Source organism: Carica papaya, chromosome 9 (assembly GCF_054855325.1).
Source record: "Carica papaya isolate Zhongbai chromosome 9, ASM5485532v1, whole genome shotgun sequence".
Classification (NCBI taxonomy): Eukaryota; Viridiplantae; Streptophyta; class Magnoliopsida; order Brassicales; family Caricaceae; genus Carica; species Carica papaya.
Genome location: NC_142317.1, coordinates 6241971 through 6381726, shown reverse-complemented (window position 1 = coordinate 6381726; position 139756 = coordinate 6241971). Strand labels below are relative to the sequence as shown.

The window sequence follows — 139756 nt, the reverse complement described above, 5'->3', positions numbered from 1 at the left end:
CTCTCATTATCAAGATCTCTATCTTGATGTAAAATTACAAATTCAATTAAGAATTTTATCACATAAATTAAACGATATGATAATAAAATATTATTGTCATATATTAAACTAAATTGTCAAATAATAATGTATTTAATACATTACACGAATAATTGAATCGTTGGTATAACACTTATATTCCTAACAAATATATGTTTTGTTATCAGTTTAACATCCTGATAGAGCAATTCACTGGATAAGTTCCTATAAAAGTGACTTCAGACTTAAAAGCAATCTTTTGCCTGTAATCGCTGAGATCCTTGGTAGTATTCAGAATTTATAGAGTGAAAAAAACATAGGGAATCCAATTCCCGACTCTACTTTCCCTCCGTCTGCAATTCCATGGGATCACTTTCCAAAACATATCAGTTACAACTTTTACCACTTCAGCAAGTTCCATGGTCAGTGCTTTAAGCCACTTGGTCAGAAGCGGTGTAATTGCTGAAAAGATAGAGGTGAATATAATGATGTAGAGCCTTACGCTTTCAGGCGCAATGACCGACACTGCCGTGTTGTATGTGAAAAACATAGCAACCATGCAGATTTGAAGCTCAAACTGCAAAGAGAAATCTCTGGTGAAGATTTGATCATGAAGAGAGATACCGAAAACCCAAATGAGTTGAAGAGAAGAAAGAGGATAAATGTAACTCCACTGGATGTGCCCATAATAGACCACCCTGCAAAGTGTTCTCTGTCAACGCTGGTGCTACTGTTTCTGCCAGGAAGATTGTGATCTTGCCAAACACCTCCTGGAGGACTGAGCCCTGCTTGGAAGGTTGCAGTTGCTACTAAAATGGCTATAACCAACAGTGTACTACGGGCTTCGCTTGGCGAGTCTCTGCCTTTTTTGAACTTGAAGTACTCAAGTGTATCCTTTAATCTGGATTGACTCCGCCGGGGTGCTGCAGGTGTTTTTGCAGCAGAATCGCTGGATTCGAAGGAAGGGTTGGCAGAGACAGCAATGTCTTTTGCTCTTAGAGCTCCAGCCCCCCTGAGGATCTCCTCAATTTCCCTGTCACCGGCTTCACTTGGGAAAATCATTAGTAAATCCAGGGCAGTGAGATGAGTCTTGTTAATGGCATTTACTTCCAAAACTTGAGAGTTAGTGGTTCCTTTTCCAATCAACAATTCTATTATCTGCAAGAATCAAAATTTCCCTTCAGCTTTTCTTTAACCACTTCAAAGAGAAAGATAACAGACCTCATCAAAATTTCATTTAAGGTCAAACCAGTCTCTGATGTCAATGGTTTTTCACAAGCACAGGCTCAGTCAACAATCAAAACAGACCCAGATTACGTAACAAAGCATGTAATAGTGTGAATTTGTAGAGGAACCAAACCTTCATTTATCACAGATAAACAAACATTACGTCAGGAAAAAGCTGCAAGTTAGTTTACTGGGAAAATAATTCTTACAGATCTCAAAAGTAAAATTTTCATCAACTTCTTGATTGAAATATGTATTCACAAATAAATTTCTTACAGTTTCCAATTTGTTTCAAACATGGCTTACTTTGGTTTATTGTTACCCTCAATTTATGTAGTTCTAGCATTGCCAGCATATTAAAATCTGCTGCTTATTATAAAATTCAATAAAAAAATTATACCTAGAACCCAAAAGGCCCCCCAAAAAATATGATTCTAGTCATAGATATTGCCTGGAGATTAAAAAAATGAAAACCAAAATGCTTTATTTGAAATCTTCCACTACCAGATACATATCTAAGAAAGCAAACCTGCAGACTAGCAGAGTTTATAACTTCACCTGGTGTTGTTTTTTCCAGGAAGCAAGGTGCAGAACTGTATTGCCCTATTCATCTCTCATGTTCAAGACATGTTCCTTCTTCAACTCCCTTGCCAAATCCACTAACACCCTTGTGGCTTGAAACTGGTTATTCATGACAGCAAGATGCAATGCATTCTCTCTTTGAACACCCAAATCTTCTAAACAATCAGCATCACAAAAAACAATTTCACTGATCACATCAACCTTTCCTTTAATAGCTGAGTAATGAAGAGGTGTTTTCTTTTCTCTGCCCTCCACCCGGTAAAGTTTCTTGTCAACTTTCATAAGCTCCTTTACAATCTCTACATGCCCATTTGCAGCAGCTATGTGCATGGGACTAAATCCACCTTGATTAAGTTCTTGGGAAAATTCAGGTTTTAACCTCAGAATCTCCTTAACAAAGTCAACGTGCTCGGTTGATGAAGTGATATGCAGTGGATTGTAAGTAGAGAATAGGGAAGTGTTATGGAGGATTAGAGGATTCTCTGCTAACAATTGGTGGAAGTAGCTGATGTTTCCAGTTTGAGCGGCCTCAAACAATCTTAGGTTCATGTTGTGCAATGCAAATCTGTCTTTCTGTTGAGACTTGTTTTGGATTGGTAGTAGATGGTGTGCACATAAACTGCAGTTTAACGTAATCAAGCAAGCTTAATCAAAAGAAATAAAAGGAGTAATCAGGCGAGAATGAATCATCTGGACTTAATCTATTTGGTTCTTAAAATTTTCAAAGAAATTATTTTACATAACTAGTATATGCTGATTTATTATCACATTTTTTTATTAATAATTTAATAAAAATCTCATCATATAAAATTGATTAGCTGAGTAATTCTTTTTTTTTTTTTGTTATTTTAGTGCGAACCCACTAATTAAAATAATTTTTCATTTCTGTGTTTGAACAGTATGCAAGGAACTTTTTTGTTTCACCGAGTACGTGTTAACAGTTTGATAAAAATTTTAACATATAATTTTGCTTGTTGATTTAGCTTTTTGTCAAACTATTAATAAAATATAATATGATACAAAGGTGTAATTATTACACAAGTTAATTTTTATAGTTTAGGTACGAACACTAAGCTTAAATAAACTTATCCCAATCCAAAGACTTGACTCTGCTGTTTCAAAGCTAATAATTTGAATTCAATACAGTTGATTGGCAGTCATGTATAGCTGAGAAGAATTTATTAACTAGTAAAGAGCTAACCAAGCATTTGCATAATTATTTCTGTTTGAAATTAGCCTAAAAGCTCAAGAAGAAAGTCAATTCAGATGTGCTCCAATTCTTCAAACTCTCAGAGTGAAATGCTTCCAGAGCGTCCGATAAAATTGTAAACCCTCTTGAAAATCTTGACCCACCAATCTGATACTATATGAATTTCAGGTTATATTGGGACAAATTCAGAAATGTTATCAAAATTACAAATTCACACTTAATTTCTCTATCAGAAAAAATCTGTTCTAATCAGATTATGTTGACTTGAGTACTAAATGCCCAGTTGGGCAATGATTTCAATTAAGCTCCCTTATCTTTCAAAAACTCAGAAGGAGCAACAGATATTACTGTAAACATTTAGCAGAATTCACCTGCCAGAAAATAAACATACACAAATCAATTTGGAAAGAATGATTGAGCAGTAATTCCGTGGCACCTTAATAAAAAGAGTGCTTAAAGCCCTGGTATTGATTCCAGGTTATATTTCTCAGAGGCTGAAGCTTCGGTCTCTTGGCTCTCCGGCAATTTCGGCTTCTTAATGGCATCAAGAGTTTGCAAATACGTGTATGAAGTACTCCGATTTGATGAAGGAGCTGGATTACTAATTCTACTGGCAAGGAATCGACGGATAAGACCCCTGAGGAATGGAGCCATTGTCTGGGGCTCATATTCTAGGTAGTACATAATTCCTCCCATGCATGCACAAAACAGAGCTACCTGCAAACATTTGGAAGCATGCAATCATGTGTTCAACAAAATTGACCAATTCAGCTAATTAGAAACATCTTGTAGCATCATGATTGAATAAACAAAACCATCATCTTATCTAAGGCAATTATATTTCCCACCTCCCAAGCCCAGAAGGAAAGTTCCCAAAAGATTACTCTTCTCTCTCTATCTCACACACAATAGACACCTAAATAACAATATATATTGTTGAAAGTTTAGCTAGAGAGTTTAATAAATGAGATGTATAACTACTTGATTTAAGCTTGACATACTTGTTCTTAAGTTTTAGAAGATATTAGTGAATTCCCAAGGAAAATAAGTAAAAATAACATCAGACAACAAAAAGACACAGTTTTAAGTAGTAGAACATAAATGTGGAAATGGTGATTCACTGTTACGAATATGTAATACCTCTGCATTCTTAATATTAGGTAGCAGATGGCGATTCACTAAAATGTACCATAATGAATCTCCTGCTCGTGGAAGAACATATAGAGCAAGCTCCGCACGCCTAGATTTCTTCTCCAATACCACGGAAAGAGCAGACAGTCCACCTGCAAACCAATACACCAGCTTGTGGTCCTTTGATGCAACTTTTCTGTGCATGCATATGACCCCCTTCATCACAAAAATAAAGTTAACAATATATTCATGCTAACTTTCTGACAAAAAGGACGTGAATAACAGATTAAGCAAACAGCTACCTGAAATATCCCAACAAATGCGGACAAAAAAGCCGTAGATCGAACTGCACCCTTAACAGCAAGCCAGGAGGTATGAATGGGGGACTCCATGAACTAACATGAAACATCATATTCCATGAACATAAATAAAACTTGTAGAAGGTCCATACTAGAATCAAACATAATTTTTTATCATAGCTAGCCAAGGCCAGAACAGAATCACTTGGTAAGACAAACATAAATAAAAGCCTTAACTGAAATTCTGCATAACAAAACCGAACTTTTCGGTGATTATTTGAAAAGTTTATAAGAAAAAATCATTTTTACCAGAATAAAGTTGAGATGATGAAATGGGCAAAAAAATATGGGAAAATAAAATGATGAGTCCTACCAATTGTAAAATAATATTTATCAAATGGATAACAAATTCAAACTAACACATTAACCATTTCGATCTGCATCATGTAAGAAAAAAGCAGGAGTAAATCTGCAGCAGTCTCATAAGGCTCCATTTAAATTATCAAAAGGATAAGCGGCTAAGGGTATCTAACTCTATTTATTGCTTCGGACTCAATTTGATAGGAAATAGTATTAGCCACTCACTAGAATAGTATAAAAATTCATCTAAATATCCTCTTTTCTCATGTATACTAACCATCACTCTTCCAGCAGCAGCCACTTAGCTGCTACCGACCACCATCAGCCACTGCTGACCACTATCAGCAGTTGATTTACATTGAAGACCACTGACCTTGTTGATCAACATGAACCACCTCCAGTTGCCATCAACTACTGCCAAATTCACCTATTAATCACAAGGACCACTATTGACAGCCAATGATCACCAGGGGCTGCAAACTGCAACAGACCACTGACAGCTGCCACTAGGCATGGTAGACACACATTGACAGTGGTAATCTCTGCCAGCCAGCATCAACCACAGCACTACGACAGGCATGAATCTTTTCATTTTTCTTTAATTTTTATTAAATTAATAATGTTAAACATCTTATATTACTTTTTATAATTATTAAAGTAAAAACATGCTTTTTAATTATTATATTAATACATCTTAAGACTATGATATCAAGTATATTAATGTTTTAATTATTTTAACCCAAGGGTATTATAGTAATTCTCTTAGATACGCACTATTAAATTCATCCACTTAGTCAACTACTTGAGACGATAAATTAAGTCCTTGACATACCATCAATATCCTCCTTTATCCTATCAACTCCCCTACTCAATCGACATCAAATTTTGTAACGCAGCCAAAAAGAGATTGTTAAGTGCGTGACTGTCATTATGACGTCACTGAAAAACAAAAAATTCCATATCTTGAGTTTAGACTATCCCTAAAATGCATAATATATTGTCTAGAGCATAATGCAAAGGCCTGAAGAAATTTCAACCATTATGTCAAAGCAACAAAAGAAATGATCTTAGGACAGAATCATAAAAAAGAAAGGATGTAACTCTAGCAAAATATGTACCTTCTGTAGGCGCAAAACAACGAATGGGACAAATGTTAACGAGAAATATAGTGGAAATGTTTTCCGGAATGTAGCTGATGCTGCATTTGCATTGTGAGCAAGACACGAATGTGTATCTGGATGAATAACAGAACATGGAACAATAGAGGGGAACTCTTCCAACTTCACGTTATTACAATTTCTACTTCTCAAATAAGCTGAAATAGATGCAACATCAATCGGGCCACGTCTGCAGCTATCCCTTACAGCCCTGTAGACAGGCTGCGCAACTGGGCCAGTCTTCTGAATAAAATCTTGATATGATTTTGGTAAACTCTCAGGGTGCATTATGAAGGCGTACATAACCTGAAATAAGTTCAATCCATAAAATAGAAAAAAAAGATGTAAATGATAAAGTTCTATTGTTTGGTAAGGTGCGGCAATATGGAAAAATACCAAAGTGAATAAAGAAACTTTGTTCTTAAATCTTTTAGGGTGTTTTGCATTTGTTTTGTCCAGGATCTGAACATTTAGATATTTTCCTTATAATTTTGATTTTTATTTATTTGAATGAGAAAGTATCTTTCTATCAAATCACGTAAGTGCGAAATATATGCATATTTCTCAATCACTACTCACTAACATAATCATATAGCACAGCTGATAAGTGGTACAACGTAGTTTTGTTTGAAAAGATCAAACGTAGAGTACTTAGATTACTCACAACAAAAGCTCTAAATAATATCGTTGAATTCTATTAAAACAAAAGATCAAACGTAGAGTACTTAGATTACTCACAACAAAAGCTCTAAATAATATCGTTGAATTCTATTAAATTATATCTAAAACTGTTATAAATGAGTCTTTTTATACTGTTTATAACAAGAACTTGACTAGAAATAAAAATCCTAAGAAACTAAGAATTTAAATAGAAAGAGAAAATCCTAAGAAAACTAGAAAACTAAAACAAATCTTAAACTTGAACTAGAAAGGACCAAAATAATAAAATAATAACACTTAGAATTGAATTAGGAATAACACTTTGAATCGAACTGCGAAAAAGTTAGCTGCATCAATCCCCTCCTTTTGAAGAAAACTCATTCCCGAGTTTTATGGTTTACAAACTCATCAGGAAAATAGCACTTAAAAATATCAGCAATATCGAAAGTATTGGAGATATTTATATAGGCAAGAAGATTGAAGAATCCAAAAGGGACGAATATTTTTGTCCTTCAGCTTATTGTAAGAACCTACTGGAAAATGATGTTTACAAAGATGAAGAATCACTAAATCACCTTCTTTGAATATCTTAAGATGTCTATGTCGATCGGCAGCTGTCTTATAATGTAAATTTGCATCTTCCAAATTCTGATTTCTTGGTGATCTGTTGTACACGCTCTGCTAGTTTCTCTACACTAGGAATGACATCAGTAGAGAGATGAAGATGACTCAAATCAACTGTATATTTTGGAGCATTGGTGTATGTAGACAACTTCAAAAGGAGTTCTCGGTATTACCCACTTCAATTTGTCCATCAGTCTACAGATGACTAGTACTACTATACTTCAAAGAAATGTTAAATAATCTCAACACAAAGTCCAACAAAAATGACTTAGAAATTTCGCATCTTGTTCAGAAGTAATGGAATGGGGAACACCAAGCAAACAAATAATTTTCCAGAAGAACAAGTCCACATAAGAAGCATCTGAAATTTTCTTACAAGTGAACTAGTTTTGAGAAACGATGAACTATGACAAATACTGAATCAACACCTCGTTGAGTCTGTAGCAAGTCAAGAACAAAATCTATAGTCAAATCTTGCCATATTCTCTTAGAAACAGGTAGAGGCATATAAAGACCAATATTTTGAGCTTGTCCTATGGCCTATTGATAGATAGGACAACATTAAACGTAATGCCCTACATCCCTTTTAAGTTGAGGCCACTAGAATCTTTCTTCTACCTAATTAATTGTTTCACCTGTGCACGCATCCCCTCCTAAGCCTCTGACATGCAATTCCTAAACTAAATGTTCACACAAAGAAAAGTGAGGAATACATAACAGCATAACTTTGAATAAAAATCCATCTTGAATCATGAAATCAACAACAAACTCTCCATTATTGCATCACGCCCAGATGTTATCAAAATCTTCAATATCCTTCAAATAATTGAAACCCACGATCTAAGTACTAACTGTAGCTAGTGAAGAAGGTCGTCGGCTTTATGCATCAGCTATTTTATTCTGTTGACCAGACTTATGCCTAATAACAGAAGTAAATTTCTGCAAGAAAGTAACCCAACCAGCATGCATCCTATTCACTGTTGTCTAAGATTTAATGAACTTTAAAACATAATGATCCATGAACAAAACAAACTCTCGTTGGATCAAATAGTGTTCCAAATGCTTTAGAGCTCGAACTATTGCATAAAACTCAAGTTCGTAGGTTGTCCACTTTTGACGGAATTCGCTAATCTTTTCACTGAAGTATTCCACTGGGTGGCCTTCTTGAGACAAAATAGCTCCAATTTCCAATTCTGATGCATCACAATCAACTTGAACAGCTATTTTATTCTGTTGACCAGACTTATGCCTAATAACAGAAGTAAATTTCTGCAAGAAAGTAACCCAACCAGCATGCATCCTATTCACTGTTGTCTAAGATTTAATGAACTTTAAAACATAATGATCCATGAACAAAACAAACTCTCGTTGGATCAAATAGTGTTCCAAATGCTTTAGAGCTCGAACTATTGCATAAAACTCAAGTTCGTAGGTTGTCCACTTTTGACGGAATTCGCTAATCTTTTCACTGAAGTATTCCACTGGGTGGCCTTCTTGAGACAAAATAGCTCCAATTTCCAATTCTGATGCATCACAATCAACTTGAAACACCTTCTCAAAACTTGAAAGTGCCAATACAGGTCCATTACACAACTTTGCTTGATCAAAGCAAATCGTCTTCTTGAGCCTTTACCTACTGAAACTGGCATTTTTCCAAACAATCGGTGATAGCTGTCATGGTAGTGCTAAAACCTATAATAAAAAGTCTATAAAAGGTAGCCAAGCCATGGAAACTTTGCACATCTCTCACTGTTTTAGGGGCTGGCTATTCTTGAATGGCCTTCACTTGCCCTCATCCACCTGAATACCATCTTTTCCCACAATAAATCCAAGCAACGAGAGATGATCAGTCATAAAGCTCTTCTTAAGATTCATATGCAATTTATTAGCCCGAAAGGCAGTAAGGACTTCCCTGATATGCTCCAAATGCTCATCCGCATCTTTATTATAAGTAAGGATATCATCGAAACAAACCATGACAATTTTGCTAATAAATGAGCAAAAAACCTTATTCATGAGCCACATAAATGTACTCAGCGAGTTAGATAACCCCAAACGACATTACTAGTCATTCATAGAGGCCATGTTTGCTCTTGAAATCCACGTTTTACTTATCGCTAGGATGAATACGGATCTAGTGATATTCACTTCTTAAATCAAGTTTAGTGAATACTAAAAACACTTTCTAACCTGTCAAATGTATCATTAAGGCATAGAATAGGGATGTGATACTTGATCTTTATTTTGTTGATGATACAATTGTCTACACACATTTGCTAAGTATCATCTTTCTTAGGAGTTAATAATATAGAAACAGCACAGGGATTCATACCTTCATGAAGTTATCTAGCAACTCACTGTCAGGTTATTAATGGTAAAAAAGAGAAATAACAAAAGAGAATGGTAAATTAATCTTTTATGTAACATTTAGGGTTAGGGGTAATTAACCCTAATCATCTCTTTTTTCGCAGCCACCATCTCATCCTGCGGCGGCTGCTGCGCGCTTAATGGTCGCTTGATTCCGGCCGCTGATATTGCTTACTTTATTGCTTTAAAGCCTATAAAGGGCTTGCTTTCATGGCTTGTAAGGAACAGAAAAAGTAATAAAATTAACTATCTATTTCTCTTCTGGACTTCGGTCTTCTCTTCTTCTTCTTCTCCTTTTCTTCTTCATCTTTTCTTCTTCATTTGCTTCAAATCAGACAACCATGTCAAAGACTTCTGACACTCATTTAATTATCTCTACAATTCTTCATGCTTAAAAGACAGAAGCCTTTCATTGATATTCTTTCTCTCTAAAATTTCTCTCTAACTTTCTGTTCGTCTCGTCCTACGGCCGACCAAACCAAAGGATTCCCAATGAAATCTTACGATCGAAGATTTATAGCCATTGAAAGCAAATCATTTGATTTGGTTTGTGAAGGAAGGAAAGTGGATTGTCTACAAATTAGCGAAAACGGACGAGGTTTCTATCGATCGATCTATCTAGACAAATATGAATACGCGTGGCTTCTTGACGCACTTGATGAGTTTTGGTGGAGAAGAAAGCCAGGAGTTTGGGCAAAGCATCTAGTGAAGAAAAACTACGAGCTGTGGTTTTCGTTTGAAAAGAATAGTCAGGGGGAGTATTTGGCTCTGACGGTACATTGAGACCGTTAGTTGAAGAGAATTTTCTTACCAAATGGAGCGGAGGGGAGAGGATGGCAGAAACTACTGGTTGCAGTGTTTGAGTTCACAGACAAACTGATCAGGAATCAGAAGAAAACTTCAATGAGCAACCAAACAAAGGAAGCTTGCTCCAGGTAACACATACATAGTGTGGTGAATGAGGTAAGCTTGCTCCAGGTATCTGGTAGGAGGCAATTCATTAGGTTAACTTGCTAGAAGATAAATCACCAAAATCAAAAATTAATTCCTAGACTCTGATTGGAATTTCTTCCATTGTGTCTGGTTGACTATTGAAAACTAATGCTACCACAAAATTTGGCTCCTTGACCTGCTCAAAGAACTCCAAACCTACAATAGTAGTGAAAAATGAGCTATCCTCTTTTGTGGCAGGATTACCATCCCTTGATGGAGATTGCAGTACTAAAATGATCTTACTATCATGCCACCAAATGATAAAAGTATTATCTCAGCCTTTATAGGTAACATCAAAAACATATTGTCATGGTCTTCTTAAGAGAATATGACAGGTGTCTGTATCTACCACGTAACAGCAATTTCATCCTTATAGTATTTCCCTATCGAAAAAAAAATACTTCGCAAATTTTACCATCCCTTGATGGAGATTGCAGTACTAAAATAATCTTACTATCATGCCACCAAATGATAAAAGTATTATCTCAGCCTTTATAGGTAACATCAAAAACATATTGTCATGGTCTTCTTAAGAGAATATGACAGGTGTCTGTATCCACCACGTAACAGCAATTTCATTCTTATAATATTTCCCTATCGACAAAAAAAAACTTCGCAAATTTTACCATCCCTTGATGGAGATTGCAGTACTAAAATGATCTTACTATCATGCTACCAAATGATAAAAGTATTATCTCAGCCTTTATAGGTAACATCAAAAACATATTGTCATGGTCTTCTTAAGAAAATATGACAGGTGTCTGTATCTACCACGTAACAGCAATTTTATCCTTATAGTATTTCCCTATCGACAAAAAAAAAACTTCGCAAATTTTACCATCCCTTGATGGAGATTGCAGTACTAAAATGATCTTACTACATGCCACCAAATGATAAAAGTATCATCTCAGCCTTTAAAGGTAACATCAAAAACATATTGTCATGGTCTTCTTAAGAGAATATGACAGGTGTCTGTATCTACCACGTAACAGCAATTTCATCCTTATAGTATTTCCCTATCGACAAAAAAAAATTTCGCAAATTTTACCATCCCTTGATGGAGATTGCAGTACTAAAATGATCTTACTACATGCCACCAAATGATAAAAGTATCATCTCAGCCTTTAAAGGTAACATCAAAAACATATTGTCATGGTCTTCTTAAGAGAATATGACAGGTGTCTCTATCTACCACGTAACAGCAATTTCATCCTTATAGTATTTCCCTATCGACAAAAAAAAACTTCGCAAATTTTACCATCCCTTGATGGAGATTGCAGTACTAAAATGATCTTACTATCATGCCACCAAATGATAAAAGTATTATCTCAGCCTTTATAGGTAACATCAAAAACATATTGTCATGGTCTTCTTAAGAGAATATGACAGGTGTCTCTATCTACCACGTAACAGCAATTTCATCCTTATAGTATTTCCCTATCGACAAAAAAAAACTTCGCAAATTTTACCATCTCTTGATGGAGATTGCAGTACTAAAATGATCTTACTACATGCCACCAAATGATAAAAGTATTATCTCAGCTTTTATAGGTAACATCAAAAACATATTGTCATGGTCTTCTTAAGAGAATATGACAGGTGTCTCTATCTACCACGTAACAGCAATTTCATCCTTATAGTATTTCCCTATCGACAAAAAAAAAACTTCGCAAATTTTACCATCCCTTGATGGAGATTGCAGTACTAAAATGATCTTACTATCATGCCACCAAATGATAAAAGTATTATCTCAGCCTTTATAGATAACATCAAAAACATATTGTCATGGTCTTCTTAAGAGAATATGACAGGTGTCTGTATCTACCACGTAACAGCAATTTCATCCTTATAGTATTTCCCTATCGACAAAAAAAAACTTCGCAAATTTTACCATCCCTTGATGGAGATTGTAGTACTAAAATGATCTTACTATCATGCCACCAAATGATAAAAGTATTATCTCAGCCTTTATAGGTAACATCAAAAACATATTGTCATGGTCTTCTTAAGAGAATATGACAGGTGTCTCTATCTACCACGTAACAGCAATTTCATCCTTATAGTATTTCCCTATCGACAAAAAAAAAACTTCGCAAATTTTACCATCCCTTGATGGAGATTGCAGTACTAAAATGATCTTACTATCATGCTACCAAATGATAAAAGTATTATCTCAGCCTTTATAGGTAACATCAAAAACATATTGTCATGGTCTTCTTAAGAGAATATGACAGGTGTCTGTATCTACCACGTAACAGCAATTTCATCCTTATAGTATTTCCCTATCGACAAAAAAAAACTTCGCAAATTTTACCATCCCTTGATGGAGATTGCAGTACTAAAATGATCTTACTATCATGCCACCAAATGATAAAAGTATTATCTCAGTCTTTATAGGTAACATCAAAAACATATTGTCATGGTCTTCTTAAGAGAATATGACAGGTGTCTGTATCTACCACGTAACAGCAATTTCATCTTTATAATATTTCCCTATCGACAAAAAAAAACTTCGCAAATTTTACCATCCCTTGATGGAGATTGCAGTACTAAAATGATCTTACTATCATGCCACCAAATGATAAAAGTATTATCTCAGCCTTTATAGGTAACATCAAAAACATATTGTCATGGTCTTCTTAAGAGAATATGACAGGTGTCTGTATTTATCACGTAACAGCAATTTCATCCTTATAGTATTTCCCTATCGACAAAAAAAAAACTTCGCAAATTTTACCATCCCTTGATGGAGATTGCAGTACTAAAATGATCTTACCATCATGCCACCAAATAATAAAAGTATTATCTCAGCCTTTATAGGTAACATCAAAAACATATTGTCATGGTCTTCTTAAGAGAATATGACAGGTGTCTGTATCTACCACGTAACAGCAATTTCATCCTTATAGTATTTCCCTATCGACAAAAAAAAACTTCGCAAATTTTACCATCCCTTGATGGAGATTGCAGTACTAAAATGATCTTACTATCATGCTACCAAATGATAAAAGTATTATCTCAGCCTTTATAGGTAACATCAAAAACATATTGTCATGGTCTTCTTAAGAGAATATGACAGGTGTCTGTAACTACCACATAACAATAATTTCATCCTTATAGTATTTCCCTATCGACAAAAAAAAAACTTCGCAAATTTTACCATCCCTTGATGGAGATTGCAGTACTAAAATGATCTTACTATCATGCCACCAAATGATAAAAGTATTATCTCAGCCTTTATAGGTAACATCAAAAACATATTGTCATGGTCTTCTTAAGAGAATATGACAGGTGTCTCTATCTACCACGTAACAGCAATTTCATCCTTATAGTATTTCCCTATCGACAAAAAAAAACTTCGCAAAATTTACCATCCCTTGATGGAGATTGCAGTACTAAAATGATCTTACTATCATGCCACCAAATGATAAAAGTATTATATTATCTCAGCCTTTATAGGTAACATTAAAAACATATTGTCATGGTCTTCTTAAGAGAATATGACAGGTGTCTGTATCTACCACGTAACAGCAATTTCTTCCTTATAGTATTTCCCTATCGAAAACAAAAAACTTCGCAAATTTTACCATCCCTTGATGGAGATTACAGTACTAAAATGATCTTACTATCATGCCACCAAATGATAAAAGTATTATCTCATCCTTTATAGGTAACATTAAAAAGATATTGTCATGGTCTTCTTAAGAGAATATGACAGGTGTCTGTATCTACCACGTAACAGCAATTTCATCCTTATAGTATTTCCCTATCGACAAAAAAAAACTTCGCAAATTTTCACCACTCGAACTTTTGGTCCTTTCTTAATCCACGCTATCTTGTACAGAGATGGATGTTTCTTGATTGCCAAGTTTAAAGCTTTCACCAAAAATTTAGAAAACACATTCTCACTACTCCCACTGTCAATAATCACATTACACACTTCATTCTGAATAGTATACGTGGTTCAGAATATTTTGTGTCATTGAGAATTATCTGCCTTTTTCGGAACAAGTAATATTTGTTGAATAATGCATGTCACTTCTTCCCCAACATTTCCCTCTTTATTTTCAGCACCCATTTTAAATACCTTCTTCGAACATTTGTTCTTCTGTACCACCGCCTTCTTCAGCAAAGTTAACAGCTCGCCTATTTGGGCAATTGTTCGAGAGATGACTTGGTTGGTTGTAACAGAAGGATTTCCCAAGATTAGGCCGTGCATTAGGATCATTATTGATTCGTTGTTGCTGTTGATTTCTACCTCGGCTAGTGGGACACATGGTGAAAGAAGTTTTGCCTCGAGTTTGTGTCGAACCCTGGTCTGAAAAGACATCTTTCATAGTGCAATAACTGCTGCCAGAAGCTACTGAACCCCTTGAGCCGGAAAATTTTTCTTGACTTGGTCGTCTAAACCTGTCATGAGGACACGCCAAACACTTATTAATCTAATTTTCCACCTTTGTTTTCAAATCAACTGCATTTGACATGGTCCAAACACCTTGAAGAGCAAAATGATCTTGAATCACAAGCTTTAAGCCTCCAATATAGCAAGCAATGAATTAATCCTGTCTCTTATAAATTAACACGAGCATTTAAACAATAAAAGTTCTTCGTGTATTCGTTCACAATACAAGTAGGTTGCCTACAACTTTGATATTGTTGGTATAAAAATTGCTCATAGTCTGGAGTTAAAAATTGCCTTTGAAATAACCATTTCATCTTGGGCAAGGTACGAACACATTGTTTTCTTTGGTGTTGACGATTAAATTGAAGTTGTTCCCACCAAGCAAAGGCATAACCTTTCAGTTTATATGCCACGAGCTTTTACTTGATTTTCCTCTGCAATATTCAAATAACCAAAGAAATTTTCAACCGTATGAATGCAATCGATAAAATCTTCAATATTTAACCATTCATTGAAGTTGGACAAAATCCATCTTCATCTTAAATTCATAGTTATTAGATGTTGTTCATTAGCTTGATACTTGAAACGAAAATCATCGTCTTCACCCAATGAGTAGTCCAAACCCCACGACTGTCTTTGACAGAGGTTTTGAGGTTGTTGATATCGTAGACTGTCTCTGTCACGTAAAGGTAGGAAATGCCCATATGGATTTTCAAAATTTCGGGCAAAATTCAAAAACCCGCTTCTGGAAAATCTTGTCTAGGTCTAGAAACACCGTTGCCAGCTGCTGAGGGGACTCACCGGTGACCATCCACCTCAAATTGCCCCTGTTTGCCCTGTTGTCATCACTAGTAACCCCGTAGAGGAGGTGGATCTCGCCAATCGCGGAAGACACAATTTGGTTCACGATTTCTGCAATGATGTTAGGTTGTGTCGGTTTCCAACTGATTTTGCGACCAGCAACAATCACGTCATTGTTGGAGGCTATCCATCAATCACTCCTAATTGGGTCAACGTACAATAGTGCCCCAGGAGGAAGATCCGCATGATCTGTTTTCCTAGGGTTTCACGAGAACCTGTTTGCGGCCATCTTCTGTCTCACTATTGTTGAAATCAAAGTCATTAGAGTTGTGTCATTCATCATAGCAGATATGGTCGTTGTTGTTCAAGTTTGCATCATCTATCTTGGGTAGACAACGCAACTAACATCTACGTTATATGCCAAAGAGTTTCATCAATTCCATTAAATCTCTACTCGATATTTTTGAACCTTTGTTCACTAGAACCATCCTTGGTCATCAGATTAAGGTGAAAATCCTTGCTCTAATACCTGCTCTAATACCAATTTTGTGCAGCGGATGGTTTGTTTGAAAAGATCAAAGGTAGAGTACTAAGATTAATCACATGATAGGCTAAAATTTTAAAGGAAAACGTTGAATTGTATCAAGTTATATCTAAAACTGTTACAAATAAGTCCTTTTATAAGGTTTGTAAGAAGAACCCAATCAAAAATAGGAAATTCTAAGAAACAAAGAATCTAATTAGAAATAGGAAATAGTAAGGAACTAGAAACTAAAATAAATTTCGGACTTGAACTAGAAAAAACCAAAAATAATAAAATAAAAACACTTAGAATTGAAGTAGGAATAACACTTAGAATCGAACAAGAAAAGTGTGCTGCATCAATAAGAACATTTGTTTATTGAGAGGAAAGGATATCCAGAAGCAAAAATCACATGCAAAATGGTAAAATAGCAATAAGCCAAGGGGGCGAAGAAAAATCATCCAAAGTTGCATTAGGACGACAATATAGCAGAACCAGGAGTTTAAAGTAAGGCAAAATGACTTTCCAAATCCTTTTACTACCATCTTAGTTCATATCTCCTTTGAAATTTCTACAGAAGCAAGAGCCCAAGAGTTTGCTTAAGCATAACATTTAACAACTCAGCTTGAGCTTTAAATTACCTGGGCGCATGCAAAAGCAAAGAGCAATGAATCCCCATGTCTCCAGTGGCTTCCCCAAAGGTGAAATTTGTTGTTATACTTTGCTGAATTATAAGCGCACTGGAAGTAGATTAAACATCGTGTCAGACAAAAACCCAAATATCTGGATGCCTATAGAAAAATAGCAGAGTATGAATGCATAAGATACCTGAGCTAACCTAGCTAAGAGGTATAGAGCAAGTGTGCGCCTCCTGTTGGAGTCATCTAAAGCCAAAACAGACAAGCCTGCAACTGAACCTGCTAAAATTCTGCTCCATCACCCCCTTAAACAGAGTCATAAATAACGAATAGGCTCTATCATGATCAAGAGCTTAAAAGCATTTCAAGCATTCTCTCAGATAAAACAGAAAAAGAGAAAGGGATGATAAATCAAAAATTAAATGCCACAGAACGACAGGTTTTTGCCTACAGTAGCAAACTTACGCATTCAGTGGTGTCTCTTTCTTTCTCCACTTCCTCAAAAAACATCTGAGAGCATGATAAGACCCAGTGAATCCACCAAAAAGCAAGCCAATACGGCATGCTTCTTCTCTCACTATCAAATCTTTCTCTGAAACAAGTTGCTGCAAACAATACACAGGTGTTTATAAAGCATGCATAGAGATAATCCTGCGTTTAAAAAGCTTCTGGGTACACATGCCAAACAGTTTCAGAGGGGAGTTGGAAAGGTATGCAAAATTCTTTGAAAATATTATCCAGGAATTGTTGGCCTATGGTAGGTTTTACGAGCATCAACTTATCAAACAGCCCAAATAATTCCATGACTATAAATCAGGGCAGCAGTTATAATCTCCAAATTCTAATTGGATCCAAATATCTTTCTAACCTATCGATATCAGTCCAATGAAGAAACAGAATAAAACAAAGAACCGTGATATACAGCCACAGAAATTATCATCAACTTATATCAACATACTATTTTCGCCGTCTAATCAAAAGACGCACTAATATATGTCATTTCATGTCAAAGTTGGCACTGACGAATTGCCTCCATTAAATAGCATCAATTTCCCTAACCCATACCAGTAACCACATCTCCAAAACTGCAACCAAACATCCTCCAAATAAAACAAAACAACCAGAATGAGCCTATCAATTTCGGAACTGCCAAATCTTCACCAATGAAGCTAGAGGAATGCAGGTCCTGTAGCAATCTACCTCACCCCTACTCCACCCAAAAGAAAGCACAACCACCATTTCTTTTCGAAATTCCCACCAAAACCTACCAGTTACTCACCTTGAGATCGAGGAGCGAAGAATAAGACTGTCCTCGGGCGAGCTTGAAAGCACGAAGAAGAATCCCAATTCCGACCCTGACACCGTAGGAAAGAAGGAAACTCTGACAGAGATTCCCGATGGCGTTTGCTACGCAAGAGACGTCAGGATGGTCACAGAGCTGCGAGTGAGGACCGCGCGCCGCCGTGCGTTGACGGCGCTGCAGCTCTTCTATGGCTTCACGAAGCCTCTCCTCAGCCTCCCGCAAACGGCGCTCCGCTTCAGAGCTATCCTGGGGATTCTGCTGGTGCGGCGGCGGCGGCGGCGAGGAGGCATCGTGGTGGCCCCTGGAGAGAGAGGATCGCATTTTGCTTCCGAGGTTAGCTTATGTTGGAGCAGTCATGAAGAGAAGAATACAAGGGGTCTAGCATCTGCGAGAGAGACGACGTGAAGAAGAAGGAAATGGGAAGAACGACGCAGAGAAAGGGAGGGAGAGAGAGAGGAGGAGGGAGGGATTTTTTTTCTTTATTTTTTTTTTTAAATTAAAGTTAAATAGTAAAAGTAATTATTACGTAATAAATAAAGTACAGTCCAAGTGGCAAGTAGTGATATTGTTTTTTAGCCTTTCAGATGAAGAAAGGATGATTGGATAGGTCGTCGGGACTGAGTTGGGCGGTGACGTAACGGCACAAAAACCATCCATTTGCTTATTTCGGCGCGCGTGAATACAACCGTTCCGTCTCGGTGAACCCGAGAAATATACATAAATAAATTTAGGACCCGAAACCCATATATATTTTTTTATTTTATTTTTTGAACTTGTTGAAAAATAATAATTTTATGCCATGATTCGCGCAATTATTTTTTAATCATATAAATCACTTTTCTTCTTTTGATAAATATTTTAATTACAAAAAAAAAAAGAAACCTAATTTGATATTGGCGAGTAATAGTGGGTTTTTAGAAATGTGTAATCAGCACTTAATAAATAAATAAAAATAAAAATCAATCAAAAATTGGGATTATGCTAAATGATATTGTTACTTAGTGTTTAAAACACTTAACAAATTAGGTTTTAGTTAAAGTTCTTTTCCTACAATTCCCCATATATTAAATACAAATATGTATTGGTTAAACCAAGAATTTTAGATATTCAATTTAAAAAATAAAAAAAAAAATAGCATCCAAAATTTAGCTCTTTTATGAAAGTAAAGGCAATTGGTTGAATTGGGTATAATTTCATATAGTTTATTTTTCTTGCACGTCAATTATTTAGTTAATCTATTTTTTTAAACGTATAGTAGCAATATCGTTAATTTGTAATAATTAATAAACTCATAAATATATTTTTTTAATTACTTCAAGTTCAATTTTTTATATAATTTAACATTGAAAAGATTTACAAAAAGAAATGCAAGGTGCGTGAATCAAATCTCCTTTGTATTAACCTTCTTAAGTTAGACAATCATTACCATAAAGCAATCAACCATATTGACACCATCTGATATGGTAAAAAAGCAAACTATTCCAGGAATCGGAGGATTTGTAAGTAAAACCTCATGGCCTAACTCTAAATTTATGCAAATCTCATGTATTCGCCCTCGATATGCCCCTGCAAATCCACGAGATTGGGGTTAGTGCATTGCCCCAAACTGATGAAAAACTCACATCGTATAGGCTGCCGAAGCAGATGGATGAATTTATCTCGGTATCGTGCTTGATGTGATTGGATTCACTGGTTCAAATTCAATCGGAGATACCAATTTGATATGCTTTGATTACCTTTCATCTATGCTTAAAGCAAACCAGAAATGGACCCAACAAGTTCTGGGTTTAATACCAGGTTCAGGCTTTTGCAGCTGTATCTACAACAATAATACAATCTCATATTGCCAAAAGTTACATTGGGTTCGTGAGAAACAGGAAAAATCACTACATTTTGTTTCCAGTTTCCTCAGAATCAGCGGTGCTTATTTCGTCTTGAGTCTGCCAGGAAGCTTGCCACTGCTTGTCATAATCAGTGGCCTCATCAGCAAGCTTTCTCAGGTTTTCAAAGTCTTCTCTCTGTCTGAAAAGTACTATGCAGATGACAGTCACAAATACACCTGCTTTGCATATGAAATTGCCAGTTTGGCCAACCACATCCAGCCTTGTCAATGCGTCCACAACATACGCCATGAAGAATCCCACCATTGCAGCTCGACCTGCAAAAAGTTCATGTCTTTTTAACACTTGAACGTGTTCAGAAGTAGGCTATAATATGAAGTTGTTGACTTGAGCAAAGAGAGGTTTTCTTTTTGAAGTTTTTTGTTTTAACCATTGAGCAGCTCAGCTTCCGGTAGATATGATCTGGTGAGCCATGCCCACCATGGTATGACAGAGCTCCTGAACAGCACTGGTTCTTGATTGGTAGCTGTTTCTGGGTACAGTTCAAGAAACTTCCTCCTCCTTGCTTCTACAAAACCAACATATACAAAATAAAAATTTATAAATAATTTTTTTTTTATTGAACTTTTATTTATAATATTTAAATTACAATATTTGAATATATATATATAAGAAAAAATTTTAATAGAAAACTAAATATAAATCAGTCATATAAAAAGAAAATATCTTTTAATCATAGAAGTCAGATTACAATTTGTATAGACATTGAATTTTTACAAGAAATCGAATTCCTACAAATACATATTTATATAGGAATTGAACTTTTATGATAAGTCAGATTTCTACACAAAACAAACCGGATGGTTATGAATTTTGTTTGGTGAAATTTTGGACTGTCTGCCCAAATCCCAATCCTATATTGCACAGATGTAGATCAAGAAAGTTCTCCATCGCTGAGATCTTAAGAGGTCACAGTTTTTTATTTATGATTATGAATGCCCTGAAATACGTAGCAAAAAGTTCAGGCCATGTTTAGTTGTAGAAAACTATTGAGTTTCAATCTTTGAATTCTTCTATGTTTTTCTTAGTTAATGAAGAAAAGGAAAATGAAAAAGCTTGATTTGGGAGTGAGAGATAAGATAGTATGATCTGAGAAACATGATTTTACTATTTTCAAACTCATTACTATATTTTGTGTGCTAGTATATAAGAATTTAGAAAGTGAAAATCAAAATAGTTATCCACAATTAAACAGGGCCTTAATTTCCAATTTCACAAGTAAAACTAAAGCATCACTAAAGTTAAATAATTCACGCTGACGAGGGATTATTAACCTGCAACAATCAATGAATTCCAATCCATCTTTCCATTCTTAACGAACATATTTAAATCCCATGTGCCTTTCTTCCAGCATTCATCGCTGAACTTTGGAGCAGGATATTCTGTTTCCAACCTCTGCTTCAAGACATTATCTCCATCATTCGAAGTATCAAACTGTAATGGAGACTTCAAGATGTCTTTTTGGCCTTCGACATTTGTGACCTGCTTTGTTGCCACAGAGCGGCTTAGTCTTCCTCTAGGCTGTTGTTTCTTGGTGTTAATATGATGTGAACTGCTGCAAGCTGTTTGCAGTGAGGCTGAAATGGAAATGGAAGCCATTGTTGCTCCTAGAGGCAGTCCTTTATGCTATTCATAGTTTTCCTGACTTAATTTTAAGGGATATGGAGCAAGATAAAACGCCCATACCTTACAAATAAGCAAAACTGTATTCTCACATGTTTTGTCAGTATGGTTATGGGCAACTTTTTTCTTCATCTTATCTGCTTGTTTTTTTTACAATCCCTTATTTTCTGAAATGTTTTAAACCATTATAAGTTTGTAGCGTTGTGGAAAAGGAATATCACCCATCTGTATCAGTTAAGCAATTACCGACATTTTCATAGATACGATCATCAAGTGAAACTGATAAAGATGATTCTATAAACTTAAAAATTTCCCTCATTAAAATACTACATAAAAATCAATATGACTGCAAAATCTAAAAGTAAAAGATCCTAGGATGTCTATTTAAAAAAAAAAAAAAGAAATATTCTAAGATGTCTCTTAAAACTGCTCCTACAAACCAGTCACTGATAAAGGGGAACACAATTGAAGAAAGCAGTTTATGCTTCCCACCCTCTTAAAACAGTAGCACGAGCAACTCGGTTTACTCCAAGAGTGAAGGCGCCCATCCGGAGATTGCATTGGTGTGATTGACACATGCTCTTGATGTTATGGAAAGCTTTAGTCATGTATATCTGAAGCTCTTTGTTGACCTTCTCCTCATCCCACATAAAACCTTGAATGTTCTGCAAAATTGATCAACAGGTAACTTGTTACAACAGTTGCATCCAATCAGCCTCATTTCAATTTGCCAGTTTTTATCTCAGCTTCCAGCAAAGTACGTGTATCTTTTCATAGACAAATCAATGTAAAATGGCCAAATACAGAACAGATACCGGTTTTTATGAAATTACAAGTTTACCATTAGAAATCTAATAATATTCAAACATTACAGAAAAAATTTTCCAACAGCTAATATTTTTGCATGCATCACTCTAGTTTTCTAGTGATTCCATTCTAACAATCTTATTTCATTAGTTCCATTACCTGAACCCACTCAAAATAGCTGACAGTCACTCCTCCCGCATTTGCATATATATCCGGAAGTATTACGACCCCTTTCTTTGACAGAATCTGCAATAGAGTAAACCTTGTGTTAAATTTGAAGTTGGTATATGTGGAATCCCAAAAACCTAAGTGTGTGATGTTACCTCATCTGCTTCTGGATCAGTAGGATGGTTCGCTGCCTCTATAATGAACTTGGCTTTCACATCTGCAGCGTTGTCCCTTCAAAGAGCAAATTGGAGATTTAATTGAATCAGAGAGGGAAGCACGAGAAACACGTGACTGATTTGAAATTAGGTTCAAGAGATCAATTTTCAACTAGGTAATGACACCGGTTCATCACATAAAAGCCAGCTTAAAAGTTGAATTACTTGACTAAGTTGGTTCGTTAAAATGTAAATCATTTTATGTTTGTCCATTCATCTTTATATGGAAAATAAATTGGTGTCTGCAGCAAAAAGCAATCATCGACAAATAGCTCACTTCTGTATGCTATTATAAAACAAAATTATGTTGTTAGACAATTCCATTTCTGCTTAAGGAGCAAGGAACTAGTTGACTGGAAAAAGAAAAGGCCAAACCTGTTAAGAACTCCACCTAAGGCACATGGGAAGAGAACATCACATTCATGTACAAGCAGCTCATTGGGATCCAATGCATCCCCACCAGCAAAATCTTTCAAACTATTGGTTGCTTCTTTATGCTGTATAAGTGCTGGTACATCAATTCCATTAGGGTTCTTAACTGCACCAGTGATGTCACTCACAGCAATAACCTTACCACCTCTCTCATTAATAAGTCTTGCTACCCAAGACCCCACATTCCCGAAACCCTGAAACGTTCATCAATGAGAGAATATCAATAAAATTATACATCCCAATAATAAAGTCATTAAAGTTTCTCATAATGACATAGAATCAATTTTTGGCATCTATCAACCTGAATAACGAACGTCAATCCCTTAATCGACTTCCCATGTTCAGCAAGAAGAGCTTCTGTTGCAAAAACCACGCCACGCCCAGTTGCAGCTTCCCTACCCAGTGAACCACCAAGATCCTAATGCCATAAATTTGAGAGACAGATGAAAAAAGTTAAACTCTAAACTTCTTAAACACTTATTTAATTTGATTGAAGATCGAGTCTTAATATTTACAATAGGCTTTCCGGTAACCACAGCAGGGGAATGGCCATGAAATTTGGAATATTCATCCAAAATCCATGCCATAGTTTGGGCATTAGTGCCCATATCTGGAGCAGGAACATCTGTGTGAATTCCTATCAGATCATGGATCTTCTGCGTAAAGACACGAGTGAGACGTTCCAATTCACTCGTACTCAATTCCCTTGGGGTGCATCCAATGCCGCCCTTTGCTCCACCATATGGAATGTCTGCTACAGCTGTCTTCCAGGTCATTAATTGGGCCAGGGCATTTACTTCATCTGGATCAACCTTTTAAAAAACATTACAGAACATATCAATATAAAACCCAGACCATGTAAAAGCTAGTTGTTTATCCACTGACAGAAATCTGACAGCAAATAGGAAATTATGAATGATAGGGGCAGGATTATGGTTCATCGAACAAAGAAGGATTTATGACGTGGATTTTCCATTTAATATTCAGAAAAATGAAAACAAGTTCATCTTCATTAATAATTACGGTAAAAAGGTAGGCTTTTCCTTAGTAAAAATGAATGTCGGTGTTGACTACAAACAAGATATCTCCGCAAGAAAATTTTAAAGTTCCCCAATTTGTAGTCCTTCGTCGATCTATATTCGTGAAAAGACAGAATTTGACTTCCATATGTGTATATATATATATATATATATATATATTTATTTACGGCTTATCTTGAGCAAGCACTACTTTGATCGTTGGAAAAGCTTAAAAAAGAATTTTTTTTATAAAAAAAAAAAAAAAAAAAAAAAACTAGCTAACCCATCAATCATCTAGCAAATCTGAAAGAATTTCACTGATTTTTGAACTCCAAGCTGTCCCTTCGAGCATAACGGTTCCAAATCCAAAAGCACTTAACAAATGAATTATGTGAATATAACAAACAAGAAAAGTACCAAAGATCTAAAAATTCAAATCCCAAAAAAACCAAATCAGAAACCACCGACAGAATCACAAACAGATGAAAAGGCATCACAGTGAAAAAAAAATGAAGCTGAAAAATCCGATCACCTCAGGATGATATCTAATTCCTCCCTTCATCGGTCCACGTGCATTGTCATGTTGGACTCTAAATCCAACATACGACACCAGACTTCCATCGTCCTTCGGGATCGTGCACTCCACCTGTTCATTTCACGGTCAATCAAACACTAGCATCAATATAATCGGACAAGATCGTATCATAACAGAGAACAAGAAACGAAAGCAGGAACAATCAATCAGCAATGAAATTGAAATTAAGCAGAGGAGTGAGGATTAAACATTCAAAACCTTGATCTCTCTAAAGGGGATCAAAAGACTCCGTTCTAGTTTGGAGTCCAAGCCGAGAATACGAGCTGCCTGGCGGAAATTGCGGTTAGTTGCGGCGAGAGCATTCATGGCTGACTACGAATCTTAACGCAGAAGATGAGTGAGTATGAAAAGGAGATGAGAGGGAGAAGATGGGGGAAGCTGTGTATATATAGTAGAGGGAAGAGCCGAAGGCCATGGCTTTGAAAAGGTGGGCGCTGACGTGGATAATATCGCTTTTTAACGCATGGGAGAAGACGATTATTTTATTTATTTATTTTAGAAAATTAAAAAGGAATATTTTAATATAAATATTTTAAAAACTTTTTTTAAGTAATTTCATTTAATGGGGGAGGAAAGAGAGCAGCCGAAGGGGAAGTCAACCGTATTAGTTGGTAAATGCAGAAAATTAGGAATGATCTTGACCGTTCATTACAACTAAGTTTTGAACAATTCATCCGAACCAAACAAGACCTTTACATACACGACACGGTTAAAGTAATTTATTATTATGAGATGCCACGTGGCAGAGAGCGTACACTTTCAAACATCTTTGGCGGGTGAACCTAAACTTGGCTGGCAGTGACGTGGTGCCTCGACAGCGCCTGTAGATGTTATCCGCGTCGCCGCGTCCACCTTGATATGACGTGGAGTTTCCTTAAGTGGAGGAGGAAGCAAGTTTTGGTTTATTTATTTTTGGGAAAAAAATCCACAAATTTTTATTATTTATTTTTTGGTAAGGCCAATTTTGTTTATTTATTTATGACGTAATCTCCTCTCGCAAGTTTGGATTTTATCGATTTTTCGCCACCTGTACAGCTTAACTTCTTTCCATCCACAAAAATATATTTATTAATTATTTATAAAAGTGTACAACTTGAATTTTTCAACTTTTGTCCAAAACGTTATATAACAGAAAAGCTAGATGTAATTACATACGTTGGATTTAGTTTAAATTTCGACTTAATAGAAATACAAATTTAATACACATAAATCAAAAGAGAAAATGAATTTCAAGTGAATTTCGTTTCAAATTCAAGTTAAATGTTGGTAGTTTTAGGGGCACAAACTGAACGAAATTTATGTGATTTATAAATTGATATAAGCTGTCAATTCATACAACTAACGTTAGTTTGTAGGTATTTTTCATATCATCTTTAAAGATGTACATTGACTTTATAGAAATGTGATGGGTGACGAATGAAGAATTCTAATAAGACATTAAAGCAAAATATTAGATTTACTAAAAACGATTCTTCCACTCCTTTAATTAAATAATTCTTATAATTACAACAAAGTCTTTTTTGGGGTGTCTTTTCAAATATCCCCCACGGCTAATGTTTATATCACCTGTAATTAACCATCTTTATTTAGGTAATCATATTTTTCCCTAAACCAAATAGCTCTAATCCCAATCCTATCGTGGCCTTAATGTTTTTCTCAATATATACAACATATATATATATATATATAGAGAGAGAGAGAGAGAGAGCATTAAACTAGGTATCTTCCTTTGAGTGCCAACGCATGAGTCAGAAGTAAAAAAAAAAAAAATTATTAATTTATTTAATAATCATGATACAAGATCATTTTCTAAGTTAGATCATAAAACATTCTCATAACCCCTTTTAAGATACATACAAGTGTTGCGTATTATAATTGGTAACTAATTTCTTGATAAGTTTTATTAGGAACGTGTATTAAAGGTGGTCTAAGTTGGAATTACTTTATTATAATATCGTTATTATTCATTTTGTAAAAGACGTATTGCAAAAACACACAATGTTTTTCACGTTTATAATTTGTGAGCTATAAATGTTATGTACATACATATATAATTTTGGTCACAGGGACAGAAGTTGCATATTTTCCTATTAATTACGGCAATAGTTTTATTTTTTTTTTATCCAAATAAGTACTTAATTAAAGATTGCAATTGTTAGTGTTATTCCATTATCAAATTACTAAAAAGTTACTAATCTAAACACTGTAAGAATTGAATACTCGTAATATTTAATTATTAGAAAATATCTAAATACCTGGTAATTAGAATACCAGAACTTCTGGTTTAACGTTTACATTTAGGCTTAATTTAGATCGACTAAAAGGTGGGTAAAGGAGCAAGAGAAAGAGCTGATCTTGCTGCTATCTCGGATCCAAAGAATCAGAACTCTTGTGCTGCAGAATCTGCATATATATTGTATATATTATATGAACCAGAACTACCAACCTTCTGGTTTTTATCATTTCTACGTTGTCTTCTTGTGCTAAGAGATTTTCCTCTCTACCTCACCGCATATAATCATCATCAAATATATAAAGATACTGGCGGAAAAATGAAAACATATTGATCACATTAAAAAGTGCCCATGTTTGACCGGAAAATAACATAACTAGTGCGCAACATCCATGTCAAAATGTAAACGACCAAGTAGTTGGTAGTGCAGAGCTCAGGGATATACCAATGAGGATTGCAAAAGCAACAAAATCAGAGCTGAACAAATGCCCAGTGATCCTGCAAAATTATATCTTTGTGAGAAATTATTTTACATTTCTATTACTTACTGAGCTGATCAATAAAATTTACATGGTGAACTTTTTATCAAAATATCAATAAAAATAAAAATCTCCACAGCACAAATATAATTTATCTACCTCTTTATACCTACACCTCGAGTATGCTGGTAAAACTAAGATATGTACTTTTGACTGGAAAAAAGAAAAGAAGCCAAAAAGGGTTATAGACAACTAGGAACCATTCAAAAACAGGGATCTGCTATGTAAGTATTCAAGGTATATTAAACACCAACTAACAACCCAATATTTTCATCGTACACATGCATTTGAATTGCCAAAAGGAACTAAACCATAAGCCTTTATCATCTTGACAGACCGTACTCCTGTACTTCATTCCTGAAGTTTCCAGGGGACTTTTTTCCCCTATTGTCGTATAATATCCACAGAGCTACATTTATAGATTGTTACTACAATGAAGTATTTTCTTTGAAACAAATTCTGTAAGGAAACATAAAGATGCCAATGGTGAAGGCATCCCAAAAGAAAGGGAAAAATCAAAACATTAACCTTCAACATATTTTCGCTTTAAATCCCACCGTCAAAACTCTGTAAGTCAGTTCTAAACAAGGAACCCAATTTTTTTACTTCATAAACAATGCTGGCAGACATAGATTACCTCAGCAGAAGTCTGTCCAATGTTGTTTCTATGGTAGAATATGAAGAATATCAACCTTCCTTCCTGTAACCAAACTACATATACATTAGAATCATTTCCTTCTTGTTTGCAAGCAACTGCCATTTATGTTTTATAACAAAAACAATTATTTTTCATGAAAATAACTGCCCAATTAATCAATATGTTGAAGAATTATATACTTTCTCTTTCTTCGATCAATTCCAGGTGGACCAGTATTTCTCATATCGTTCTTTGCAAGAGAAGATCCAGGAGGTATTGCATATTGCATTGGAGAAAGAGCTGGAGAAGAAGCAGTTGCCATAGCAATAGTTGCAGCTGGCACAGGTGGGATAGACGCTGCGGGTGGGGAAGGACCAGTAGGTTCAAGAAGAGGCCGCGGCAAAATGTGTTTCAGTCTGTTGTTTCTGTAGTTCTTCCAAAAGTAGAACTGCTGTCTGTGTGCCAATTCCTAAGAGATTACAAGTGACACCAATTTAGTTCAGAACACACATCAATGTTTCTTTTTCAGCAGAAGTAGAATATCATCTATGAGGAACCAAAGAGTCCCAGCAATGTACAAAACTATAAAACAGAAAGTTAGAGAGCAAGAGCCACCAATGTAAAACTACACAAAATAGAAAATTACAGTAGTGACTCGACCAAATATCAACGACCTCTTCCAAGTCTTCCACATCAAATACATTCTCTCTCAAAAAAAAAAAAATCTACCTCGCAGAGGATAGATTGATCTTCAAACAAAAAACTCCTAAAGATCTGGAACAGATGGTCTCTAATGCTAGCAAAATTAGACACAATGCTGGAATCTCCTATTTCCTTCCTTTCAAATAGTCCAAAAATGGCATGAGGAATAAGAGCTACAAACAGGAGATCCTCAGTTATTTTATCAAAACTAAGGGCAACAAGAACACTCACTTATTCCTCAATCTCTCTGTCTTGAGGTTTCTGCAAAGATCAATGTGCCATGATATTGAACAACACCGCCCCACCCCCAATCACCCAAAAAAAAATAACAATCTGTTTCTGCCGCTTCTTTCTTCAAGGTTAATTTGTGAATCATCAGAACATATTTCTCCTTGATAAAAATGAAATTTTCATCCCTTCAGGCCATCAAATGAAACAAGAAGTTTCATTTACATGTGAAAACATTACATAGATGCACACCCCATACACTTGCAAAGAAAAAATTGTTATGATGGTGCAATTACATGGGAATATTACATATAACACAGGCATACACGCCCTTCTATATGTGCTTCGGGCGCATTGAATTGTTCTATTTAGCATTTAAAAAGAAATTAACACAATAATTTGTATATATTATTATCATGAAAAAACTAAATAAATGAAAACACATCTAGACTGATTAATAAATAAAATAATTTTTATTTAATTAATTTTAACTATCAAGTAATATTGCTATCTAAATAGCTTGAACTAATGAAAAAATACCGCTTATCACCATCTTAAAACATCAAAAATCAATATTGTGGAATAAAGAAGTCTTTATATATATATATATAAAGAGTGAACCTGCGTACAAGGACTTTACAAAGCTACCTGCTAATAAAATTCCCAAGATCCTTCAAAGAATTGACAAGGTCCATTTCCCATCCACAAGAGGAAAATTAATGAGGTACAACCTATCAAAAATATTCCTAAATTCTTTGGTACAACAGTTTGAGAGGCCCTGAAGACCGTCCAAAACTGACAAGGGTGATGCAGAATGGGCTAGCACTAAATTTCCTAAATAATTGAAAATTATAATTATATTAAATGTAACAGATATACTATTTAGGAATCTATTATTATATTATTTAGGAGTACTATTATAATCTTAGTAATTTAGGACTTCATTCTTAGTAGTATTTTTCTATTTGTATTAGGATTAGTATTCATAATATTATTAGTTTAGTTTCTTATTCTCATTAGGATTAATATTCTTAATTCTACTAATTTATTATTTCTTAGTTTAATTTTATTTAGGAAAAATTACTTAGAAATCATTATAAATACCTTTCTAATTTCACTTATTAGAGCATTCAAGTATTCAATAATAATTTTCAGAATTTCTCATAATATATTGTATGACTCAATCAATTCTTAGGTCTGATGCCTAAGAACCCCTAGGTACGATATCTAGATTTTTTTTTTTTTTTCCAAATTCTTAGCAGACAAATTAACTCTAATTTGTCCTACAACACAAGGATCATGCTAAATCACCCTAAATGACCCAAGACAGATACCACAAGCTCAAAATCCTTTTACAAAAGCTGTCTCCCAAGACCTTCACCTCTCTTGTACAAACCACTAAAAATCCATGAGAGAGAGGAGTTCTTACACCTAATCCAAAAGATAAAGACACAGCCCCTTTCAGGCACTTAACTGTATCAAGATTATCAAAGTTTCACAAAATGAAAATACCAACTAAAGCACCCATACAATGAGATTAAACCAACTCACCTCCCTACTAGTCCACAAACTTCTTGACCAAATAATCCTCATCTTGTCCATCTTCGTCTCTTCAAAGTAGCCAACTCCCTTTTCCATTCCTTTGACAAATCTTTAGTTATAGCTCCCTCACTCTAGTTGTTGAAACCTCTCACTTTCAATGAAATAATTTGATCTCATCATTGAAAATAGTAAGTGCTGCAATTCTCTCATATCAACATTTTGGCCCTCCAGCCATAACTTAGAGAATACTCAAGTCTCTTAAATTCCCTTTTTTCTTAGAAGAAAATAAGTTTCATTAAAGAACACACAATCAAATTGATTCCAGCATGGTGACAAAATCTCTAACTTTTTTTGAGACTACAAGATGACAAAGAGGAAGGAAACAATTTCCCATCATCTTTTTCATTAAGGTCTATGCTCCCTGAAGACTTAGGACCAGAAGTAGCAGCTTAGATATAAGTCTTCCAATTTTAAGACCTCTTTGAGCCAGTAACTCCTTCACCTTGCTTGATAGAGGAAGTTTTCTACTCAGATTTAGATAGATTGGCTTGACAAGACCAAGATCTGGCCCAATAGCTAACAGGTCATAGACCAAACTTTAGAAACTTTCTCCAACCAAGATGGGCATGCTGTCATCTCTACCATCCCATATACTAAACTTAGGTCGTAGATTGAGCTAATTGCCAACAAGATCCTCCATTGGCCATTCATTTCAGTGCCTTCAGCGATCACTAGTCTTAGATAGCCCCCTCCATTCTTCTCCTTAAGCTGCAGGTGACTACCCAGTGAGACCTCTACTCTAGAATTTGTTGGACCTCATATCCAAAAGAATTCACAAAAAATTTGAAAAGCCATCTAATTTCCTGGTTGAAGAAATGAAAAGAAAAATTCAGCTTAACACCATTCTCAACGATCCTGAGAATGTCTTAAACTTCAACCTCTTGAAACTACACCAAGAGATTTCTTCTCCATCACCAAGAATTCCTTGGTGGGAGAAAAGGCATTGTAGTAGCTGAGAAACACTCAATCAAGCAATCATCCAGAAAATGAGATGGAGAGAATTTTCTGAACTTAGAAAGTGAGAGCATTCCTAGATCTCCTTTCAATTAAATGGAACTCGTCAAAACTACAATACTTCCTCATCAGTTGAAAAGAAGACCAAGGAAAGAAAAACAATTTGGAAGACATTAAATAAAAAAAAGTAGTTTGTTCCTATGCATCTCCAATTTCCCGTTTTAACAGGCATATTAAATAAAAAAGTTATTGAACGAGACTCCAAAGGCATTAGAATTGGACCTTGTTTCCAGGATGCGCCATGGCATTGCGGAAAGTAGGGTTCTGAAGAAGTTCAAGGAAAAAAAGGCAATGCGGATACCTGTAACCATCCTATAAGATAAGTACTTAGATAAAAGTAAAACAAACCAAAAAAATATTTGATTCACAAGGTAACAAGAAGATCAAATAAAAACACCTACTTAAGAGACAAAAAGTCAATGAATCCTACAAAGTTTTCTTGCTTTACAAGAAAATCTCTATTTGCCTAAAAGTTTGAAGTACTCACTAGACTATCTTCCAAACCCTCAATCCCTCAAAAGCTCTCTTATTACTGTCATTCCAAAAGAGCAAAGAAGTGGGCAAAGGAATGACAACTAACACACAGTTAAGCTCACTAAACCAAAACCAACTGGAACCAGCTAACCATTGACAAAACATTACACTTGCTACCAATTCCAAAGGCTTTTTAAGACTTAGCATCTAGCCCAAGAATATAAAAAATTTACATAATTAGTGGATGTGGTTAGAAATAGATGGCTTAACACTTTTAGTTCTTCAATTTTGGATCATGACACTTATAGATTGGAAGATTTTGGGAATGTCATTGATCTCTTAATTGATTTGTTAAGTTTTTTGTACATGGGTCCTACCCCCTGGTACTTATAATACTACACTTTTTATCTCAAAAAAAAATAATGGATGTGGCATCTTGTTTACAAAAATAACACTGGTTCACCAGAATTTTTACTTGTCCTCAAACTATCAATGGTTAAGATTCTCCCCAAATAACCTCCCCAAGTAAAAAGGGGAACTCTAGGAAACACCACTTTTTAAGACATAGTCAGAAGCTATGTCTCTCAATTGGTTAATTGATCACAACCATCTTACAAGAGATTTCCAAAATATTTCCCAGTTCACCCAAAACAGAAGATTTCTAAGTTCACCATCCTCCAATTTTGACATAATAAGAACATCCTAAAAGCGCCCAAAATATCAAGACTTTCCACCTCCTGTTCCTTGCACCCGACAATCTCCTTACTCCTTTCTACACTACCCCCATTCCAATAATTGGTTGCACACCAAGTCACCTTTTCCGTTCTCTAAGAAAATGATAGATAAATTTCTCAAGGTCATTCATCATGTCATATTCCAGCAATGGTGCCACAATCACCAAAACAAGACAAAAACTCCATGTAAGGTTGTCAATCGAACTCTTCAACTCCAAAGCAGCACTTGCTCAACAAGATAGGGCACTGGTAAGGTTAAATATGTTACTTTGACACTTGACGTGCATGCCAACATTTGTGATCCAAAGTTAGATGTTGTGCTCTATGATAATAAAAAGAAGATGACAAAAAATCTCAAGCTAGAAGTTAAAATAGGGCACTAAGATGGAACTACTTGCTCTTGAATGTCTCAATCTTGAATATTTTTACTAGTACTAATTAACCAATTATTATCTTTTTTAAAAATTAAAATATCAAGCTTCATTTACTATAAACCTGCCATGTCTTGTAGCAAAGGCTAATATTCGGTTATGCAAGACATTGTCATAACTTCCTCAAAGACTTACATTATAAATTTTATGTATTCTGGCCGTTGCCAGTATTGGAGGTATTTCAAGTAGCCAATGAAAGCTTCATCTTCGAAATAACGATTCTGAGCCAGATCTGCATTAAAAATTTAAGGGCCAAGATTCAAGAAATAATTTGTAATCAGAACACCACTAAATTGAACTTATCAGGAATATGGACGCGGTGAAAGAGAAGAAGACCAAAGAAGAGGAACACTGATTAAAAAAGCAGTTTACTGACTAAGAAATTTGCTCAAGTTACATACGTAGAGTCTGCATGTATACACACATAGAGATGTAAGCATAGAAGTATATATTGGTCATGTTAATTTGAGAAGCTGTCATAAAATCAAGCTAGGAATACATCAATTCTTCCTCATCGCCTAAAACTTCAACATGATCTTAGTGAATTAAGAGTTGGAAATGCCAAAGAAACACAGACTGTTTACTTATTTATTTTTGCAAAGGAACAAGAAAAAGTTGGGTTGTTTATCAATTAACACCCTCTATGTTCAATTGTGAATATATAAACCATAAGCTTTGGTATTTCACCATCTGTTCAATTTTGGTCAATTTTAACAGGACTAAAAAGGATATTGCCATATTATATAGTTTGTTTGATTGATTTATAAATTTTGTTACATGTAACCAAAACCAATCCTTCCGAAAATCACATTCTCCCTGCTTTTCAAACACCCGGCTCTCTCTCTCTATCTTTTCAAAAAAGAATTTCCGGTGTTTAGTTTTTTTTTTGTTTTACATAAAAATTTCCAGTGTTTAGTGATGCCAACATATGAAGAGAGTAAGTTATTGTTATAACAACCACACAACACACACATCAAAATAAAAGCAAAAGAGCAAGAAAGAATACAAATAATTTTTTCACAAGTCTGTGATATGCCTACTCCATGGAGCCAACTACAAAAACTTTTCGCTATTGAAGCAGCACTCTTACAACTACAGTTTCCTCTATATATAGCAAGTGGGAAATCCAATTTTTATAAGAATATGCCCCTTATAACAAAAAGCTGCCTAGGCCCAGAACAGCATACCAGAAATCTTCTGTAAGCCACAACTCAACAGAAGCATGATACAGATGGTACCTGAGAGGGTGGGAGGGGTGGGGGAGAGCAGTGAAGCCGCTGGTGGTTTTCCCCCTCTGTTTCATTTTTGTTTTTTATTAAAGAAAAAGATTTCCTTTTGATTTTTGTTTCTTTAGAAACACAGTGTGCTGGTATTTTCAGGCTTTTCGATTTCAATGCAATAGTTAGATTAGGTTCAGTTCAGATGCAACTTTTACACTTTGTTGAAATGGAAGTATCATTAGGTTAAGTGTAAATAAAATAACAAAATATAAGTTGACAACAGTATTATTTATAATTTGTTAAAACAACCATATTTTAACAAATGGTGTTATTTGATTATTTCTAAAAGTTTGAGGTCACAGTTGAAAATACAAGATGTTAATTGATTAACAATCCAAAATATTAGGTGCTGTCGGACGTTTCTTCTTATATTTACTGTTAATTGATTAGCAACCCAGAATATTGGGTGCTGTTTGACATTTCTTCATATATTTTTTGTCAAGGAAAGAATTTCTAACTTCAGTGTTGTTGTCTAAGACTCTGACAAATCCCAAGAATAAACACCAAATTCCTAAACACTTACAGGCCAAAGGATCTTGAAATCTCATTTTAAAATATCATTGCACTTTACTCTAAACCACAAGATTTAGATGAAATCCACAAGAACAACTCTTGAATCATTGAAAACAGTGACAAAAGTTAGAATTTAAACTAAAGCTCTTTCCATTCTTTAAATGAATAAATCATCAATAAGAGAACCACATTTCCCATAACTATCCTCAAATTCCTGAAGAAATAACAAGAAATGCAGAGCTCCCTAATCCCCAACCCTTTTTAATTGTTACTCAGATTCCAAGGTGAGAGCAAGGAATTAAGCATCAAAAGCTTCTAAAAGTTTTTTTTTTTTTTTTTTTTTTTGGAGAGGACTTGGGAACATATTTTTACCCATCTAATTTATGTTCCATGATGATGCAAAAATTTCTATCCCATACTGCAGTAAATGATCTAATGAGAAAAGTACTTCATGCAGAATCACAGCAAGTTTCTACTATAAACTTACAGTGGATGTAGGTAGGATTGCCGAGACACTGAACAAATTCCAACTCAAGTAAAAACCGCTGCCGCCCATCATCTGGATCCTTGTATATGTTCTTTGGTCTGAAAATCATCTCATAATTTCTTAATAAAATTAAAGCTAAACTGAATAAGATCATTATGAACTACAGAAAAATGGTGAGAAATAAACAAGTAATTTGCATATAAGAACTAAAAAACTCATAAAAGAACAAAAAGTTTCTCCATTCCAATTAAAAAATCTTTGTTCTCTTCTGTTTTATTCTCCAGCAACCAAATAGAGATAATCGAGATATATTGAGAGCATTAATTAAAAAAAAAAACTATAATGCAAAATTGTAAATTTAAAAAAAAAATCAAATGGAGAAAATAACAGGAGCTTACGAGGAAGTATTTGTAATCGCGTCATCACTTTCTTTACTGGATGCCATTAAATCCTTCAAGAAAAAAGGAATAATAAGAAAAAGAAATATAATCATGCATATAAGAGAGAGCTACTCTAGAGATGCAGTAAATTAAATACCAACAGTTTTCAAGCAGACATATAATACGTGTCGTTTTATATATACAGAAATTATAAACACTTAATTAAGTAACACTGCAAACATAGGCATAACTTTATTAAAGAAGAAAGTATAATCTGGATAAGTGATCAAGTGAAAAATTTGCTCTTATATACATGTACATACTTATATAATCCCCACACTAAAATGAGAGAGACTGTGGCAAGATAACATGTGCTTTCACAAATCCTGGTGTTGTAACACCCATAAAGATTAAAATAAAGGAATGCTGGGACTCGTCAATAATGGGTGGAAGAGGATGAATTGAAGAAGAGAAGGTTATAGTTGGTAGCTGGAGACGGTTTCAGAGACAGAATAAAGGAAGGAGAGTGAGACCCTTGCTGCAGTGCCACTTGCAGGGGGGAGCTGCTACTGAAAGAAGGAGGGTGTCACCAACAATGGGCAGAACGGCAGAAAAGGAAGAACTGAAAAAGAGATGGAGTTGGAGAGTAAAGTGGTGGAAAGTTTGAGAGAAGAGACATCGACAAAAGGGGAGAGAGACAGTGAGACTTGAGAGTTGAGATGGAGTGATGTGTTCAGGTTTTTATTTTCTTAGTTTTATATCTCCAATTGCATTTTTTAAAATATCTTTCATATATAATCAGGTCGAGTTCAAACGAATTTTTTATTTATAAAACTAGACTCAATCCAATCTTCTTCTTTCATCCAAGAAAACCAAAACTCAATCTGGCACACAAAGAAAATTAGCCTGATCCCATCCTGCCTGACTTGAGATTTTCTTCAAAAATCATTAAAAGAGTTGAAATGGATCCTTCCAGATCCAATGGCTCACTGTTTTTTCGTCATCTCAGAATTCGTACTTACTCTTTATCACCTCATGCAATAAAGAAAAATATTTTGAAGGAAAAAACTAGATTCACTTAACCAATAAAGGCAGGTTTTTTAGATGAGAAATTCGCAATGGCTAAACCACCATTTGCCTGGGAAGACAAAACATATCCCAGCATACTAAATTGTCTCTTGAAAAATTTCCCTCTCAGACCATAAGAAATTCCCTATTATCATCTCTACCTCAACAAGCACCCCCTTAGAAATGCTAAACAGCAAGAGATAAGGACTACAGTACCACTTGGAGAGATCACACCACCGTTCCAATACTAAAAACTCCTAGAGACCCAACTCGCCACTGGGTACCAAAAAAACTGAGTCCGAGAGTTACCACCAAGCAGAACGCCAATTGTAAAAGATCAACATAATCACATCATATCGATGAACCCCGCAAGCCTAGAACAAAAGTTCATCTTATAACTTCAGTGTTTTCATTAATAAAATTACCCTCCGTCTTTCTTGACTCCCAGCTCTCTAATTCGTATTAGAAGTCAGTCCTATATTTCTATCAGAAGCCCTACTAAAACCCGCTCCATAACCTTAATCGTTATTGATCGACTCATTCAATTACATTACAAGAAGTAGATAACGAAAGAACCATAACTAGAAGCAGCAAAGCAATTGAAGTATCAGGCATCAGGCATGTTCGAAACTCATTCAATGCTGTTCCCTACTCATGAAACTTGAGAACATATAATCACCAGGAAATCAATTACATTTTCTAAAATTCCAATTGTAATATTAACGCATAGATACCTGAAGGAACAGAACTAAAGCCTTGAAAGCAAATGGACACCGAGCCGTTCCCTTCACGAACACAGAAGTAATCCCTAGCAGAAACCTTTCTTACCTCTTCTGAACTTCGACCAATAAAACCTTTTAAAAGATTGCTCTATGCCCTAATTTCCCCTTCTGCATATTTCAGCAAAAAGCTCCACTACGCGCACACGCTCTCTCTCTCTATCTCGTTTTTTTTTTTTCTGTCGACTCTCAAAGGAAGAACATTCCCCTCAAATTCCTTCGGTCGGTTGTCATTTTTTCACTTCGCTGCGCAGATGCCTTCCTCTCTTTTTGCTGCTCTCGGTTTTCCTTTTCCCCGCGATAGCTTTCTCCTTTCAGATATCAGACTTCCTCTCTTCGTAGGCAAAACAGAACATCCTCGGGCCTCTCAACATCCTTCTCTTCGGAGGCTTCTCTCAGGCGCGTCGCTTGTTAAGTGTAAAGAAGAATCTTTTGAGCTCTCTGGCGTGATGTTTCTTTCAATTGCACGAACCTAATTCTAGACACAAATTGTTCGAAAATAAAATCAATACCTATTTTTTGGGTCTACTTATATAGTACGAGTGAAAATTGGAAACAAATCTAAGGTATTACGATACTAATATTATTTACGTTTTTTTTTTGGAGTGAAAATATTATTTAATATTTTATTTTGTGATTTATATGTACGTGAAAGCTTTCGTATCATAAAAAAGTGAAATTAATTTTATAAAAGCCAAGAACAAAACTCTGACCGAAAACACACCCCATCTATTCATACAAAATGCGTATTTTGTTTGAGAATTTCTTCATTAACACAGAGAATAATCGTCTCAGTTCTTGCCACAGGGGGATTTGAACTACTTTTTTTTGCTTGATAGTTTCATTGTTTTGATTATTTTATAGAATACACTTGAAACTTAATAACATTTCAAAATACCTAGCCCGTAATCAACACTAATTTAGTATGATCTGATTACGATAAGAATATTTGTTGAACACAAACATTAGGGCATTTGTTGAATTTGTTTTAGAAAATATGTATTCCCGTATATATACAAATTAATATATCAAAATATTTAGCTTACAATGAGTAATAATCTCATTATAATAATAAAAACATTTGTTCAACATTAAATTAGGGCATCTCGTTAACGGGGAAAAAGATATACTGTAAAAAGAACTCTTATCTAAATTCTATATCATAAAACATCCCTTAAATTAAAATTATCCAATACTTTTAAACCATGCAAAACCAAAAATATCAGACAAGAATCCATAACTATAAATCCTATCTGCTACAACATTTGCATAACTGCCTCGCCTCTGGGCGATCGAAAACGAACGCAACATCAATTATTTTAGCAGGCCTTTGGCATGCAAATACAATATGAGGTTTTCCCTCTCCCTACAGATTACAGAAGCAACAACTGCGGTCACACCATAAACCATCAAGAACCGGTGCCTTCTCACAATTGCAGCTGCTACTAATCAAGCTCCATTAGTATGGCCTGTATCGCATGGGACGCCTAAACCTGGGAACCCTCCTGCATGCCCACACTCACTAAGTTCAGTAACATGAATACCAAATAGTTTCTTCTTTATGCATGGATCAAGGAGGGCAAGGAAGCAATGACAAAGTTAAAACAACTAATGATATCATATTGATGGTGTTGACCGTGTTACCAATGTCAGCTGAAGAAAAATCACATGATGTTGCATCTTTTAATAAAGTTTAAACAAGATATTTACAAAACCAAGTTGGCAAAGACATTAAGTATCACGCAAACTAACAAAGCCGATGGTTTATTACGTGATGTATCATACAGCAGACAACAAAGCTGGTACATTGGTTATTATAAGAAATAATTATTTTCTGCTAACTTTCTATTACTTCTGATTTACTAAGCTTACATCATTATTGATGAAATGAAAAGCTAAAATGTTTTGGAAGAAAGAGACAATTGATGTTAGATTCCTTTTGTTATGCGGTAATAGACTGCTCTACTTACCCATAGCCATATGAAGGATAAAAAGGAGGAGACGGCATGAATGCCCTTGGGGTTCTAAAAAATGGATTGGGCCGTCTTCCTCGATATTGTTTCATCCCTGGAATGTTTGTTCGCTTTGCAGAGACCTGCAGATGACCCAAATAAACAAGCAAATATAATTTGCAACTATAAGTTACCCGCTAATTATCACAATACAATTAAAAAATCCACATACCTTCAACTGTCGACCATGCAATTCAGATTCATTCAATAACAGGGCATTCTGGACAGCATCAAGTTCAACAAACTCGACATAAGCAAATCCCTTTGGCTGGCCAAATTTATCAGTCAAAATTGTCACCCTGTTTACAGTTCCACAGGATTGGAAATGCTGCTGAACTTCCTCGGGAGTGCATGAATAGTCAACCTGAAGTAACAAAATATAAATAGGATAAGAACTCCATATTCTTTTGAAGTCTAAAACTGTTCAGAGACTCGCTACTAGTATACAAACAATAGACATAGTAAAATCTTTTTCAGCACCGCCATAAAAACTCCCACAAGCTATAAAATATCTTATTTAAATTATAACTACTGCCCAGAGGGCAAACCATATTGCAATAGCAGAAATTTCCCTTCCCCTTGGTAACTAGAAGCATGGACCAGTACCACATAATGGTTTGAACCTGTGACCTCCTAGTGGGCAAGAATGAGACTCTTTACACCTTGAGTTACACCTTGGGCTCAAAGCATATATAAATTACTCGTACACAAGGTTTAGCTTCCCCAATAGTAATTAAAAATATTAATAGTATGCCATTATAATTATTTCCCAGAAGGGGCCTGAGTATTCTGAGAGATGCATCCTAATTGACTGACGGAGAATGTGAAGATCCTATGGATATATTTCAAAACTAAGTAACATTTATATTATTAAAATGCTTACATATTATTTAAGCATTTACCTCATATAGGAACTAGTATATCTATGCTTACTAGTAGTACGAGTTTAAATTTCCTAACTTATTTAGTTATTCTCTTTTATAAGTTATTCAATTAATTAATTTTTCAAAAGGTAAGTTCAATATCTATCTTCTTTCTACTTCGACATTTCAAAATGTGGGATCAATTTTTCGTGAAATGTATAACAAGAAGATCCTAAAGTGAAGATATTTCATTACTACGAGATATTTATATAATTGTAATTATGTGTTATTAAGCTACTTAGTTTATTTTGGCACTGATACCTAAGGACTTATTAACGGTATCCTTTTATTATTTCTTATTTACTTAGGATCTTATTAGTGATTCTTTATAAATTATTCAATAAATTAGTTTGTTTTCCTCTCTAGCAGAATTTCCTAAGACAACAATTCCTATTTTCATTCTGTTATGATACATATCAATAGGGTATTCCACTATTTTTTTTATAAACCATTCCTATGATTATCATACAAATATTACCTTATTTATTTGATTATCAAAGGGATGAAATCAAACCAATCACAAAATTGTGCAAGAGTTTGTATAGACAGATTTAATGCTACGAAACAAATTACTATAAGAACCGCTAACCAACAAACTGAAACAGTGTAGGTCACACTCCACGACAGTTCCTAGGTTACGTTACTCATCAGACAGCTATGTCTCAAAGTGGAAATAAGAGCCATATAAATTATGAAAATCAAATCGATAATACGAGCGTTATGTTGTAAAAAGTAAAAAGCACCGGAAAAGATTGTAAAACCTCACATTACCAACATAAATGGATCGAGAATCCACTTCCTCTTTTTCTGCCATAGTTGCTGAACCACTGGAGGTATCTTCATATGCATTCAAGAAAAAGATGGAAAAAAAACACCAGTCAAATTAACTACACTAAGAACCATTCGTAGAGCTTGAAAACTTGCCGTGATATTTAAGATATGCAACAAAAAATATCATGCATAAAGCTTAAGACAACAACTACCTATATGTATCTAATGTCAATATCTACGTAGAGCACTACCAAGTTAGTTAAAAACCAAGCAACGCCTGCATTATGCAAGTAACCAGAAATTTTCTTTCCATCATCCAAAAAGGACGATAAGATAATTCACAGAAACAAAAAAAAGGAAAATCAAGTTTTACAATAAATTGATTGATACAACTCTGCCGCAATCAAAACACAAGAAAAACAACCCTAAATCTGATTTTTGTTATACAGCACCAACAGAAATAAATATTAAGGTCAGAAGAATTTCATTCCACTAAGAAATCACAAATAGGAAAAACAAAAGAAAAAAACCTTGAACAGCGCCCATCTCCTTCTCAACTTTGGCCTGCATCTCGCGGAGAGCACCAGCTTCCTCCTCGATCTGTTTGAGACGTTTCTTCATGTCCTCCAACTCCTGAGAAACAAAACAAAGAAAAAATAATAGGAAAATTAGATAAAACCCCAAACGGGAAAGAGAACATGGAGCTTAAAGAAAGGAGACCTTTGAGCTAGAGTTGGGATCATGTCCATGGTCGTGCTCGTGTTCATGGTCGTGTTCCTCGTAGTCTTCGGCCACAGCAGACATATCCAGATCAGCGTCCATCTCTCCTTCGTCCGGGATCTCGCCTCCGTACACTTCGTGCTCTTGCTCTTCGTGTTGGTCCATCTCTTCCTATCTTTACTTCTTCTTTCTCTATCTCGATCGATCCGCCTTTTCTACTTGTCTGGTCTGATTCAGATTTGGGGTTTTTGAAGCTCTGACGGTGCTCGAGTTGATGTTGAGGAGGTGCTGCGAAGGGCTAGGGATTGGCGATTGCGACTAAGGATTTTCCTCTTTGGCTGAAATTTATACGCACACTAGACTGACTAAAAGAAATTCACTAGAGGCACTTTTGGATTTTACCTTCTCCTTTAAAAAATAAAAAATAAATAATAGTTCTTTTACCCTTTAATAATATTTTTAGAGACCCATTAAACATAAATTTTTTATTTGAACTTTACGTAGTCAACAAATTAAATTTTTTTGGTCATAAAATAATTAAATTTGTAATTTCTTGTTATTAAAATAATTTAAAGTATTTTAATTTTCAATAAAATAAAACTTTAAAATAATTTTCTCTAATTAATTTTTTTTTTTAACAAGTAGTTTATAACTAAGCAAACCCTACTTGAAGTTCAGACTACTACTGAAGTTATGTCGAGTATCTATTGAATCAATCTCGCTTAAAAAAGAAATTCTACCTTTATACAAAATAAAGATAGCTAAATAACGACAATTACTTGTTCTATTTTAAAATATAATTTCAATAATCTTAACATATTTTTTTCTTCATAACTCTTTGTTAAGAATAGCAAAATTTAACAAAATTCATTTATTTGATATGTGAGTTTATATTTAATTTAATATATTTATATTATTTATAAGATAAATTTGTTTGTATTTATTAAAAAATATTTAAAAATACAGTAATAGTCAAATAATTTAATCTCAATTCATCTCTTTAACTTACTTATATATATATAATTTAAATCATATATAATATAAGATATAAATGTTAAGTGTGTTAGTAAGTCAATTCAAATTTTTTGATTGGTTAATTCATGTTTTATAATAAATAAATTCACTTATTTGCAAATATGTCATATATGATTTGAAAGACTTTACTAAAAAAATAATAATATACCAACCGGGAATGGTAACGTTTCATTCCATATATTAAATCAACATGTTAACATATGACTTTTCACATTTTACCTTTCTTACTCTTTCTTTTTTTTTCTATATATTATTTACTTCTGAAAATAGAAACCGAAGTTGTTATTAGTCTTTTACCAATATTAACATTCAAATATTGTCTTTTAAAATTTAATTTACTTTTTTTAATATATTTAATTATTTAATAATAAAATCTTATATTTATTTATTTTTTTATTAAACACATGTTTTAATTCAAATAATATTAATGTATCTTTTTTATTAATAAATACAGTTTTTATTATATATTGTGGATATAATTTATATGTTACGATTCTAGTTGTGAAAGCTTCAAATTAAAATACAGTAAAAAAATTATACATAAATCTATAATAGTTCATAATGATGATTAGTAATGATAAAATTATATTACATATTATAAAATTGTAATACCCGAAATTCATTTGTAAAATTTAAATTTTATGTATAAAATTTAATTTTTAATTTTATAAATTATTATTTAATTTAAAATTATGAAAAAAAATACGTGGATGATGAAATTGAAAATAATTTTAGGGAAAATTGGTGAAAATTAGGGTTTTAGAGGTATTTTTGAAAGAAAAATTGAAAACTATTAGTCAAAATATAATTTAAGAATAATATGCCACGTAGAACGCTTAGTCAGTAGTCCCGACGAACCGTAGCGCGCCACGTGGTAAGACACGCTGACATGGTACTAGGGGGGATGTCACGCTGGCGATCCGTATGCCTGCGATTGAACAGTCCACATTTGTTCCCACATGCGTGGACGGTTCGGATCCGTTCCCCCATTCAGACCCGATTAGACGGTCGCAATTAAACGCGATGAACGGTCCAAATTCACTCTGTAACAGCCCCGGAAAATATTAAAAAGAAATGAGTATTTAAATATATCGAATGCGGAAGCGAGATCAAAATTTCAGTTAACATCCCTTACACGAAAAACCAAAAACGTACTTAAAATATAAAAGGTTAAACTAACTAAGAAAGAAAACTCGAAAATAAACTATGCATATGACTACAGAGTCTCTAGGCATCCCCTTCGTCGTCCTCCTGCGGAACGGGCTCGGGAACCATGTCTTCCTGATCTGAAATGGTTAATTAATGAGTGAGCTACACTAGCCCAGTAAGAACATCACGATATCTCACCGTCACGGAGATAAAGGTGGGTAGAAAAACACAAAAAGACCAATGGAGCATAATTTACAACAAACTCGTTTATTTACATGAAAACCTTTACCATCCACTTACCTTGGTGGAATTTATGAAAACAATATGAGAAAAACAATAACATTATCATAATCATTGAATAATCTAAGCTGTAAAACATAACACTTATCACGCCTCTTGTAATTCAATCATTGTACAACATATCTTTTTTTTTTTTCATTTACCAGCCTACTAGTATCCGTGGGGGTCCATAGGGGCTCCGCTACCCGTTAACCTTTAACATTCATAATCAGTTTCCAGGGCCGTCCCCATACCCCGTCCGGTATGGGCGCCAAAACCATGAACCTCAATACCCCGTTCGGTATGAGGGTGAAACGGGCCGTCCCCATACCCCGTCCGGTATGGGCGCCAAAACCATAAACCTCAATACCCCGTCCGGTATGGGCGCCAAAACTATAAGATCTCCATACCCCGTCCGGCATGTGAGACCACAATCCCGGTAGGGTTCCCTACGGACCCGGTCCGTCCACCATCTCCCAGGATATCTAGTCAGGCTGACCCCCATAATACAATTATCAGTCTACACAATCTTTCATTTTCCTTTTCCTCAATCAGCATCATCAATTCACATTTAAACAAGCAAATCGTACTTCATACCAAACAGACAACATACAGTATCAGTTTTTCAGTCATTCAACCCATAATTAATAAAAACGTAGTACATGCACACAAATCTGTAAAATGAACACATCAAACCTCATTTTGCATTTAAAGCTGTAAACAGGCCAAATAACAGTAAATCACCAATCACACTAGACTCGGGCTCCATTAGCAACCTTAAGCAATTTCACACATGCGTTAATTCAAGAAATACCGTTTTATCATTTTGAACTTTAATACCGTGATAGGAAATAGGGTGAGGGGTCCTTACTTGTTTTCGAGATCCGAATACGATTCACAGTGCGCCTGCAGGCCGTCCCTAATTTTCCCTGAATTTTTCCCGGGGAACTGAAACACACTAACAGTACCTGCACGTGTTCCAAAAAAATCCAAATTAGGCCCAGGGCCCCTTTCGGACCAAATCGCAACTCCGGCACGGCGGCTCCGCCGTGCTCCGGCGACGGCGCCGCCGCTGGCGGCGGCGAATCGCCTCGGGTTGACTGTTTTCGGCCGTTTTCGGCCGAATTCGGCCACACTCGCATTGGTCCTTGTCAGAAAACAACCCTAGGGCCCTCGGGGGGCCAAAAAATCACGGAAAAACGGAGCTTACCGGCGGCGGCGCTCTCGGGTGCAGCGGCTCTCCGGCGAGGTTCGTGTTTTGGTGATTCGGCTCCAGTCAACCTGTAGAGAAAAGAATGGTGATCACGGTGATATAAAAATTGCATCGAACGGAGGCCGGGAAGGGCCTCGTCGGAGGCAAAAACCGAGAGGGGGCGCGGCGGCGCCGCTGGGCTTCGGCCGCGTATTCCGGCCGTTTGGCCGGGATTTCGGCCTCGATTTGGCCATAGGAGGAATCAGCGGGGAAAAACGAGTCGGGGGTATGAAATTTACCTCAATCGGCGGTCGGAAATTTCCCCGGTGCGGCGGCGAGTGGCGGCGGGTGGCGGCGGTCGGCCTCTGGTTCGTCTTCTCCGGCGAGCGGCTGGCGGCTAGGGTTTTTGGTCTGGTGTGGAGGTTCTATTTATAACCCCTTGCCTTTTGATCACAGCTGTTCATTTCGTTTTAATCTGGGCCGTCCGTGCGTTTGAATCTGGGCCGTCCGATCGCGTGATTGATCTGGGCCGTCGGATCGCACCCACGCGGATCGCCAACGTGGCTCCTTTCGGAGTGACGCGATCTTGCCACGTGGCAGGCCCTGGTTGGCCGGGACTGCTGACCGGGCCTGCTGACGTGGCTGCTGACGTGGCCCCCCCCTTTTTTTTTTTTTTTTTTTTTTTCCTCCTCCTTTCCGGGTGCTACAACTCTCCCCCCCATAAAGAAATTTGGTCCCCAAATTTGCCTCATTACTCTTGATCAAACAGATGAGGATATTGGGCCCTAAATTCTGATTCCAGCTCCCAAGTCGCCTCCCTAGGCGTGTGGTTCTGCCACAAGACTTTTACAAATGATATTTCCCGGTTACGGAGTATTCTGCTTTCTCGGTCCGTGATACTGACCGGTACTTCTTCATAAGACAAGTCCTCTCGGAGTGAAAGCGGTTCATGATCCACGACATGAGAAGGGTCCGGATTGTACTTGCGCAGCATAGATACATGAAACACATTGTGAACCCGGGAGAGCTCAGGGGGCAGTGCAAGTCTGTAGGCAGTGGTACCAATCTTGTCTAAGATTTCAAAGGGTCCAATGTATCTGGGGTTTAATTTTCCCCTTCTGCCGAACCTACTGATTCCCTTGAAGGGGGTGACTTTAAGAAACACACGGTCACCTTTCTCAAAGGCCAGGTCTCTCCTCCGGGTATCAGCATAGCTCTTTTGCCTACTCTGAGCTGTCTGGATGTTCTTCTTGATCTTAACTATCTTGGACGTGGTTTCTTCCACTAAATCCGGGCCAAACAATCTTCTATCGCCCACTTCCTCCCAACAAATCGGTGACCTGCACGGACGCCCGTATAGCGCCTCGTATGGGGCCATGCCGATGCTTGCTTGGTAACTGTTGTTGTAGGCAAACTCTATCAGGGGTAGATGGTCGTCCCAATGGCCTCCGGAGTCAAGGACACAAGCTCGGAGCATATCCTCCAGCGTACGGATTGTCCTCTCTGATTGTCCATCGGTTTGGGGGTGGAAGGCAGTACTGAGGGACAGCTTTGTTCCCATAGCTTGCTGGAAACTATTCCAAAACCGAGAAGTGAATCTGGGATCCCTGTCGGATACCACTGTTACTGGGACCCCATGCAGTCTGACTATTTCCCGGACATACATTCTTGCCAACTTGTCCAACGAATCAGTCATTCTGATGGCCAGGAAGTGGGAAGACTTAGTGAGTCGGTCAACAATTACCCATATGGCATCGTGTCCCGATCGTGCCTTGGGTAGTCCCGATACGAAGTCCATGGTGATGAGTTCCCACTTCCATTCTGGAATCGGTAAGGGCTGAAGCAACCCCCCTGGGCGTTGATGTTCTGCTTTGACCTGCTGACATACCAAGCACTTAGATACGAAGTCGGCTATATCTCTCTTCATCCCATTCCACCAGAATCGGGGTCGCATAGTTTGGTACATTTTTGTACTTCCTGGATGCATGGCGAATCTTGAACTATGGGACTCTGTCATGATGTCTCTTTTTAATTCATTGTCGTCTGGGACACACATTCTGTCCTTGAAACGAATCAATCCGTCGGCAGAAATCTGAAATTCTGAGTTCACTCCCTGTTCTGCATCCTTCTTGCGGTTTACTAGGGCGGGGTCGATTGACTGGGCTTCCTTTATTCTTTGGATTAACTCGGGTTGGACTGCTAGGTGGCTCAAACATGTGGCCCTCTTCAGATCTTGCAGTCGAACCTGCTGCGTAGCCCCAATGGACCTGCATTCCGAAACCATCAGATGGGCTAGGGTGCCTGCACTCTTCCTACTGAGGGCATCGGCTACTACGTTGCCCTTACCTGGATGGTATAGGATGTCACAATCATAGTCCTTGAGGAGTTCCATCCACCTTCTCTGACGCATGTTGAGATCCTTCTGAGTGAAGATGTGCTTCAAACTCTTATGATCGGTGTAGATCTGAAAGGTCTCTCCATACAAATAATGGCGCCAGATTTTCAAGGCGTGTATGATTGCGGCAAGCTCCAAGTCATGGGTAGGATAGTTCTTCTCATGATTCTTTAGCTGTCTAGACCCATATGCTATAACCTTTCCATGCTGCATCAGGACACAACCCAGGCCCAGATAGGAGGCATCACTATAAACCGTATACCCTCCTGATCCGCTCGGTAGAGCCAGCACGGGTGCAGTAGTCAGTCGCTTCTTCAATTCTGAAAAACTCCTTTCGCAGTTCTCATTCCAATCAAACTTTGCATTCTTCTTTGTGAGTCGAGTTAGAGGGGCCGCTAGACTGGAGAACCCTTCGACAAACCGGCGGTAATAACCCGCCATCCCTAGGAAACTGCGAATTTCCTTAACTGTTGTCAGCCTTTCCCAACCAAGTACCGCTTCAACCTTTTCGGGGTTCACCGACACCCCTTCCTTTGATATAACATGTCCTAGGAAGGCGGTTTGCTCGAGCCAAAATCCACACTTGCTCAACTTTGCATACAACTTCTTTTCCCTGAGTACCTGGAGGACTTGCGCAAGATGATGAGCATGTTCTTCTCTACTTTTTGAGTAGACTAAGATATCATCGATGAACACGATGACAAATTTATCCAAAAACTCTCTGAAGATTCTGTTCATTAGATCCATAAAGATGGCCGGGGCGTTGGTTAGCCCAAACGGCATAACCAGGAACTCATAGTGTCCGTACCTGGTTCGGAATGCCGTCTTGGGGATGTCTTCTGCTCTCACTTTTACCTGATGGTAACCTGATCGTAGATCTATTTTAGAAAAGACCTGTGCACCCTGCAACTGATCGAAAAGGTCATCAATCCGGGGGAGAGGGTACTTGTTTTTAATTGTTACCTTGTTTATCCTTCTATAATCAATACACAGCCTCAACGTTCCATCTCCTTTCCTTGCAAAAGTAACCCCGGCACCCCATGGGGAAATGCTGTGTCTAATGAAGCCACTGTTTTGTAGCTCAGTGATTTGTTTCCTTAGCTCTTCCATCTCGATGCGGCTCATTCGGTAAGGAGCTACCGAGATGGGTTGGGTTCCTGGCTGTAAGTCTATGGTGAACTCGACCTCTCTGTCCCCTGGTAGACCGGGCAGTTCATCCGGAAATACGTCTGGAAAGTCTCGGACTACTGGAATCTCTTGGATACAAACTTCCTTCTTGGGTTTACCATGTACCACGTCCGGGTCTGCATCGGCATCCTTCTGGGTAAGGTTGTAAACTCTGCCCTGGATTGGAGGCCTCCCTTGATTCTGGTTCCTAGGGCACTCCCTCGCATAGTGCTGGGCACTGCCGCATATGCGACAGGTGTTGTTGAGGCGGTAGCAGGGTCGGTCCCCATGATCCCTGCCGCAGTACTGGCAGATCTTCCCACGAGCTGCCCCCATAGCCTGAGGAGGGCCCTGAACGGCAGGCCTGGGTCTCTTACTGGGTTGGACAGGCATGGTAGGCGCTGGCCTGCGGAGCGGGGCTGAAGGTCGGGAACTTCCCGTTAGCTGAGGGCGGGTGTCGAAGCTCCTTTCTATGATCTGCGCCTTTGCCAGGACTGCCGAATATGTCTCGAGCTCCATCACCAACAAGTGCTGTCTGATCGCCGGGCGGAGACCCCACTGGAATTTCCTGGCCTTTCGGCCCTCATCCAACAATGTCTCCGGGGCATGTCGGCCCAGCTCCAGGAACTTGCGGGCATACTCCGACACTGTCATATTACCCTGGGCCAACTGAGCAAATTCCATTTCCTTTAAATGTTGGATGTGTTTAGGGAGATACTCCGCATGGAAAGCCGCTAGGAACTGCTCCCAAGTAACTGGTACAGGCAGGGTAGCCCGCTTGAGCTCCCACCAGCGTACTGCTTCCCCTACCAGCATGTAGGAGGCAATGGCAGCCCTCTACTCAGGAATTACTCCCAAGGTCTCGAAGGCTCTCTCAGTCTCCGCCAGCCAGTATTGGGCCTCTTCGAAAGAGGATCCCCCTGAAAAAGTAGAAGGGTTCAGTCTCCTGTACCTCTCTATGAAGCCGGGGTCGATCAAGGAGGGAGCGGGGTCCCGAGGTAAAGGGACTGGGGCCGGCTGAGGGTGAACTGGGGGACCCTGTGGTGGCGCCTGCTGATGGGGTGGGGGCACTGGAATATGCTGTGGCGGTACCTGTTGGTACTGTGGCTGTGGTACCGGGTCGTACCGCGGCTGTGGTGCCGGGTGGTACTGTGGAGGAACAGGCTCCTGCCGGGGTGGCTCGGGATCAGCCTGCTGTAACGGCGGCTCAACCTGCGCTAGCGGAGGAGGTCCGGGTAACTCCCTTCTCTCCTCTTGCCTTCGCTGGGCAGCTACGAGAGCTTCCACCATCTCATATAATCTGTCCAAATCCTCCCGAAGCGAATTATCTTGGGCCGCTCGGTTTAGTGGGGGCCTTCCTCTCCTCATTTCTGTGTACTTGTATTTACAAGGAATGGTTGAGTAACGACCAATCGGTGAGTATTTCTTTAAAGGACTATAGTGTAAGGGATGGGTCCGAGGAAATGCGGCTCTGATACCAACTGTAACAGCCCCGGAAAATATTAAAAAGAAATGAGTATTTAAATATATCGAATGCGGAAGCGAGATCAAAATTTCAGTTAACATCCCTTACACGAAAAACCAAAAACGTACTTAAAATATAAAAGGTTAAACTAACTAAGAAAGAAAACTCGAAAATAAACTATGCGTATGACTACAGAGTCTCTAGGCATCCCCTTCGTCGTCCTCCTGCGGAACGGGCTCGGGAACCATGTCTTCCTGATCTGAAATGGTTAATTAATGAGTGAGCTACACTAGCCCAGTAAGAACATCACGATATCTCACCGTCACGGAGATAAAGGTGGGTAGAAAAACACAAAAAGACCAATGGAGCATAATTTACAACAAACTCGTTTATTTACATGAAAACCTTTACCATCCACTTACCTTGGTGGAATTTATGAAAACAATATGAGAAAAACAATAACATTATCATAATCATTGAATAATCTAAGCTGTAAAACATAACACTTATCACGCCTCTTGTAATTCAATCATTGTACAACATATCTTTTTTTTTTTTCATTTACCAGCCTACTAGTATCCGTGGGGGTCCATAGGGGCTCCGCTACCCGTTAACCTTTAACATTCATAATCAGTTTCCAGGGCCGTCCCCATACCCCGTCCGGTATGGGCGCTAAAACCATGAACCTCAATACCCCGTCCGGTATGAGGGTGAAACGGGCCGTCCCCATACCCCGTCCGGTATGGGCGCCAAAACCATAAACCTCAATACCCCGTCCGGTATGAGGGTGAAACGGGCCGTCCCCATACCCCGTCCGGTATGGGCGCCAAAACCATAAGATCTCCATACCCCGTCCGGCATGTGAGACCACAATCCCGGTAGGGTTCCCTACGGACCCGGTCCGTCCACCATCTCCCAGGATATCTAGTCAGGCTGACCCCCATAATACAATTATCAGTCTACACAATCTTTCATTTTCCTTTTCCTCAATCAGCATCATCAATTCACATTTAAACAAGCAAATCGTACTTCATACCAAACAGACAACATACAGTATCAGTTTTTCAGTCATTCAACCCATAATTAATAAAAACGTAGTACATGCACACAAATCTGTAAAATGAACACATCAAACCTCATTTTGCATTTAAAGCTGTAAACAGGCCAAATAACAGTAAATCACCAATCACACTAGACTCGGGCTCCATTAGCAACCTTAAGCAATTTCACACATGCGTTAATTCAAGAAATACCGTTTTATCATTTTGAACTTTAATACCGTGATAGGAAATAGGGTGAGGGGTCCTTACTTGTTTTCGAGATCCGAATACGATTCACAGTGCGCCTGCAGGCCGTCCCTAATTTTCCCTGAATTTTTCCCGGGGAACTGAAACACACTAACAGTACCTGCACGTGTTCCAAAAAAATCCAAATTAGGCCCAGGGCCCCTTTCGGACCAAATCGCAACTCCGGCACGGCGGCTCCGCCGTGCTCCGGCGACGGCGCCGCCGCTGGCGGCGGCGAATCGCCTCGGGTTGACTGTTTTCGGCCGTTTTCGGCCGAATTCGGCCACACTCGCATTGGTCCTTGTCAGAAAACAACCCTAGGGCCCTCGGGGGGCCAAAAAATCACGGAAAAACGGAGCTTACCGGCGGCGGCGCTCTCGGGTGCAGCGGCTCTCCGGCGAGGTTCGTGTTTTGGTGATTCGGCTCCAGTCAACCTGTAGAGAAAAGAATGGTGATCACGGTGATATAAAAATTGCATCGAACGGAGGCCGGGAAGGGCCTCGTCGGAGGCAAAAACCGAGAGGGGGCGCGGCGGCGCCGCTGGGCTTCGGCCGCGTATTCCGGCCGTTTGGCCGGGATTTCGGCCTCGATTTGGCCATAGGAGGAATCAGCGGGGAAAAACGAGTCGGGGGTATGAAATTTACCTCAATCGGCGGTCGGAAATTTCCCCGGTGCGGCGGCGAGTGGCGGCGGGTGGCGGCGGTCGGCCTCTGGTTCGTCTTCTCCGGCGAGCGGCTGGCGGCTAGGGTTTTTGGTCTGGTGTGGAGGTTCTATTTATAACCCCTTGCCTTTTGATCACAGCTGTTCATTTCGTTTTAATCTGGGCCGTTCGTTTTTGATTGAATCTGGGCCGTCCGTGCGTTTGAATCTGGGCCGTCCGATCGCGTGATTGATCTGGGCCGTCGGATCGCACCCACGCGGATCGCCAACGTGGCTCCTTTCGGAGTGACGCGATCTTGCCACGTGGCAGGCCCTGGTTGGCCGGGACTGCTGACCGGGCCTGCTGACGTGGCTGCTGACGTGGCCCCCCCTTTTTTTTTTTTTTTTTTTTTTTTTTTCATCCTCCTTTCCGGGTGCTACACACTCCCTATCTAAACGCGATCAGACGGCCCAGTTCAAATCGCGATGAACGGTCTAGGTTTACTTCCTACTTAAATGCGATCGGACAGTTTAGATCAAACACGATGGACGATACAGATTAAAAAGATCTTTAATTGGTGTCTCATATTAATAATTAGTATATTTTCTTTAAGTAACTATGTATTTTAAAATGCACAAATTCCAATTTACCTCATATTACTTTTTTTACTTCTCAATTTTGATGAATTAGAATTTATTATTATTATTATTACTTTTCTCTCTAAAAATAAATATAAAAAATAAAGGAAAAACCCAAAAAAAACTCAATCTTTTTATCTTCCACTCCTTCCCAAGTCTCACTCATTTTTATTGTGGGATATTACATATTTTAAATGAAAAAAAATATATATGTATTTATATATTCTAAAATATATTTCAACCCATTTCAAATGAAATTAGGTCCAAGCTAAATTCTCATCGAGGGTACTTTAAAACCTTTTTTAAGCCCAAACTAAGAAACCAAACAGCACAGCCCAAACCCAAAAGCCCAATCGGCCCATTATCTCCGGCCCATTCATTTAATCCCTAAACGGCGTCGTTTCTCGAGGAGAGGGAAACGAAAAAGTGAGGAACAGGGGAAATTCAAGAGTGAAAATAGAGAAGCAAAGTTGCCTCGATATTGAATGGTATGAATGGACTACTTTATTTTATCCCTACTGAAATATTTTTTAAATATAAAAATTCAGTATCTTTTTACGAATCAATAAATTATATTCTACTCTACAAAATTAAAAAAAAATAGTGAATTAATCTGCATAAATTGGAGTTCTTCGTGAATGTAAAATAAAATACTTATCTTTTACACAGAAAAATGCAGGGTCATAAATTATTTGCATTAATTTTTTTTGTCCTATTAACATTTTTAACAATTATATCATATATTATCATAATTCTGAGTTTACAACAGTAACCATTATAGTACAACTATCGTCTATGAATAGTCGAATTGTGACTTTTAAAATTATTTCTGCTTACGTATGCATATTTAATAATTAAAAGATTAATATTTATAATTAATATTGTAACTTTGAACTTATTATAAAATTTGTAATTTTTTTTTTTAATTTAGTAGATATGAAAAGAAAAAGATGTTCAAAACTTTAGTTTCAGTGCTTTCTCATTTATTAATTTAAAGTGGTATTCTCTCTAAAATTTTTGTATTATCAACAACGCCTAATATTGATGACCCACATACGAGATTTTCACTAATCACCTCTTAATTTGTATGGTTTATATAATATTTAGATGCCAAAATTTTGTCTTATTTTTTTAGTGGGTCAAAATAAAATAAGTGATAATTATATATACCATGGTTCTTATATAAACATATTCTCTATTACCCTTTCTTTTTTTGATAATTTGTATTGGAGATTTTCACTATTTTTAATTAAAATAAATACAGTTTTATGAATAAATTTTTTAAATAATAGTTTGTTCCAATCATGGTCTTAATTAAACTGAGGAAATCAATAGATTAATATAGTGACGTTGTGTTTATATAGAGGAGTGAACATTGCCTGTTCAAATTTTATTAGTATTAGAACCAGGTGTTCATGATTCTACAATTAATATTATATATATATATATATATATATATATTCTCTCAAAAAATATATGTCATATGCGCGGAAGTAATCCCCTGCTGCTGGCTTTTGATATATTTACATACATATTATATACACCTATATATATATATATATGTAGGGCTAACTAACTACCCACCGCCCACTTAGTGGAATATAGAATGAATATGCCTTCTCGGCGGAATGGTATTCTTGGAAGTTAGCTTGATTTCATTAATGGAATATTAATGGAAGTAGCTAGAAGCATCTAACTCAGCTATATCGATTCCATACATATAGAAACCCAGAAAAACAGACAATAAACTTTTTTTAGCTTATATATAACATATATTAATCCTTTTGAGCATCCTTGCAGATCCAACGTCCTTTTCCCTCATACAGTTCTTGTACATATATGTATATATCAATTTACGGTCAAGATCAAGTTGTACGTACAATGGAAGTCGTTTCAGAGACAAGCAGCATTTGGGTAAGTTTGACAATCGTTTTGATAATTGCGTTTTGGAAATATTATCATAAGAAGGTGTCAGGTGGCGGCGGAAGAAGGTTAAAGCTTCCTCCAGGGAGCTTTGGGCTGCCATTGATTGGCGAGACGATGAGTTTTGTGAAAGCTCACAAGGAAAGTAAGATCGGAGAGTGGGTGGATGACCACGTGGCGAAACATGGGTCGTCGATTTTCAAGACTGTTCTGATGGGCAGCAAGACAGTCGTGATAACAGGCCAAGCTGGTAACAGATTTATTTTAAGTGGAAGTGATAATGGGATTGCGGCTAATCAGCCGGCTTCTGTGCGTTCGGTTCTTGGTAAACACAGCATCTTTGAGCTTGCAGGAGGAAGACACAAGCTTGTTAGAGGTGGAATGACGAGGTTTTTGGGGCCGGAAAGTATACAAAGATATGTTGGTCAAATGGATTCTCTGGTCAATCAGCAACTCTCTCAGGTATGATCCATTGATACCCTTTTTCATTTTCTAGGATAGATTGTGTTTTTCTGAGTTAGATTATGTTTATATGTATCTTCTTCTTTCAATAGGTATTTTCTATTATATTATAATTGATATTTATTGTACCATTTAATATTAATTAAAAAATATAATATATATATATATATATATAGATGATATTCATTGTTTATCAATTTTTTTAGATAATATATAATTGAATCTGACTAAAATTTTAATAAAAGAAAAGATAAATACTAAATGTATTTAACATTTTTTTTTCTCATTTTCTATAAGAGATCATGTATTGGAATCAGGTTATATTTATGTGTATATTATTTGAAAATTAATTTTTATAATTGATACTTATGTATTAGTTAATTAATAAACATATAAATTTTTGTTAAAAAAATATTTAATACTAATTAAAATCTGAACATATATATATATATATATATATTGGTTAATGAAAAAATATTTGAATTAATGGGTAATTAATCAATAGCTATAATATGATTGCAGGAACTAAATGGGAAAATTTCAGTAAAGATGGTTGAATTGATGAAGAAAATCACATTAAGAGTTACTTGCAGTTTGCTGTTTGGATTGGATGAAGACAAAGAGAAAGATGAACTATCCATGGATTTCACAACTCTCCTGCGAGGTGTGTGGTCTTTCCCTATAAATTTTCCAGGGACGACATGTTGGAAGTCAATGAAGGCTCGACGTAGGATCGTTAACAAGCTCTCGAAACTCGCTGCACGGAGAAGGATAGATTTGGAAGAAGGGAGGTTAAATTGCGAAGCAGATGTTATCAGTTGTTTGGTTTCCTTGAGAGATGAGAATGGACATCCATTGTTAGAAGAGGAAATTGTTGATAATCTACTTTCATTAATGAGTGCAAGTCATGATACAATTACTGTTCTTCTAAGCCTTTTTATCAGACATTTAGCAATAGATTCCACCACGTATAACAAAGTACTTAAAGGTAATAAATATTATATAATAATATATAATTGTTAATTAAAATTGATTAAGATTTGATTAGGGTAATAATTGATTGACGTTGTCTTTGAATTTGGGCAGAGCAAATGGAAGTTGCCCAAGCTGTAGAAGCTAATAATGGAGAGAAGCTTGGAATGAGGGAAATCCAAATGATGAAATACACATGGAGTGTAGCCCAAGAACTCATGAGACTTACCCCTCCTGTTTTCGGCGGCTTTAGAACTACTTGGAGAGACACCAGCTTTGGTGGCTATGACATCCCCAAGGGATGGAAGGTATTTATTTATTTATACATAACATCTAATTCAAATACATAAGCACACTCTTACAAAAATAAATGACCCGAGTTTGAAGATTAGAACTATTCGTTATTGATTGTAGGTGCTTTGGGTGGCTTCCGGAACCCATATGGATGAAAATTTGTTTCAAGATCCCAAAAAATTTGATTCATCACGATTTGAGGGTTCAGTAAAATCTGTACCTCCATACACTTATGTTGCATTTGGAGCGGGTATGAGATTTTGCCCTGGCGCAGATTTTGCTCGGATTGAAGTACTACTTGTAATTCATCATTTAATAAAAAATTACAAGTGGACTCAACTTATTCGAGACGAGCCGATAATTCAAGATCCATTGCCTTATCCCGCAATGGGTCTTCCAGTCAAGCTTTGTCCCATAAATACCTTATAGAGATATCCAAATCTTCGTCAAATAAAATGCTTTTAGCTGTTACTTTGAGTTTCATGTAATACATAATATATCTTTCTTTGATGATACTAGAGCATATGTAAGACATCTAACTCTATAATTTAACTTTGAAAAATAACATATTTTTGAACGTAATCTCGTACGATTTGAAATGGTAAACAAACATTGTCAGATGACTAAAGACATATCTCTACTTGAGTTATTGATGTCAAAATCTTGATTGTTAGAATTGCTTTCTACAATATTCTTTTTAGTAGTTTAGTTTTATGTCAAAAAAATATTTATTTTCCTTTGCTACTATTTTGATACTTTTGTTTGTGTTTTATTTAAATTTATCATATTCTCATTCTATTCCTAAATTTTAATTCTCATTCATATTATTTAGAATTGAAATTTAAACTAAATTAAAATTTATTTTCCCTAATATTCTACCTCAAATTTGCATAATCAATGTATCTAAATTAAAGTGAGTTAGTTGTAATACATATTATCATAAATGGTAACAAATAAGTTATTTTAATTCTCACTAAGGGCGATAAAAAAATATGGTATGCCAAAATCATATGTTCTGTAAGAGATTGTTGCAAGTTATAATTTAATCTAAATAGGATTGGAACAAATTATATAAGATTTTTTTAAAATTGATTAATCGAAATATGATAAATTTGGATTTAAGTACTAAAAATCAGTCTGAATCTAACTCAATACAATATAAATATATGCTATAAAATATTATAAATTTTTAGGTTTTTAAAAAATTAAATATGTATAAAGATTGACTAAAGAGGAAACCTGAAAGAACCTTAAAATTAAAAAAGCGCAAATGTTCTCCACAATAATCTCCTTTCTCCATCTTCATGCTCAGCTTCTTCAGTCACCTCCTCACTAGTCCAATGTGTGTGACTATTCAACAGTAAGCCAATAACACTGGGAATTTATGACAACTGAAATGTCACTCAACATCTTCAGATTTACAACTTTGCTCAAAGACATTTTCATCTTCTTGTTCTTTGGCTTCTTAGCTTTGCTAGGACAATGCAGAATAGGTAAAATCTGTTGCTCAACTTAATTTTTGCATGTATATACGAGCAAATTTACTATTTTTAATGAATTATGAACTATAGTCACATAGTATATTTTTATGTTGTGGATAGGTTGAAGCCAAATGAAATTTTCTTGTGAATCCAATTTACATAAAACTATATCCTTAATGCACATTGTCCGCTAGGGCTAGACAAGTTGCAATTCACCAAAAACCTTAAGGGTTCTAGAAAATGTGTTTTTTATTGATTCTGAGTTTGAGATGGTTTGAGGACAATTTGTTATGTAGTCGAGATAAGTTAAGCTTCAGTAAATCTTGCCCTGAATCTTGCTCCATTATCATCCCTAATTCCTACTAGATAATAGAAACAAATTATTTACTAATAAGATGGTTGGCACTTTCCCCACTTTCTTTGAAGATATGAATTCCAATCTTTTACTGTGTGCTTTTTATCATAGAGTAACAAGAGAAAGACAAAACCAATTAATTTACTTCAAATGGGTAACAAATATAGAAAATGATAAGATGAAATTAACATACAGTTTTAAAAACTATCTTTCATTATTATGTGTATATTTGGTTTATCTATATATAATAAGATCGATAATTAATTAATTCTAGTCACTTCTTTTTCCATGAATTGGCGCATGCCACATGCCTCGTCCCCCAATTTGTAAATGTGTGATTGGTAACATATGAGTTCTTGAACTTATTCCAATCATGAATAATAACCAATAGATCAGCCACCTTGGCACCGATGGTGCGACAACAATTAGCGTGAATGGTGGTGACAGCTTTGGCATCCTTGCTGTCCTGGCAAAACCCACTGAAGAAGAGTGTGTTGAGGAACCTAACCTTAAGCCCTAATCGTTTAAAGACACCTTCATGCATCATCACCTCCAACACATCTTGCTCTTTTAGATCCTTACTGTTGTTTCTTCTCTCGTACCAGGAATCAAATAATGAAATTGTCTTGTTATTAGATTTCACCATGTAAAATCCAGTGTTTATGGGGTTGGCTTCGGACCACTCATCACCATTGAATCTATCAACGCTGATATGAAGATCAGTGGCTTCATTCACGTTCAAACTTAGCTTTGGGAATGGATTCCTTAGCCATAATACATCAGTATCCTGTGTATTACAACATTTGAAAATTGTAAACTTTTTATTTATTTATTTGTAAACTGAAATTAGAATTAAATATTATAAAAATAAAAAAATTGTATAGAATGGTATCTAAATTTCAATTGTTGACAAATTGAAATGGTCAATGAAATTTGTGGGTAAATAGTGAATATATATAACAATTGTATACTGGAATATCAAGTAATCCAAAAAAAAAAGTATTAATTGTAAAATTAATGAATTTGCCACAACAGGAAATTCATATTTATTACATATTAATTAATATTTATTAATAATCAATTAAGTGAGCAGCTTGTAGAGTGGGGTTGTAAACCAGAACGAGACTAGTAGTATCCCCCCAACAAACAGGGAAACTCATATGCCTAACCAACCTAATTAATCAAATAACAACACAAAATTAACCAAACTCAGATGTCATAATCTCATCCTACCGTCTCTCCTCCTTTGTTTATATCATAATCTATTTTTGTTCATGTCGTGAACTTGAAAATATAAGGAAATGTATACGCAGTACGTTTGAAAAATTGTTTTATGCTGATGCAGTATTGTATTTCTAAAGCTAGAATAAGTTTATATTTTTAAAAATCAAAATATGGAAAATTATGGACTGAAATTTATTTGATTAGGTAATAAAAATGCGATATATATGAAAATATAATAATTACATAACAATCAACACATTAATTAGGTTACCTTACCGTGAATATGAAATGATAACCACGTTTGACTACGTCCCCAAGGAAAAGAGTTCTTCTCCACATCATTTTGATAAAATCACCCGACATGTAAACTTTCTCTCCATCAAAATGATCCGAACCGTCGGTTTCCAGTCTGTAACAGTGTAGCCGGAGAAACTTACATCTCTCGTACGCCGTCCGATCAACGGCCACAATCAGCAGGTGATCAACCAGTCCCCGTGTATCTTCGCCGAGCCAGAAACCATCGAGGAAGAGATCAAGCATCGGCTTATCTCCCTCTACGTAAGCTCTGTTTACTATCGCAATTATCAGAGTCCTGTTCTCCGTCGACGCCTTCGCCAGCGCCACGTCCAGCTCGTTCTTGTAACCTGTAATTAAATTCACCTGTGTAAAATAAATATTAGCAAAAGTTTAATTTCATATTATATATATATATGATAAAAGTAAATGATGTAAAGGAATTAAAGTCGATCGACTGCGTGCAATTTAATTGATTACAGAGGTTGAATGTTGGCAATTGGAGCGTCGATCTGGAAAGAGGAGTGAAGAAGTAGTTCCAGGCCGGTCAAAGAGGAAGATATAGAGTAAGCCGAAGAAGATAAGAGTGAAAATAGCAATGTAGGTGGTTTTATCTCTGAGATTGTCCATGGCAGTGGAGAGGGAATTGGGAGGGTTTTTCTGAGAAGAAGCGTTTGGAATTGTGAATGAAGTCGAAGAGTTAATAGAAAATCTTAAAAATTCATGCAAACTCGGTATATATTTAAATAGCCGTTTTATTGCCACCATTGGGTCTGTGTTTCGACTTTTATCACTGATATTAATAGAAGAAAATATATTTAATTTAATAGTTTATTGTATTTTTTGGCCTTTTATTATCTAACTAATTAAATATTCATTTTATTTTTTTTTGTCACTAATTTATAATATATATTATAAAGTATGTATTGCAAAAAATAAATAGTTTAAAAATACTTATTTATCCCAAATATTATGTAGTTCATATTATTTATATATAATTGAAATTTATTTTAGAAATTAGTTATTATCGTATCAATTAACCGCGACACATAAGTTTCAAATAATGAAATTATATCTTGTTAAAAGATTTACTGCTTATCTAACTAAAACCTATTTTCTAAACTAATTTTTCTACTGAAACTAAAACTAATTAGTGTAATCAAAATATTATCTAAACAACTAGAGAAATATTATTGAGACATGTATATATTATGTTTTCATTAAGTGTATAACTAAAATAAAATTTTTAAAGTGAAAAATTACCTTATTTACTATTCAACTAAGAGAATATTTGATATTGCTTAAATAAGTATTATTAAAATAATATAATCATTGACAACGTATATATTACCAACATATATATATATAAATATATTTGTGTTATATATATATAATTTGTAACGTTCGGATTCAAAAATTTAATCCGGGATAATTTTTTAATTAATAATAATATATATAAATAATTTAATTTTGTGAAATTTTTTTTGAAAAAAAATAGAATTAAGTACGAAATTAAAAATAATTCTAAAAAAGAGGCGAAATTATGAATAAGTGAAAGTGTTTTTTTTTTAATTTGAAAATAGGGGGTACAATTGCAAAAAAGGAAACTATACCCACATGGGACAGTTGTGACAGCAGTCATGGCGAATCAGGACACGTCCCATGGCAGACACACTCACATCAGCTCCACGTGGGAGGCCACGTAGGCAATCTGCGTGCCTGGGCGATCTGACAGTCCAGATCATATCATGTGCGCATGAATAACCCGGATCTATTTCTCATTCAGACGCGATCAGACGAATGAGATTGATTGTGATGGACGGTCCTGATTTGCACACGAGATTGTCATAAACAAGTAATCATCGAACGGTTCTCCTCGTTCCACATCGGCTAGAACGGACGGCTTGGATCGAATGAAAATGAGTATTTAAACTCCTATTCACAGGGAACCGAAACCCTAGCCAACAGAGGAGTGATCAGAGAAGAAAAAGAAGGGCGACTGAGGAAAGAACTAGATGTTAGAGAAAGACATCAGCCACCATTCCCGCCGCACCAGAGCCACCGTCGATGCCGAAACAGGTATTCTTTTTCCCTTCCCACTCGGAATTTAATTTTGAATCTCTCTATGCCCATATCGGAGTCAAAAGGGCGACGGGTGAGCTGAAAAATACGAGTGAAGCTCGGCCGAGCTGTCGCAGCCAAAACCCAAAATCCTCTCCGATGACCCCCTTTTAGTTTTCTGCTTTATATGATTTTTTGACCGTTGTGTTATCCATCCTTTTCTGGTGTAGGTCAGTCGAAGAGGAACCTCGGCTGCGAAGGAAAAATGGCAGAGCCACCGTACCCAGAGACCCTCATATTGGTAGGGTTCCAATTTTTGCCTATTCTGACCAATAGAGGCCCCCTAACTTGGTTTTTCATAGGTTTAAGTGCAAAATCGGCCAAAACTGGTAGAAAATGGCCAGATTGAGGGGAACCACCACCGTGGGGGACGGAGCCGGCGCCGAACCACTGGGTAGCCGCCGTGCCGGAACCCTAAAATTGGCCATAAAAGTTTTAAAATTCCTATTTTATCTTTTTGAGATATTTTTGGATACGTGACGGGTATTTTTAATTTTTGCAAAAAAAATTCATGAAACTCGGGGATCGCTAGGAGGTACAGTAAAAAATACAGTATTTCGAACGCCGATCCAAAGTAAGAATCCCTTACTATTTTCCCTATTATGATAAATTGAAGCTTAATAATCATTAATATTGTGTTTTGTGAAAATTAAAAAACCTTAAAATAAATTACAGGTTACTAGTGGAGTCGGAACGGGTCAGTGCATATTTACCCTGGTTTATTGTTTATTTTCTCATATACTGTCTAAAATGCTTATTGTTATATTATGTATTTTAATTTACTAGTTTTAATTATTTTCTCGGTTATTTAGTTTACCTAACTATGTTGCCCTCATCTGTTGATTCGTTTGCAATAAATGACTTAATCATGTTGTGACACCCTTAAATGGTTTCTACTATAAGATTATATATTATTCATTCTTTCACCCCAAACGAGATATTTATAGTTCTTCAACTAAATTACACCTATCCATTAGTTCAAAAAGAAATCAATTCTCGTACAATGAATAACTCTATAATCAAAGAAACTATTCAACTATCACCATACATATAAAAGTTCCGACACTATTCCAATATTGTAAGTGTACTACTATGTAACGGCCCCGGAAATTAAAAGGAAACATATATATAAAAATTCTAAGTGTGGAAGCAAAACAAAATATTATGATTAACATCCCTTATACAATAACCAAAACGTATTAAACGTATGAAAGAATAAGCTAACTAAAGTAAATACTAGAAATAAATACTGTAAGGAAAACTATAAAATCTTTAGGTATCTACTCGCCGTCTTCCTGCGGAACGGGCTCAGGAACCAAGTTCTCCTGATCTGAAATAGTTAAGTAAGGAATGAACTACACTAGCCCAGTAAAGAGGTCACACTATCTCACTATCATAGAAGTAAAGGTTGGTAGAAAACAAAAACAACCAATGGAACATAATTTATAACAAATTCATTTATCAATGATAAAACCCTTTACTGTCCACTTATCTCGGTGAGATTCATGAAAATAATTTATGAAAACAATAACATTATAATATCATGAAATCATACGCACTCTATAACATAACACATGTCATACTTTGAATATTTCAATCATCAGACAATAAATTTCTTCTTTTATCAACCAACCAGTATTCATGGGGATCCATAGGGGTCCCCATTACACGTAAACTATTCACTTTAACAACTTAATTTCAGGGCCGTCCCCATACCTCGTCTGGTATAGGCGCCAAAACGATAAACCTCAATACCATATCCGGTATGAGGATGAAGCGGGCCGTCCCCATACCCCGTCCGGTATGAGCGCCAAAACATTTAAAGTCTCCATACCCCATCCGGTATGAGAGACAACATTCCCGGTAGGGTTCCCTATGGACCCGTTATGTCTACCATCTCCCAAGATATCTAGTGAGACTGTCGACTTATCCATTTATTAATTCATATACATTTTCTATTCTTTTCTTAGTTTTATGTTTCTCACATAGTCATGAATATTTACACTAGTAGCGAGCACCCAACAATGTAGGCATATCATCGGATTCACAAAATCAAGCCATAATGAAGTAAAAAGTGATTCATGCATTCAAAACCATATAATAAATAAATCAGATACCAAATGTATTTAAAACTGTAAAATAACTTAAATAGCAACTGACCGAAAATATATCATATTTGGGCCCATTAGCAACCTTAATTAATTATACATATCTATTAATTCATAAAATACTGTTTAATTCATTTATTAAACTTTAATGCCATGATAGAAAATAGGGTGAGTGATCCTTACTTGATTTGAAATCTAAGACCGATTTTCACTGCGCCTACAGGCGGTCCCTAGATTTCCTGAATTTTTTCCCCGAAAACTGAAACACACTTCCAGTACCTGCACATGTCCCCAAAAAAACTCCAAATCAGACCTGAGGCCTACTTGGCCAAATTCAGAAATTCTGGCACAGCAGCTCCGCCGTGCTCCAACGACGGCGCCGCCGTCCGCGGCGGTGATCCGCCTCGGGTTGGCTGTTTCTGGCCGAATTCAGCTAAAATAGCACTAGTTCCTGCGAGAAAACACATGTAAGACCCTCGGTGGGCCGAAAAACTAAAAAAACTAAGACTTACCGGCGGTGGAGCTCTCGGGTACGACGACTCCTTTGGCGCGAGTCACGATTTGGTGTTTTGTTCTGATCAACCTGTAGAGGAAAAGACGGTGATCACAGTGGTGTAAAAATTACATTGAACGGGAATCGAGAAGAGCCTCATCGAAGGCAAAAATTGAGGAAATCCGCAGCATCGCTGCTGGGCTTCGGCGGTATTTTTCGGCCAATTGGCTGGTGGTTTGGCTCTGATTTGGCCACAGACGGGTTTAGCATCGAAATCTGAGCCAAAAGAAAAATTTTTACCTCGTTTGGCGACCAAAAAGTGCTCAGGTGTGGCGGTGGGTGGCGGCAGTCGGTTCCTCCGGTGGCTGGGCTGTCTTCTCCGGCGAGGGCTCTGGCGGCTAGGGTTTGGGGTTGGGTGTGGATGAGATTATTTATAACCTTCCCCTTTTAATTTGAGTCGTCTATCACGATTTAATCTGTACCGTCCGATCGTGATTAAATTAGAAATGAATCTGTACCGTCCATCGTGATGTGATCTGGGCCGTCCATGCGTGATTCAATTTGAGCCATTCGCACGCGTTTGATCTGGACCGTCCGCTCGTGCGTTTGATCTAGGCCGTCCGTACGCGCGAGAATGAATCTAAGCTTTCCGATCGCGCGCACGCGGGTCGCCCACGTGGCTCCGTTCTGCGTTGCCTCCCGCGTCAGCATCTCTACCACGCGGCGTGTCCTGGTTGGTTGGGGCTACTGACCGGGCTGCTAACGTGGCTGCTGACGCGGCATAATATTTTTAAATTGCGTTTTGACCCCTGATTTCCGATTTTCTTTTCAAAAACACCAACAGAATCCGAATTTTCACCCATTTTTCCCAAAATTATTTTCAATTAAACCCCAAAAATAATTTCACCCATTTTTATCATTATTATTATTTTTATTTCTATTTAATTAAATTAAACTAAATTAAAACCATATATTATTACTTAAATAATCATTTATTTCATTTAAAATTTACAAAAATTTAAAATAAAACAAAAAATAAAATTCATAAAAATAATAATAAAATTTTGGGGTGTTCCAACTATTAAACTAAATTAAAATCATATATTATTACTTAAATAATCATTTATTTCATTTAAAATTTATAAAAATTTAAAATAAAACAAAAAATAAAATTCATAGAAATAATAATAAAATTTTGGGGTGTTACATACTATATCTCATCGTGATTGATAACATCTTGCTACTCTTAAGCCCGATACTCTGTTGTTAAGCTCCCCATTTTCGGTTCCTGCATTAAAGCATCTAAAATGAGAGTAATGAGTACGCATAACCCAATAAAATGAAATTTGGAACCAAATTAATGAATGACAATTAAATGACTTCCATCCTTACTATCATTTTCCTTATTTCTATCATTTAGTTTTCCTCCCTTGATAACTATTAAATAACAACACTACTCCCTCCTAATCCCACCTAACCCCTTACTGCTAGCCCCTCGTTCTCCCAACCACATAACGGACTCGCACTCTACTACTTTGTTTTAACCACAGCACCATACTGACTTGACACCATTCCAGTAGTCCCTACACCACACCTAAACACCCTCTCAATCCACCCCACCTCTATCATACCTCTCATCAAACATCAGTCCACCAAGACCACACATGCACACCCTTGTTGTATCCCGGGGCCCTGCCCCAATAACAAACACAATCTTCATATCAGCCGTTATATGGCCTCGTGCACTACCACACCACAAAGTTAAATACACACCGCTATTCCTGCGGTAACGACCACTGAATGGCCCCACCGAACTCCAACGTTAGCTAAACGGCCTCCCACACACCTGACCAGGGGAGTGGCTCATCGACCATTGAGTGACCATAAATACAACATGCCACTACTCATCATATCGGCACATCCATGTTTGCAAGCATCGACCAAAGGCCTTATACACATGCACACACAACATGCTACTGATTTCTACACCAGTATACCAGAATCCACAAACATTGGCTAAGAGGCCTCCCACACCTAAATACCTATACACACACACCACATAGTGCCCAACGTACCCACTGTATCACGTAAACCCCACTCCACCAACAACTTCACACATACGGCCCATGAGCCACCATCCCTGCACAAGAGAAGGTGTCGCCCTCGGCAAGTAGCCCTACACACACACAACTGACCTGCACTCGCCACCAATCACCCGCCGCCTATACTTATACCTATACAACAATGCATCTCATTCTCACAGTTACCTCACCCCTCAGTTACTCACAACTCATCATCCACAAACTCCGTTCCCATCCTCACAACACGTTCCCTCCTCTCCCTCACATAACCGACTACCCATACGTACACCCCTCTCTATAGCATACTCCCTATCCTTTCTTAGACCTCGACTACTCTTGCACTTCCTCAAGTAATACTGCGCCTCGACTTCCATCTCTTTGATGAGGAACACCTTTATTTACCTGCAGACGTAATCTCACCAAGATTTGCCTTAAATTAGTTTAGAAATTCCAAATTTCTCTTAGCTTTTGCTTTCATCCTCCTCTATCTCCCAAAGCTATCGCGACCTCACCTCCTTCCTAAACTTTCGAGCAGTTCTCCTTCCGCACTTGCCTTCGATTACTGCCTTTCTCGCAATTATCTCCCTCTCTCACTCCCGCACTCTCTGTTTTTTGTTTTCCCTTTTTTTTTTCTTCTCCTCCCTCCCTCTTTCTGCCTGATGCCCCCTTTTTAAACCTATTCCAAATTCACATCCCAGCTGTTGATTTCTCTCATCCCATCCTAATCGTCCATCTCACCCTCCATCACCGATCTAGGCTATTACACATGTTTTTTTTTTATTTATGTATTATCTATTTGCATGACTTATTGTTGATTTATAAATATGAGATGTTACTATATATTGGTGACTGGTAAACGATGTGGAAGGTATGTTTGAAAGGTTTATTGGATACTCTAGGGAAGGGTGTACGGACCCGGTGTATAGGAAAAACCTTACTGTGAGCATTATCTTAGTCGAATGGAGCTGAGAAGTCCTGTACCAAAAAGGGTTTAGAGGTAAAATTCACCTTCATACCGGATGAGATATTGAGGCTGTGGTGTGTCTTGGCATCTATTACCGGACGAGATATGGGGACAATTAGTTAGTCAATAACTTGGATATTGAGCCCACGCATAAGGGAGACCCCTATGGACTTCCAAAGGTACTAGTAAACAAGTAAAAAAATAAGTTACTATTCTTGTTCATTTGGATATAAAATCAACTTTATTCTAGTTATTATCTTCATAGGTCGATTTTAGAAACTTAGAACGGTAAGTATGGAATAAATGATTTTATGTTAAATGAATTTATCTAAACTAATGATTTCATTAGCTGTTTTATAATTTTTACTAACCTTCAGTTTTTCGTATCGGTGATTAGTGTGATATTTTTACTGGGTTAGTGTAGTTCATCCCCCTATTTTAACTATTTCAAATCAAAAAGATTAAGATCCGGATCTTAAACAGTAAGAAGGTTGCGAGTAAAGGTGACATCCTGGACTCCATCAAAGTTGCTAGTAGAAGTTAACCCCATAAGATTTTTTATTTCTTTACTTTTAACCATTTATTTTATTACCTTGAACGTTGTAAAATGGACATTCTAATTTACTGTGTAAAGAATGTAAATTTTTAATTATTATATGCTTTTGCTACTACAATATATACTTTTCCTTAAAGTTTTGAGCCTTTACATAATTAAAATTTATATTGACATATATTTGTATTTATGTAGCAGCGTTTATAATGTGATGTATACAAAACATATGCACATGTATACAATTATAACACATGTTGACATATATTTGTATATATAAAGATATTTATAATATATGTAATTTTAAAAAAAAACGTAATTTGAATTTTTAATTGTTAAACATATTTAGAAATTTAATTTATTTATTTTTTATTCTTAAAAATATTTGAATTTTTAATAACATAGGCAATCATTCGTATTCTATGAAAGGCAATAGTTGGCTAGCCGGGGGCAGCTACAGGTGGCAATTGTATGCGTGGTATAGTGGCTCTCAAGCAGTAGGCTGCGGAAGGCGGGCGATGAGGAGGCGGGAGACACTGGCTGGTTGAGGGGAGGAGGGACAGTCAAAAGGGCTAGATAAAGTGAAAAAACATAAAAATATGCAAGTCTTGAAATTAGTTAATAATAATATTATGAAGAAAATATTAAAAGTATGAGTAATTTTTTAAAAGATAGTTTTTTTTTTTTTACTCATATGTTTAAACATAACGTAGATATCTTTTTAACTTTTTTACTTTGGTTAAAAATATTTTGACTTTACTATTTGATTGTAAAGTACTTTTAAAGATAAATACGAAAATTACACTTCATTTAAGTTTTATATAAAATATTTATTGCAAAAGAAATAACTATTTAAAAAATAAAAATAAAATATAGACATGTTGTAAATATGTCATAATTTATATTATTATGCATATTCTTCAAAAATCTAGTTAATATATGAAATAATATCTCTTCTTTTACATTCTTATTATGTGTATTATCATATATATATATATATTGCGTATAAGGCAATATAAAAAATATAATTTTATTTAATAAAAAGTAAACATAATTTTATGAAAAATATAATAAAAAACATTACATAAAATAATTTATCTCATAATAAACCAAATAAAAAAAATCTAAAACTGACTAAAAAAAAATAAAAGTAAATATTATAAAACCGTACAATCCATATTTTCAGATATGCCGCACCCAGGCTTTCACAGCATCCTTTCTTCGTGCTATAATTTTGTCAAGAAATAGAAAAATAATAAATTAAACAAAAAAATGCGTGTGAAGATTTGAGTTATACCCAAGTCAACAAAGGCCAGAGTCAAACAGACAAATACCTTTCCTCCCTCTCCCCCCCCCCCCCACCCGGCCTCCGATTCTCTCACTCGCCCGCCATTGTCATTTCTTGTAATAAAATATGACTTGCTAGTTCTTCCCATTCATCTCTTATATCTTCGCACCTTCGCTTTCAATCGCATATCTGAAAATCTGATTGATTCACAAAACAATAATAAGAAGATAACCGAGTACAAAATCAACTCGCAGATTCAATCGAAACTCTCTTCTTCCACCATGTTGATGCTTGTTGACTGCTCTAACTGCCGCACGCCACTACAGCTGCCGCCCGGCGCAAGGTCTATCCGCTGCTCCATCTGCCACGCCGTCACTCAAGTCGCCGAACCCCACCGCTCCTCCCGGTCGCCTCACTCTGCGGCTTTCAACCAACACGCGCCGCATCACCCTTTACAGCACGCGCCGCCCGGACCTCTGCCACCGGCGCACGGAAGCAAGCGAGCTGTGATCTGCGGCGTGTCCTATAAGAACACTCGTTACGAGCTCAAGGGGTGCATTAATGATGTTAAGTGCATGAAGTACTTGCTGATTAACCGTTTCAACTTCCCTGAGTCTTCCATCCAAATGCTCTCTGGTAATCTCCATGTTCTTTTTTAAATAAGAAAAGTTGGTGTATCTGCAATTTGAATTGAAATTTTTTGTTTAATTTCTGATTAGAGGGCTGATTATTTGAATTTATGGTAGGTTATATGAAAATTTCCACATCCTCTTCTTAGATTTACTTACAAAACGAATTTCTGTTTGATATAAATAACAAATTAAAAAATATTTTCCGAAATTGAAGTTGATCGCCAGTGTTTGGCGGAAAAACCAAGGATATCACTATAGATTAAAAAGCCTCAGGGTATGCTGAATGGTAAATTCATACATTATTATGCCCTTAATCGGCATTTAATTAAAATGTGAACCAAACTCAAGATAGAAATTGCTTGTGACTTCTTGATCTGAACCTTGTTTAGCTCTGTCCTGATGCACCATCTAAGACAAAGTTTGGGGAACACTTAGAGCAGTTCCACTATTTAGTCAACTTTTACAATGTTGAAAGACTCGTACTTGTAGATAGTTGACTATTAAAGCTTCTTTTCAGTCTTTCGAATCTACTTTATGTATCTATTGTTTGTAATGACATGTTGCAATATTCTTCCACTTTTTGGGATTAATTTGCAGAAGAAGAACCTGAACTTTGCAAGCGGCCAACAAAGCAAAACCTGAGGATGGCTTTGTATTGGCTTGTACAAGGATGTCAACCTGGAGATTCCTTGGTGTTTCACTATTCTGGTCATGGTTCGCAACAGAGGAATTACACTGGAGATGAAGTAGATGGATATGATGAAACACTTTGTCCATCAGACTTTGAAACTCAAGGAATGATTGTTGATGATGAGATTAATGCCACCATTGTCAAGCCTCTTCCTGCTGGTTCGAAGCTTCATGCAATTATAGACGCATGTCACAGTGGCACTGTATTAGATTTACCATATCTTTGCAGAATGGATAGGTTAGTCCTTTTTGTATCCTTTTAAAATGATATTGGGATGAAGTGATTAGTTTACCCTTTACTAGTGTACTTAGGCTTTCAATGAGATTCTACTCCAGATTTTCCTCGTTCCCTCTTGTGTGTTTACTATAATTGTGCGTGCAGGAATGGGAAGTATGTATGGGAGGATCATCGCCCTCGATCAGGGATGTGGAAAGGAACAAGCGGTGGGGAGGCCATTTCTTTCAGCGGTTGTGATGATGATCAAACTTCTGCTGACACTTCGGTACAGTCTTAGGCGTAAAATACATCAAGTGTTATATTGAAAGAAAGCTTTAGGAACCATATTTGCAGATTATAATAGATAAACATCTCACCTCCAGTTTCGTTTTCTTTCTGCAGGCCCTATCTAAGGTCACTTCAACAGGTGCAATGACTTATTCTTTCATCCAAGCCATTGAACGTGGACATGGCACTACATATGGAAGCATGCTAAAAGCTATGAGGTCTACCATTCGTGATGTACACAATTTCGCTGATGGTGGTATTGTAACATCTCTTATCAATATGCTCCTAACGGGTGGAAGTCTTGGTGGTGGATCAAGACAGGTACTTTTCATATTCTTACTGCCAATATATATATATATATATATATATGTACAAATATGCACTAACTCTGGGCATTTGTCAGTTGTCAGCATATATAGATAAAAGAAAGAGAAAAAGAAAAAGGTTTAAGAAAAGAGATTAAGTAAGATTTGAAGAATAGATTTTTAGTATTTTACAAAAACAACATCAAGAAAATTCTTTCTTCCTCTTCCATAGTGCTGTTGATCTGCATTTCATATTCTTGCACAAGCCTGTAAGTAATGCAGATTGCTGCTATATGGAACATGGGTAAGTAACATAGAATTTTTAACATGAGAAATGATGAGTAGGTTCTGATAGAATTTGATTTGAGTATCTTTCAGAAAGCAATGAAACTGCTTACTGTACTACAAGAATGATTGTAGCATATATAAATACATACTCTGATAAAAATATAAATAATTTACTGTATATGGTGTCTGCTGAGTATAAGCTCTCAAAATTTACTGTGCAGGAGCCCCAGTTAACTGCCCACGAACAATTTGATGTGTACTCAAAACCCTTTTCTCTGTGAATCTAACTGGCCTATGATAGCTTCATCCAACTGCTTGTAATCTGTTTCAAAGCAATGCTCCTTGGATTTTGTTCAACTCTTATTGAGAAAAGGCATTCTCTTAATTTACTGCAGATTCTTTTCTTTTTTGTTTCTCCATGTACAGAATTTTCTTTCTCATATATGGGACATAAGATTTAGGAACATGTATATAGGAACATGAGTTTTACAAACTGTTATTCTTAGAGCATTAATATCAAATAGTTGAATTTTATAAACTCGAGCATACACAACCATATACACACAACACACACACACACACATATCTCATTTTTCTTTTCCAAAATCAAACGAAAGGAAATACAGTGGATATAGATTCAAGTTGTGGAAAGTGGTAAAATGCCATTTAGGATCATATCGATTTCTATCTTTGGTTGGTGATTTAGCTATTTAGATATTATATTATTTATGGTCAATTATAAACATGTAATAAAACTAATTTAATAGTTAAACGCATATAATTCAGATTATGAGACTATCTAATACACATTATGCTCCAGTTGAAAAACAGATGACATATTGGCTAGTGTTGGGCAAGTGGGCTGACAATTTTATTTTTAAAAAATATTTTTTTATAGATCACCCAAATCCACTCCACTCAACTACGCCACTTTGATTTCTTCATTTATTTAATTTGTTTTTTATTTTAAGATGAAGTTTAATTCTTATTTTAATTAATAGAAATAAATTTATATTTATAAATAAGAAAAAAGAGGCCTACAAATTATCATGTTTTACATATTAATTAGTTGTTATTATGCATCAATGAACATTTAATAAGATGTATTTATAAATGCACTCTACTTTACTTTTTTTAAAATAATATTTATCTTAAGAATGGAAATATGATATATAAATATAATGAGAATTTTGAACGACAGTACGCTCTAATCCCAAATCAATTTGAAGTTAAATATTTTTTGTAATTTTTATAATTAACATATAAATTCATAATTTTTAAATTAAAAATATAAATAAAATTGATTCAATCATACAAAAATTATAAATATAAATTAGAAGGAACTTTTACATTTTATTTATCGGAAGCATTTATTACATATCATTCCAAATTTGTCTGCTCTTCTGAGAAGGAAAAAAAATTCTATTTAGTTCAGCGCCGCCATGTCTGCTTTCTCAATATTAATAAAAGAAAAACACCCAAGAAAAAGAGAAAGGGGAAACCCAACTTAGATTAGTAAGACAAAACAGTAAACTAAGTTGCTCAACACATTTTGGCGACTTAATTAATTATTAAACAAACCACACGACGTCGTTTTACCGAGTCCCTTCTTTTCCTCACGGAGTCGTTATAGCTGCAACAAAGTTCATTAAACCAAAGTCAGCTTACGCATCTACACTTGCAAAATTTTGAACAAAAAATGATATGTAATAAGATCAAATAGGAAAAATGTTCTCCACCCAATTCATTTCTTCGCACACACACACACACATATATATATATATATATATATATATATATTACCTCCACAAACGAAGTGTCGAGGAACAGTTCTTCCACAACCTCGAAGGATATTAAGTACACGTTGTACTCCGATGAGAGCAGCGAGCTTAGGGGTGACGACGGGACAGACACACTCGAAGTGAGTCAGTCTAATCCGCGCGCAGCAGGCGGCGGATGGCTTATTCCCTAAAATAATAGGCCTGCATCTGGACACCAGCAGCCTCTTCTCGTTGTCGCACTGGCTAGGGCTCAGCCTGCCTCCGCCTTGTGCGGCGCACTCCCCCACAAACAACAACACTACCAGAACTGCTGCTAAACTTAATCCCCTCTTCATCTCTACTTAAATTACTCTCTCAATCAATTTGATTTTTCTCTAGCTAGTTAGCTACTCTTCTTCTTCTCCAGCTTCTGTGAGGCAAAAGCACTGACCAAGAACTCTATTTATATATCCATAAACAAGACTTTCTCATAATGGTTTCACACTCTAGTCAATTAAATACGGCAAAAGTAACCAACTTGGAAATTTTCTATTGCTCTTTAGCACATGGGTGCTTCAGCTTTTTCTTGGACGTTTAGCTTCGGGTCAAGTCTTTAGGCCTATGGCATCAAGTTTGATGGGATTTCTGTGGGTTGTTGAATAATAAGTAAAATATTTAATTTATAGTTTATTAAATTATATTTTTTAGTAAATATTTGAATATCATATGTGAAATAAATGACTAAACACAGTATAGAGTTCATATTGTTGTTTTTTCTAGTACTTGTGTTGAAAATATTTTAGAAATAATTTTTAAGTAAAAACTAATTTTGAAATAGAAAATAATATATTAATTAGTACAACTCGTGATGGAAGTGTTTTTTTATATAAAATTTTATATTATATTTAATTAATTATGTTATTTTAATAATTTAAATTATTAAAATAAACTATATAGTAATAAAATTAATTATTATGATTATTTGTATGATATTATTTTTCAAGTTATTTTAGTAATTGAAAATTTCTTAATATATATTTATTTTATTTAATAGAAATATTCAAAATGTACGCAGTTTTTAAATTTTATTTTTATATTTAAAAAGCTTAAATTATTTTACAATTGTAATTTATTTTTATTTAAAATAATTTTTTATCTCTAATTTGTGATAAGCTATAGTTAAATTTTATTTTTATATTTAAAAAATTTAAATACACAACTATTATATATTCTTAAATTAATTTATTTTTATGTTTAAAAATTATTTTAAAAATAAAAAGGTTTAGAAATTTACACATTATGTTTTTTTTTTGGCTTTCCTTTTATATATAGATTAATTAAAATATAAAATCTTATATATAATACCCAAACCCAAAAATTGGCTTGAGATCAATTTTGATAATTTAAAAATAAATAAAAATATTATTTATAAATTAATTTAATTTAATTTTGTTAAATTATTGAAAAAATATGTTATGAATGTAATCGAAAATAATTTTGAGAAAAATGAGTAAAAATTTAAGTTCGAAATGCGTTTTTAAAAGAAAAATTAGAAACAGGATTTCAAAATACAAAAAAAAAATCGGCCATGTAGGACGTCCTAGTCAGAAGCCCCGACGAACTGGAGTACGCTGTGTGGTAAGACACATTGACATCAGCGTCGCGCGGGCGATCTGAGTGTCCAACGATCGGACAGCCCGGGATTGATCTTGCGTGCGTGGACGGCTCGGATTCGTTCACTTCTTAGGCACGATCGGACGAACGAAATTAATTGCGATGAACGGTTTAGATTTATTTTCTTATTAGGTGCGATCAGACGGACGATATCAATAGCGATGAATGGATTAGATCGACACGGGATGAGTATAAATATTTCATGTCGCATGGGAACCCAAACTTTAGCCGTCAGCCCCCGCCGAACAAAAAGAACCAGACATTAGAGAAGAAGGTCAACCGCCGACCGCCATCGCACCAGAGCCATCGCCGGCTGCCATCGCACTAGCGCCACCGCCAGCTGCCAAAAGAAGAAAAAATTTTTCTTACCCGCTCGGAATTCGATTCTGAGCATCCTTGTGGCCAAATTGGAGTAAGTGGGACAGCAGGTGAGCTGGACCACGGGTAAAGTCCGGTGGAGCCGCTGTAGCCAAAATCTAAAAATTTCTCCGATGAACCCCTTCCCGATTCCCGTTTCATGCAATTTTTCTATCATTGTATTCACCGTCTTTTTTTGTGCAGGTTAGCCGAAGAAAAAATTCCAATCGCGAAGGAGAATCAGCGGAGCCACTGCACCTGTAGGTTCCCCCATCGGTAGGTTCGATTTTTGTAATTTTTCGGCCAATCGAGGCTTCCTAATGTATTTTTCTGCAGGGATATGTGCAAAATTGGCCAAAATTAGCCAGACTGCGGTGAACCGTCACCGGCGGCATGCCAAAACTCCAAAATTGGCTGAAAAGAGTTTTGGACACCAATTTTAGATTTTTGAAATATTTTTAGGTATGTGACAAGTGTTTTGAATTTTCATATGAAAAATTTAGAAATTTCGGTACTCGTTGGGTGGCGTAGTAGACAGTCCGAGGTCTCAAAATACCAATTCAATTAAAGATCTCTCACTCTATTCTCTGTTACAATAAATTGAGGCTCAAAGATGTATAATTTCATATTTTTATGAAAAATTAGAGAACTCTAAAAATAATTACAGGTCACTAGTGAAGTCAGAACCCGTTAGTTCACGATTGTCCTAATTTTCTGTTTATTTTTTGGTGCTGCTCTATTTGCTTGTTATTATATACTGCATCTTCTTAAATTATATTTTTTATAGCTTTATCAATTTATCTGATTTATTCGGTTATATACCGTCATCATAAATATAGTTTAGTTGATCTGTAAATATAATATGAGATATTAGTGTGCGTGGTTTGTTATTTTATTGATAAAAATCTTTATGTGAAAGACTTACTGAGTACCCAAAGAAAGAGCGGACGTGCCTCATACATAGGAAACCCTACCGTGAACGTTATCTCAGTCGAACGAGGATGGGAAGTCCCTTACCGAGAAGGTTTGAGAGATATGATTTACCATCATACTGGACAAAGTATCGAGGTGATGGAATGTTTGGTGCCCATTACCGGACAATATATGAGAATGGTCGATTAATTGTTTAAATTAGATATTAGGTTCACGAGTTGAGGAATATCCCTATGTAGCCCTATGGGTACCAGTAAGTAGGTAAGAAATGAAAATTATCGTCTCTTGTTCTTTTATGCGTGAAAATAAAAAATAGTCTGAATATGAGTTTTCATAGGTTATTTTCGGAAAACTCATTATGGTAAGTACGGAATAAACGGTTTTCTTTATATTGAATGAATTTACTCAAATTAAGAGCTCTACTAGTTATTTTATGATTTTTAACAATATTCAGTTTTTCATATCTGTGATTAGTGTGATATTCTTATTGGGATAGTGTAGTTCACCATTTCATTAACAATTTCAGATTAAGAAGACCAATATTCAAATCCTGATCAGTAAGAGCGTTGTGAATAATTCACCGCTCAAACTCTTTTCAAATAGTAGTGAAAGTTGTTCTAAAATGCTTATTTATTCGCTATTCTTTTTATTTTCTTAATTATTGTTTATCTTTTAGTAGAAATATTCACGTAATTCTATTAGACATTCTAAATTATTATATAATAAATGTAAATACTAATGCTATTAATCACTTCTACATTTAAATCATAAATTTATTTTTTTTTGAGGTTGCGGATCTTTACATGATAAATCTATTAAGACCCATAAACAACAGTTTATTAAAATTAATTATAAGAGAAGATTTTATCCTTTAATTTAATTTATTTTTATCCTTTTAATAGGAATAAAGATAAATTAAAAAATTATAGTATGTATATATTTATATACTAAAAATTATTAATATAAGGCAATTTGAATAATGCATTTCACCGAATTTTTTATAAAATGAAGAAAAAAATTTAACCCTTCAAAGGAAAAAAAAGAAGAATTATTTAAGTTGGTATAAATTTAATTAAGTGAGGTGGTGGAAGAGCAGGTCGCCTAATCTCATTTGAGCTGCGAAAATGGTGCAGTTGACATCAATCCACATTTCAACCTTAATACAAACCAACATGCAGTACATATATATATGATATGTAATATACACAAGGGAATATATCTAAGCTCAGAAATGGCAGAGCAGCACGAGAATGGCGGACAATATTTAAAGAGAAAGCAAATAAGACAACCACCTTCAGTTCCTTTTCTTTGGGAAGAAAAACCAGGAATACCCAAAAAGAATTGGAAACCTGCAACACCTACCATGTCTTTTCGTTATGATCATCACCTCCCACCTCCTGTCAAGTTCGTCGCTTCCATTCCTTTCAACTGGGAAGAAAAGCCTGGAAAACCTCTGCAACATTATTCATCTCCTTATAATTCTCAACTCTGTAACACCAACAATGGAGTCGAAGCTGCTAAAATATTTGATTTTGAAACTGATGATTCCTTCAGCTCTGCTTCTTCTGTTCTACCCAATTGCCTTATGGTGCAATCGGCATCAGTAATTTCCATGGAGGAATCGATTGATGATATCTGGGTTCAGATGGCTGGAGAAACTCCTTCTTCGCCGGCTTCTGAAATTACAGAGAGTGGCAGTACGAGTAGTTATGCGACTGGGAGATCGAGCCTTGTAGGATCTTCTTTCCTGGAATGTCTGTTTCCTTTATTTCCTCCCACTTCTGGGTTTCTCCAGAAAGTTTCCTTTTCTGATGATATTGTTCCACCAAATTTACAAGGCAAAGATGGTGATGATGATGATGATGAGAATAATAAGACGAGTGGCGAGATAAGGAGACCCACAACACTAGGAGAGCTGATAATGGTGAGCCGGAGGAGAAGTTGTCAGAGAAAAGCTGCTCATTTCAGAAAGCTCGACCTTTCAATGGTAATACATACATATACGAGTACACATGTATAACGCTCTTGCTTTTGTTTCCGACATATATGTGCGTGTGTGTGTATAGAATTAGATGATATGGTGGGTGAAATAAAATTGACAGGAGTTGATGAAGAAGCGAGGTGTTGGCTGCTGCTGCATGTTGACAAGCAGCATGATCAAAGTGATGGAAGGATTGCAATGGAAGAAGCTCCAGCCAAGGCACAAATTGGTGTAGACCCAATCAATCAAAATGTTTGAGAAACACGAGAAAAGAATCGCAAGAAAAAATATATATATATATATATATATGTATATATTGCAGAGAAAAAAAATGAAATGTAATTAATGAAAGATATACGGCAAAGTAAGAAATGAAATTACATAAAAATATATTTATTGGATGCGAGTGGATTGTCTTATAGAGACATGCTTTATTATCTGACACAAATTTATTCACTGATACTAATTAATCAAATTATATTCTCTTATTTTTTATCACTAATAATGAAAATAAATTTTAATATTTATTTTAAAAAATTAAAATAAAATAAATAATAAATTCGATGGAATAAAAACACTTCAACACAAAATCTATTCACCGATCATGAATTGAATTCAAGTTCATGATGCCTTTAATGACAATTTGGTTGGTAAGAAGAAGACATTGATTATAGTGACTCCAAACAAAGACATATTACGTTTATTGTGTCAAATTCTGCAAAAAAAAAAATATATATATATATATATATATAATTATAAAATATAATTAAATAACAAGAAAATATATTACTAAACTTTGTAAAATTATTTACTCAACCCAACCAAATTATTGGCAGATTACGAAACAAAATCATAGATTATACACAAATTAATATTAATTAAGAAAACATAAAATACAGAAAATATGAAACAAAATAAAAATTAATTAAATATTAGTAGACCCGACCCGAACCGACCCGACTCCAATCGGCACCTCACCCTATCCACTAGTTATCTAACGGTTCTTTAACCGATCCGGTTCAACTCTGAAGCTCTCCTCTCAGCCACCACTTTCACTTCCTAATCACCCAAGCCCAACAGAGCAACTCGCTATCTCTCCACTCATGGCCGCCACCGTTCCGACTCACTTTCCATCCTCCATCCTCTTTCCTCGCCTATCTCTTCACCGTCACCGCGTTACCGAATTCCCGTTCCCAACTCAGAGTCGACTCAGTTTGAGAACTCGGGCTGCGGCGGGGCCCGATTTGCTGGGTGATTTCGGGGCAAGGGACCCCTTCCCTCAAGAATTAGAGAGTAATTTTGCGGAGAAAGTTTTGGGAAACGTTGATACTGAGCACAAGATCCTTATCCCTAATGTCTCTGCTCTATCTCTTGCCAAGCAGGATTGTGCCCCTATACCTCCTCTGCAACCTCCCATGTCAATCGATGATGCTCAGAAGCTCTTAAAGAAGGTGAGTTTCTCTTTTAATCGGAGTTTGTTGTTTATAAATTTTCTAGAAATAGACTTGAAATTTGAAATCGATAGGTAATCGGGTGGAGATTGTTGGAGGAAGAAGATGGGGTTAAGCTACAGTGTGTGTGGAAGTTGAGAGATTTCAAATGTGGGGTTGAGCTGATCAATAGGATTTATCAAGTTGTAAAAGCTACCGGCCATTTCCCCAATCTTCATTTGGAAGATTCTAATCAAGTTAGAGCTCAACTATGGACTGCTTCAATTGGTAATTTCCTTTTTCTGCACTGATTTGTCTTTCTTGTTTCATTTTGCATATAAAACTTTTATTAATATATATATATATATATATATTCACGATTGTATAGAACAGGCCTATCTGATTAACAACACATCGTAGAATAATTTAAAGTTAAAATATTATCTTCGTTGGAGTTAAGCTTGTTTTGCCTTTTCACATGTTCTTAGATCTTATACAGAATCACTCTTATATATGGGCTGTAACTTTGAATTTGCAGGAGGGTTGAGCATGAATGATTTTATTGTAGCTGCCAAAATAGATGAGATTAAAACATCAGATCTTGCCCCAAGAAAAAGAATTTGGGCATAGCCTTCTTTTTTTTTTGTTTTTTAATTTCCTTCTCCCAAGCTGCTCACAAGTTCTTCTTCAACACATGGTGAGTACAATTGCTTATGTTGATGGTGATTATTTAATATTTGCCAAGCCATGCTTTCTTGGGAATAAATTAAAAAATTTGTCAAATTTTCTGTGTAAATACATGTTAAGTTTAACTAAAGAGGAGATAAATTAATAAGATTTAGAGGGTATTGTTCTAATTTTGTTTGGACTAAATAAAGTCAAATTTATTATTCCAAACGCAGCGTTTTAGATCATTTTAGTGCTTTATAAGTGTATTCTTTATCTCGTTCAAACAATTGTATTTCTATTAAAACAAAAAAGAAAATTCGTTTTTTAAAGAAAAAAAAAAAACTCCATCAAATAAATAAAATTATAACACATTAATAAGGTTTCATGCCTAAAACACAAGCACTTTAATTATAAGAACTAAAGAAATTCAATTGAAAGAAATCATTAAGAAGAGATAAAAATAATGATTTAATTTTTGTATTTTTTATTTTTGTTCAAATTTGTAGGTGCATTATTTTTTGATCAAATTAGTTTTTATATTTATAAAAAAAATTTAATTTAGTCCATTTCTTTAATTCTTTGTTATGGTGTTAAAGTTGTATCAAATTTTATGACTAATAATATTTTATCATTTACAGCTGTATAAGTGGATGTCATGTGACGTGAAAAAAGTTAACGTGGATTAATTTAAATCAATCTACATATTAAAAAAGAAGACAAAATCATCAGAGAAATGAAATAGATTGATATATAGTAGCTTTTTCTTTTTCTAGTCAAATCTCTCTCTCTAATTGAAGTGTTGAACCATGACTCTGTAATTATTAGAGACTATAAAGGAAGCAATCACAATTGATATGGGTCTCTCTCTTACAATGTTTTTTGCATTTTTACCTTTGACTTTGACCATCTATCATTGGGTATTCGAGTTTTTTGAATTATCCATCGGGGAATATATGCAACCACTTTCATCCCTTGTTTAACTTTGTGAAATAAGTGAGTATGAATTCAAGAGGTACGACAACAACAATCCCATAAAGCTTTTTCTTATGGCGATCAAAGGTCAAATCTATGATGTTTCACAGAGCACGTAATCATGATGTATTTTTCTTTTCATTTATTTAAGTTTCTCTTTTATGTAATGATTTTTTTAATTATATGGACCGTTTTTATTTTGTACTACATTAGATGTCACGTGATATTCACTTATATAATCATAAATAAAAATATGTTATTAATTGTTAAATTTGACATATTATTAAAACTGATGTTACATTAGATATCACGTGAATTAGTTTGAAATAGTTACATGAATTTTTTTTATACTATATTAGACGTCACATGATATCTGATATTATATTTATTTACACAATTACAATTGAAAAGAAGTTATGTGTTGTTAGATTTGATACGTGATATCAGTCTTAATATTGTTAAGGTCAGTGTCAAATCATATGTCATATGAACTAGTCTACATTTATTATTTTTTATTTTTTTACACATAACTAGATGATATGTGATATATGATATGATATTTATTTGTACAATTACAAATAAAAATGTATTATGTATAGTTAGACTTGATACTTGACATCAACCTTCATGTTATTAACATAGAGTTAATGTAACGACCCCGGAAATTTAAAATGAAATATGTGTATTAAAAATGTCAAATGCGGAAGCGAAGTCAAAATTTCGATTAACATCCCTTACACTAAAACCAAAAACGTGCTCAAAATATAAAAGATCAAACTAACTAAAAGAGAAACTCAAAAGTAAAAGCTATGACTATGACTATGGAGTCTTTAGGCGTCCCCTTCGTCGTCTTCCTGCGGAACGGGTTCGGGAACAATGTCTTCCTGATATGAAATGATTAAATAAGGAATGAGCTACACTAGCCCAGTAAACACATCACGATATCTCACCGTCACGGAGGTAAAAGTGGGTAGAAAACACAAAAAGACCAATGGAACATAATTTACAACAAATCATTTTATCAATAATAAAACCTTTACCATCCACTTACCTTGGTGAAATTCATAAAACAATATACGAAAGCAATAACATTATCATCATCATGAAATCATATAAACTGTATAACATAATACTTATCACGCATTTTGTAATTCAATCATTACACAACATATTTTTCCTCTTTTACCAGCCTACTAGTATCCGTGGGGATCCATAGGGGTCCCGCTACCCGTGAACCTTTAACATTTACAACCTGATTCCAGGGCCGTCCCCATACCCCGTCCGGTATGGGCGCCAAAACTATAAACCTCAATACCCCGTCTGGTATGAGGGTGAAACGGGCCGTCCCCATATCCCGTCCGGTATGGGCGCCAAAATACATAAGGTCTCCATACCACGTTCGGTATGAGAGACCACAATCCCGGTAGGGTTCCCTACGGACCCGGTCCGTCCACCATCTCCCAGCATATCTAGTCAGGCTGATCACATTATACAATTATCAATTTACATAACCTTTCATTCCCCTTTTCCTCAGTCAGCATCATCAATTCACACACAAACAAGCAAAACAGTAATTTATGCCAAACAAGACAACATACAGCATCGGTTACTCAGTCATTCAACCTATAATCAATAAAACTGTAAAATATGCACATGAAACTATGAAATGAAAACATCAGACCTCATACTGCATTTAAAACTGTAAAATAGGCCAAATAACAGTTAACCGACAAACACACTAGACTCGTGCTCCATTAGCGACCTTAAATAATTTCACAAATTCGTTGATTCAAGAAATACCGTTTTATCATTATTGAACTTTAATACCGTGATAGGAAATAGGGTGAGGGGTCCTTACTCGTTTCGGGGTCCGAACACGGCTTCACAGTGCGCCTACAGGCTGTCCCTAATTTTTCCTGAATTTTTTATGGGGAACTTAAACGCACTACTGGTACTTGCACGTGTTCCAAAAAATCCCAAATTAGATCCAGGGTCCCTTTCGACCAATATCGCAATTCCAGCACGGCGACTCCGCCGTGCTCCGACGACGGCGCCGCCGCTTGCGGCGGCGATTCGCCTCGGGTTGGCTGTTTTCGGTCGTTTCTGGCCGAATTCGGCCACACTTACATCGGTCTCTGTGATAAAACAACCCTAGGGCTCTCGGGGGGCCAAAAAATTACGAAAAACCGAAGCTTACCGGCGGCGGTGCTCTCGGGTGCGGCGGCTCTTCGGCGAGGTTCGTGTTTTAGTGATTCGGCTCCGATCAACCTGTAGAGAAAAGAATGGTGATCACGATGATATAAAAATTGCATCAAACGGAGGCCGAGAGGGGCCTCATCGGAGGCAAAAACTGAGGAGGGGCGCGGCGGCGCCGCTGGGTTTCGGCCGTGTTTTCCGGCCGTTTGGCCGAGATTTTGGCTCTGATTTGGCCACGGGGGAACTCAGCGTGGAAAAACGAGTCGGGGGTATGAAATTTACCTCGATCGGCGGTCGGAAATCTCCCCGGTGCGGCGGTGGGTGGCGGCGGCCGGCTCTTCCGGCATCTGGTTCGTCTTCTCCGGCGAGGGCATGCGGCTAGGGTTTTTGTGGTCAAGTGTGGGGGTTTTATTTATACCTTTTTGCCTTTTGATCTCAGCCGTCCATTTTGATTAAATCTGGGTCGTCCGTGCGCACACTTGATCTGGGCCGTCCGTGCGCGCGGGGACGCATCTGGGTCGTCCGATCCGCGCGCACGCGGATCGCCCATGTGGCCCGTTCCCTCGACGTGGGCTTGCCACGCGGCAGGTCTTGGTTGGCTAAGGCTGCTGACTGGGCCGCTGACGTGGCTGTTGACGTGACGCTCTTTTTTTTTTTTTAAATTAAACTAAACAAAATTAATACTAACAAAAAAATGCCCAAATTGTTTGGGCGTTACAGTTAAATAGATGAACTAAAGTAAAAACTTTCAAAAATGTATAAATTAATTTAACTAATTAATGAGGTAAAAAGCAACTTAAACAAAAATTAAAAATATAAAAACTAAATAATTATTTTTGTCATGAAAAAAATAAGATAAAAAAAAAACATCCTCAAACAACAAAATTAGTAATTATTAAGTGCTTATGTTCCCCTTTTCACTTCAATGCCAAAAGAATCCACTAAGTTAAGGGAAGATTTTAATTTTAATTTTATTTTTTTTAAAAATATATAATTCCATATCCACCAATATAGAAATGTGGTTAAGTAATTATTTCTAATACTATTTAATTTTGAGTGGAGAAAAACCTACCAATTAAAAAAATTAAGGATAAGAACAATAAACCTATTATTTTAACTTTTTTAAAGAAAAAAAAAATTATTGTTTTTATTAAAAAAATTATTCCGAGGTACCTTTTTTTTGGAATATAATTATGTGGTTTACAAAATTAACGTGTTTATTCTAACCATTATCAATATATTCGTCCATATTACAAGTTTATTTGGTTTTTGCCTAATGTATAATAAAATATATGATAAATTAATAAATTAATTTTTAAAATTTAATTTTTATTATAATTTATTTTTATTATGTTTTTATTATAATTTAGTCATCGATATTTAATATTTATTTATTTTTTAAATAAAATAATTAAATTATATTTAAAAAATAATTTTAATTAATTAATTATATTAATAAATTAATAACAGTAAAAAATAAATCTAATAATATGATTAATTTAATTAATTAGTTAAAATTATTTTCTAAAATATTATTTAATTAATGTTATCTTTATTAAAAATAAAAAATAGTGAAAAATATATTAAAATCTAAATTATATCATATCTGAAATTTTTGAAAAGTAACTTAGAAATTTTAATATAAAAAAAAGTTGTGTGTGTACATAATGTCGTTAGCATTATCAGAGTATGGCACTGGTACAAAGCGTACCGCCCATCCTTTCGTGATAGTACGCATCATGTGCGGTGTAGTACGACTCTCCTTGTACTGTGTAAGTCCGCTGACGTGGCCACATCAGGATCGTCCATTCGCTTATAATATATGTTGCTTAACCGCTGATTTTACCTTCCAGCACAAACAGACAGTACTTAATATAAGTGAAAAATAAAGATGAACGCTCTTCAACCTGTCCTGAAATTACCAAAAAATTCGAAGCAGAAAGAAGATGGTGGCAGCAGCAACAGCGGTTATGACTGGTACAATTCTCACGTCCTCGCTGCTTCCCCGAGGTCGACATGTCTGCTAACACTCCCTCTTCTCTCTATTGCTCTCTTTCTCTTTGTGTTATTCATTTTTTGGTGATTGATTTTGCAGGGCTTACGAGACCAGTTCCTGGTCTGCATTGGACAAATAACCAGGTTAGTTTAAATATTACTGGTATCGGAAAGTTTGTCATCTGTTTTCATTTCTTAGGAATTTATTGAAAGCTGCTACTTGGAGCGTATTAATGATGTTCGATGAAATGCTTTTACGAAAAAAATTGACGTCTGTTTTTTGCAGCGACAGTTTGTGAGGAAGACTGCCTCTAATGTTATCACTGCAAAATTTGAGCTCAAGCCTCCACCATATCCGCTGGTAAGACTCTGGAGATACACTTTTCTCTGTTGTCTTTCTTTTTCTTTTTCTTCAAATAAAGTATGTAGTTTCCTGACTTTGTTGTTGAGAAGCTAATGTTTTACTGCTTCTCGTTTGCTGCCAAATGGCTGCGCTAACTTCCCTCGGCTATGTCATAGAACGAGGTTAAATTAGCGGTTTTTCTTTTTTAAATTCATCTCACACTCCCTCACGTGTTTTAGAGTTTAAATGAGTCGAAGGTCTTGGTGCTTCAGTGTGGTTTAACCAGCGATGCTTGAAATCTGCACTTCGACTTCGCCATTATCTACCTTTTCAAATTGACCATATATATATATATATTAAACTTAATTAACTTTGAGCTGCTAATAAGTAGCTAGCTTCTCCATTTTCATTCTTGTGCACTCAAATTCCCGCATTGTAAACGTCACAGTAATAGAAATATTTACGTGCTCAACAACAAAACTTGTAAGATGAATTGGGAATTATGTAAATGAGCAACATTTCAGTATCAAATACGGAGCTGCAAAGTTATTCTAAAAATAATAGCCATTGGAAGATAATTCAAATTTTATTTGCAAGCATTCCCTGAAACAGGTTTTTCAAGCAGCCACATAAAAAGTTAGTCGTATTTACTGTGAGCTTGTTGAAATTACTTGCAAATATCAGATATTCAGTTTGAACGCATGTGTCAAATCTGCAGAATGCTTTGGAGCCAAATATGAGCCAAGAAACCCTGGAGTATCACTGGGGAAAGCACCATAGAGCTTATGTTGAGAACCTAAACAAGCAAATTGCAGGAACAGAGTTAAATGGCATGTCATTGGAAGAGATTGTAATTGTTTCATACAACAACGGGGACATGCTTCCAGCTTTCAATAATGCTGCACAGGTTTGCCATGGGTGAATTTTCCATTTCTACCATTTTATTTGGATTGGTTTATTAATAATTCAATGGAAAAATAAGTTACATTGAGCGACAAAAGAGTCAAAGCTATGGTACCAATCAATTAGGTATAATTACTAATTTTTCTGTTATGGTCGTAGATTCTTTTGTATTTTCTTAAAAAGTCATTTTACATGCACAAGAATTTTCTATTGAAAATTTTCTTTTAAGGTTGCACTTTTTGCTCATTATTTGTAGTGCAGGCAAATTTTTGTGTTCCTATGCCGTATGCATTTGTTTTTTTATTAATATCTGCTGTCCGGGAAATTAATTTATAAAAATTTCTGTATGGTATTTGAATTCTCCTATCTGTTTCTAGGCTTGGAATCATCAATTCTTCTGGGAATCCATGAAACCGGGCGGTGGGGGAAAGCCATCTGGAGAACTTCTAAGTTTGATTGAAAGAGATTTTGGTTCTTTTGAAAGATTTGTAGAAGAGTTTAAATCTGCTGCAGCCACGCAATTTGGTTCTGGCTGGGCTTGGCTTTCATGTGGGTATTCCACTTGTTCTGTCTGATGTAGCTTTATTTCACTTTATATCTCCTGTATGTTTCTCTTGCTAGATTTTGTAAGAATAGTTGATTTAGCATTATCTGGGTTGTTCAGATAAAGCAAATAGGCTGAATGTTGGAAATGCAGTAAATCCTTCTCCATCAGATGAGGATAAAAAGCTTGTGGTGGTGAAGAGTCCCAACGCTGTAAATCCCCTTGTTTGGGACTATTCTGTGCGTATTAATGACTGGCCTTGAGATTTCAAATCAGATATGTGCTTTTGCTATGTTAACCTAATTATGTTATTTGGTTGCTTGCAGCCGCTACTTACAATTGATGTTTGGGAGGTATTAAAGATTTTGTGAACTTTCTTTCTGTGAATGGCTTTTTCTATGATAGCATTTGTTATTTGATTACTAACTTTGGAATTTGATCCCTCTACAAACAGCATGCATACTACTTAGACTTTCAGGTACGACTTCTTGAACATAGTTATAGTTTCCTTTCTGTTTTCATGATAATGATCAGTAATTCATTATCTATTTTATTAACGTTATGATAATGATCAGTAATTCATTATCTATTTTATTAACGTTATGATAATGATCAGTAATTCATTATCTATTTTATTAACATTTCCAATTCCAACAGGGTGTATCTTTGTCTTCAGCCTAGTTAACTCTTATTTACTGATGATTTTTAATAAATGTCCCTTTTTCCCTCAGAACCGCAGACCTGATTACATATCAACATTTATGGAGAAGCTTGTATCATGGGATGCAGTAAGTGACAGACTCGAGAATGCGAAGGCTCGCGCTGCAGAAAGAGAAAAAGAAGAAGAAAGGAGGAGAAAGGAGGAAGAGGGGGAAAAAGCTGGAGATGATGAAGCTGTAGAAGTGTACTTGGATAGTGAACATGACGAATCAGAAGTTGAATGAATTTGGAAACATGGACACGTTTTTCTTGAATCTACCATGGGTTTTGTAGGATACCACCAATTTCCGGGTCTTTGCGGGGTTAGGAGATATTAATTGAGATCTAGTTGTTGTGTTGTATCAATGAACAAGCATATTTCAACCCGAATAACACAAACTATTTCCAAGAAGTTCACCCCTTATTCTGACTCAGCTTGCTAAAATGACCAGACTTTTCCCGCCCCCCTCCCACCCCCTTTATTTTGTCTGCGTGGATGTAAGTATAGGTCGAACTAGTTTACCATGATATAACCATTGAAGGGTTTTATTCTCCTAGATTTCTGTACAATGGAATACAGTTAGGAGAGGAGGGGGAGAAGGAACCAATGTAGTAAAAGAAAACAATTGTTACAGTTATCATTATCTTATGGCAGATGTCTTTAGAGACAGAAAAGCTTCAAGATCTGACATCCTCGAATTTTCACGCGGAGGAGGTCCGAAAGCTTCCCAGAACCTAAGAGTCTCATCGCCCCCAGCCGATACTACAGTTTGTCCATCAGGGCTCTGCACAACGGAATGTACAAAAAAAAAAACTTGTAACTAATGGATTTAGGAGGATACAACCATCTATCAAGGTGCTGGTTTATGCAAGGTACAGAACTAAAGAACCTGGCAAAGGTTTATTACTCTGGCTTCATGAGATCCTAACTGTCCTACTTTACTCATGGAAGGGTATCTCCATAAACATAGCTTGTTGTTATGCTCATTCAAACTGTATCCATGCCCACTCAGTATTTCCTTATGATGCCTGTTCCACTCCAATCCACAAATCTGCACATTTTGACATCAATCTATGATGAGCACCCCCAGAAAAAGATGAGCACTTAAGGTATCTTTCCATAAATGCGAAGAATTTCATAGAAACTGACTTGCCTGTGCTTTAGTGTCTACGCTGGAGATGCATCTTCCGTTTTGTGTGTTCCATATCTTAATGCATCCATCTTGGGAGCCTCCTCCGGAGGCAAGTACGCTAAACTGATATGGGCACCACGCAAGAGCCTTGACTGCAGCGCAATGGTCATTAAATCGGAACAAGAAGTTTGTTGATTTCATTTTTGCAGCTTCCCATACATATACCAGATTGTCATTGCCACCACTTGCCAGTAATTTGCCTTCTTTTGACCATTTTAAACCACACACTTCTTGAGTGTGTGCTCGAATGTGGGAAGCCAAATTGTTACCCGCTCTAACTGACAGTTTAAAGGGAATATTAGAATCCAGAAAAACAGCAGATAGATGTTAATCTTTTCCACAACTATCGGGACATTGAATGGTTACCATCATGATTAATAATCTTTTTGTCCTGGCCTCCTGATGTTAAGATGTGGTCTTTCCATGAAATGGCTGCTGTTCTTCCATTATGAGCCTCCAGGTTTCTGACCTGCGTGTAAGAGAAACTGTACTTTCAGCTTCACACATAGGATCGTGTATAGTTGTATCTTGAAAATGGGTGAAACTTATTTTTTTATTCAATTTTCAGTGACTAAACACTAGGGTTTGCACAAACATATACTGAATTTAGAAGATAAAAAGTCAAGGAAGAAAGGAGAAGCATACAAGTTTTGAAGTTTCAGCATCCCATAGCTGAAGTTTAGAGCGCATGTATCCTACTGTAATGATTCTGGAATCATCAGACCAGGCCAAGCTTGTAGGATAATTATTTTCATCATCATGAACATCAAACAGTTTCTTTGTATCTCCATTCTCTGGATTCCACAGGTATATTTCTGGACCCAGAGCCACAGCAAGAACATTGTTTTGTCCCCAATCTATGATGTTTAAATAATAATCATTTCTAAGCCTCGGTGCATCCAAAATCCTAGCTGCTCCCTGTACCCACAAAGGATAAGTTATCTAGAATTGCAGTAGGAGATTCAAAGAAGAAAAAGGCTGTACAGGGACCTTAGGCAACCACCTTGGGCAAGGATCGAAACCGATTTTGCTTGCTGCCGAAATCTAGTTCTTCTGCATCATCTCGTCGCATTTCATCAATATGAAGAAGGGACTTTCTGCTAGATTTAGGGCTTCCCCTAAAAACTAACATCCTAAATGGTCTCCCTTCTGAATCCAATGTCAGTTTTTCCGCTAATTTGTCTCTGTATACTTCCTACATGAATCAAACAACTTCATGGTTGATAATTTTATGTTGCATTTTAACATGCTTACCAAGTCATGATTCGAGAATTTCCCCAACAAAATAACTCAATTATATATACGAGAAGCACAAGACAATGTTTGAATGCAATCATGTTTTTGAACGTCTGATTGAGATCATATATTAGCTTCTTAGTCACAAATTGCATCAAGATTTGAACCCAAGAACCTGAGTACCCTTCTATTAATGAAAGAGAAAACATACATTAAATTTCGGATTGTGAAATTCTCGAGTTCTGTTAGTCAACAAACTATGGGCCTGATCAAGATCCATCAAACTCCGATTGGGTATAAACCGATCACCCTTGGCATAAAATACACAGAAGAATCGTTCTTCAATTAAGAATAAGAATAAGAATAAAAAGAAGACGAAGAAGAAGAAGAAGAAGAAGGGTGATCTTTTGTTTAAGAAATGAAACAAAGAAAGGTTCATTACCGGAAAATCATATTCGGTGGGACTGCTCAGGAGCCGTCTGGGAGAGTACCAATCTGATTCAAGTAATTTCCGCAGTGCCATTTCATCCATTTCGAGGAACCAGAATATGAAGAAATGAAGATATTATTTTGAAGCAAAAGCTAGAACTGGCAGTCTTAGGACGTACTTATCTCCCGCCAGAAAAGCCCAACGGTCGGGATGCAACTGTTGTTATAGTTGAAGAGTCGGGTCGATTTGAGATAACGGATCCACTGAATTACCGGTTGACCCGATTGTAGTCGGATGCGGGCTGTAACCGTCTTCTTAGGGCCCTATTTGTCCTTTACGTAGATATAGATTAAGGTCAGATACACAAGTTTCGCATATTTGTAATAAAAATAAAATAATAATAAAGTACGGTCATATATATATGTATACACACATTTAGTACAACTATAGATTAATATTTTGTAATTTTTTAAAAAGAATTTAGTACCCACGATTTAGTTTTTAACATTTTATATAGATTTATTCATGTTCAAATTGTAATTGCATTTATTTATATTTCTAAATAAAAATACACTTAAATTTATTATAAGATAAATTAAAACTTAAAGAGATTAGTATCTTTTTTTAATTTAATGATAAAAAAAATTAAATAGATTATAAAAAGATTGTTTTAATTTTCTAAAAGTAATAACACTACCACTAAAAGAGATGCTGAAAATTGAAGAAAGTTGGTAAACTGATGATAGAGGAGTTAGCAACCGAAACTCCAGCGAACGGCGGCTGTAACGATAGTAGTTTTAAGGTAATAAAATGCTTCATTTACATTATGATGTTTGTGAAGTAGTTGATTACGCTAATAAAATCAGTTTATGATTAAAGAACAAGGCCTGGATCACATTTTATCATGTTTAAGGATTGAAAACACGGGGACTGACTGATTATTCAACAACACGAATTAATCATATACACTCCAACAAAAATGACACACCTACATATATATGTATATCCAAGTTAAGGAAGGTGAGGTCCGTTAGGGACTCTACATGATCTCCTGATCTCCCCAGAGGTGCCGGTGAGCACTCCAACAGCTCCCAGTTTAACCACGGCAGCACCAAACCTAGTGGGGAAATCAAGAGAATTGGCTAGATTGGCCACCAGAGGTCTTGTCACAGGGTGTAATGTTAGCTTCTGGTCAAACTTGAGAACTCCTCTGTTAGACATTAACTGCTTGTAGTAGGCTGAGTCAATTGTGAATGGCCCAACTGGACTGCTCTGATCCAGGTTTACTGTGTTGTCTGTGGTTGCATTTTCAGGACACCTTGATTTTAGCTCATTGACTAGCAAATGGTCCATGCTTGGCTCAAATCTCCCTGTGTTTTTCATGTTGTATAGCCCATCTTTGATGTTGGAACAATGTACAACTCCAACACTGTGAGCACCTGCATTAACAGGAAAAATACCCGGTTTGTTTTTTAAAGCCGTTATAACTATTTCAATTGAAAGAATTTAATTATCATAAAATATTTTCTTTACCTAAATATATTATGGTCCACTAGAACAAAATTCAAATTCGTCGTTACAGTTCTATTAATACACTGATGAAATAAGTTATAAATTATGTTAAATTAAATAGGTTGGTCACTGTCAGTTCATAATATATCAATTCAGTTAATAGAATCTTATCGATGTAGTAATGAATTAAGTTTTATCTTTTAATCCATCGTGACTACTGTAATTAAAAAAATCTAACCATCATGAAATATTTCTTTTGCTTAAATATGTCATATTCTATTAAGATAAAATTTAACTTAGTCGTTACATATCTACCAACACACACTGATAAGATAAATCATAAGTCATGGTAAATGAAATTGAACGGTTACTACCATTTCAAAATATACTAATTTAATCATTACAAGTTTACTATCGTACTGATGAGTTAAGACATAAATTTTACTAAATTAAATATTATTGTTGGTCTCAACCTGCACATAATACATTCACAAAGCAACAAGTTTTATATGTTTAATAAATTTTAAATTCCGACGTTCAAGTAAACCGTTAAAAATCTTAACCGATAGATCACACCGTATTTGTGATAATTGATTATGAATTTTGAAGCAATGAAAAATTGTAATTTTATGTAAGATGTACCTAAAAGAAGAACCATGTCTGTAGGAGTAAGCCCTTTATCTGCAAAAAGCTTGATAGACTCGGACACAGATATTGAAGGCGATGGGAGACTACTGTTCAAATTGTGAGCTGCAGATGCTAAGCTATCTCTTCTTCCAGTCCGCACGTCATATCTGCCCCCACCACCCTGGAAGTAATTTATGGTCATATATGAATTACATCATTTTCAGCACTTTATTTACAATAATCATTATTAATTGAATACCCAGTTCATCAATTATATATATATATATATATATATATATATATTCCAGTGATTATACCAAGAAAACAGCATCTCTGGTTGCAATGGCGATGAGGTCAGCGCAAGAGACGACACCAGGGCACAGTTTTTCCACAGCAGCCTTTGCTTCATCTATGATATTGTATCCTCTCAATCTCAGATTTGGAGTTGCTCTTTTCTCGCTTTTCATGCCGTCTAACAGTAACGATGCATCACAACCCTTTAATTTTGTACATCATTTTCATGGAAATTAATCACTTTCTTACTCAAAATTAATAATCAGATTCATCTCAGCTTGTGGAATTGTATACTTGAGAAATGACCCAGATCATGCTAATTCAAAATTAGAATTACAAGGGTCCACATAAAGCTTGTTTATCTATAGAATTAATAAATGGTTGAACATGCTTTTCCTGCATGGAATGGGAAAAGAACACAAACAAGTATTCAAAAGTGCAAAAAGAAAAGGAAGAGCTTACACCAACAATGCAGTCATGGAACTGTAAGCGCAAGAGAGAGGCGACAATGGTTGGATCTCTGACGAATTGCCCAGTGACAACTCCGGCTACTGTGGCCTCAACATCGGCAATCCCACATTTTCCCCCGTAGAATCCGACGCGCAATGCGCCCCGACATAGAACTGCCCAGTTTGCCAACATTATCACCCATAACCCAACACTCACTTCAGCTGTTGCTACCTTCATCTTGTTTATGAAATCAAAGGATATTGCTGATAATTTCTTCTCTATACTTAGTTTGACAGTGGGAGATAGGAAGAATGTGACAACAGAACAAAACCCTCTTACAATTTTCTAAAGTTAATTTCTCCTAAAGAAATAAAAGTTCCGGAGGAAGTGCATTTAAGTGTGTGTTTAAAGATAGAGAATGGTGCTCTTGGTGCCACTTCCATTTTGGCTAACACCTTCTCTTTTTCACATTAATTGAATCTGATTATTTTTCTATTCATTTGATAATCCATTTTATTAAGAGGCACCAATGAAATGTTGCCTGCTGTCCGAGGATCAGAAGTCGAACTCTCAGTTAAAATTCCTCGAATCTTATCATGAAGAGATGATTTCCTGTCAAAAAGTTACTGGGGAAGTAGAACCATTATGGCTGATTCTAATAAAGTGAAACATTTGAATAGGAGGAGACAGTAGATGAATTCACCATTTCACCATTTCAGAAAGAATAAAATTGTGTGAAGCGTTGAAAAGAAAGCATCAAAAGTATCTTATGCCAAAAGTATTTACAACCAATGTGAATTCAGGATTCTCAGGACAATATTGTACTGCCACTAATGGATGATCTAAGGAGAAGCCTGAACCTTCAGACACTAAGAACACCTCCCTATTTTTACAAACACGAACAGAGTAGAGTGCCATAAACCTGAATATCAGAGACAAAATTAGTACAAGTAAGACGATCGATGGGCAGGTGCAGTAGGAGGCAAAGGAGCATGCCTAAGAGCGGTACTGTTATATGGATTGTTCTCCACTATTGCATCAGCAAAACCATATAGATCAGATGCTGAGCTCCGCTTAGTAGCAGCAGCACCAGCAGACAAATTTGGCAAACTTCCAAAACCTTCTACAGATGACGATGATGACCCATACAGGCTAGCAAGTCCAACTGATGTTTGTTTTCCAGCATAACTTTGTCTATAAGTTGGATCTCTAATGCCATGCCGTCCATGTGGCAGGTTACTGGGGCTTATAGTTTGCTGAAGCTCATCAACTCTTGTCTCACCATGAATCCTAGAGTATGAACCTATCTTAAGGTAATCTACACCAGCTGCCATATTGTGTCCAACTCCAGCTGCGAGCACTGAATCTTTACCAACTACCTTCGGGCCAAGAATATTTTCATGCAAAGATCCAACACCAGGTCCATGTGATAAGGAAGAGGCATAATAACTATGAACATGACCAGAGAAACCAGCAGTCACTGCATTTGGCATCAAATTATCATATGGCTTCATCCCATCAATGTGACTAACCGCCCGGTGGTCATGTAATCCATTTATACGGGGGGATATCATCAAAGGTGATTCTTTAACGGTAAACTTTAAACGTTTTGCTTCTGGTGATTCAATTTCCTCCATTTTTCTCTTTGCCTCTGCTTTCTCGTCTACTTTTTTGTTAAGATCAGCGATTTCTTTCTCCAATTTGATAATTTGTTCTTTAATTTGACCACCAGGAAGAACCTTTGTGAGATCAAGATTAATCTTGTGATCTTCCAAGCACTTAAGCATTGATTGCAGAGCAGCTAAATGCTTTTCATTCGCCCTTTTCTGTAAAGATGATAACAAATGTGGAGCATTAAATTGGGCAAGGAAGATAATAATGACAAAAGATACATGAAGGACATTGGAAGAATCCATACCAAAGCCACAGGAGAATTATTAGCTTCTCGTTTTGCTCTTTTCAGCATTTCCTTAGACTCTCTTAAGAATGTAGTCAAAATTGTCTGAGGAGAAAATTTATCTTCCATCCCAAAGATAACAGCAACATCAACAGCTTCAACATGCATTCCCTTCTTCATCACGCTCCCTATAATATCTGTGACGGAGATGAGATGATATTTCCATCAAGATCAAGAATTATATCAATAAACAAATAATATCTTCATCATCAAAGGAAATTAAAAAGAAAAATATTTAATCCACCATGTGCAAGCTAAAAAAATGCTGCAAGCTTTGTACTAAGACAATAAATAAATTAGAAAAAATAATGAAATTCAAGGATATCAAAACTTAAAAGAAAAATAAAAGCTTATAAAGATGTGCAAACTTATACAGTATGATGTAGGACAAATTAAGATTAATTTGCCTATTAACAGATTTGGAGATAAAACTTATACACATATCTGAGTCATGCATTTCAAAACTATATTCTTCATACATCATGTTGTATGCTGAACATGAAAAGTATAGGTAGTCTTGTCATATTGAACGTGTCGATATAAAACTAAAGTCGACCTTGAAGAATGTGTGAACATTCTAGAAGCTATATCATCTATCCAAGCCAGTCTACATTCTTCCAAATGTGATTGCATTATAAGAGTAAGTCGTTCAACTATAGAGATTGGAACAAGATTCTTGGAGCAACCCTCACAAGTGATTATTTCTGTAAGGGAATGGGGGTAGAAAATTTGGAGAATGCTTCAAATTTCCTCAACTTTGGAGAATGCTTCAAACTTCCTCAACTTTAGTGGCTTACTACCAACCTCCAAGAAAGATAACACATTCTCCTTCTCAATATTCTCCACATTTCAAATTTTCCACAAACGATGTGTAGAGTGCAAATCTGGTGAAGAAGACTACAAAAACAAGCACAGACAAAAAAGGAAAAGAACTTGCCCGAACCAATGGAAAAACTAATCAAGAAGAGGTTGAAGCGGTAGGGGGAACTGATTTGGTTAAACCAGTTTTAAAAGTCAAAACAAGGCACAATTTTGCAAAGTTCACTCTTAGGTTAGACGTGTGGGGAATCCACGAACGACCTCTGGTTGCTGAGGAACGTTAGGTCTCAGGTTGTAAGCTCACATACTATCGGTTTGCATATCAAGGGTTAGTGTGAGGTCCCATGGCTGAGACAGTTTTAGGCAACTGATGCATTTTCCCAGGTGTATTTCTTGGTGGAGATTTGGTATGGCCCGGTAAAAGACCATTGAAGCAAGTGGTGGTGCCTGTGTTGATCACTTCACATTGATTGTAGTTGATCGGCTACTGGTGGCTGATAAGTGTTTAGGGTTTGCAATTTTTTTTTTTAATAATTTGGGAGTGCTTAGTTGTAGGAACTTTTAGGTCTTACCAATTGATAGTAGTAGAAATTAGGGTTAATTTGCCTATTAAATTCGGGGATAGAACCTAGATATCACACTGAGGATTTCTAAGACATCATCTAAAAATTTTCGAACATCACTGCTTAAGGTTTAGTTTCATCACAAAACCAGAAAGATGGCGAAAATTCTCAAGTATTTATACTGCCTCTTAATTATCCTTTTCCAAATAGGATTTGACTATGGAATATTACCACTGATATAATTAAGAAATACCACAACTAAGGAAAACATAAAATAAATCCTACATAATTAAATTCCTAAAGAAAATAAAACCCCAATACTAGTAGAGTCCTAACTTTGGCAATACTACTACAATTGCTTGTATTTCAGCTCGAAATGCAATTGCAATTCTACTTCATATCCATCCTACATCATGTTTTAACTTGATTAAGCTAATTAAGCACATATCTTTGAGAAATATTTTTTTTGAAAGGGTTTTTCTTGAAAGAATCTCTTTCAGCAATACAAAACACCCTCATGCATGAATACATCTCTTTCAGCATCTCTTATGTTAACATTTATGACATGTGTACAAGCCTTTCATAAATGAATTCTCCCAAATATTTCTTCTTATCTCGTATTCAAAAACATTTGACTGCAGATTTTCTCAACTACGCATTCATCATAAATCATTAATAACAAATCCAATCACTTATGGCCTCCGTTCTATAGAAGAGGGAAAAAACAAAGAGCTCCCATCTTTAACTAACTGGTTAATTCATTCCTCGTGGGACTGAGCTGTGGTAAGGCGGTATAGGAAAATCTTTTCCAATGATTCTGACATTTTTTGTGCTGACCTATCTTACCGAGTAAAGTTGAAGCTAAAGAAACGAATATCCTAAGAGTCAATGCAAACAGTTGTTGCATCAGCTAGCTAAAAAACACCTGAGTTCCACAGCTGGATTATCCAAGAATAATTGGAAGCTTAATCAACCACGAGAGTCTTTGCTTCATTATGAATGCTATTGTTTTGAGGTTTCTTTCCTGGTTTACGACTACTTTTTGAGTTCCTGTCTCCTTCTAAAAAACTACTGTATTCGTGTATATGTAGGCATAGATAAACTAATTCAGCAATTAACCTCAAGCATCCAAAACAACAACAATGACTAAAAAAGCAATGGGTTCCTTAATATCTCTTAAGTGTTAAAATGAATAAGTACCTGCAATCCTGGGAACAAGTACACGAGAGCGCCTAAGAGCATCTAAAATCTTCTTAGGATTACTCAGCCGAATCAAGTCCTTCAAATCCTCATTCTTAAAAGCAGCAGGAATCCCAAAACAAGCAACGAAAGCAAGCAAACCCCTTGCATCAATCTCCCCAGCCTTAGCCAAACCTCCCTCAGCAATCAGTCTCTTCCTCCACCCAATTGCTCCCTTCTCTGCCTCCTCCTTCACAGATGGCTCAATCTCGATCTCCCCCTCGTTGCAGTTTCCCAGCATCATAAGAAAGAACTCCAGAACCAAAACGGACGCTTGCCTTGCCGGAATCATAGGAGAGTCCTTGGTGTAGGCTTTGATGCCCTGGAGATAAAATCTCCCAATGCAATCCAACACGAGCTTAGCCGGCTTCGGAGCCAGCTTGATCGCCGCAGGAGCCTCCTCGCGGAGTCTAGGGATATCAGACAGATGCGTGACAACGTACTTGCGAAGACCGCGGCTGCACATCGTTTGGCAGAGGGACCGAAGTTCCGAGCCATTACTGGATTGGGTTTCTGGTTTTTTGGCTGTCACATCCTTTGTTGCGCCCATTTGTTGTGACGTAGGATTTGCCTCAGAGGGAACGGCTGCCGGAATTTGTGGGTGAATCTGCGAGGGGGAGGTAGTGGCGGCTTTGAACTTGGTATCAATGGCGGTTCGAATGAAATCCAGGTGCTTTTGCAATTCATCGAATCTCCGACTGAAGGTGTCAATGGCGGAGGAGAGAGGGCCGAGCTGTTCAACGGCCTTGAAAATTTGTGGTAGCTGGGGCTCTGACTGGGTTTCTTGTTGTAGTGCTAAGATGATTGGAATTAGGTCGATGGGTTCTGCTTTCGGATTCAAGAAAGCTTGCTGGTCGTAATGGTGTTTCTGCGACAATGAAGGTCGAGTTGGTGATTGCTGCTCCTCCTTCATGATGGGCGAAGAAGAAGAGTTGGAGATGATAGGGTCGGAGGACGATGTCATGAAATAGTGGGTATATACATATATCTATGGGTGTGTGTATTATTTTAGAACCCTAAATAATTTGCACTTCCCAGTTCCCCCAAATACGTTAGAGCTCACTACCCTTCCATCCCAGGGGAATAAATGCATGTAAATTAGAAAAAATTTTATTTGGGTTTAAAAAAAAAAAAAGTGATGAAATTAACAAAAAAAAAAAAACACAATTATTTTTATAAAAAAAAAATTGAATATATGCATATTATAAATATTGTTTATTTGTGCTATTACATGTATTTATTGTAAGTATTTTTTAAAAAAAAAAAATTTTGCTGTCATATATAATTAATCAAAAAATAATTAAATAAATTAGTTAAAATAAAAATTAAAATCTAAAATGTTAAGAATATCATTTTAAAAATTTAGTATGTATATTAAAGTAGCAATTAAGAATTAAATAAAAATTTGACCAAACAAGTCTGATTCCAATTAATTACATCATAAAAACTTTAAACAATTTTTTCATCAGCTAATCATTAAAGAGTAGAGAAATAGAAAACAATTGCCATTAGATATACAGGAGGGTTGGAGCATTGCTCGAAGCAACCCTCCATAAGTTCTTCACTTATATACACTTGAATCAATTAACAGACCCAGATTCCAAACAAAAATTTCTATACCATGTACATGAATCAAGATGGTATGTATGGTGAAACAACACATGCATGACTAGAAAATGGAGGTAGTATCAGGCAAGGGAATGCTCCGATCAGATTTATTTTTGACAACCGGGTTTCCAGTAGCATCGAGATCAATAACAGCAGTGTCACCAGGCTTGAAATTCCCAGCAAGTAATGCTTCACTCAACAGATCTTCCACCATTTGTGTTACTGCCCTCCGTAAAGGTCGGGCGCCATAAGTTTGGTCGTACCCTTGTTGGCATATCAGGTCTTTGACGGAATCAGATACCTCCAAACCGACACCAAGAGACACAAGTCTCGCCTTTACTGCTTGCAGCATCAGGTTTAAAATTTCCAGCATCTAAAGTAAACAGAGGAGAATGTGACTGTCAGCTTCACAAGCTCGAAAAAAAGAGCAGATGCCATTTGACACACAGGTTATTTAGCAACATCTTCAGAGAATACTGTAGCAGATGGTGACATACCTGAGTCTTCTCGAGGGACTGGAATACGACTATTTCATCTATCCTGTTGAGAAGCTCTGGACGAAAATAAGTCTTGAGTTCTTCTACAACCAGTGCTTTCATACCAGCATATGATGTTGACTCATCATCTGCAAGCAAGAAACCAATGGCACCTCGTCTACCCTTTGCGATAGCAGAAGAACCCACATTTGAAGTCATCACTATTAAGGCATTCTTAAAAGATACCCTCCGACCCTGTGAAAGCATTCTTGAATTAGAGACTGAATTATCAAAGATTATCACGTCAAATTACATAAATTCTCACAAAAGGATCTAATATTTTGAGGTTTCTTTCTTTCCTCTAAGATCTAAAGACATACTTTTTATGCTACAAAACCCAATTATCCGTCACCCCTTAAAATTTCATATTCTTGGCAAGTGTTTTACTACTTACAGGAGGAACAAACCTGGGAATCAGTAAGATGGCCATCTTCAAACAACTGAAGAAGGATGTTGAATACATCTGGATGAGCTTTCTCTATTTCATCCAGCAACAACAATGTGAAAGGCCGCCTTCGAATAGCTTCCGTAAGCATGCCTCCCTCTTCATGACCAACATAACCTGGAGGTGATCCTATTAATTTGCTCACAGTATGCCGCTCCATATATTCACTCATGTCCAATCTTAGCATGGCTTCCTCCTGTAACATTATCACAAATGGGAGAGGACAAAAATCAAAATCATAATCATGTTAAACAAATTTTTTTTTTTTTTTTTTTTTTTTTATCAGGACTAAATTAAGTTAACTAGAAACTGAAAAGCCCTGTGCAACTGAGATGCGACATATTTCAAAATCTTCTCCCTGAATTCACCACTGACCTCTCCCGGAATCAATTTCTCATTTTTTTTTTCTCATTATTGGTTGTCTGTCCCTTATCACAATCATCAGCCAGGAACATTTATTATCATACTAAGTGAGTTTAGTTTTGACTCGAGAAAAGAAGTCTTTATAACCTGTATATATCAAATTCAATATTGCGGAAATGAGGTTCAGGATATATAACTTTTAGTTCCATCGATTAAAATTTCCTGTCCGCTCCCAAACTTGAAGCTGACAATACGCCACCTTTCTTCATAAGGAATGACAAATATGGCAATTTGGCTCCAGATAGATGCATCATGTGCACAAATAGAACATTTAACCCACTGACAAAATATTGATCCATGGTCTGAATCCAGCTAGCGCGGTGGCAGACAATGTGAGAAGAGGAAGTCAAGAAATTAAAAGGGAGAAATCGCGTGAACTGGTTACACTTCCACCGCCAGTCACATGTCATGTGCTTTTCTTCCAAAGTTCTTTTGATGCAATTGGATGGGAGGTTTTGCAGAGGACAACTTCATAAAAATTAAGTTTCAACTCAAAACCTATATGGTTCTACAAAGACATTATCAAGTCCAAATTTAACAAGTTCTTTAGTTTTGCAAATTGCATAACCAGAAGTAAATACTTCCAAAAAGGCAAATAAACACTCCAAAAATTAAATTTTAATTAATTACAAAAATTATAAAATAGAGAATTTAAAAGAAAAAGCACAGAGCCCTTACCGACCCAAAATAGCATGATGCCAAAGCCTTTGTTAATTCAGTTTTGCCGACCCCAGTTGGCCCACAAAAGAGCATAGCAGCAACAGGCCTATCAGGATCCTTCAACCCAACCCGTGACCTCTTCACAGCTCGAGAAATAGCAGCAACAGCCTCATCTTGACCAATAATCCTTTTCTTAAGCTGCTCATCAAGCTCAACCAGAAGCATTCTTTCATCAACAGTGAGCTGCTGGACTGGTATTCCAGACCAGGCAGAAGCAACTGCTGCAATATCCTCAGGTCCCACCACCATAGGTCTGAAAAGGGTCAAAACCTCAGTTAGAAAATAATGTGAGATTTGTATTTATTTCATGGTCAAGAAACATACTCGTCATCATCTGAAGTTGAAGGCAAAGGAGAATCTAAAACGAGTTCGCTAGTATCATCTATGCTGGAAGCACTACCATCATGTTTTAGCCTACTTGCTAGGACCTGTAAACCATGATGTAAAAGTATAAATAAGGGATATAAGCGGGTCATGAAGATAATTACACTATGAATGCAGTGTCATTACCACTTCTTGCATGGCCTGAACAGTCCTAATCTCTTGCCAGTAATCATCTGGAGGCTTTGCGAGTATACCAGTTTGCTGTTCCTTTTTCTTCTTAAATGCCTCAATACGAGCTCTACTTCCAGCTTCATCAATAAGATCAATTGCTTTATCGGGAAGATACCTATCAGGAATGTATCTTGATGACAGGTACACAGCAGCATTTATTGCCTCTAGTGTGTAAGTGCAATTGTGGTGAGTCTCATATTTCTCACGCAGACCCAAGAGAATCCTCACTGCATCCTCCTAAAGATTATGAAAAATGGTCAAATAAGACTATTAAATGTAATTATGTAAAATTGGACAAAAATTGCAAATTGAAAACAACCTCGCTTGGTTCATTAATTAACACCGGCTGGAATCTCCTTGCTAATGCTTTATCCGTCTCAAATTGGGTCCGGTACTCGGCAAGAGTCGTGGATGCAATACACTGCACTTGACAGACAGATTGTTATTGCACAATGGCTACAGCATAAAATGGATAAAGTGAACCAACAAAACTCGATTAAAGCAATTTCACTCACTAAGAATGAATTGCTATTCTAGTATAAAACTCTGGAAAACTTCCAAAAGAGAACACAAAATCAGAAAAAAAAAGAAAAAAAAAAGCAGTAAAGCAAATTAAAGAGGATTTTCCTTCCAAGTTCCAGTGTGACTACAAATTTGTAGAATCAATTGATTAGTAACTAAATTAGGCAACAATATGAGAAAGAACAAAGGCATAACAGGCATAACCAAACTGCAGTGAACTTTCCTTAAACAAAGATTTCAGAAGATTTCAGAATTGATCAAATAGATCATATAAAATAAATTCAGTTCTGTTTGCAGTGTCCGTAGTTCAATGTATTCACATAGAAAAGTTCTCATGGATTCTATCTGGCAAAATTACCTCACCTCATATTCCCTATCATGCTCGTGAAGACCACACTCAATCATGCCTAGTAGCTGGATTTAAACATTGATTCCACATTTTTTTGTGTTAAAGCTACCATCATATATAACATGTCATACATCTAGTGTCTTAGACCACATTTATGACATTGTTAGGCAGATACAAGCATAATTAGATGAGAAACAATCACCTGTAATTCACCCCTCCCAAGGGATGGTTTCAATAGATTAGCAATGTCAAGACCAGATCCCTTGTTTCCCCGTCCAACTGTTCCAGACCCAACAAGTGTATGGACCTCATCAATAAAAAGGATGACATCACCTGCAAGCCAACAATATTAAAAACAAGCTACTAGAAAATCCTTCATCTCTTTATTTTTTTTGGAGTGAAAAAATCCTTCATCTCTTTAAAGCAAGTCGTCAGGTCTTCTCACCTGATTTTTTTATCTCGTTTAGCAATGAAGTAACCCGTGACTCTAATTCTCCCCTTTCCTTAGCACCAGCCATCAGAAGCCCAATATCCAAGGACATTACACGTTTTCCCTGCAGGCAGAACCGTAAAGCTAATAAGATCTATGACTTCATCAGAACGAGTAACGAACTAGAGAAAAAAACAAGAGCATCCATCACTCCAGAAGAAACACACCAACAGAGAAACAGGAGCATCTGCCCGTGCAATGCTAATTGCCAGTCCTTCAGCAATGGCTGTTTTTCCAACCCCAGCTTCACCAAGAAGAATGGGGTTATTTTTGGTTCTGCGACAAAGTATCTGAATGATTCTCTGAACTTCAGTCAATCGGCCAATAACAGGATCAATAAGTCCTTCACTAGCTCTAGCAGTGAGATCCACACAGAATTGTGCCAAAGCATTTTTCTCTGGAAAGCAAAGGAGAATCACAATAAACATTCTCTAATCTTACCAAGAAACTATATAGAGAAAAGGAAATGGATATGCTACCTTTTGTCCTTTCAGAGGTTCTCGTACCTGAAACTTTCCCAGGAAAGCTCCCTTTAGATGCCACGGACGGTTCTCTCCCATCTTTGGCAAGCTCCCCTTGAAGCCTGGAGAGTGCTGCAGCTGCGAGGTTGTTTACATTTGCCCCCAGTCTAAGACCATATAAATAGACTTAATTAATGCAAAATAAGCAACATAACCCGCTTCATTAACCATATTAAGTCCAACCATCTTCATGAATCATTAAAAATCCAAATAAATCACTCACGATACTTGGTTCCCAGGCATTTAAGTAACATCACAATGATTATGACCCCAATTGCATAAGAATTTTTAAAAGGCAAAATAAACCCAACAAGTAGGATTCCAGCCACCTAGTTCAAACTAGGAGCATTAATATCTGTGATACCCAAAAAGCTCAGATAATCTCAGTTAAATTACCTTTTGAGGACCCGGGTGGCACTGCCATCATCGACGGTGAGGAGACCAATGGCAATATGTTCAGGGCCGATGAAATGGTGACCCATAGTCCTCGAATACTCAACTGCAGCCTCAAAGACCCGCTTTGTACTGATAGAAAACGGCACGTCCGTTGACTTTGAAGAAGAAGCAACCGACTGTTCAGGCGAGGAAGAAGAAACTGAATTATCACCCTCTTGATGATGATGTTGATGCCAAATGCTGCGAACAGCTTCCCGGGCCTTGTCAATGGTAAGGCCACAGCCAAGGAACCCACGTGGGTCGCGATCCTCTGCGATTAAACCCAGTAGTAGATGTTGGGTAAAGACCATGTCTTTGCCAAAGGCTTTGGCTTCCTTTTGAGAAAAGATGACAGCTTTTATTGCACGTTCAGTGAAGCGCTCGAAAACAGCAGAGACTGGCAAGAATTTTCTTCTTCCGCGCGAATGAGAATGTTTGACAGAAGGAAAATTGTGGGAGAGACGTGGGTGGGTCTTCTGAGAAATCGAAAAACCAAAAGAAATAGAAGAGGAAACAGCACCATTAAACGAATGAAAAGGCAAACATGGATCAAAACGATGAGAGCGAGAGAAAACGCAACAGGAGTGAAGTGAAAGCGGAGAAGAAGAAAAAGCTTCCATCCTCTGTTGATTAGAACTGGATTGAATACCAAAAGGACATTAGAAAGAAAAAGAAAAAGAAGATGGAAAATAAAAAGAGTGAAAAAGCAAATGGGTAGAAGGATATTTAGCGGGTTGGTGGAGGGAAGGAAGAAGAGAGGAAGAAGAAAGGAATGGAGAAAGATAACACGTCAAGGCACGCAAGAGTTTTATTGGGTTTTGTATAGGTCCAAATCTACATAGAGAAAAATGAAAGGAAAAGTAGGGGAAAAGGGTGGGGGCTGAAAAAACTGATCACGGAAGCAAAGGAAGCCGTAGATAAGTACAAGGATCGGTGGAGATAGTATAGATACCCAAAAATGGTGTCCTTTTCAGGCCAGATAGAGCCAGTATCAAGGGGTTATACTTAGATTTGTCTGAGTTGAGCTTAGTTGACCGATGTATATTGATTTGTCCTTGCGGGCGTTCCGGCATTGAACACGTTTTTTTACTCCGGGAAATCAACAGTGGAAACAGCAGAAAACTCCGGGAAATCAACAGTGGAAACAGAAGAAAACAGCGGCATTAGTAGTTGGTGTAAGTTAGAAATGGGGGCATAAAATAGACAAAACAGTTGGGTATGATCGAAGATTTATTCATGTGTACAACACTAACTTGTACTGAAATCCACGCGCGGAGAGAGAGAACCTTTTGGTTTGTTTGTTGATGTTTTAGTAAATTATGCAGAGATTTTTCTAAAATCTGAGGGTAGTTTCAGTAAAGGTACTATTTTCTAAAAGTAATAGTTTTACTCCTAATGTTAAAAAAAAAAATTAAAACTTTAGAAAAAAATATAAAATGGGTGGAAAAACTTATTGTAATTTTAAAATTTTTAAAATAAAAAATAAATAAAAGGATTACAAAATAAAAAATGGGTAATAAAAATTTATTGTAATTTTAAAGATTTTAAAATAAAAAAAAATGACCTTTAGTCTAAAAAATAATAGAAATTGCGATTTTATTAAAAAATTCATTATAAAGCATAATAGTTTCTTGTTTACAGCTTGTCGTTTAATATCTATTTCATAAATTATGTAGAGTAAAATAAAAAAATAAAAATTAGAGCTATAAATAATTCTCAAAAAGAAGTTCTCGAAAAATTTTTATCCTGATTGAAGTGGATCGAACTCAGTTCAACTTCTATATCTGAAGAAGATGGTTAAAACTTAAACGATAAAAAAAAAAAAAAAAAAAAAACAATCCTAAAATCCAACTCATCTTTTTAGAAGAATTTTTGGTAAGGTTTAAAAAAAAATTAAAAAGATCCCGCCCTGTTTACAAGCCAAAAATGATAATAATAATAACCTACCACTAACAACTATTTTACAATTAAATAGTTCGTACTTCTTTTTCTAGAAAATATTCATGAGTTTTCAATTGTATTCCCGTATAAATTTATTTCAAAAATTATTATAATATTATATTACGATTAATATATATGTTTTAATTATTAATAAAAATATTTGTATTAACAACATTCATTAGTGAAACTGGACAAAAAGACCCTCTTGTTTCATCACCATGGAACGATATGAGTGCCTTGTTGGGTTGCACATAGCACTCCAATAAACTATGCCTCATCAGCAGAACTGCCTTTCCTTGTTGGGTTCACGAACTGCTTTTCCTTCAAGAATTAACTACTTTACTGGGCAGGCTTTGAGAACAAATGGGGAACATATAGTTGTTGGCCGAAATGCCTGTCTTGCACATAGTAGAATGGAGCTCTAGTACTTGCAATGAAATGACAGATATTGGCATAGGGCAGAATCATCATGTTGGAAAGAAAAGAATAAGGTCCAGCACCGCAGATATACTTGAATATTGATCAATTGATTTTGAGATGTCCAAACTTGGCATTTTCAACAATGGTTCGCACACCCAAATGAGTGGCTTAGGTGATAAGGTGCCTTTAGTAGTTGATGGTAGCAGATTTCTGTTGAGTCAAGGACAGAGCTAAATGAACTGGTGAAGATGACTGAGTAGGGAGTGGCAGGTTTTAAGTGATGTTTACGTGAAACACGAAAGGTGGTAACATACAAGATACAAGAACCTCATGTTTCACTTCTATCAAGGGAGTTAACCAAATCGCAAGAGCCTCTCAGAAGAATGATAGTATCCCCGTCATCTGTCAACAAGCAATTCACACACACATTCACATATATATGTATATATAGAACCAGCCGCTCAACAGCACCCAAGAAGAAAGCAATCCTATGACACTATTCATAGAGTCTGTTCAAACCTTTCTGGGCTGTTTTAATTAGTTAACTCCATTCTTAGTTTAGGTTCAATCCTGCCTGGGCTTTAAAATTGAGTGAGCTCTATCCTGGTGGTAATAGAAATAAGGTAGTATCTTATTTACAAGGGATTGCATAGATTTGTGCGACCCAAAGAATCAGATCACTGTCGCAGTTTTTTTTTCCTCCTTTTTGAGGGAAACAGGAAGCTACAAGCTGTAGCGGCTACCAGAAGCTAATAACCACACTGTCAGCCATTAAGACACACCTGACTACCCATAGGAGGGGAGGCAAAATCATGTAATCCAGGGAAAGAATTATCAAGATCAGCCATGAAGTCAGCACCTTGATACAATTTTGGCATGGAGTAGCTGGGACGGATCTCCTGGACCCAAGTGGGACAAGGATGAAACAAGATGTCGCCCCGACAAATAAGCTTCGACTGTGATCCTTGAATCAGACTCGATGAGGACCTGTTGAGCCCTCAAGACTTTAACAGCCGAATACCATAGTGAATGCCAAACAGCTCAGCTTGGAGAACATCACAAAACTCCAGTGAAGATTTTGCTAGTTTCTGTCAGAGTAAAGTCTATTCTGAATCTGAAAGCTTAACACAGCCCATAACAAGTTGTTAGTGTTCTCAAGCTTGTAGGTACCAATGCAAATTCTTTCAGAAAAACCATGAAGCAGGAAAACATCCAACTGACTGGAGTTTTAAAATTAATGGACTATGTTTCCATGGCAGAAAGTATTTTGTTCTCCTATGCAGAGTCAGCAGCTCTGAGACAAGTCAACCTGGCTCCAGAGTATCTCAGCATAAGCTTTCTCCTCTGGACTTTCCTCTCCAATGCACTCAGCTTCCACAACTACTTCCTCCTCGTCATCTAAGTTATCTTCCATTATTTCTGCCTCTTCAATACTCTCTCTATCTTGCCCAGCTTGTTCAGCTAAAAACTCCCTCATTGCCCGTGCAGTCGCTGGTTTATCACTAGGACCATATTTTGGGGGAGGAACAACAAATGGTAACATGATATCATCCAAGCTCGAGCTCTTTTTGTTGGAAATATCGACAGCCTCCGGTGGCGGGAAGACAAATATGATCCCTAGTTCATAATTGCACACATGAAGCCTTGAGCCTAGAGAAGATGAGTTTTTACAGGATCGACCTCCTTTCACACTTGATGGACTTGAAAGAGTCCGTCCCCAGGCAGCTGCACTGAAGTTATGCGATCCACAATAAACCCAACCAAAAGAAGTATCCACGTTGGACTGGAAGCGCCTCCGTGCCACCTGTATATGTTATTTTCATTAATTTTTCTTTATACAAACAAATTTTAAAAGGATTTAATGTAAATGTTGTTCTACAATAACACTGTTAAAAAAGGTTTTGATTGCAAGTCCTTAATGCTGCAGTGCTGGAGTTAGCAGTGTGAGCTCTCATCTCTAAAGAATCTCATAAATTGATGAAGTAGAAGCTGTATTCATAAATTTAAGCAGATTCAGCTCTTTCTACCTTATTTGACTTTTGTATTATAAGGAGTGGAGAAAAAATCCCGGAAGAATAAAGATTCGGATAATGGGCATGCTAAGCAATATTATTAGGACTCTGAAAAGTACTGGAGACATGTGAACAAGTTTGAAGACAAGATGATGATAATCATAAAGCAAAGTGATAGTTGAAACTGAAAAAAGGGATGCAAGGGAAAACAGCTGTAAAATTTTAACTTCACTGGAAATTTTGAAGATAGTCACTGAGGCATCAATAAAAATTAGAAAGGAGTTAAAAATCACTGGGAACCACCATTTACACCACAGGAAAGAAATGATCTTCCATTTTTCATTTGGAAGGAAGTGAAATTTTTCTAAAAGAATCAATGTAAAAAGTAAAAAGAGGAAAAGATTATAGAACCAATGTCCAACTAAAGACCTGAGGTTATCAACATCCCTATACTGTTGTTTGCAAGGCATGGCGAAACAGCAAGGACTAGTTCTTTGTTTCAGGGATTCCCAAGTTTCATTTCTGCCAAGAGGCCAGGTAGACAGATTAAGATGGAAAAACAACTGCGATTTTTCTTAAAATACAACTCCTGTCGACCAAAATTAGTTTTCCATGATTTTAGTAAAGCAATTGACGAATCCATCAAATAGTAATTCAGGAACATCTCATTATTCAGAAAGAGTGAAATATTCTCACCTTGGCATGCATTGGAAACCCAACCCTATCATAGGGACAAGGAATTGCATCATGAAGTACACTCATGTGTCTCAGCCTTTGCCATGTTTTCTGTATAAGATGCACATAAACATCCACAAACAAGAGAATAATTATACTTTACATATAATCTTTGTATTTAATCCCAACATAAAGAAAGATGATGGCCTTCTCCGAAACAAAAACAAAGCCATAATCCACTCTTTTCCTTATCTTTGCTCTATCATAGTCGTGAAGAACAAAGTGCATCCACATTCCTCAACCTTGCAGGTTTTCCGAATATAAACATGTCTATAGACAAGCTTAGTCATTGATTTCCTTTGATAACAAAGAAACATATAAATTGTACCAAATCTGGAAAGACATAAATAAATGTACTAATAATCTAGCATTTTTCAATAGCAGAGACTGCAACAGGGGTATAAATGATAATTTTTTCCCCCCTTTTTTACTCTCTGGACATTAGCTGATAATGTGCCTGTGGGAGAAAAACAAAAACCTTCAAGATACCTTCCCTTAAAATACCAACTGCACCGTACCTGTAGCATTATCTATCACGTTCATATTAGATGCAATGCAATAATCTGTTAGGCCTTGTTTTTTATTAGATAAAGGTTTCCTGATCAGATGCAATGCAAGATATTATCTTTTAGGCCTTGCTTTTTATTATATAGACGTTTCCTAATACAGTAAAGCCAGGCATATTTTGCACTTAATGACAGAGCAGGACTTACCCCTCAAGATGCCCCATTTTAATCCCTCTTCACCAGTGACATCGATAACACATACGGAATCTAGTAATTTCATCGTAAATATTAAATGAATCTGATTAAATCCCATAATACCTCTGAGAAACAAAGAATTTTATTTGAAGGCAAAACTCCATCATGTGCATTCTTAACAGTTTCAATAGTGGGAAAAATGATTCCGATGGATGGAGATTTCAACTCCTGACTAGCACTCCAGCAGGCCCACTGTCAATAAAAAATTAAAACAGTGAATCCATGTTTATATAAGTTCAAATTTCCATGTACATGTTACCTCTGGATCAGATTCTTCAGATTCAAAAAGTCGCAATGATCTCTTTCCAGCTGCGGCTGCAAATGCAGCAAGAAATTCGGCATTCACTGACCCAACTGAGGACGACCCTGAAGAACAGAATATAATGGACTTGAAACAAAAAGAAAGAAAGCAATATTTTCTTTTAATTTGCCATATATAGTTAAGATACAACACATCCCAAAATACACTCACCATAGACAAAATCAGATTCTTGTGATTCAGGCCATTTGTACTGACTAAGAACCTTGTAAAGAAAAGAAAACACAACCAATAAGAGATTCTGCCAGATAATTTTACGAGCTACTATTTTTTTATTGTGATGACAATAGAAGAAGCATTCTTAGGAAAAAGAAGAAATAATACAAAAAGAGAGGGTAAGGAATTCTCTTGCAGCACCCATAGAAACAAAGGAATAGAGAGGAGGAAAACCGATGAAGACAGCAGCCTAATCCCCTTACAAAATTCCTAAAGAGACACCTCTAACAAGACCATGAGCCCTGAACCAAAGAGAAACAAAAAAAACTAATATGTCCCAGGACACCAAAGAGGCTTGAAATTGATCTTTGAAGACATTAGCACTAATGCAGAATGAACTAGGTTTAGATTTCCTGAATAGATTGGGAACTATATGTCATAAAAGAATTGAGAATTATAATTTTTTTAAATATAAAATTTTATTATAATTTTATTAATTTTAAGATTTTAGTCTCATATACATAATTATTTCTTAGTTTAATCATATTTTAGAAAGATTAACTGGGAATCACTACAAATAGCTTTGTAATCTCACTTTTGAAGGGATGTCCAGTTACTTAACAAAGAGTTCTTGATAATTTTCCCAATCTTTTTTTAAATAAGATAATTTTCTCAATCTTACTGGTCGCATGACAACCAAACTCATAAGTGTTTAAGAAATCTTAGATGTGATATGTAACTTTTCTCTTCAAATATCTAAGTAGGCAAAATCATACTAATTTGTCATACAAGTTGGCATGAAAACTAAAACTTTCTACATCTCTCAGCAACAGCAAACCCATGAAGGTTTACTGCAAGCATAAGAATAAGGATGTAGGCTATTTGGCTCCACTAGCGAGGAAAATATAGGAGTAATTGCATGTCATTATTCGGTTAGGAGTCTATCAGGTATTCCATGCCTTGTATAAATAATAGATGTTACAAATATTTGAAATCATCCAAGAAATTCAAATTACTAACTAATTTTGTTTGTTTCCATTATGTTTGGTATTGAAGAGAATGACCAAACACATAGTGTACTAAATTCTCATTAAGAAGTTCGGAGACCAAGCGTTTACATCATTTTCACTCCAAAACTCGTGCACAAGTTTTCTCTAACCATGAGATAATAATGCAAAATAGCTTAGGTTTAGATTTCCTAAATAGATTAAAAATTACAATTATTTTAGATATAAAACTATTGTACTTCAAAAATCTATTATGATAATTTTAATATTTAGTCCTTTTGTGTACTTAAATTTTCCTGTTCTTTTTTAGATTGAAAATGAAGATATGCTGATAAGAAGAAAAGATACAAAATGGAGGATAGGGTATTCACCAACAAAAAACAAAAAAGGTGAGAAAGAAGAATAGTTGGTAAAGCTCTATATAGAAATGATAAGGGAACATACTTAAAATGTCCATTGGCCTTGGCCCAAAAAGAAGCACGAAAAAGAAGAATTTATCCCAAAGAACTAGAAAAAGTGATGCGCAATTCAGAAAGATTCTGGCCCAAACTGAAGTTTTTCGATTCTTGTAAATATTTTAAATTCTACTCCGGAAAGGTTATTTGGGAATCAGAACAAATGCCTTCCAATTTTGCTTTTGAAAGGAGGTCCGGTTATTGAATAAAGAGTTCTTGAAAATTTTCTAGTATTCTGATCATATGATGAAATTAAACCTTATGTATGATGCTTAAGAACGTAAGTGTGATATCTAAAAAACCTCAAGTGTGATACTTCGATCTTATCTTGAAATCCCTATGTAAGCAAATTAGTCCTATTTATCCTCCATCAGGAATCCCTTTCCAACCACAACACGTTAAATCCTAATCTTACCACACTATTACAATAAACTGTCTATTTGAAAGAGAGAATTTCTTATCTACTTGAAAATGTAAGTAAATAAGTTTCTGCAGCAGCATGTCCAGTAAACAAAACCGTCTCCTACTAACACAAGTTTCAGCTGACCTAAGCACAATTACTATGGATCAATAGCCGAACTTGAAAATTTAAAATTCTTCCAATTTGTTAATACCTCCTGCAGTCTCCATATTCCAGTACACCTCTGAATTGAAGCAATGAGAGAGCATAAGGCAACAATTTCTTGTGATTGAATCATCTTTGCTAAATCTGAAAAGCAAGGGCCCTGCACAAATCAATGTTGCATCCTTCATATATGTCCAACTCAAATCTTAGAAGAGCATTAAGTATTTTGGAGAAAGTTGTTTCCCTCAGAAGATACATAAACAAACAGCAGAATACCATGCCTGTGATACGTGTAGTGTCAGTTGTACTTTCTTGTCTCCTCCAAAAGCAGCTTCAAGGGCTTCCTTGCGATAAATATATCCATAGAATCTGAAGAATCCAACATCCCATAATGGAGAAACCCACTTTGCAACATTTCTTGGTAGAAATCCTAATTGAACGCAATCTGATACAGAGAATAAAGCAACACAATTTATTTAAGCAACTAATGGCATGGAAAATCACACATCAGAACATGTGCACATTTTAAAAGGAAAAGCATATTGCTTTAATGAAAACAAATAATGCTAAAACCTATAAAATTAAGTTCTTTGCTTATATTTAAAGAAAAAAGATAAGCAAAGAAACTACATGGAAAAGTATGTTATGCCCTGAGCAAGCACTTATTTTTACATAAATGATTTAATGGCCAAACAATAGCTGTAACAATGACAAATCAGGAACAAGATATGTTCTATATTTTAGGTACTTCTTGTCTACATTTCCCAGGCAAAAAAGGGTCCTAAAACATAATGTTTAGGTGATATAAGATCATAGTACTAAATGGCTCCTTCAGCTCATGCGACAGACAATTTGATCACAAACAATTCAAAAACAAAGTGAACAAAACTCCACCGAAGAAATACCAAAATAAGCAAACAGGTGATATATGTTACGTCAATTCGGTGGGCATTAAAGATAGAGTAATTTCAGTTCTAATTTAATAGTGTTGAGAATTCTAATCTACCTAATGTCATTGAACATGACGACATCTGGGGCAATTAACAAATTGGAGCGGTTTCAATTTAGTTTCCTTTCGGATAGTAGTGTTGAGAAGAGAAAATATAATCTAGTGGTTTGAGAAAGAGTGAAACAACCAATTCAGTGGGATGGCTCAGTTTTGAGATCGCTAGTGGGGTTTAATAGAGCTCTTCACCTCATGGTAAGTGGGTACAGAGACACAGAGGTTTATGGGGAGCAAGCGAGTCTTTGGAGGCTTCTTCCTAAAAAGGGGAGGTTTAATAGACAATTTGATTTCAACAATTCCAAAACAAATTGAACAAGAGCTCCACCAAAGAAATACCAAAGGCGATATATGTTAAGTCAATGTGAACTAGAAAGCTTATGGGCATTAATTACTTTAACCTAAATGATAATACCAAAAACTGTAATGACAGAATTCATTAATTTCAGTTCTAATGTAATATTGTTGAGCATCTCGATCTACCTAGTGACATTGAATACGATGGCATCCAGGGTGGCTAACAAATTGGGGAGGATTCAACGTGGCTTCCTTTGGGGTGACAGTGTTGACAAGAGAAAAATATCATCTAATGGATTGTGAGATGGTGAAATGACTGATTCAGTAGGGTGGCGTAGGTTTAAGATTGCTAGTGGGGTTTAATAGAGCTCTTCATGATAAGTGGCTATGGGGGTGTCGTGGGGAGCAAACGAGTGTTCGGAGGAGGGTGTTAATGGCAAGGAATGGGGTGGAAGATTAGAGTTGGTTCTCTGAATTCCAGAAGGGCGCGTATGGGGTGGGGTTGTGGAAGAAAATCTGTTTGGTAAGAGATGATTTCTAGGATTGTGTTAAATATGGGGTGGGGTCGGGGGCGAGGGTGAGATTCTGCAAGGATGAGTGGATGGAGGAGGGGACATTAGCTCAGCAGAATCCTAGCATATCTATTGTTGCTCATCACAAGGATGCTACCATTAAGGAGTCTTTGGTCGGTATTCAAGGTCGAGATGCATGGTCTTGGAAATGACTAGGAACTTCAATGATTGAAAAATTTAAGATTATGTGAAGCAATCAAAGTCCATCTCATTGATCAAAGTGGGTGGCTTGGAAGTGGAAACACCTATTTGGAAGCTGGATTTTTCCAGTATCTTAATGGTAAGATCATACGATGAGCACTTGAGGAGCTGTAGATGTGAGAGGGAGGATTTCCCAGCTAGTCTTATTTGGAAGGCTAAGGCAACTCTGAAGATGGCTTTCTTCTCTTGGAAGGTGGCTTGAAAATGCATTCTAATATTGGATAAGTTGATTAAGAGCATAAACATTCTCGTGAACAGGTGTTACTTATGCAAGAGTAGTGCAGAATCCCGCACTCATATCCTTTTGTGGTGCCTGCTCTCGTTTTGGATTTGAAGTTTAGTTTGTGGCTTGCTGGGATTGAATTGACTTGTTGCTGGATCAATTAAGGATGAGCTCCAAGCTTAGAAGGGCATCCATGGGGATAATAGGCTGGGACACATTCCTTCGGCTACCTTTTGGGCCATTTGGAATGAAAGGAATAGGATGACTTTTAAGGGTATAGAATCTAATTTTGACAAGTTCAAGGACTATTAGTTCCAGACACTAAGTTTGTTGTTTAAGGGTCAACCACTGATTACTAGTGATGATCTAGGGACCTAATTAATGTTTCGAATGATTCGTAAATATTTTCTATATGGATTTGATTCCCTTGGTGCTTGTGAATATAATTCATATTTTATTTTCAAAAGAATTCAATAGTGGACCTACAATGTTCCAATGCTCAACCAATGTCTCCATGGCTTAACATCTATATCAAGTACTCAAGCTTTACCTGCCTCCCTGGATTCATCAGGGTTAGGAACAAAAATGCTCACAGCATTTACATCAGCTGGCACATTGGTATTCCTTCTCAAAACAACCTCCAACATTCCGGATCCATTCTCACAAGATTTACCAAGAAAAGAAGCCAGCTTCTTGAGCTGTGCGCCATTTGAGTCTCTTGCAGTGCGAAAAAAATGGCTCAAACCAACTATAGATGCTTCAACCAAACCCAGAAACTTAGCATCACACGCCCATGAGGAACAATAAGTCTGAAATCAGAGTTAAATATGAAATGTATATCCCTTATCTAGACCTCCAGAACGTAAAAGAATATGCAAAAGCCTTTGGAAGAGGAAAAAGGGGTAGGGGAAAACGGCCAACTCTTACAAACCATTAACAATACAGTTTAGCTACCTTAAATTTTAAATGACCCTATATGAATTCAAAATATTACTAGCAGACATTAACACAAAACTTCCAAGACACACAATGATGACCAATTTTTTATTAAGTAACAAACAAGTTGAGAATCAAGCTAGATCGATGGCGAAAAGGTATCCTCCTTCACTCTTGTAAAGAGAGTTCAGTTTTCACCTTGTGCATCATTGCCTATGCAGGTAAGAATCCTGTTAATTATGTCTACCAAAAAAATAACACCATGAAACCTCCAAAGAGGAACAAAAAAGGATTTACCTCAGTATCAGGGACTGAGGTCAGGAGCTTAACTCCCAAGAAAGCAATAATGGATATAAATCTCCAGCCTATCTAAGCCAACAGACACGCATATCTCTGTGAGTGTAGATAGTCTATCTAAACGTGTTTACTGTTGTAGTTAACACAATGCCAAATTTCAGTTAAGCAAGCCTGCTTTCTATGCCAAGAAAGAAATTTGTTCATGGACTCGACACTCACACATCATAGATGAAAATACTTACAGGTATAGAGTGCATAGATCCTGGTTCATGGGTAGTTCTGTAAGAATGAATTCCAGGTACTGAAGCAACTAGATGACCTGCGGCCCCACTAAAGTCGTAGTTTGTCAATTCAACAATCCAAGGCGCCTGGCTAGGTACATCAGTCACAAGAGATGCCATAAAGCCTGCCAGCTGGGCAGCAAAGTCAGATCTTGAACCTTGATTTATTTTTCCATTAGATATTTGGGTAAAAAGAGATAAATAATCCGGCTCATTTATCCGGGGAAAATCTTGCCACCAAACTGTATTCGTCACATCATTCCACTGTAGTTAAGAAAGCCAATAAGTAAAGCTAAACAAATGACAAATGCATCAATGAAAATTTCCACAAACTCAACAGTAAAATCTACAAAAATATATATATAAAAGATAGGGGCAAACAGACTAATATATCCACAACACAAAGGCTTTGCATTGGGAGACACCACCGCAGATTCTATTGAAATTTCAAAGGCATTGCAAAGTAATATAATGAGTTAGAATCTCATTAAAGATAACAAGAAAACCAAAATTGTGTAAAATACAAAAATTCAACCATGAGACATCCCAGTTCAGCAGGCAAGAAGCGTCATATCAAGTTTACAGGCCAGGAGATATGTGCGTCTCCGTCTCCTTGTGCATGTGCTTCTCTTTGAGCTTAAGTTGTATTGCAGGGTATGTGTTTGAGTGTGTAAATGAGAGTGAGGGGACAGAAAGAGGATTATGTTATGTATCTCCTAGACAGATACAGATGCAACTAAAAAACCATGAGGATTCCTAAATAATACTACTTTATTCAATATGCATCTGTATTCTTGCCTAGGTAATCATTCTAGTTCATTTGGCTGTAATATTCTCTGGTTGGTAGTTCAGAATTAACTTGACATGATCACTACATGAAGTGAAAGAAAGATCTTTAAGTATCACCTGTTTTGCAACTAAATTTGCAGAAGTAATAATTACACGAATGCTATCTTCCCTCTGCAAAACAAGAAATTTTGGATGATGGCAAGCAATGCCTTGTTTCTTGCAGTCTTTTCCAAAAGCGACAGCCTCAGTAAATGGAGGAAACCTATGACATGAAAAAAATTTCACACTACAACTTGAGCAGGGTCCAAATATCCAAAAAGTTTTAAAGTTTTACTCACACAACAACTAAGTTTGGAAAACTTCCATAAGGCGTGGAACTTCTCCTATCAGGGTGGGTGCTCCAACATCTCTCTGTGTTATGACATGCAATTGTTACTGGAAGGTGACAAGGAATCTCACAGGATGATAGAAACCTACCAAGACACCTCGTATAAGAATTTTTTTTAACAGAAAGGAGTGGCATGCATCAAAATTACATCAAGGAAAAAATATGATTTCTACAAATTTAGAAAGCCACATATTCACAATAGGAAACTAAAAAATGAAAAGTTGCCAAGTAGACATCATGCTAATCCCTAACTGTGAAAATGCACAAGAATATGGCATTTAAATGCCACATATAAATCATTTCATGCAGCAGATGAAATGAGTAGGTCAATGACAGAGGATATAATAATACAATATCCAAGTAGAGCAGTTAATAACTCTACCATAAGATGTCACTTGTGAATGTTGCAATAAATATTTGCGAAATATTTTCAACAGGATGAAGAAGTTCCTGCAAGGAAACAACATTACTGTGCTTCGATGAATTTTTGTCCATAAATCGGAGGCGGTTGAGGTGAAACTTCTTCCCTGGCGACGAACAAGAACTGAAACATCTGTTTTCATTATTAACCGGGTCAGCGATGGTAGCATTCTCCCTGCACAAAGAATTCAATGAGGAAGACCTGTGATGATCACATGCAACATCATTGTCATGAAGGACTCCAGCACTGTCTCTTTCACCAAACACATTTGAAACCTCTGCTCTTTTAACTTTGCACATTAGGAGAGTTGACTGTACCTTGCTGGGCCTTTTTTCACTCAACAATCTTTTCCCCCCAGAAACTGGCACAAGACTTTCCAACGTTAGTTCTACTCTAGAAGAACATTTAGTCAAATTACCTTCTTTTAAGCCTAACGTTTTGCAGTTACAAGCACACATGTCTTTAGTTCCAATTTCTGAAGTAGCATGCTGTCTAATGCAAGATATGGGATCACTACTATGCAATATATGTCTACAATGATTCAGAAAAAGATTCATCCTCGTCAAAACGTCACCAGATATTGATGTGGAAAATTCAAAAGCTGGAGATGTAGTATCATTCTCTTTCAAAGCAAAAACCCGTTTGTTTCTGTTCCCACTAGATACAGTTCCTTGAGAGTGTAGCGAGGAGGTCTCGGTCTCATGTAACTGCAGCCTCTCGACTTTCTTCTCATTAAAGCCAAAAGCAACCTCCTCCTTGAAAATAATTCCTTGGATCACAAAACCAATTCGCATCCCCGAACTACAAGCCCCATCACTTCCACAAACAAGAAAAATATCATCACCAGCACATAATTCCCGAACAATACCTTTCATAATCCTAACATCATTAACAAACACCCCATTCAATGAATTCCTAACTCTGTAACATTCCATAACCGCCTTTTCCTCTTCCAATTCATCAGCATAAAGCAACATTCTCCTAAATTCATCAACAACAGAACCAAAACTAAAACCATTCGGCATAATTGCGCCATCAAGAATATAAATTCTGCGGTATTTACTATCAAATAGAATCTGGCAGTGCTGCTTACTGACCAGGCGATTATCGAAGAAGAAATCACAGGACCGCCTGGTTCGACCAATTGTATATGGACGATCCGGTTCAAGATAGACCGATTCGAGAGCCAAGCCAGTGACTGCTGAAAGCAGAGGGCGACCGAGAGGAAGAATATGAACTAACGCTGTTTGAGTAAGGATTCTCGGTTGCTTGCGGTTTGCAGAAGAGGAAAAAACATTCCTTCCATTTCTCTTGTTGTTGTTGTTAGTCAATGAAAAAATTGATTCTTGCATAACCAAAAATACGATGATAAATGGATATCGAAAATTTGATAATAAAAAATAATAATCTGATGGTTAGTGTGATGATGAAGAAGAAATTGATAATTCAAGGGAGTGAAAGGGAACAATCGACCAAACCCCCTCTCCAGTCTCCCCCAATTAGGGCTTCTTTTTCCAGTTTAATTTTCCCTCCAAATTTCTTATTTGGTCGTGTCGCAGGGGTTGGTGGAATCTTTTGGACGTGAGACTAACACTCTGTTGGTTTGGTTGATTAAGGATAGTTAATTAATGTATGTTATTTCACCATCATGATACTATTTTATTTGTTTTCACCAACAACTTGATGGGATAGTAACAGATGGTATCGGTTAACAAATTTTAGATAAATTTTAAAAATTATCAAATTAGTAGTATTTGACGAACTGATAATTTTTTTTTCATTATACGCTCATAAAATATGGTTAATTCTCGTTATACCCTTATAAATAAAATATTTTCCTAAATAATTTGTATGATTTAATGTGGTATTTGTTTAATTCTCAAGTAATTACTGCATAATGCAGTAGGTGTGGCGACCCTATTTAGAATGTGGATCATGTTATCCGTAATTGCAACATAGCCAAGCTGCTGTGGTTAAAGATCATACCTGCTGAAGCCCAATCAACTTTCTTTAATGGTACTGTGAATGAGTGGTTCGTGCTGAACCTCAAAAATAATTGGCTCTGGTGCAAGATATTTCAGGATTGGAGAGTGACATTTGGCTTTACTTACTGGAGTTTATGAAATTATAGAAATAGATTTGTTTTTCAAGAGAGTAAGAGCAGTATCGATGAGCTTACTAAGGATGTGTCCTTCATAACTGATTATACTTTTATGGCTAATAATATAAATCTTTGTTTTCTTTCAGGTATGACGCATAGGTCGGAAGAACTTGTAGTTTGGCAGCAACCACCCAGGGGTTGGTTGAAGGTGAACACTGACGGTGCTTATCATGTTGCAATCAATCTCGTCTGTTGTATCGGACTTATTAAGGATGAAGATGGTGCTTGCCTAAGAAACTTAATTTTAACTAAATCAACTCTAATCTTAATTTACTAATTACTTATTTTACAACTTTAATTTGTGCAATAAATCCTACTATGAAAACTGATATCTACATTAATAATAAATCTAGTTATAGCATTAAATAAATTGACAAGTAAAAATATTTGTCCATTTATATTATAAATTATATTAATAGGAATATAAGCCAAAATATTCTCTAATTAAGTCTAAACCATTAATAGAGCAGTCATACTTATGGTTATATGTTTATCTTTTCTCATCTTTGTCTCTTTTACTTTGACTTTGGCTCTTAAACAATAGAAACGATTTTCTGTGACATCCAAGATGTCTCGTGACACACACCTCATATCCAAACACATAACCTATAAAGTCATCCAAATCAACTACATTCTATGTATTTAAAATCATCGAGATTAGTGAATAATATATTCATCATTTAGATTTCAATTCTACTATAACATGGAAAATCAATAAAAAAAACTCATAAAATGTTCTCAATCACTACTTAAGTATCAAATGAACAAGCGTCCTGTACAATCTATTATACATTTATCTCTTTAATTTCTTGTTTCCCCTAAGTAGGATCTCCCAAGTTTGGACTTTGGTTCCCCCTCCAATCTACTGCATTTACAAATGACAATATAATGAGCACAATTTAGCCCAGTAAAATAAATTCAAAACTCAAATATGATATAAAAATATATTTGGACATCCATTCTAGTATTACCCCACTCCCCATCCTCCTATTCCTCTCACCACACCCTCTCATTCTTTCACCCTGCTTTATTCCTGATTTACCTTCAGTCACCAAACACTATATCTTAGTTCAGCAACACAAACCACTCATCGGCCTCAATCTGGCCACACATGCACTCTGGCCTTTTGGCCACACACACACTCCCTTCTCGGTCTTGGTTAGCCACACACGTACTCCATTTCCACCACTCCACCATTGGCTTCACTCAACCACACACACTAGCTTTTCCTCGGCCACACACACACAAATACCAACAATGTACAGCCACACACACACGCCAACCCCCTTGGCCACAAGCACAACCGTTGTACATCACTACACACACACACACTAGCTTTTTCTTGGCCACATATATTGGCAGTACACTACCACTCACACAACTGGCCTTCCCTTGGCCATACTCTCCGACCATCCCCGGCCACACATATACACGTACCAGCCTATCACTGGCCACGCACACACACATACAAGCACCATATATATATATTACACTACTCTATAAGAATACACTACAAAATACACTCTACACGCCTGTAAATGTCGGTACTAGAATTGGCACCACAACACCCCACTTTGTCACCGCCAACATCGATGCTTCAACGCTCATCTCCTCTAGTTCGGTACCTCACCAACAAAATCACCACTGATTTCTCCCAATCCTCGGCCTAACTCCATTTCGATCGATCCTCATCCCTTTCCCTCACTTACACTCAGCTGACTATCCATTTCACACCTCACTTCCTCCCCCCGTTCAGAACTCCTCCATATCAATAACCTACACAAAAATCCAATCTCTATATCAGCATGACAATAGCTGAGTATAGGAATTTATCTTACTTCTAGCTTCCATATCCTCCTAGCTCAGTAAAATCCTCTATATCAGTATGTTTCTTCGACCCGTTGTTATCGATATCTCTTTCCCCTCTTCCCTCTCATTCTTCTTGTCGACCGACTCCCTCTCTTCTTCTCTCTTTCTGTTTTTTCTTTTTTTTTTTCACTCCCTTTTATATATTCTCCCCTCCATCAAATCCTACCCATCTATTCCTAACCCTCTAATCCCCACCACTTATTTATTTGACTCTCTTCCCCCTTTGACTCTACTAAGGTATTACAATACTCCTCCCTTAAAAGAAATTTGGACCATCAAATTTAGACATATTATTTGGAATAGTTGTGAATAGGTAGTCCTCATTTCATCCTCCCGTTCCCACGTTGCCTCTCTGTTATTGTGATGCTGCCACAACACTTCCACTATAGGTATTACTCGACTCCTCAATTTTCTTTTTGTCTTTCCAAGATACTGATCAGTTTTTTCTCATAGGTCAAATTCATCTCCAGCAGAAATGACTCAACTTGCATAATATGTGTCAGGTTGGGTTGATACTTCTGCAATATCGACACATGAAATACATTATGGACCCTCACATACCTCGGAGGAAGTGTTATTCTATAAGCCACTGTCCCCACCCTTTCAAGAATCTCAAAATGGCTTATAAACTGGGGACTCAATTTTTTCTTCTTCCCAAATCTCAGCAAACCCTTTATTGGGGATATCTTCAAGAATACATGATCTCCTACCTCATAAGTCAAGTCTCTCATTTGGTTGTATGCATACCCTTTTTATCTACTTTGAGCCACTCGCAAGTTTTGTTGTATTACTGCCACCTTTTCAGTAGTTTTTTTTACTAATTCGGGGCCCATTAGCTGCCTCTCCCCAACCTCATACCAACAAATAGGTGACCTGCATGGTCTATCATAAAGGGCCTCATAAGGGATCATTCCTATACTAGAATGATAACTATTGTTGTATATAAATTCTATCAGAGCTAGCATATCTTCCCAACTTCCCCCAACATCAATGATACACGCTCTCAACATATCCTCCAGTATTTGTATGGTTCTCTCTATTTGTCTGTCCGTCTACGAGTGGAAAGTCGTACTGAAATTTAAGTTAGTACCTACCACCTATTGTAAACTCCTCCAAAATTTGAATCTAGGGTCTTTATCTGACACAATAGAAACTGGAATTGCATGTAATCGGACTACTTCCCTAATATATAATCTAGCCAACTGATCAACTGAGTCTGACACCTTCATCAGTAAGAAGTGCGAAGACTTGGTTAGGCGATCCACCACTACCCAAATACTATCATGATTTTTATGAGTTCTCAATAACCCAGTCACAAAATCTATAGAAATGTGTTCTTATTTCCACTCTGATATAGATAACGGTTGTAACAAACCCCTAGTTCAATTGTCTTCCACAATTATTTTTTTCTACTTTCCTCTTATCATTATTCTTTATATCATTATCCATTAATCAATACTACATTCTCTATCAGTTAAAATCTTAATAAAGATCTCAAATTTTACGAGTTCATCGTGTTAAGAATCATGTATTTAACACATTAAATGGTAAACTATGGGTGCAATAGGTTTTGTTTTTCAAGTGAGCTTAACGTGGTATGGGTTGATTTAATCCACGAAGCTATCGAGAGATGAATGATTCATGAGCTTTGTGAAAAATTTATTGGTGGATGAATCGCGGGAAAGATAAAATGAAGATGGGAATAACAGCGAGGTGTAGGAATCCTGCGTCATCTTTCAGAAATAGATGATGTTTGGGGTGGAGAGGGGAAGGGAGTTTGAAGGTAATTGAGATGCAATGCAAACATTTTCTATAATGATTGTGTATTTTAATGGTTGAAAAATGACATTTATACTCTTTGTTGACAGGGAAATAATGTAATACCCGGATCCGGAATTTGGCTCAAAATCAATTTTAACATTCTAAAATACATAAAAAATCTATTTTTAAAATTAATAAATTTAAATTTAATGTAAAATTATGAAAAAATTGGTTAGGGATAAAATTGAAAATAATTTTGAGAAAAAAATGGTAAAAATTCGGGTTTGAATTGTGTTTTTAAAAGAAAAATCAAAAACTGGGGTTAGAATGCAAATAAGAAAAATTTGGTCATGTAGAACCACCTAGTCAGCAGGTTTGACAAATCAGAGTGCGCCACGTGGTAAGGCACGCTGACTCGATGCCACGTGAGAGGCCACGTTGGCAATCCGCATGCCCCGCGATCGGACGACCCAGAAGCGATCTCGCACGCGTGGATAGTTTAGATCCATTTCTCCCTTAGACACAATTGAACGGTTGAGATCAAACGTGATGAACGGTTTAGATTCGTTTTCTCTTTAGGTGCGAATGAACGATCGAGATCAAATGCGATGAACGACGCAGATTAACGTGAGATAAGTATAAATATTTCATATCACACTGAATCCGAACCCTAGCCGCCAGCCTCCCACCAGAGAAAAAGAACATGTCGCTAGATAAGGGAGTCCACCGCCGACTGCTGCCGCACTGGAGCCACCTCCGACTGCCAAAAAAGGTAAAAAATTCTCCTACTTGCTTGAAATTCAATTTCGAGTACCCCTGTGTCCATATCGGAGCAAAATGAATGGCAAGTGAGTCAAAAATTGTGGGCAAAGCTTGACGGAGCCGCCGCGGGCGAAACCCGCAACCTCCTCCAATGAGCCTCTTCCCATTTTTCGTTTCGTGCAATTTTCCTACCGTTGTGTTCACCGTTCTGTTTTTTACATGTTGTCTGAAGAAAAAATCTCAGCCGCAAAGGTAGGCCGACGAAGCCGCCGCACCCGAAAAATCCCACCACTTGCAGATTTTTATTTTCTGATTTTTTTTACCAACCGAGGCCCCATAACGTATTTTTTCGTAGGGATATGTACAAAGGCGGCCAAAACTAGCCAAAATCAATCAAAAATGGCCAAGCGGAGATAAACTGTCGGCACGAGTTATGGTGTAGTCACCGGAGCACAACAGTGTCGCCGTGCTGGAACTTCAAAATTGGCCAAAAATAATTTTTAACACCAATTTTAGATTTTTGAAGTATTTTTAGGTAAGTGAAGCGTGTTTTAATCTCTGCAAAAAAATTCAGAAAACTCGAGGACCGCCAGTAGGCACAATAGAAAGTTCAGTATTTCGAACATGGATTCAGGTAAGAATCTCTCACCTTATTCCTTGTTATGGAATTGAAACTTAATAATCAATAATATGGTATTTTGTAAAATTTTAAAAATTTTAAAAATAATTACAGGTCACTAATGGAGCCGAAATCGATTAATTATTTTTTTGTTCTATTTAACTAATTATTTAATTTTACACGATAATATATTTGAACAGTTAAATGATTCAGTTGTGCTTCTTTGAAGCATATATCGCTTGTCTTGCATGATTTACGGTTGATTTATGAAATTTGAAATTAATATGCAAATGAAAAATTACTTAGTTATGTGAGTTAATGAATGGTTGTCTTACTGGATATTCTAGGATATGGTGGACGGACCGCATACATAGAGAACCCTACCGTGATATTGCCTCATACCAGATGGGGTATCGAGTAATGATATTTTTAGTGCTCATACCAGACGGAGTATGGGGATGGTCCGATTCACCCTCATACCAGACGGGGTATCGAGAGATGATATTTTTGGTACTCATACCGAACAGGGTATGAGGACAGTCGGTTAGTTGACAAGTTTAGATATTAGGTTCACATGTAGTGGGACACCCTTATGGATCCACAAGGATACTGTAATGGCCCAAAACTAGAAAGAAAATAAATTATAAATTGAATGCGGAAGCAAATAATAGTGTTAGAGTTTACATTCCTTACACAATAATTCAGAATACTTAATAAGGATACAGGAATGACTCTTCTAAAAGAACAACAAATAATCAAATAAATAAATAGAAAGTAAACAACTGAATACCCTATTCACAACCCTCTTGTGGATCGAGACCTGGATATTGGTTCTCTTAATCTGAAATAGTTAATGAAAGAGTGAACAATACTAGCCCAGTAAGAATGTCACACTACTCACCGATACATAAATGAAGATTGGTAAAAATTATAAAAAAAAACTAATGGAGCTCTTAATTTAAGTAAATTCATTTATCATAAGTAAAATCATTTATTATACACTTACCGTAGTGAAATTTTCAAAACTGACTTATAGAGGCAATAACACAAACAATATCATAATCTCATATTCGATTAAACAGAACAACAATTTTTCCTTTTTATCTGCCTACTAGTATCCATGGGGGTCCATAGGGATGTCCCTACTACGCATGAACTCTTATTTAACATTTTCAAGTAACCGGTTGTCCCTATACCCCGTCTGGTATGAGCGCCAAAAATATCATCTCTCAATACACCGTCTGGTATGAAGGTGAAATGGGTTGTCCCCATAACACGTCCGGTATGAACGCCAAAATACCTATCCTCAATACCCCATCCGGTATGAGGCAACATTCACGGTAGGGTTCCCTATGCACCCAGTCCATCCATCATCTCCCAGGATATCTAGTAAGGCTACCATTCAATCATTCACTTAATCAAATAATTTTCTGTTTACATTTAATTTCTAGTTTTACATTTTAACTGTTAATCACGCAAAACAAGCAATACATACATCAAGGAAACACCACTAAATCATCATACCAACTTCAGTGTAATATTATGCATTTGAAAGAGTAAAATTAATCAAACAGGATCAACAGTGAATAATAATCGATTCCGGCTCTATTAGTAACAAGTGATTAATTATCAAAAAATTTTAAATTGTACAAAATACCACATTATTAATAATTAATCTTCAATTCTATAATAAGAAATAGGTTGATGGATTCTTACTTGAATCGATGTCGAAATGCTAAGCTTTCAGCTGCGCTTACTAGCGGTCCCCAAGTTTCTTGAATTTTACTTTGGAGATTAAAACACGCTCTAAGTACCTATAAATACCCTAAAAAATTCAAAATCAGTGTTAGAAATCGTTTCAGGCCAATTTCAGGATACTGGCACGGCAGCGTCGCCGTGCTCCAGTGACGGCACCGCTGCCCGCAGTGGTGGTTTACCTCAGGCTGGCCGTTTTCAGTCAGTTTCGACCAATTTTGGCCAGTTTACACTCATCCCTATGAGAAAACACGTTAAGGGACCTCGATTGGCAAAACAAAGTCAAGAAATAGAAGCTTACCGGCAGCGAAATTTTTCGGTGCGGCAGCTCCATCGGTTCACCTTCGCGGTTGGGCTTTTTCTTCAGTCAACCTGTGGAAAACAAAATGGTGAATACAATGGTAGAAAAATTGCGCGAAATGGGAATCAGAAAGGGTCTCATCGGATGCAGTTTTTTATTTTTTCTGCAGCAGTAGCACCGGGCTTTACCCGCAGTTTCCAGCTCATCTGGCGATCTTTTTGCTCCAACTTGGCCATAGGGTTGTTTAAAATCAAATTTTGAGCTACTAGGAGAATTTTTTATCTTTTTTGGCGGTCAGAGGTAGTGTCGGCGCGGCGGCAGGTAGCAATCGGCTCCCTTCCCGGCGACTGGTTTTTCTTCTCTGGCACGTGGGCGGGAAAGGGGGGGGGGGGAGGCGGGGGGGTTGGCCGCTAGAGTTAGGATTTGGTGTGAAGTGAGGTATTTATATCAATCTCCTTTTAATTTGGACCATTTGATTGCATTTAAATACAAAATAAATATGTACCGTTCCTCGCAATTTGATTTGGACCGTACAAATGCGTTTAAAGAGAGAATAAATCTGGACTGTTCATCATATTTAATCTCGACTGTTCGATCGTGCCTGAGGAAGGAACGGATTCGGACCGTCGACACGCGCGGAAATAAATTCGAACCGTCCAATCGCAGGCACATGGATTGCCAGTGTGGCCTACTGCGTGGCACTGCGTCAGCGTGCCTTACCATGCAACGTGCTTCAATTTGTTGGGGCTGCTTACTGGACAATCCTACGTGGTATATTTTTCTTAAATTACGTTTTGACCTCCAGTTTTTTATTTTTATTTCAAAAACATCCCAAGAATCCTAATTTTCACTCATTTTTCCTTAAATTATTTTTAATTTCATCCTTTACCTATATTTTTTTAATTTTTACATTAAATAAAAATTCATAAATTTAAAAATTATATTTTATACATTAATTTTAAATATTTTAAAATTAATTCTGGGTATTACAACTCTCTCCCCCTTAAAAAAAATTTGGTCCCTCAAATTTGTCTCTTTCTCACTCAATTAAACAGTTGGGGATACTGAGCTCTGAAATGTGATTTTAGCTCCCATGTGACCTCTCCCTGTGTTTAATTCTGCCATAGGACCTTAACGAATGAAATTTTTCAGTTGCAGAGTACTCTACTTTTTCGGTCCATAATACTGATCGGTACCTCCTCGTATGACAGATTCTTCTGGAGTGAAAGAGGCTCGTGAGCCAAGACGTGAAAAATGTCTGAGTTGTACTTGCGTAACATGGACACATGAAATATATCATGGACCTTGGAAAGTTCTAGAGGCAATGTCAATCTGTAGGCGGCGGTGCCAATTCTGTCTTAGATTTCAAATGGCCTAATAAATCGGGGATTTAGTTTTTCCCTCTTGTCAAACCTACTGATTCCCTTAAAAAGAGTGACATTAAGGAATACCCGATCACCTTTCTCAAATTCCAAATCCTTCCTCCGAGTATCCGCATAACTCTTCTGCCTGCTCTGAGCTGTCTGGATGTTCTTCCTGATCTTAATTATTTTGGCTGTAGTCTCTTCCACAAGATCTAAACCGAATAATTTTCTATCACCCACCTCTTTCCAACAGGTCGACAATCTGCATAGGTGACCATACAACGCCTTGTACGGAACTATGCCGATAATTGCTTGGTAGTTATTATTGTAGGCGAACTCTATTAGGGGTAAATGATCATCCCAATGACCCCCGAAGTCGAGAACACAAGCTCAGAGCATATCATCCAGTGTGCGAATAGTCTTTTCTGATTATCCATCAGTCTGATGGTGGAATGCAGTACTAAGGTTACCATGACTTACTGAAAACTAGACCAGAATCGAGAAGTAAACCTGGGGTCCCTATCGGACATTACTATCACTAGCACTTCATGTAACCTGATTATTTTCCGAATATACATTCTTGCTAATTTGTCCAGGGGGTCGGTCATCCTAATAGCCAAGAAGTGGGAAGACTTGGTGAGTCGATCAACAATTACCCAAATGACATCATATCTCGAGTGTGCTCCAGAAAATTCTGTCACAAAATCCATTGTGATATATTCCCACTTCTACCCTGGAATTAGTAATGGCTGAAGTAGCCTGCCTTGGCATTGATGTTCTACCTTGACATGCTGATATACCAAACACTTGGAAATAAAGTCGGCCACATCTCTTTTCATCCCGTTCCACCAAAATCGAAGTCGCATACTTTGATACATCTTAGTGCTTCCGGGATGCATGACAAACTTTGAGCTATCGGCCTCTGTCATGATGTCCATTTTCAGCTTACTGTCACATAGAATACACACCCTGTCCTGAAATCTAAGTAACCCATCAGCAGACTCGAAATTCTAAATTAACTCCATGTTCTATATCTTTCTTGAGGGCTGCTAGGGTATAATCGGCCGATTGGGCTTCCTTTATTCTCTGAATCAACTCAGGTTGAATAGTCAGGTGGGTTAAACATATGACTCTCTTCAGGTCCTGAAGTTGTACCTGTTGTGTGGCCCTTATTGCCCTGCATTTTGAAACCATTAGGTGAGCTAATATACTTGCAATTTTTCTGCTGAGTGCGTCGGCTACCACGTTACCCTTACTCGAGTGATACAAGATATTGCAATCGTAGTCCTTGAGTAGTTCTATCTATCTTCTCTAATGCATGTTGAGATCCTTTTGAGTGAATATGTGTTTTAAACTCTTATTATCGGTATAGATCTGAAAGGTCTCCCCATACAAGTAATGGCGCCAAGTCTTTAAGGCGTGGATAATTACGACAAGTTACAAGTCATTGGTGGAGTAGTTTTTTTCATGACTCTTCAACTTCCTGGACCCGTAGGTTATGACCTTCTCATGCTGCATTAGAACACAACCCAACCTCAAGTAGGAGGCATCACTATAAACTGTATATCCACCTGTCCCGCTTGGTAAGACCAATACAGGTGCGGTAGTCAACCACTTCTTTAGTTTTGAAAAACTCCTTTCACAATCCTCGTTCCACTCGAACTTGACGTTTTTTTTGTGAGCTGAGTCAAATGAGAAGATATACGAGAAAATCCTTCCACAAACCTGCGGTAATAACCTGTCATTCCCAGAAATCTACAAATCTCCTTGACTGATGTTAATTTTTCCCAGCCGAGTACTGCCTCAACTTTTTTGGAGTTTATTGACACTCCATCCCTTGATATGATGTGCCTTAAAAAGGTAGTCTGCTCGAGCCAGACCCACACTTAATCAACTTTACATACAATTTTTTTTTTCTAAGAACCTGTAAAACCTGAGTCAGATGGTGAGCATATTCCTCTTTACTCTTTGAATGGACTATGATATCATCGATAAATACAATGACGAACTGATCCAGAAATTGTCTGAAAAACTGTTCATCAAATCTACGAAGATGGCTGGTGCATTGGTTAGTCCAAATGGTATGACCAAGAACTCATAGTGTCCGTATCTGGTTTGAAAAACTGTTTTGGGAATGTCCTCTGCCTCGATCTTTACCTGATGGTAACCTAAACGTAGATTTATTTTGAAGAAGACCTAGGTACCCTGCAGCTGATCAAAAAGGTCATCGATCCTGGGGAGGGGGTACTTGTTCTTGATTGTGACACTGTTCACTCCCTGTAATCAATATATAACCTTAACGTCTCATCTCCTTTCCTTGTAAATGTGACTCCGGTACCCAAGGGGACATACTATGTCGGATGAATCCATTATCCTGCAATTCATTGATCTGTTTCCTCAACTCCCTCATCTCAACACGACTCATACGATAAGGGACAACTGAAATAATCTGGGTGCCTGACTGAAGATCTATGATAAATTCAACTATTCTATCTACTAGTAGTTCAAGTAATTCATCCGGGAATACATCTGGGAAGTCTCGGACTACCGAAATCTCTTGAATATGAATTTTTTTCTTAGGTTTGCCTATTTAGAGAAAACAGATGGGTTAAAACACTTGATAATAGGAAAATTTACCATGAGGGAACAAATGTTAAAGAATTTTACTAATTTATAAATGACTCTTCATTAGGGGGTTGAATACAAGCTTTTTATGAAAACAATCTACGGTAGTGTGATACGCCGTTAACCAGTTCATTCCTAAGATTATATCAAAGTCTTCCGTGTCAATCTCTATTAGGTCCACACTCAATTTTCTATCTGTTATATCTATGACACAGACTCTATATGTAACCTCCTCCAGTAGTGTCATATTCCCAAGAGTAGACAAAAATAACACAGAATCAAGTTTTCAGGTAATACATTTAAGTTTGATGCAAAAGCATGTGAAATAAATAAATGTGAGGCACCAGTATCAATCAAAATATGTGCAAGATGATTACAGATAGCGTACATACCCTGAATCACGTATGGGTTGGCTTATGCATCCTGCTGAGTGAGATTATAAGTCATGCCCTAGATAGGAGGTGTGGTCTGATTCTGATTCCTCGAGTACTCCCTCGTTTAATGCTGGGCACTACCACACATACAGTAAGTATTGTTGAGGCGATAGCAGGGTCGGTGCCCATGATCCTTACCACAATGTTGGCAAATCCTACTGCGTCCTGTTGTTGGAATCTGATGGGGAGCCTGAGTCATTGGCTTAGGTCTCTTGTTCTGCTGAATAGGTGTAGTAGGTGTTGGTTGCGGTATGAAACCGAGGGTCTGAGGTTCCCTACTGCTGGAGAAAAAATATGAAGGTTCCTCTCCACTAGCTGTGCTTTGGCCAGAACAGTCGAGTAAGTACTGAGCTCGAATACATACAACTGCTATATGATGTCAGGATAGAGACCCCATTCGAACTTTCTTGTCTTTCTACCTTCATCCATAATGCTCTCAGATGAATATCGGCCCAACTCTAGGAACTTTTGGGCATATTCTGATACAATTATGTCACCCTAGATCAGGTGTGCAAACTCTATTTTATTCAGATGTCAGAGATGCTCTAGGAGGTACTCTGCATTAAAGGCCATCAAGAATTGTTCCCAAGTGACTGGAACGAGCAGGGTGGCTCGCTTAAGTTGCCACCAGCAGCCTGTCTCTCCCACCAGATGTAGGTGGCAAGTACGACTATTTATTCGGGAATCACTCCAAAAGTCGTGAAGGTCTTCTCTGTCTCAACTAACTAGTACTCAGTCTTTTCAAATGAGGATCCCCCTGTAAAAGTAAATGAGTTTAGTCTTTTATACCTCTTAATGTAGCATGGGTCCATCATAGGAGGAATTGGGTCCTGTGGAAGAGGGACTAGATTGTGCTGGGGATGGACCGGATAACCCTGTGGTGGCACTGGATGATACAGTGGAGGCACCAGATTGTACTGTCGTGGTGTCAGGTGATGCAGTTGGGGCACCGAACTATACTATGGTGGTGCCAGGTGGTACTATGGTTGGGGTATCGGATCATACTGTGGTGGTGCCGGATGTTACTATGGAGGAGCAGGGTCGTACCGAGGTGACTCACGATCCGCACACTACAGGGGTGGCTCAACCTATGGCAGTGGAGAAGGGTCAAATAACTCCCTCCCTTCCTCCCGGACCTGCTGGGCAGCGATGAGTCTCACTAGCATTTCAAATAATCGGTCAACATCCTCTCGAAGCGAACCCTCATGGGTTGTTCAGTTTAGTGGGGGTCTTCCTCTCCTCATCTATCTTTACCTGCATTTCACAAAGAATGGTTGAGTGATAATTCATTATTTGGTGTTTTCTAGGATTTTTGTGTAAGGAATGGTTCCGAGGAACCTGACTCTGATACTAACCGTAACGGCCCGAAATTATAAATGAAATAAATTATAAATTTAATGCGAAAATAAAATAATAGCGTTAGGGTGTACAATCTTTACATAATAATTCAGAATACGCAATAGGGATACGAGAATTACCCTTCTAAAAGAACAACGAATAATCAAAGAAATAAATAGAAAGTAAGCAATTGAACACCCTATTCACAACCCTCTTGTGGATCAGGATCTAGATCTTGGTACTATTGATCTTAAATGGTTCATGAAAGAGTGAATTACACTAACTCAATAAGAATGTCACACTACTCACTGATACAGAAATGAAGGTTGGTAGAAATCATAAAAATAACTAATTGAGCTCTTAATTTAAGTAAATTCATTTATCATAGGTAAAATCATTTATTGTACACTTACCGTAGTGAAATTTTCAAAACTCACCAATAGAGACAATAACACAAACAATATCATAATCTCATATTCAATTAATCAGAACAACAACTTTCTATTTTTATCTACATACTGGTATTCATAGGGGTCTATAGGGATGTCCCCAATACGCGTGAACCCTTATTTAACATTTTCAAGTAACAGTCTGTCCCCATACCCTATCTGGTATGAGCATCAAAAATACCATCCCTCAATACACCGTCCGGTATGAGGGTGAAACGAGTCATCCCCATACCCCGTCCGATATGAGCACCAAAATATTAATCCTCAATATCCCATTCGGTTGACGCAACGTTAATGGTAGGGTTCCCTATGTACTCAGTCTGTCCACCATCTCCCAAGATATCTAATAAGGTTATCATTCAATCATTCACTTAATCAAACAATTCTCTATTTACATTTAATTTTCAATTTCACAATTTAACTGTAAATCACGCAAAACAAACAATACATGCATCAAGAAAACACCACTAAATCATCATACCAACTCCAATGTAATATTATACATTTAAAACAGTAAAATCAATCAAACAGAATCAATAGCGAATAATAACTAGTTTTGGCTCTATTAGTAACCTGTGATTAATTATCGAGATTTTTTAAAATGCACAAATACCGCATCATTTATAGTTAAACTTCAATTCCATAACAAGCAATAGCTAGAGAGATTATTGCTCGAATCGATGTCCGAAATGCTAAGCTTTCAGCTGCGCCTACTTGCGATTCCCAAGCTCATTGAATTTTTCTTTGTAGATTAAAACGCACTACAAGTACCTAAAAATACAAAAAAAAAAACCTAAAATCGGTGTTAGAAATCCTTTCAGACCAATTTCGGGATTCCAGCACGGCGGCGTCGCCGTGCTCCAACGACGGCACTGCCACCCACAGCGGCGGTTTGCCTCAGGTTGGCTATTTTTTTTTTACCAATTTCAGCTTATTTTGGCCAGTTTGTACTCGTCCTTGTGAAAAAACACGTTAAAGGGCCTCGGTTGGCCATAAAAAGTCAAAAAATAGAAGCTTACCAACGGTGGAGTTTTTTGGTGCAGCTTTGTCGGCTCGCCTTCACGGTTGGGCATTTTTTGTTCGGTTAACCTGTGAGAAATAAAATGATGAATACAATGGTGGAAAATTGCACGAAACGAGAATCAGGAAGGGCCTAATCGGAGGCAGTTTTCAATTTTTTTACGGCAGCGTCACTGGGCTTTACCCAAAGTTTCCAGCTCATCCACCAGTCTTTTTGCTCTAATTTGGCCATGAGGGTGCCTAAAATTAAATTTCAAGCGACTCGAAGAATCTTTTACTTTTTTTGGCGGCGGTCGGTGGCTCCGGCGCAGCGGTAGGCGGTGGTCGGCTCTCTTCCCGGCGACTGGTTCTTCTTCTCCGGGGGGGGGGGGGGGGGGGGGGGCTGACGGCAGGGTTAGAGTTTGGTGTGAAGTGAGATATTTATATCCATCTCCTTTTAATCTGGGTCGTCCATTGCGTTTGATCTAAACTATCCGATCGTATTTAAATAAGAAATGAATTTATACCGTTCATCGCGATTTGATCTGGATCTACGATCGCGTTTAAAGAAAAAATAAATCTAAATCGTTCATTGCGTTTAATTGTAACCGTTCGATCATGCCTGAGGAGGGAACGGATCCGGACCGTCCACATGTGAGGGAACAAATCCAAATCGTCCGATCGTGGGCAGGCGGATTATCAGCGTGGCCTCCCGCGTGGCACCGCGTCAGCATGCCTTGTCACGCGGCGCGCTCCGGTTCGTCGAGGCTGCTGACTAGGCGGTCCTACATGGCACGTTTTTTTTAAATACAATAATGACATCCAATTTCTGAATTTTCTTTCAAAAACACCTTCAGAATCTAAAATTTCACCCTTTTTTTCCAAAATTATTTTCAATTTCATCATCCACCTATTTTTTTTAATTTTTACATTAAATAAAAATTCATAAATTTAAAAATTATATTTTATACATTAATTTTAAGTATTTTAAAATTAATTTCGGGTATTACAGATACTAGTAAGTAAAATTAAAAAAAAAGGAAAAATTATTGTTCTTCCTCACTTGAATGTGAGATCATAATGTTATTTGAGTTATTGTCTCTATAGGTCAATTTTAGAAATCTCACAACATTAAGAATGCAATAAATAGTTTTTCCTTACGATAAATAAATTTACTTAAATTAAGAGCTCCATTAGTTATTTTTATGATTTTTACCAACCTTCAGTTTCTGTATCGGTGAGTAGTGTGATATTCTTATTGAGTTAGTGTAGCTCCCACCTTCTTTATTAACCATTTCAAATCAAGAAGATCAAGATCCATATCTTGATCAGCAGGAGGACTGTGAGTAGGTGTCCACCCGGATCCTATTAAAAGGTAGTGGAGGTTAACTTTCCTACAACACTTATTTACTATTTTCATATGTTATTACATTTTTTTTATGAATCACCGTGAAAGAGACATTTCTATAGCCCTATTGGGTATGCTAATTTATGTGTAAGGAATGTAAATCTAATGTTATTATACGTTTCTGCATTTAAATTATGATTTTATTTTCTCTAAGGTTCTGGGTCTTTATAATTGGTATTAGAGCCACGTTTTTTGGAATCATTCCTTACACAAAGACCTAAGAAAACACCAAAAAAATGAATTATCGCTCAACCATCCCTTGTGAACTGCAGGTACAAATAGATGAGGAGAGGAAGACTCCCACTACACCGAGCAGTCCCGGAGGGTTCACTTCGAGAGGATGTTAACCGACTATTTGAAATGCTGGAGTGACTCATCGTTGCCCAACAGGCTCAGAAGGAAATGAGGGAGCTACCTGACCCTCCCCCACTGCCACAGTTTGAGCCACCCCGATACAATCTTGTTTCCCCACAGTATCATCCGGCACACCATAGTACCATCCGACACACCATAGTGTAGTCCGGTGCACCCACCACATCACCCAACACCACTACAGTACAATCAGGTACCTCCATTGTATCATCCAATACCACCATAAGGCCATCTAGTCCCTCATCAACACAATTCAGTCCTTCTTCTATGGGACCTAATTCCACCAATAATGGACTCAGATTACATTGAGATGTACAAAAGACTAAACTCATTTACTTTTGCAAGGGCATCCTACTTTGAAGAGGCTAAGTACTGGTTAGTTAAGATAGATAAGGCTTTCATGACTCTTGGGATGGTTCCCAAACAGAGAGTTATACTTGCCACCTATATGATGATGGGAGAGGCAGGTCGCTAGTGGCAGATCTAGCGGGCCACCCTGCTTGTTCCAGTCACTTAGGAACAATTCTTGATGGCCTTCAATGCAGAATACCTTCTAGAGAATTTCTGACATCTTAAAAAAATGCAGTTTGCACACCTAGTTCAAGGTGATATGATTGTATCAGAGTATGTCCGAAAGTTCTAAGAGTTGGGCCGGTATTTTCCTGAGAGTATTATGGATGAAGGCAGAAAGGCAAGGAAGTTCGAGTGGGGCCTCCGTCCTGAGATTAAACAGTAGCTGTATGTGTTCGAACTCAGTACTTACTCAACCGTTCTGGCCAAGGCATAGCTAGTAGAGAGGAACCTTTGCATTTTTTCTCTAGCAGTGGAGAGCCTTAGGCCCCTAGTTTCACACTGCAGACCAGCACCCACTGCACATGTTCAGTAGAATAAGAGACCTAGGCCAGTGAATCAGGTTCCTCCTTAGATTCTGATAACAGAACGCGGTAGGACTTGCCAGTACTGTAGTAATCATCATGGGGACCGACTCTGCTATCGCCTCAAAAATACTTGCCCTATATGTGGGAGTGCTCAACACTACGCGAAAGAGTGCCCGATGAATCAAAATCAGACCAGACCTCCTATCTAGGGCAGACCTTATAACCTCACTCTACAAGATGTAAAAGCTAATCCAGACGTGATACAAAGTACGTACACTATCTGTAATAATCTTGCACATGTTTTGATTGATATTGGTGCCCCACATTCATTTGTCTCACATGCTTTTACACTAAATTTGAATGTATTACTTGAAAAACTTGATTCTGTATTATTTGTGTCTACTCCTAGGAGTATGATGCTACTAAGAGAGGTTATATACATAGCTTGTATCATAGATATAACAGATAGATAATTAAGTGTGGACTTAATAGAGATTAACATAGTGACTTTTGATATAATCATAAGAATGAACTAGCTAGCGGCGTATCACGCTACCGTAAATTATTTTCACAAGAAACTTGTATTCAACTATCCTAATGAAGAGTCATTTACAAATTAATAGAATTTTAAAATATTATTCCCT

The 139756-nt window shown here is 36.6% G+C and overlaps 16 protein-coding genes and 1 pseudogene across 25 annotated transcripts; 5 read left to right on the top strand and 12 right to left on the bottom strand.

Annotated features, from left to right (window-relative positions):
- Positions 1-275: 275 nt before the first annotated feature.
- LOC110820527 (uncharacterized) lies at positions 276-3058 on the bottom strand (annotated as a pseudogene). The gene is made up of 2 exons (XR_015816518.1): positions 1804-3058; positions 276-1176 (listed from the first exon to the last, which is right to left on the bottom strand). The product of XR_015816518.1 is annotated as an uncharacterized LOC110820527 (transcript).
- A 127-nt stretch (positions 3059-3185) lies between these two features.
- LOC110820321 (Mitochondrial import inner membrane translocase subunit Tim17/Tim22/Tim23 family protein) lies at positions 3186-18769 on the bottom strand. The gene is made up of 8 exons (XM_022049772.2): positions 18272-18769; positions 17458-17597; positions 17183-17282; positions 16996-17094; positions 5946-6290; positions 4471-4563; positions 4178-4384; positions 3186-3754 (listed from the first exon to the last, which is right to left on the bottom strand). Exons 1-8 carry the CDS (start codon positions 18614-18616, stop codon positions 3491-3493), a joined length of 1593 nt encoding a protein of 530 aa, XP_021905464.2. The 5' UTR covers positions 18617-18769; the 3' UTR covers positions 3186-3490.
- A 903-nt stretch (positions 18770-19672) lies between these two features.
- On the bottom strand, positions 19673-21950 carry LOC110820323 (light-harvesting complex-like protein 3 isotype 1, chloroplastic). Its single transcript, XM_022049774.2, has 3 exons — positions 21471-21950; positions 20567-20704; positions 19673-20453 (listed from the first exon to the last, which is right to left on the bottom strand). Exons 1-3 carry the CDS (start codon positions 21793-21795, stop codon positions 20182-20184), a joined length of 735 nt encoding a protein of 244 aa, XP_021905466.1. The 5' UTR covers positions 21796-21950; the 3' UTR covers positions 19673-20181.
- A 138-nt stretch (positions 21951-22088) lies between these two features.
- On the bottom strand, positions 22089-25423 carry LOC110820322 (glutamate dehydrogenase 2). The gene is made up of 8 exons (XM_022049773.2): positions 25254-25423; positions 24993-25106; positions 23957-24253; positions 23743-23859; positions 23385-23635; positions 22950-23025; positions 22786-22872; positions 22089-22484 (listed from the first exon to the last, which is right to left on the bottom strand). Exons 1-8 carry the CDS (start codon positions 25359-25361, stop codon positions 22299-22301), a joined length of 1236 nt encoding a protein of 411 aa, XP_021905465.1. The 5' UTR covers positions 25362-25423; the 3' UTR covers positions 22089-22298.
- A 2179-nt stretch (positions 25424-27602) lies between these two features.
- MED31 (SOH1 family protein) lies at positions 27603-38677 on the bottom strand. The gene is made up of 8 exons (XM_022049879.2): positions 38112-38677; positions 36328-36380; positions 35930-36027; positions 33785-33881; positions 32233-32311; positions 28665-28933; positions 28465-28527; positions 27603-27786 (listed from the first exon to the last, which is right to left on the bottom strand). The coding sequence occupies exons 2-7, from the start codon at positions 36372-36374 to the stop codon at positions 28515-28517; spliced, it is 603 nt and encodes a 200-aa protein (XP_021905571.2). The 5' UTR covers positions 36375-36380; positions 38112-38677; the 3' UTR covers positions 27603-27786; positions 28465-28514.
- An 842-nt stretch (positions 38678-39519) lies between these two features.
- PABN1 (polyadenylate-binding protein 1) lies at positions 39520-42902 on the bottom strand. Its single transcript, XM_022050050.2, has 6 exons — positions 42583-42902; positions 42393-42495; positions 41858-41928; positions 40341-40532; positions 40127-40251; positions 39520-39661 (listed from the first exon to the last, which is right to left on the bottom strand). Exons 1-6 carry the CDS (start codon positions 42745-42747, stop codon positions 39616-39618), a joined length of 702 nt encoding a protein of 233 aa, XP_021905742.1. The 5' UTR covers positions 42748-42902; the 3' UTR covers positions 39520-39615.
- Positions 42903-55488: 12586 nt separating this feature from the next.
- On the top strand, positions 55489-58075 carry LOC110820540 (11,12-secotaxane synthase-like). 2 transcript variants are annotated; one of them, XM_022050034.2, is made up of 5 exons: positions 55489-56001; positions 56104-56213; positions 56736-57201; positions 57300-57493; positions 57600-58075. In XM_022050034.2, the coding sequence occupies exons 1-5, from the start codon at positions 55668-55670 to the stop codon at positions 57906-57908; spliced, it is 1413 nt and encodes a 470-aa protein (XP_021905726.2). In that variant the 5' UTR covers positions 55489-55667; the 3' UTR covers positions 57909-58075. The 2 variants fall into 2 exon arrangements, with proteins under 2 accessions (XP_021905726.2, XP_021905723.2); XM_022050031.2 differs by having other exon boundaries at positions 55491-56213; positions 57600-58073.
- A 1429-nt stretch (positions 58076-59504) lies between these two features.
- LOC110820373 (uncharacterized protein At1g28695-like) lies at positions 59505-61557 on the bottom strand. The gene is made up of 3 exons (XM_022049819.2): positions 61314-61557; positions 60816-61199; positions 59505-60102 (listed from the first exon to the last, which is right to left on the bottom strand). The coding sequence occupies exons 1-3, from the start codon at positions 61461-61463 to the stop codon at positions 59590-59592; spliced, it is 1047 nt and encodes a 348-aa protein (XP_021905511.1). The 5' UTR covers positions 61464-61557; the 3' UTR covers positions 59505-59589.
- An 8934-nt stretch (positions 61558-70491) lies between these two features.
- On the top strand, positions 70492-73267 carry LOC110820326 (metacaspase-1-like). Its single transcript, XM_088211721.1, has 5 exons — positions 70492-71074; positions 71668-71998; positions 72143-72263; positions 72380-72586; positions 73080-73267. Exons 1-5 carry the CDS (start codon positions 70720-70722, stop codon positions 73137-73139), a joined length of 1074 nt encoding a protein of 357 aa, XP_088067847.1. The 5' UTR covers positions 70492-70719; the 3' UTR covers positions 73140-73267.
- Positions 73268-78816: 5549 nt separating this feature from the next.
- Positions 78817-79931, top strand: LOC110820372 (hydroxyproline-rich glycoprotein family protein). The gene is made up of 2 exons (XM_022049818.2): positions 78817-79569; positions 79685-79931. Exons 1-2 carry the CDS (start codon positions 78946-78948, stop codon positions 79796-79798), a joined length of 738 nt encoding a protein of 245 aa, XP_021905510.2. The 5' UTR covers positions 78817-78945; the 3' UTR covers positions 79799-79931.
- Positions 79932-80580: 649 nt separating this feature from the next.
- Positions 80581-81776, top strand: LOC110820483 (Transcriptional coactivator/pterin dehydratase). The gene is made up of 3 exons (XM_022049964.2): positions 80581-81014; positions 81089-81281; positions 81532-81776. Exons 1-3 carry the CDS (start codon positions 80667-80669, stop codon positions 81621-81623), a joined length of 633 nt encoding a protein of 210 aa, XP_021905656.2. The 5' UTR covers positions 80581-80666; the 3' UTR covers positions 81624-81776.
- A 4903-nt stretch (positions 81777-86679) lies between these two features.
- FSD2 (Fe superoxide dismutase 2) lies at positions 86680-89726 on the top strand. Of its 4 annotated transcripts, none has more exons than XM_022049869.2 (9): positions 86680-86840; positions 86926-86969; positions 87118-87186; positions 87887-88075; positions 88449-88620; positions 88736-88854; positions 88942-88968; positions 89070-89093; positions 89347-89726. In XM_022049869.2, the coding sequence occupies exons 1-9, from the start codon at positions 86777-86779 to the stop codon at positions 89557-89559; spliced, it is 921 nt and encodes a 306-aa protein (XP_021905561.1). In that variant the 5' UTR covers positions 86680-86776; the 3' UTR covers positions 89560-89726. The 4 variants fall into 4 exon arrangements, with proteins under 4 accessions (XP_021905561.1, XP_021905560.1, XP_021905563.2 ...); XM_022049868.2 differs by having other exon boundaries at positions 87112-87186; XM_022049871.2 differs by having other exon boundaries at positions 86681-86807.
- Positions 89727-89817: 91 nt separating this feature from the next.
- On the bottom strand, positions 89818-92653 carry LOC110820420 (cell division cycle 20.5, cofactor of APC complex-like). 2 transcript variants are annotated; one of them, XM_022049872.2, is made up of 8 exons: positions 92186-92653; positions 91955-92053; positions 91511-91702; positions 91153-91425; positions 90874-90976; positions 90469-90785; positions 90205-90366; positions 89818-90099 (listed from the first exon to the last, which is right to left on the bottom strand). In XM_022049872.2, the coding sequence occupies exons 1-8, from the start codon at positions 92273-92275 to the stop codon at positions 89956-89958; spliced, it is 1380 nt and encodes a 459-aa protein (XP_021905564.2). In that variant the 5' UTR covers positions 92276-92653; the 3' UTR covers positions 89818-89955. The 2 variants fall into 2 exon arrangements, with proteins under 2 accessions (XP_021905564.2, XP_088068266.1); XM_088212140.1 differs by having other exon boundaries at positions 91955-92651.
- Positions 92654-93021: 368 nt separating this feature from the next.
- RHS18 (root hair specific 18) lies at positions 93022-95654 on the bottom strand. Its single transcript, XM_022049867.2, has 4 exons — positions 95069-95654; positions 94630-94809; positions 94328-94493; positions 93022-93612 (listed from the first exon to the last, which is right to left on the bottom strand). Exons 1-4 carry the CDS (start codon positions 95291-95293, stop codon positions 93185-93187), a joined length of 999 nt encoding a protein of 332 aa, XP_021905559.1. The 5' UTR covers positions 95294-95654; the 3' UTR covers positions 93022-93184.
- A 144-nt stretch (positions 95655-95798) lies between these two features.
- FRI (FRIGIDA-like protein) lies at positions 95799-100716 on the bottom strand. Its single transcript, XM_088211378.1, has 3 exons — positions 99596-100716; positions 96975-97150; positions 95799-96882 (listed from the first exon to the last, which is right to left on the bottom strand). The coding sequence occupies exons 1-3, from the start codon at positions 100596-100598 to the stop codon at positions 95998-96000; spliced, it is 2064 nt and encodes a 687-aa protein (XP_088067504.1). The 5' UTR covers positions 100599-100716; the 3' UTR covers positions 95799-95997.
- A 402-nt stretch (positions 100717-101118) lies between these two features.
- ERD1 (Clp ATPase) lies at positions 101119-107427 on the bottom strand. 2 transcript variants are annotated; one of them, XM_022049865.2, is made up of 12 exons: positions 106200-107427; positions 105762-105910; positions 105450-105679; positions 105238-105346; positions 104995-105125; positions 104241-104342; positions 103877-104158; positions 103691-103794; positions 103325-103619; positions 102186-102419; positions 101740-101973; positions 101119-101615 (listed from the first exon to the last, which is right to left on the bottom strand). In XM_022049865.2, exons 1-12 carry the CDS (start codon positions 106856-106858, stop codon positions 101304-101306), a joined length of 2841 nt encoding a protein of 946 aa, XP_021905557.1. In that variant the 5' UTR covers positions 106859-107427; the 3' UTR covers positions 101119-101303. The 2 variants fall into 2 exon arrangements, with proteins under 2 accessions (XP_021905557.1, XP_021905558.1); XM_022049866.2 differs by having other exon boundaries at positions 105789-105910.
- A 1579-nt stretch (positions 107428-109006) lies between these two features.
- LOC110820370 (forkhead-associated domain-containing protein / FHA domain-containing protein) lies at positions 109007-121594 on the bottom strand. 3 transcript variants are annotated; one of them, XM_088210958.1, is made up of 12 exons: positions 119979-121594; positions 119547-119681; positions 119326-119470; positions 118381-118683; positions 117456-117681; positions 114891-115054; positions 114659-114769; positions 112580-112631; positions 112367-112473; positions 112171-112299; positions 111308-111397; positions 109007-110403 (listed from the first exon to the last, which is right to left on the bottom strand). In XM_088210958.1, exons 1-12 carry the CDS (start codon positions 121367-121369, stop codon positions 109885-109887), a joined length of 3372 nt encoding a protein of 1123 aa, XP_088067084.1. In that variant the 5' UTR covers positions 121370-121594; the 3' UTR covers positions 109007-109884. The 3 variants fall into 3 exon arrangements, with proteins under 3 accessions (XP_088067084.1, XP_088067085.1, XP_088067083.1); XM_088210959.1 differs by having other exon boundaries at positions 117456-117714; positions 119547-119619; positions 120067-121594; XM_088210957.1 differs by having other exon boundaries at positions 117456-117714; positions 119979-121593.
- Positions 121595-139756: the final 18162 nt, after the last annotated feature.

Excerpts from the sequence above, each read along its gene's own strand:
- LOC110820322 (XM_022049773.2), bottom strand. The coding sequence starts at position 25,361 with ATGAATGCTCTCGCCGCAACTAACCGCAATTTCCGCCAGGCAGCTCGT. Across the intron at positions 25,107-25,253 it reads TCCCCTTTAGAGAGATCAAG|GTGGAGTGCACGATCCCGAA; the intron begins GTTTTGAATGTT and ends TGAAATGAACAG. Across the intron at positions 24,254-24,992 it reads GAATTAGATATCATCCTGAG|GTTGATCCAGATGAAGTAAA; the intron begins GTGATCGGATTT and ends GTTTTTTAAAAG.
- RHS18 (XM_022049867.2), bottom strand. The coding sequence starts at position 95,293 with ATGAAGGTAGCAACAGCTGAAGTGAGTGTTGGGTTATGGGTGATAATG. Across the intron at positions 94,494-94,629 it reads CCAGAGATGCTGTTTTCTTG|GGTGGTGGGGGCAGATATGA; the intron begins GTATAATCACTG and ends AATTACTTCCAG. Across the intron at positions 93,613-94,327 it reads AGACATGGTTCTTCTTTTAG|GTGCTCACAGTGTTGGAGTT; the intron begins GTACATCTTACA and ends CTGTTAATGCAG.
- FRI (XM_088211378.1), bottom strand. The coding sequence starts at position 100,598 with ATGACATCGTCCTCCGACCCTATCATCTCCAACTCTTCTTCTTCGCCC. Across the intron at positions 97,151-99,595 it reads ACTTGTTCCCAGGATTGCAG|ATATTATAGGGAGCGTGATG; the intron begins GTACTTATTCAT and ends TCTCCGTCACAG. Across the intron at positions 96,883-96,974 it reads ATAATTCTCCTGTGGCTTTG|AAAAGGGCGAATGAAAAGCA; the intron begins GTATGGATTCTT and ends TCATCTTTACAG.
- LOC110820370 (XM_088210957.1), bottom strand. The coding sequence starts at position 121,369 with ATGCAAGAATCAATTTTTTCATTGACTAACAACAACAACAAGAGAAAT. Across the intron at positions 119,471-119,546 it reads TTTCCAAACTTAGTTGTTGT|GTTTCCTCCATTTACTGAGG; the intron begins GTGAGTAAAACT and ends TTCATGTCATAG. Across the intron at positions 110,404-111,307 it reads GGTTTCCAATGCATGCCAAG|GTGGCACGGAGGCGCTTCCA; the intron begins GTGAGAATATTT and ends TAACATATACAG.
- PABN1 (XM_022050050.2), bottom strand. The coding sequence starts at position 42,747 with ATGGACCAACACGAAGAGCAAGAGCACGAAGTGTACGGAGGCGAGATC. Across the intron at positions 42,496-42,582 it reads ATCCCAACTCTAGCTCAAAG|GAGTTGGAGGACATGAAGAA; the intron begins GTCTCCTTTCTT and ends TTTGTTTCTCAG. Across the intron at positions 40,533-41,857 it reads GATCCATTTATGTTGGTAAT|GTTGACTATTCATGCACTCC; the intron begins GTGAGGTTTTAC and ends TTGTTACTTCAG.
- LOC110820323 (XM_022049774.2), bottom strand. The coding sequence starts at position 21,795 with ATGGCTTCCATTTCCATTTCAGCCTCACTGCAAACAGCTTGCAGCAGT. Across the intron at positions 20,705-21,470 it reads GAATTCATTGATTGTTGCAG|AAGCAAGGAGGAGGAAGTTT; the intron begins GTTAATAATCCC and ends TTGGTTTTGTAG. Across the intron at positions 20,454-20,566 it reads GGAAGCTGAGCTGCTCAATG|GTCGAGCTGCAATGGTGGGA; the intron begins GTTAAAACAAAA and ends AACTTTTTGCAG.
- LOC110820321 (XM_022049772.2), bottom strand. The coding sequence starts at position 18,616 with ATGCGATCCTCTCTCTCCAGGGGCCACCACGATGCCTCCTCGCCGCCG. Across the intron at positions 4,564-5,945 it reads TTGTTTTGCGCCTACAGAAG|TTCATGGAGTCCCCCATTCA; the intron begins GTACATATTTTG and ends GTTTCATGTTAG. Across the intron at positions 4,385-4,470 it reads CATTTGTTGGGATATTTCAG|GGGGTCATATGCATGCACAG; the intron begins GTAGCTGTTTGC and ends TTTGTGATGAAG.
- LOC110820540 (XM_022050031.2), top strand. The coding sequence starts at position 55,668 with ATGTATATATCAATTTACGGTCAAGATCAAGTTGTACGTACAATGGAA. Across the intron at positions 57,202-57,299 it reads GTATAACAAAGTACTTAAAG|AGCAAATGGAAGTTGCCCAA; the intron begins GTAATAAATATT and ends GAATTTGGGCAG. Across the intron at positions 57,494-57,599 it reads ACATCCCCAAGGGATGGAAG|GTGCTTTGGGTGGCTTCCGG; the intron begins GTATTTATTTAT and ends TATTGATTGTAG.
- MED31 (XM_022049879.2), bottom strand. The coding sequence starts at position 36,374 with ATGGCATCCAGTAAAGAAAGTGATGACGCGATTACAAATACTTCCTC. Across the intron at positions 33,882-35,929 it reads CAATCCTACCTACATCCACT|ATCTGGCTCAGAATCGTTAT; the intron begins GTAAGTTTATAG and ends TTTTTAATGCAG. Across the intron at positions 32,312-33,784 it reads GAATACATAAAATTTATAAT|GTATCCGCATTGCCTTTTTT; the intron begins GTAAGTCTTTGA and ends GGATGGTTACAG.
- LOC110820326 (XM_088211721.1), top strand. The coding sequence starts at position 70,720 with ATGTTGATGCTTGTTGACTGCTCTAACTGCCGCACGCCACTACAGCTG. Across the intron at positions 71,999-72,142 it reads TATCTTTGCAGAATGGATAG|GAATGGGAAGTATGTATGGG; the intron begins GTTAGTCCTTTT and ends TTGTGCGTGCAG. Across the intron at positions 72,587-73,079 it reads TTGGTGGTGGATCAAGACAG|GAGCCCCAGTTAACTGCCCA; the intron begins GTACTTTTCATA and ends TTTACTGTGCAG.
- LOC110820372 (XM_022049818.2), top strand. The coding sequence starts at position 78,946 with ATGTCTTTTCGTTATGATCATCACCTCCCACCTCCTGTCAAGTTCGTC. Across the intron at positions 79,570-79,684 it reads GAAAGCTCGACCTTTCAATG|GAGTTGATGAAGAAGCGAGG; the intron begins GTAATACATACA and ends TAAAATTGACAG.
- ERD1 (XM_022049865.2), bottom strand. The coding sequence starts at position 106,858 with ATGGAAGCTTTTTCTTCTTCTCCGCTTTCACTTCACTCCTGTTGCGTT. Across the intron at positions 105,911-106,199 it reads GCCACCCGGGTCCTCAAAAG|ACTGGGGGCAAATGTAAACA; the intron begins GTAATTTAACTG and ends ATATGGTCTTAG. Across the intron at positions 105,680-105,761 it reads AACCTCTGAAAGGACAAAAG|AGAAAAATGCTTTGGCACAA; the intron begins GTAGCATATCCA and ends TTTGCTTTCCAG.
- FSD2 (XM_022049868.2), top strand. The coding sequence starts at position 86,777 with ATGGTGGCAGCAGCAACAGCGGTTATGACTGGTACAATTCTCACGTCC. Across the intron at positions 88,076-88,448 it reads CTTTCAATAATGCTGCACAG|GCTTGGAATCATCAATTCTT; the intron begins GTTTGCCATGGG and ends ATCTGTTTCTAG. Across the intron at positions 89,094-89,346 it reads CATACTACTTAGACTTTCAG|AACCGCAGACCTGATTACAT; the intron begins GTACGACTTCTT and ends TTTTTCCCTCAG.
- LOC110820373 (XM_022049819.2), bottom strand. The coding sequence starts at position 61,463 with ATGGACAATCTCAGAGATAAAACCACCTACATTGCTATTTTCACTCTT. Across the intron at positions 61,200-61,313 it reads ATTGCCAACATTCAACCTCT|GTGAATTTAATTACAGGTTA; the intron begins GTAATCAATTAA and ends TATTTTACACAG. Across the intron at positions 60,103-60,815 it reads GTTATCATTTCATATTCACG|GATACTGATGTATTATGGCT; the intron begins GTAAGGTAACCT and ends TGTAATACACAG.
- LOC110820483 (XM_022049964.2), top strand. The coding sequence starts at position 80,667 with ATGGCCGCCACCGTTCCGACTCACTTTCCATCCTCCATCCTCTTTCCT. Across the intron at positions 81,015-81,088 it reads CTCAGAAGCTCTTAAAGAAG|GTAATCGGGTGGAGATTGTT; the intron begins GTGAGTTTCTCT and ends TGAAATCGATAG. Across the intron at positions 81,282-81,531 it reads ACTATGGACTGCTTCAATTG|GAGGGTTGAGCATGAATGAT; the intron begins GTAATTTCCTTT and ends TTGAATTTGCAG.
- LOC110820420 (XM_088212140.1), bottom strand. The coding sequence starts at position 92,275 with ATGGATGAAATGGCACTGCGGAAATTACTTGAATCAGATTGGTACTCT. Across the intron at positions 91,426-91,510 it reads GGTTTCGATCCTTGCCCAAG|GGAGCAGCTAGGATTTTGGA; the intron begins GTGGTTGCCTAA and ends TTGTGGGTACAG. Across the intron at positions 90,786-90,873 it reads AAAGATTATTAATCATGATG|TTAGAGCGGGTAACAATTTG; the intron begins GTAACCATTCAA and ends TTAAACTGTCAG.